The 101683-nt window shown below is 39.7% G+C and overlaps 1 protein-coding gene across 2 annotated transcripts; it reads left to right on the top strand.

Annotated features, from left to right (window-relative positions):
- Positions 1-24921: 24921 nt before the first annotated feature.
- NFATC3 (nuclear factor of activated T cells 3) lies at positions 24922-85703 on the top strand. 2 transcript variants are annotated; one of them, XM_062499777.1, is made up of 11 exons: positions 24922-25021; positions 40370-41489; positions 49251-49413; positions 61482-61681; positions 62327-62499; positions 63275-63415; positions 64571-64626; positions 65257-65383; positions 67175-68221; positions 76795-76896; positions 85569-85703. In XM_062499777.1, the coding sequence occupies exons 1-11, from the start codon at positions 24922-24924 to the stop codon at positions 85691-85693; spliced, it is 3354 nt and encodes a 1117-aa protein (XP_062355761.1). In that variant the 3' UTR covers positions 85694-85703. The 2 variants fall into 2 exon arrangements, with proteins under 2 accessions (XP_062355761.1, XP_062355762.1); XM_062499778.1 differs by lacking the exon at positions 76795-76896.
- Positions 85704-101683: the final 15980 nt, after the last annotated feature.

Here is a 101683-nt window from a genome sequence, read left to right as displayed (position 1 = left end):
TTTATCGTGTGTGTTCCCTTCTCAGCACTGGTAGTAGAGCAATTACTTCAGTGACCAGTGCCTTCCTCCTAGAAATCATTAAATTCGCATTGTTTTTAAAGAGCAACTGGTTACTTACTCTCTCTGAGTTTCTGCCGTGCTTCTCTTCCCTGCTGTACCTTCCAGAAACAGAAGGTGGCAGGTTTTTTTTATTGTTTTCAGAAAAATACACTGACTTCTGCAGTGTTTGCCAATCATTGCACTTCTGCATGTTTGCATACGGTGGCAATTGAGACCACAGCTGGCTTGGAGGATATTTACCTTCACTTTTCAGAATCTATATATTTGTTTAATTTTAATGTCGTGTGAATGTGATACTTGGTCAATACTGATGAAAGCTGTGCTCTATTTTAAGTACTTGCTTAGTGAAAATGTTTCACTATTAATCCTGTGGAACTCTGTGAAACAACTGGAGGGTTTTTTTCCCCAGGGGTACCATCAGCCAACAAAAAAGCAGTTGTATTTTTTCACTTGATAGTGATGCTGCAGAGAGTGTTTGTAATGGTACCTGCTGAAGTGTGGTGCATGGGTATAGGAGGAACTGTAACTTGTCCTCCCTGTATTCTGCTTACTAGAAATGTGAATGGGAATGCAGAGATATTTTTACCAGCCTTTAGTGTGGATGCACTCACTGTGGGTCTACCTCCAGGGCCTTGCTGGCTGGAATGCTTTTTGGAATGTCCTGGGCTCAGAGCCCAACCCCGCCCTGGAATGTGAGGTTAAATGTTGGCGGTACAAATACAGAGTTTGAATATCAAAATCCTAGAGTTCCCCAGCACTGCAGCTTCAGAAACTGGCAAGTGAGCCACATGTCAGCTCAGCTGCTCTCCAGCTCAAAGAATAAGCATGCCTTGGGTTGCTGGGGAAGGAGGGGGAGGTGGGATGGTTTTTGTTTTGGTTTGGTTTTCACTTACCCGTTATAACACGCAGAAGAACGTGCTTTTCAAACACGTCAACTGGCAAGATTGTGAGAGGTCCCAGACAGGTGTTAGCCGGAAAGATTCTTCATTCACAAAAGTATTTTACTGCCATTGCGTTTTACTGCCATTCTTTAATCAAACCTAGGTCAGCCTAATGAGAGCTATTGCCTTTTTAAACAGGAACCTGCTTATATTTGGACTCCAAGTCAAGGAGTGATGAGATGGCCTGTAAGCCTTAGGTTCCATCTGTGCCACAGTGCAGGAGGCTGACACTTGAGGCTTTAAGTCAGAGGTGCTGATGACAAAGCTGATGAAAAACATTAAATCTAAACATGGAAAGCAAGCCTTTGCTGAGGAGGGAGTGCATCATGTATTGTTAAAAAACAGTTGCCTAGGTCAGTTAAGGAGAACTGCTGAGCTCCAGGAGGAGTCTGGTTCAGTCACCCATATTCCAAGAAGCTGTAACCTCAGTGGTCTTGTGAGAGGAAGCTTAAAATCTTCCTCACTTGTGTTCACTTAGCTCCCAAATGAAACTGTGTTCCAGGAGCTAACGTGAATCCAGTGTTAAACATCTATCAGTTAAACAAATGAATACTTTTCCCTTGCCCTTGTGTGGTGGGAGAGTCTCTGTTTTCTGTTTTTAGAAAATTACTGTCTGCAAGATATCCTCTTGTGAGAGATTACAGAGAGAGCACTGTAGTACAAATCTGATACTTTACTCATTTTAACTTAATTTTCCTTGATAAACTCTGTACATTTGTTAATGCTTCAGTATGTCATTTTGTTCTTGTTCAGCTGCCTTTAAAAAATATTGCTTGGTGATTGGAACCAAAGGATATAATCCATGTATAGTTGTGATCATGCATTTTTTGATTAGTATTCTGTTGCATAGAGCTGGAAGAACTGGATTTGAATACAGATCTTCAACCTACTTTTTAGTTGATTTAAAGCTGTATAAACACACTTCTTCTTCTTCTAATACTTTTTTTGTTGATGTGCAAACTTCTGTAAGCAGTGTTAGGCTGCCATGCACGCCTGTGCACTTGCCACTGCCTGTGCACAGGTGTTAGCATGGATTGTCAGCAGCTGGTCATGGGCCCTCTTCTTACACAGAAACTGATAAAGTGGTTTCCCTCATTGTGGTCAAAGAAATGTGAGCGTTATAAAGATACTTAACTAAAGCTAGTACATTTTTACCTTTTCTAATCTCAAGTGTTGGAAAATGCTATATTTTTGAGTAAAAAAAAATAAGGCTGTAACTGAACCTCATTGGGAAACTTCTCAGTGACTTACTTGGTTTGGTTCATTGTATCCTTATTTACTTAAGAAATGGATTACTGCAGTTTTCTTTAAGGTTTTCAGGCAGCAAAAGCGGTTTTTTGGGGTTTTTTTTGGTTTTTTTTTTTTTTTGTGGTAGTTTACTGTTTCATTAGCTCTCTGAATTGCTATAAAATTGAAAGCAAACTTTCTGGCCATCTGTGTGTCCCTTCTAGTTACATACTCATACTAAATTCTAGGCAACAAAAAGTTTAAAAGCTGAAACCATTATTTTCTTTTGTGCTGAAGGACACCCAAATCCTGGGCACCAGACAGAACACAAGTAAATGTGTGGGTAGAAGCACCTATACGAGCCACAAAACCCATGAGATCTGAAGGGTGTTAAAAACAATATGGGGTAGTTTCACTTGAGCAGAGGTGTGCATTTATTTCCCCTGTATGGCACACAAAAGGGATGCTTGTAAGGGTTTTTTGTTTTTTAGGTTAATTTAACATTGTGTATTCAAATCTGTATGTGGAAGGGTGGTGGAAGGTGGAGTGTTCACAAGGGCATCAGAATGATGTGATTTCAGGGTGGTGCAATATTGGGACTGCAGGATTCGGGCAGTAAATCACTGTACAGTTAGACCATGATGCCTACCTGTCACATCAGTGGCATGGTAATTATGTCATGCTGCCCTGTGACATTCTCTTATTACAGCTTTCATATTTTGCTGTGCCTGAACATGGAAAACAACTGTAGTTCTTAGAAAGTTTGTAGCCTGCAGGTTATAGAAATACTGCATTATGAATGCTGAATTAATAAGGATTTAATAAATTACCTTCTCTCCCATTAACTTTTATCAGCATGCCAAGTGTTGCAATGTAGACTGTAAATCAGTGGTAGGCTGTAAAATCAGTGGTAGTTTGCTCACTGGATGCATGACTGTGCAGCATGACCCGAGAGTCCATATTCCATAATGAGAGCAATGCTGGGTGAAGGGATAGAGAGAAAAAAAAAGATCAGTCTCTGCTGTCTTTCTTTGCAGTAGTACTGGTACAGCATTTACCCATAGATTAAACATTTATCCCTTTTTCTTGTGTTCATTTTTAGTACACATCTGTAGCAAGATTCTCCATTCTTTGTTAGAGGCAAAATGTGTAATGCAGCGTTTATTGAAAGTGATGCCTTATGTCAGGAGCAAATACAGCTCATAGCAGGATGGAGGGAAGTTTCCATTTAACTCTGTAGAGGAACGCACTAAAGACAGATTTGATGCACCCACACTTCATTTTCTTCATGCCTCTTCATTTAAAAAAAATCAATTTAGATGAAGAGGCGATTTTACAGAAAAGGTTAATATATTTTCATGAAAGGAAGAGCTAACCTCATCCTGTTAGAAAACGTCTTGACTCTTGCATCTACCACTGCCTGACTGCTATTGTGTACTGTTTTCCTCTCAGCCCAGCCTGTGAATTCACCGGATAACCTGGCTGGAGAGAGCATTTCACCCACAGAGCTCACCCCTCTCACTTCCCCTGGGCTTTAGAACCCCCCAGGTCACTGTACTGACAGTGCAGAATCATAGTGAGGAGCTAATTTTATTCCTTCTCGAATTAGGAATTTTTTTGGCTGTTCTGTGATTGTGACTTAAATTGATTTTCACTAAATACAACTCGGCCCTTAGAGAAGAAGCCGTCTGCATCTTTTTAAGAAATTTTGGGATATTGACATATTTAGTATGATGATGATACTCTTCACTCAGGTCTCTGTGGGTCAGGAAGAGGGTTTTCAAATGGTAATTCAGGATAGCTTCTGCTCAGTTGTTTTCTTAGTCTAAGTTAAGTAAGCTAAAGTTAGCTTTTTGTAAACACCTTTATTTTCTTCCATGTCTGTATTTAGAGTAGGCATGTCAAGCTGACCAGTCTTTTTAGCTGAACATAAATAGTCACCTTGTTAATCCTGGAATTTTCACTGCAAACCTTTGTTGCATCCCTGGGTGAACTGAAATTAATTTGGAATGCAGCTGTCACACCTGAACAGTATTGTGCAGGTGTTGACTTCTATTCAAGAAGGTTTCTAGCTGGGGTGACAAAAACGTATGTCGGTTGTTTTCCAGTTTTTGGTCTGCAAAGATTGTTTCTGTAGTAGAGAGCATTACACAGCTTCTTCCTTGAGGTTTGTAGGGCTCAGTTGGCAGCATCCAACTGCTGCCAGTGTTGGTTTTCCTTACACTGCTTACTCACACTGCAGCTGGGATCCTCAAGAGCATGTGTGTGTGAAACATCCTGTTGACAACCTCAGCACAAACATCAGTGTCAGACAAAGAAAAGGGCAATTAAAATACTTCTTAGTCTTTTCAAGTACAGCATCTCCAGATCAAGACTCAGGTCAGTGATAGGGTTTTCTGTGGAGTTTGTACAGTTACTGTCTGTAATGTAGCTGATCTCCTAAAAGAATGTAATAATATTCACTCTTTGGCACTTCTGTGGAATTTAGCAGAGAAATCAGTGCCATCAGAATATACAGACCAACAGATGCACTTGTCTGCTTCCTTGTGACTGAACTGGGAACTGTCTGGAAAATTTCTGTCCAGTATACTTCACATTTATTGACTGCTCAGTATTGCGCAGACAAGTTCATAAGCTTCACATAGGTATTAAATTTATTCTGTTTGTTTCTGTGAATTAATCAATTAATGAATAATGTACAGTATTGAGCTCTGTCAACAACTTGAATCTATATAACAGGAATACACCCCCAGTGCATGGTGAACTGCTGTAGTTTAACAAAAAACTCAAGAGGATCTTCCTTGATAAGTGAGGAAGTGGCATGATCTGTCATTAGCTTCCTTCTAACGAGAAACAGGTATCTGCAACCACATCTTTAGACTCCCACGCCACTGTGGATATCAAGATGTTAAACTTGGTTTATTTTAAAGGTCATCATGTGAGATCTCATGCACAATTTCTAAGCCATAAACAAAACATAGCTCCATAAAAGGAAAATGCAGATTATCAAAAGTGAGTGAAACTTAACACAGTGTCTAAAAATAGACTCTGACATTACTTTTCTGACTCAAAAACATTAGCAATTATGCACAGGATTTGGGTTCTTCGGGTAGTTATGACAAAAAGTTCAGGTCTGTGTGGAATATAGTTTAATTCTGTATATGATAGCAAAATCCAAAATAGTCCAAGTGTTAAAGAGTATGTGGAGCGTCTGCTGTGAAGAATTTACCATCTAAGAGAACAAAGCTAAACAACAGAGCAGACAGGATATAACTACAAAGGGTGAAACATAGGGAGGAGCACAAAGCTGACTGACCCATTTTTCACAAGAGTAGAGGAGAAGCTGGAGTACATATTTTTGCACTTTTTGTGCTCTGTGATAAGGATGGATGTGGTGAAGGAGGAGGAAGCTGAGGGACTCACGGTGTCATCAAGACAAAGGAGAAAGAAAAACATTATACAAAGCAGCTTAAAGAATGTGCTGTGGATGAGGTGGTGAGCAGGAAGTTAAAATAGTCAGGGATCTGGAACATGAAGAAATACCAATGTCAGGGGGAAATTATTTGCCATCTCCATATATTTATTGGTAATTTAGGTATGACTCCAAGATCCTGGATGATGTCCTGAATTCAGATCTACCCACTATATACATGAGAAGTATTCATGCACTTTCTTATATATGATTGTTTACAGGAGATTGTTTAAACTGGAAATCAGCATTTTTTCAAGTTTTCACTAGTTGAGTATAAAGCTTTAGACTGAATTACTTATAAAGAATGAAATGCTGGTTGAATTAGAAGGATTACAGTAACATACTTTAGAACTAAGTTCTCACAAACTTAAAAGCTGTTTAGCCAAGGAATTTTGCTCCAAGCTCTTTTCTGTTTGAAATTTTTTTAATTGTGTGCTTAAGAAGAAGGAACTGATATGCAATAATTCATGGATACTGCGTGAGATTTTTTAGTAGAATGTATTATATTTAACTGAAATGGGAGGTGAACTGAAGAATGCCAGAAAGGAATATTGAATGACCATCAATTAAGGAAGTTGCTACCTGTCCTTGAGTCTCAAAGTGTATTGGAAGGATGCTGTGTTTGAACTATGTTGCCATTATATTCTTGGACTATTTATTCTTGAAACAACACTAATTTCTCAGAGACACTCAAAGCTAATAAATAAACTGTTGTAGCATTGAATTTAAACCCTCTGAACTTTTTCTTTCTTGAAAGGAAAAGTGGAGATACAACTAAATCAAGGGACGATGAAGGCTGACCTGACATCTATTCTGAACTCTTTCACACTCAGCAGTAATTTAATCCCTTTACAGATCCAGATCCTCTGTTAGAATAGACACACTGTGTTATCAAAACTCACATAATAGGCTGTGGTTCAAGCCAAGGTATTGAGTCCTTGCCTTCTGCTTCTTATTGCAACCTTTTTTGCTTCTTACATCCTCCCTTTTGCCAACACAGATGCTTGCTTGTGGTTGCTTTTATTCTTCAGCTGAATCATTTCCCTGATTTGATGCACTCTGGGACCATGCAAGTCTTAGTGGTGGCACAACAGCAAGGATGGCACCTCAGTGAGAGAGGGCACCTGGGAATGGAGAGTGCCTAAAGAGGGAAAATGGGGACTGATGGCCAGTATTAGTCACCTAGGAAAGGTCAGTACAGCCAAAGCTTCATTAGCTTCAGGCCCAGAGAAATACCTCCTGGCAGTTCATACTAGTCAAATGAAACTTGCAACTTTTTTGCCTTAAATTATCCCTACAGCTGATGAGAGTCATGGCAAAAGAGCCCTCCTGAACAAGGATATGATACACTGGGAGACAGTTTGCTTCATAAGTTCTGTGATCTCTGGGAGCAGTTAAGACAAATGTTATTTCCGTGTAATTGAAGTTGCATTGTTAAAAATACCAGTTAAAATGACTGGCTACTGGCAGAAGAGCCTAGACTGAAACAGATCTCTGAGCTGGCTAAACTTCTCAAGTATTTATTCAGTTTTGTAGAACATCATGCACCCCTGCAATGAAATCTGTGCTGCAAGAGTTCTGCTAACAACAGCTGCTCTGCAGCCAGGCTGGCTGTGCTTTCATGAACTGTAGCTCTAAAAATGCCTACAGTGTCCATACACTCTCAGACATACTGGAGAGTTGTTGGGCCAGTATCTGCATTATTGAATGATTAAAATAGTTGTAGTTCAGGTGGACTAGCCACTGATTTTGATGCATATGGCAGCAATGCAAATTTGTGATGGAAAACTGCATTTCTGAATCTAGATGGTGACTTTAGGGAAGACTGTATCTTTTAAACCCTAGATGTTTTATTACTTCTTGCTAGCTCTCAATAGGGATCATGGCAGCTGCTAAACAATTCACTCAAGTGTAGAATCTAAAATTAAATATCTTGATCTACCTCCTTTATCCTCCCACTATTGTTTCCCGAAAACAAACATTTTGAAATCATTATTGAATCCACAGCCTATTTGTAAATGTTTGCCTGGGAAATTAATGCTATGGGAGAGGTTTGGATTAGTGTCTGTGTAGGCTGAAGTCCCCTGTCTATGATTTGGATGCACTGTGGTCAAGTCCGTTTTACAAGTGTGATTTGTGAAGTCCATTCTAGAAAAATACAGTGGAAATCTTTTCCTGTCCCTGCACTCTCAGTTCTGCAAGTGCAACTGTGTGTACAGCTTCTGGCCAACTTCACTGGGGAACTGATGCAGGGTAAAAACAAGTCTGTAAAAGAAAGTGGGTTTGTTAGGTGGAATTTTTTGATAACAAAGGGCCACTGCTGCCAGCAGAACTACTCAGGAACCTCCTTTATTCCCCTCTGGGATGCCTTTGAACCAGGTTATATAGTTCCTGGGCTACCCAGGGCCCCACAGTTCACATTACCAGATGCTTTGGATAATGTCTCAGTCCTAAATGAAAGATGAAAACAGATACCTTTTCAACACAGAAGTGGCAGCTGGAAGTATTTAAAGGGTAGATACTGGCAACTACAAATGAGCTGAAATGGAAGCTAAGTGGATTCTTGTATGTCTAACAGACAAATAGCATTCCTGTACAAAGTGAGTTGTCTTTCCTGGCAGTAAGGCGCTCAGACTTGTTTCTTGACTGGGTAACAGATGCTGTGGCTCTTCTCTATGTATGTAAGAGAGCAGCATTTAATATTTGGAGGGAAGTTAGTCTGCAGCAAAAAAAAAGTTGTGCCAATTCAAAGTGTGGACAAGAGAACAAATTTATTTCATCTTGCAGCAGTTTTTGAGTTAACTGGTTTTAATTGTAAGAGATTACTTTTAAAATAGAGCTGCCAGAGGCTAAACTTTGCAGATCATTAAATATAAATAGTTTTTTTCCAAATTGCCATCAGTTCCTCTCTTTAAAGAAACTGCTATACAGTTGCCTACTCTTGTGATATTCCTAGGGTTCCCTAGTGAGTTTTCACTCTTTTCTTCTAAATCATGATATTCATTCACTTTCTATCAAGGTATTAATAGCCATGGTAACCAACTATCAGTGAGAACCTTGTCCAGTCCCAGGAGTAACAGGAGCCAACAAAAAGGAACATTTTTCTTCTGTTCCTTTCCTATGGTTCTCTTTGAATTATCTTTTGATAATTTGCCACAAGAAGCAGATTATTTTGACAGAATCAGGTAGGGAGTGGCTCTGTATGTAGTCTGACTGGCAGATCTGAGAGGACTGGCAGCTATAGGTGATGTGGAGGAGCTCATCTCTTAATACAGATCAGCTGCACAACTCTGACCATGTCCTCAAATTCAGTAATGCTTCTGGTCAGATCAAGGTGGGGGAAGATGGAAACTCTATTCTCAAAGTCCCTTGTGATACAGAAGACAAATAAATGTTCAGCTTATGGTTTGTATTATTTCTGAGTGATAAAGTTGAAGTTCTGATTGCTCTAGACAGGCAGATGAGTCTGATCCTTTGCTTTACTAGTGTGAATGAAGCCAAGCTGTGAATGAAGCCAAGGTTTGCAGAGCAATCCTCTGTACTGAACTAGCCCCAAAGAGCATAAGGGATGGAAAAAGGCAAAGGAGAAGGGAAAGGTCCAGGGGAGAGAATTGAAAAAAAGTTGTTCCAGGATCCACACTAACTTTTTGTCACTACTCTTTGATGCTGTTCCTGAGACTTTATTATTTTCTAAATGAACAAGGTGATGACATCTTGAACAATATGTCTTCCTGAGGAGCCCAGGTATTTCTCACAGCTGCTGGGATAGGTGACAGACAAACTACACAGTTTTCTGTGAGCCATGTAATATATATCTTGGAAAGCATATAAACTTTTGGGACTATTATTTACACTTAAAGGCAGATTGGCAAAAATAATACAGTTGGCTCCAGTCTCCACGTTCCTACCACATCTATATAAGCCTAGATAAGATAGAAGCTCTTTTAAAAGGATTTATGCATTTGAGTTTTCTTCTGACTTCTGGCTCCAGATTTTTGTCTGTAGATTAAAAAAACACAAGCCTGAAGGATTACCAAGAGTCATTTCTGAAGGAAAATATTTGAGAGGGGAGGAGCAAAACAAAAAAGTGCCTCTGTTCTCTAAAACAAAAGCATATTCTTTGGAATCTCTTTATAGAGGTTCTAAATAGGGAGCATATACCCTGGTCAGTATGTGAAAGGTGCTTAGTCTAGTCCCACTGCCCTTTGGGATATATACCAGGCCCTGGGAGTATCACTGGGGAGGCAGATCTGACCTGTAAACACACCAAGTGTTAGGGATTACCTCCTACCTCACGGAAAAACAAGTACTCTATTATATAGAGTAAAAACTCAGCCCTCTATTCATAAAAGTGGGGAATGAGCAGCTGCTTAACAGCTCTTTTTGGTGTGTTATAGAGCCTTTAAAATCCTGTCTATGAACTTTTACATACAAACACCTATATTGTGTATATGGTTTGGGGACAGTGAACATACTGAATCTTGGAAGTTTGTACATTCATGTGGGGTTATAAAATAGTCTGCGTATTTTAATTTTTAATTTTGCAATAAACTGCAAGAGTCTGTAACAACAAGTTTGTTCATACAAAAGGGGTGTGAAATTGCAACCTTATCCAGGGCAGGAGAGAGAAGGAGAGACCATGGAGGGCTGTGTGTGACCCTTTTTAAGTAGGTATCTCCTTGGTCCTAATAGTGCAAATCTAATTTATAGCTGGATCAGGGAGCTTTTGCAGGTTGAAACCTGTATTTTCCACACCACTGCCACCCCCCTCCTCCAAATGGTTTTTTGAGGGCAACAAGACAGAAAGAAAAGGAAGGAACAAGGAGCATGGTGACAAGGATAGTTTAAGACAGAACTGCTGACAAAAGCAGCATTTATCAGAATGTGTCCTGTAGATATTAGCTGCCTTTGTTGATGTGGGTATCTGTGATATTAGAAATATTAAAGGCTTCCCAGCAGAGCTAGTCCAAGGAATTATAAACCAAACCCATTTGTTCCAGGATAACCCCCCCCTCCCCGATCTATCAAAAGGGACAATTGCTGTTATGAAAGTGATGTGATTTCTTCAGCTGCCCCTGCTGAGGGACACTTAAAATTTACATGTACACCATGGCCATTCCCTGCACATATGTGTATTTGTCATAAAAAAACTGTTGGTAGAAAAATTTCACCAAGTCAAAGTAATTTAAAATTTCAAGTTGCATTTCCATTAATAATTGTAGAGGCTACATACAACTGACTTAAAATGAAAAGGCATTTCGGAAATGAAATTTAGTTTTTGGAGGTAACTTAATGATGGTAGACTACTTACTCCATTTGTTGCTAAGACCCAGTCCTACTGCTGTGAGTGGTGAAGCTTCATCTCTAGGCACTGTCATAAGAACTTGGTGGGTGTCAGAGTTACAATTCAAGTCAACTGAAAGGCATTTTTGATTTTGTGCCATGTAACTAAAAATCAGAACAGAAGTTGTCTTTCAAGTGGAATATACGAGAACTTTTTAATCTTGTAAAATGAAAACAATTCTCTCTTTTTTAACTGCACACAACTTTTCAGTGTTAAGCAAAATTTTAGATTTCTATTCCATTGTCTCTTTTAGTAAGAAGAGGCAAAGTGAGTTTACATAGAATAAAAGTCTCACCATAATCTTCTATTTTTAGAACTGAACTTTTTCACCACAACTCCTGAAGACAAAACACAATGTGTGAGGTTGACTACTTTCATCATATTCCAGCTGAGAACAGAAATAAAAGTGCCAACATCACAAATAAGCCTTTTTCTCACAAGACTTACAGCACATTTTTTTCTGACAGAAAGCATTCATATGAATTTCCAAACTCTTAGATGTTTATCTAAACTATACCCACATTTTTTAGCCTTTTGTAGCTTTCCTTATATATGGGATTTAAAAATACATTCATCAGGGCCATGGCTTAGAACAACAATCATCCCTAGCGGACAAATTGTTTGTTTTCAGAGTTACTTCTGTGAACTGTGGGGAGAGGAAAAATTGATGAATCGTTGTCTAAGTGTTTTAAATAATTCTCTCTTATTTGAAGGAAGCTTTAGCCTGTTTCTCCCGATTTACTATTTCATATACATCTTTCTGACAATGATCCTTCAAAGTGATTATCCTTCTCTTTACTGAATGCAAAATGTCTTTAAAGCAAAGGTTAACATGAGGAAATTCTATCGTAAACGATTCAGTAGCCCCGTATTTACCACTTGCAATAAGCGTCATTATTTACTGTTCAAGTTCACTTTCTCCAAGTTTCACTGCTGATCAGCCTCATCGCAGCTTTTCTCCTCAAGTCACTGTACAGCAATGTATTCACAGCATTTATCCTGGAGATGCCATCTGTTCATCGTTCATATGCTCGTTCACAGGGGGGTTTATGCTCGTGGGGCACATGGATGTGACTCAGAGCTGGAGCATTTCTCTAGGGCTGCTGCCTGCCGTGGGCATGGCCAGTGACTGGGGCTGCTGCTGTGGTTTTGTCTCATGACACGCAGCCCTTGGCAGCAGTACTAACTTTAGACATCCTTGGGCTGTGTTCTTGCTGCAGCCACTGCACCGTCCCTGCATGGTGGTGCTGACACAGCTCTTTGTGGGGCCACGCTGTGGATCACATCGGGGGGAGCTCACCCAACCTGGGCAATCCTCCCCTCTCCCCCCAAATTAAACTGGGTTTGTTCTAAAACTGAAGCTGGGCCAGTTCCCTTGGTCTGGCTCACAGGGTGGTCTCACAAATGGTTCTGCTGAGGCAGCTGAGCAGATGGGATGCTTGCAGGGCACAGAGGGAAGGAGTAAACCATTACACTGGCATTGCCTAACACCATATTCTTATAAGCTTCAGAGTAAAAACAGATGCAAATATTAAATTTATTTCCTAATACTTGTAACTGCAATTTACCTTAATGGCTAGGTTGCTGATTTTAAGGGAGGAGGTTTTTAGACTTAGGTGTTATAACATATTACGTAGCCTAAATTAATTTATTTATTCAAACCGATTAAAACATTATTAGAGAAAAATCTGTACTTAATACACCCCAGTTAGCATTAATGGCAGTCTAAGTAACTGGTACGGATCAAAGCATTGCTTCTTCTGCTAATTATTCTTTAATTGCTAGGCTAATATCATCTTTGGTTTGTTATCTGGCACAGTAAAGATACATGTTTAAAACAGCTACAAAGGTCCTGCAAATGGGGTCAGGTCTGGCTCTGTTCCCTGGATTAGAGTGTGCTCTGGCATTCAGTCAAATTGAACCAATTCCAGTGATTTCTGTACTGTACCTGACTCGGGCTGGCTTTTCCTGCAAGTCTTGTAGGTCAGAAACCTGTGATTATGCCTTTGCTGCTTTCATTGCATTCATTCTCCATATACTGTTCTTTGATCAAACCTTCAGATAGCCCATGGTTTAAAAGCTCTTTTATTTCTCCCTCCTGTCTCTGCAGATTGGCATAAGGCAAGCAATTGACAATTTCTGTTGAAACAACAGATTCATCCTTATCAGTACATTATTTTTGAAACTGGATGCATTCAGTTGATACAAATTGCTCTTTTAGTTTTAATTTTATGGAGGAGACACAACAATAGAGGAACAGGAAAGGGTTTCATGCAAAGCCCTGTCTTTTGCATGTTTGTTGTTGCCTCATTGCGAAATTGGTGCATAATGAGAGAGCTCTGGTACACAGCCATGAAATACCTCAGAGGATTGGCTCCGAGGCATAGGCAGGTGGGCTGTTGGTGAAGAAAACCAAGGTGATAAAGTTATGACTGAGATACAGGTTCCATCCTGATTTTCCCAGGGAAAGATCTGCAGTTCAAGCTGTGTGCGTAGTGTGGCTTATTGAAATTGTGACTGCAAGGGAGTGTCACAAGTGAGCTGTGGGTGCCTGGGAGAGGTGACCCCTTCCCTGAGCACCCACCAGCGCATGCATCCCCAGCCCGAGATGGAGCAGCCACAGGCTGAGCTGAGCTGAGCTAAAAAAACCTGTTTCTGAAAGAAAGAAAATTACTCCATTCCCACCTTGTTCTGCTCCAGGCAGAAAATTAGCACAGCAAAAATGAGTGAGACATTTCCATCCGGCTTAGTGAGTTTGGGCAGTTCTCCTACAAGGGGGTCATAGGGAACACAGTGTGTGGAACCCCCCTTTCCACACAGGGAAATGTCCAGCTGGAGCAGCGATCCCACTGCACGTTTACTGCGCTGGTTCTAGCAAACCACTTAGAACAAGTCATGCTGGGCCATTTGTGACTTTTCTGCTGAAAGATGTTACTGTTCCCACGTTGGAAATATCAGGTTTGGTGAAGTTTCATCTGTTTAGTTTGCTACCTGCCTAAAGCTAATTATAGTTCGTGTCTCTCTTTAGACTGCGGGCCCTGGGGCTCCCATTAGGGAGTTAACCACGGAACGCTGCGGGTCCCAGGGCTTCTCCAGGAGCTCCTGTCCAACGAGGATGAAGCCAAGCTGGCTGAGCTCCCTCCCTTGTGCCACTCACGCTACCGGATAATGAGGCAGTTCAGGGAACCCAGACAAAAATTTGCTTTCTTTGGAGCACGAGCCTTTAGCTGGCTGAGGTCCCTGAGCTGCCTTAGTGCGCAGCGCTCACTTCAGCACAAACCACCCAGCAGCCAGGGCAGCGTGGAGGGGCAGCTGTCAATTAGGTTGGCTTAAGGTGTTAGAGAAATATGCTCTGAATGGAAGCAGAAAAAAAAAAATATATAAAAACTTTCCTTCCAGAATACTGTTTTTCTTGAGCGATTGAGCAGCTACTTAGAAACGCAAGGATATTAAGCGCAAAGGAATTTAAATCCTGCATAATTCTAATTTAGTTTTTAATTTTGAGTCATATTTAGGCCAGTTAAGTTATAAATATTGAAGTCGATTTCCCAAAAAAGGAATTATTTCCACCCTTTCCCTTTTGTTTAAATACCTGTCATTCTGGTGATATTACGGGTTAATTAGTTTATTTTCTGAAATGTATTTCTGGGATATTTTCCCTTTAACTACTTCAACCCATAACCTCATGTTCTGAGAGCTACTTAACCTTTGGTCTTGTACAATTTACTGGCAACCATTCCTTTCCTTTTAGGATTTCTTATTTGTGATTCCCTTAGCAATATAAACCACATATAGTTACTATTTCCTAACATGAAGCCTCACACTGACAACTGACATTACAGTTAATTAACAGAAGAGTTTTAGATATTTCAGAAAGTTATTGGCACCAGAAATGCTGTACATTAATACCAAATGTTTGACATCATTTACTGTAAGAAGAAATTGTAATTTCAGATTAAAAGCATATTAGAAAGTAGATCAAATTTATTTTCCAAATAAAGGGCTACTGTAGGAAAGAGTTAACGTTGCTTGAATATGTGTAGTTCACCTAACATTTCTTGGCTTACAAATGTTTTCTACACTAATTTTAAAGCTTAATTTTAAACTCTTGCAATCAATTTTATTACAGCCTCAACATTATTTGTTAGGGAATCCCCAATGAGAAGAAGTCCAAGAATTCCAGTAAGACTATTTTTAATAGTCCGAAGACATATAAATAACAATGTTGAAACTATTTTTAGTTTGATCTTTTGTCTGATTCACTGGTCCGTACCAATTGTTTTGAGCCAAGCACAGTCAGAGCCTAGTAGCCAGTTAAACTGGGTTTACAACTCTGGAAGCTGCTTAGATTAATAACTTTCATGTACTGTCTTGACTGGAAAAGACTCATTTTCAGTTTATGGTCTTACTGCAGTAGACACACCCCTCCCTTTGTGATAATAAATGCAAAACTGCATTCTGTGATATGGATCTTTAATACGTTGATTGTTTTTGGAAGGTGCTACTGTAAAAAATTTTAAAGCATAAAACACACTTTTTCTTAATACAGATAAAACTTGGAGCAAGCCATGTCACATTTGGTGCCTCTGGTGCTTTAGAAGGCTTTTCCTTTTAATGTTTCTTGAACAACTGTATAAACCCAGAGGATTAGAGTCTGCTGCAGGAGAGCACCAAGAAGGGCAGCTGTTCTCTTCAGCGTTTTTTTGCTGAGCCATCAGGACAGCTTAATGCTACTACATGCTAAAAAAGTCATGCATTATAGTGATTGTGGGTACATACAGTCCTGCTGAGTCCCTGCCCAGCTGAAACCACTCCATGGCTGGTTGATTGTTTCTTCTTTTTTAGTTTTGCTAAACTGGAGAAGATGTGCATATTTTAATTCAAATGGAAAACTAAGTAGCAGATTCCAGAGACATTTTCTTATCTGAGTATATTTAGTTCAGCAAAAGGGTTTATTAAGGTAAAACAAAAATTGCCATAAAACTACTTACTAGCACCTCCCTGTCTGTATTTTACCCATCATCATGCAGGTGACCAGTTTCCATTATCTTTCATTCTTTGCCTCCCAAATGTTACTCTCTGGATGTAACCACTATTGTGTTTTAGCCTAATAATCACAGAAACCAGAAGTAAATGACAAAATTAGAGAGCAGTCTGAACACTGAGCAATTTTCTAATTGCTACGTTTTGCAATTGTTGTCTGCTTTCTAATTAATCAACAGATTGTGAGCCTCAGTGTCAAAAAATGCTTTATAAAAAAAGTCAGACTGAATAAAAATAAATCTGAATAGTTAATTGTTTTTTTCAGGAGCCAGTGCAGCCTTGAATGCTTTAAATGTTAACTAGTCAACATTTTAAATGATAAAGGCACATGACATTTTGTACAGATAATCATATTTTCAGTCTGTCAAAATCAAGCAATTATAATGCCTCAAAAAACATTATGCAATGAAATACACAAGAAAAAAGATTTTGAGCACTCTAAAGTATGTATCATGTTTTAGAATGCATGTATTCTGTATTTTAACATGAATCACTCTTAATGCCATGGATCATAGTATTCTTTTAGACAAATTCCATTTTTTCATGGGAAGATAATCTATTTAAATTTGGTACAGATCTCAAAGAATTATTTACCAATTGAATAATATCATAATGTTGAATTTAACAAGTTTAGCCTTTTCTCTTACTGGTTTTCTTAATGGGAAAATATTTGTAGGTTACTGGTCTTATTTCTTCTTAACATATGGGAGCACCAGACCCTGGTCTCCAAAGGAGTAAGCAGCAGGTCAAACATCTTGTTGCGTATTTGTAGACAGATGATTTGTGCATACTCAGGCATCTGTGGCCTTTTTGATAATGAAAGCAAAAGGACCGATCATATTATTTGATTTGCTCAATAAATAAGTGACATGAACCCTTTTACTAAGATTTCTAGTTTGAATACATGTTAAGAATCCATTTTATGTGAGCATTCATTTAAACTCTGTTTTTTTTGTTCAATATAAGTTACCAACCAAACCATTCTTTTTATACATATCTGATGAATAAATATCTAGGATCTGCAAATACAGCAAAACTAAATTAATTTTAATGGGTGAACCTTCACTGAGTAATATTCTTCCAGAGCTGACTGGGATCACTTTATTAATTGAATAGCTCATTCTCCAGCTAGGAAAAATACTGAGATAGTATTTAATCTGTTATTCCTTTCTGTGTTTTGTCTTTTCTACTTTCCATAAATTTTTAATATATAACAGCACCTTTATCCCAATCCACTCTGACAATATATAAGGAGCTAGAGGATACAGCTAAGCCTATTCTTGGGAAGGGGTTAGGGTAGAAAGATAAGGATCAGGACCAGGCAGAATATCAGATGACTGACTATAATGAGGTTTGATTTTGTGACCAAATCAAATCATTAAAGCTCCCAGCTCTTGCTCTGTCAAAGAAGAATCAACCCTCTTACATGCTGCAATCTGGACATCAAGCCAGGCAGAAATTCAATCAACTAAAAAACGGAGAGGCAAGAGGAGCTAATGAAAACCACCACCTCTACTCCAATGCAAAGGCAAAAATAAACGTAAACCACCTGGCTGGCCTGTTTGACTTTAGACTGGGGTGGATTACAGCAAAAAAGACATACAAGCACCTGCAACAGCTGGGGTATGGCAGTCGTGTTCACATGTTACCTCTCAGCTGAAACCTGTTGTGTCCAAATTAAGACATTGAGTCAGAAAGCTCATTAGGCACAGACTAAACAAGGGGTGTGAGCATATTTGCTCTAAGGACTGCACAATGGATCCACAGAGGAAAGGTGGAAGTCCCAGATCCAAACTGCCAGGGAGCCTTTAAAGTTTTCCGCACCACTGGAACCTATTGTTTCATGTTGGCTTAGCCTGATCTGAGTCAAGGACACGAGAGTGGTTTGCACAAGGCTGACAGTCCTGCTCAATCAAGAGTGAGCCCACCAGCCTTCCTATGGAAACCTGGGAATAGGTGCATCAAGAAAAGTTTAGTAGTACATTTATTCTAGTTGCTTATTCTGAATTTTGGTGAAAAGCTGTAATGAAGGGAAATATTCTTTTTCTACCCCTGAAGATAATTAAAATGCTGATGAATAAATATTAATTTATGGATAAGCAAAGTCTATATATAATTTATTAAATTAGAGTATATAAGGAGGGGGATGACTTAAGCACATGAGATTGTGATTATACCTAAGCTAATCAAATGATATCAAATGTATATATGAAATATAGAAAAACCATTGCACCTTCAACTGCATGTGAATTACACTTGAACAAAACAGAACCACTCCACAGAAGGACCATGGTTTTTACAGGTCCTTGGATAGAATAGCTTAAGGCTCAGGGACTCGGGTTCCATTTTGCTACAACAGTTGTGTGATGCCTCTCCTTGTCCAGCACAAAGAGAAATACCAGCCCAAATCATGCTTAAATGTTCAAAAGGAGTGTGTAAGAAGCATATCAGACTCGGGAGTCCTTACTCAGATGCATTTGCAATCCAAGTGAAAAGAGGAACAGAAGTCATATTACCCTCACCTTAGAGGGAAACTAAGGCAGTGTTTTGTGTCTATAAAAATAGCAAGTTACTTGTGCCCATCTGAAGTCTGAAAAGTAGATTGCACGAAAGGGGAAGCTTGGAACCCAGCCCATATTTTCTATATCCCAGTACTGTACAAGAGGACAGTCTGCTGGCTGGTGAACAGTCAAAAATGAAAGTTAAAATATGGAAAAGTAAGTAAAATGCCATCTTAGTCTTTTTTCAAGGCTAAGAGCTTTTATGAAACCTCATTTGAGTTTCCACAAATATTTATCTTATGCAAACATCACTGTGCATTAAAGGAGTTTGTTCTTGTTCTGGTAGCAATCTCAGTTGTCATCTGATTTCACTCACAAACCACTTTAGGCTTTGTAATAAGACTCTAAGGTATCTGTAAAAGCAATCATTTCAGAAGCAAGTACTTGTGCCGGGAGTGTCCTTATATATTGGTGTCAGTAATAACGCAGCTGATCATTTTACTTTGCTTTCACTTGATGATCTGAGAGAAAAATACTGTGAACATAAAGTTTGTGAGGAGAGCCGTGCACTTCAGTGCCAGCTTTCTAGACCCTCTAGTCTTTTCACCATGTGTGATGGTAACCTCCAAATGGGAGGATTGCAACCTGCTCTGTAAAACTCCAGAAATATAAAACAGCGGCAAACTTTATGAAGTAATGTCTGCTTTACATGGCATGTTAAACAAACAATAAAGCAAAGCAATGATTGTTTAATGTAAAAGTATATTGAAGAGAAATATATTAAAGTGTATTTCATATGACTGCAGTAGGTTTAGGAGAGCGATGAAATTTCTTGGGGAAAACTATAAAATGGTTACATGAGACTGTGACCTCATTAAGTTTTTATGTGGGTATGTTTTTGTCAACACACCATGGAGGCAATATTTTTTTTTTAACTTTGTAATCTTGCTATTACAAATGCCTCATTGATCAAACACCAAGCTCAAGATCTAGATAGGAGTGTTGTAACTACATCATGACATAGGAAAACTTAAAAGGATGTCTGTAGATTTTTACTTAAAATTTATCAAAGTTCAGTCAAATTACTGTCTTGTACTCTGTATTTTGCTACCGTGTATTCTAAGGCCTGAATTAGCACAACTCCTAATTTTGCTAGGAAACTTTCCAGTCCTATGCAATCTACTTTTGTTTTTGTTTTGTTTTTAATTCCCCAATGGCAGAAGTTTCATATTTCACCCAGGCACTGGTAATTAGCCAAGGAAATTATTTAAAATGCCAGATGTCACATATTAAATATAAATAACCTATGACCTTGTGTGCAGAATGCAAGCCTCTTTCCTATATGATTGCTGAATTTAACCTTTTTCAACATAGGCTCAATACTGAAATATTATCTTTCTCCTGCAGAACACTATTCTGCTTGCTTAAATAATGGATGTGCCTTGTTAGCTGTAAGAGACATGAAGGCTGTGATAATTTTGTTTGTATGCCATTTGCAAATGAGTTTAAGAGTATTAAGCATACCCACTGATCAAAAAATGCCCCTCGTTGTACTCATGCTTTCTTCAATAGCAGCTGTAAAAGGCATAACCATTGCTGCAGCCAAGGAACACTATCTGCTCAATCCAGGAGTCTTTCTCTGTGCTTTCTCATCTGCCCTTTCTATGCCACGCTGGTGTGTGTGGCTTTTAAACAGGTCCAGATTCAACCACAAATGGGAATGAGATCAAGCACATGAAATGCAACCTTCTGTGTTATATTCCTAATTCGAGGCTGTTTGGTTGATTGAATCATGCAGAACGAATGCCTGACCATGCGTCTTCCAAAGCCTATTCTGGCTACAATTGCACAGCTGGCTTTGATTTGCTGCCCATAGGAAAGGGGGAGGAATCCCTAGTACTCCAACACAAATACAGATCTGGGATGTGGCTGCAGATCCAGAATTCCTAGCTATCCAGCATCGGATGATGTGTGGAAAATAAAACACAGCACAATGTAGCCCTCAGGTTTTTGGAGCTGAAAGTCACAACACGCCTAAAAAATAGCCGCAGTTTGGAAAGGATTCAAATACCACAGGAAGCACGTTCCTTCCTTCTCAAGTCATATGCAATAACTCCAGCTCCTGACCAGATCAAGGTGTATCCCCATCTGGATGCAATAACACAGCCTAGAAGCAACAAGGACAGAAACCACCTATGCATATTAAATAAATGAATAAATAAAGGAAACTTCTCCTCACAAAACCACAAGTGAAATAAAGTTGCCCTTGTTACTGCCACCATTTCATTTCTCAGTAGCCAACAAAAGCCAAATCAGCCATCCATGCCCTGGACCTCAAGCACAGAGGTTGACATAATTCCCTGGAAATTGATGTGAGCTCACTCACGTCAGTTGTTTTACCAACTCACTCCCAGTCACACCCCAATTGCTCTTTGGCTGTGTAGAAGTTTGAAGGTGTATTTCTCTTTACAGTTTCAAATGGAGAAAGGATGTGCTTTTTGGTGCAGTTCAACAGAGTGAGCAAAATGAAAGCTATGGTGAAGACAAGATAACAGGAAAGGATGATGTTGGAAATGGAAATACTGAACTCAAAGAGATATATCTGCTTTTGAAGGGAAAAGCTTTATAAAGTTTACTGTAAATAACTTACAATACCACCTTTTACATATTCTCTAAATTCTTGCCTTGTTAGCAAGGTGATCATGTCATAACCAATTACTCTATTTTAGGACATATAGTCCATTTTCTTTTTCAGTTGACAGCAGTAGGTAGGACTAAAAGCAATACTTAATGTTCTGCTTATGTTATAGCTTTCTGAATGAATAGTAGAGACAAGAAAGAGGGGAAACAAGATTTATTTTACAGTTAAGGGAAATGAACAAGTAATTATTATGAAAATCTTTAATCCAGCATATTCACTAGAAATATACTCTGAGCATTTTATCAAAGAACATGCATCAAATACTTGTATTCAAATCCCCCTTATGAAGAGAACAAGTTGGATTGTATTTTTCACCAGGGACATGGACAATGAATAATCTATTGGTATAACAGAACAGGAAGCTGCTGTGGTTGCTCCATTTGCTGTAATCTGACACAACAATTATTTAACAATAAGACAAAGTCTAATTCAGCTGCTTTGAAAAGCAAAAGATTACCCAGAAGTTTTCAGACAAAAATTAGCTTTAAATTAGTTAAAAGTAATTTTATGTATAGTGTATTTGACTGACTCATTCATCATAGGTCTGTTTTCATTCAAGAATGTATGAGGGTTTTTCTTAACCACAGTTAATCCAATTACACATACTTCTCCAGCTTGTCTTGCTATGTGACCTTGGATTTAGAGATAAAATGAGGCTACAGGCCAACTGGGTGTGAGCTCCTTACAAAGGTTGGGTCTTCCTTCAGGAGAGGGAATTGTCTACCCTAACAAGAGCATGAATCTTTGCTTTAAGTGTTGTAAGTACTGTAGCTGTAGCTGCTCATGTATTTTCAGTAAAGAAATAACTAGTGGTGTGTGGGAAGTGATAATGGCAAGGACAGTGCTTTACCAGATAAGTAAAAAACATATGGCAGCTTTTGCACTAGAAGCAACTTCCCATTTTGGGCAAACTTGGGCAAACTCCTGCTGTCCCAAGTTCTGCAAAGTATTTTTTAATATTATGCGTTCTGTTTCCACTAGAATGGCAGTGCCACAAAGTAGCTTTTCATTTAGGCTTGCTTTCTTCAGCACAGGTTGCTGACCTTCCTCAGAAGTGCACACAGAGAGAGAATTCACAGAGAATTCACTGCACTCTGTTAAGATCCTCTGGACTGAGGATTATTCACTGTAGCTAATTCCTCTTCACGTGACCCTTCTTTTCTCACTTTCATTCACAAGCTCTAAAGAGCACATCCAGGTACAAATGCATGCCTGGGATTATGACATGCCTGTTTGGATCTGTCTAAACAGCAACAAACATGGAAAGACACTGTGCATAGACACAATTAGAATTATTTTAGAATCAAACAATATTAATCTCCAGATGGCTGTAGAGTCACAACACACTAACTAGTTCAGCTGATTTTTCAACTGAGTAATGAAACCTTAGAGATAGCAATGATATTTCTGGCTAATATGAGTTTCATATCCCATAGCAAATTAAGCTGTTAAATCCCATCAATGCCGAAGTTTCAGCACAAACTTAAATTCTAAAATAGGTCATATGCATTAATGATAAATATTTTATAATTTCACAGCACACAGCGACTGTTTCGTTCAGTCAGAACCATAGAACAGAATCGCAGAATCATTTAGGTTGGAAAAGACCTCCAGGATGATTGAGTCCAACCTTTGACTGATCACCACCTTGTCATCCAGACCAGAGCACTGAGTGCTCAGTCCAGTCATTCCTTGGACACCTCCAGGAACGACTCCACTATCTCCCTGGGCAGCCCCTTCCAATGCCTGACAACCCTTTCCATGAAGAAATTCTTCCTGTTGTCCAGGCTGAACCTCTCCTGGCATAGCTGAAGACCATGTCCTCTCATCCTGTTGCTGACTGCCTGCGAGAAGAGGCTGATCCCCACCTGGCTACACCCTCCTTTCTGGGAGTTATGGAAAAGGGATAAAGTCTCCCCTGAGCCTCCTCTTCTCCAGCTGCCCCAGCCAGTCCTCACAGGACCTGTGCTCCAGACCCTTCACCCATTCTGTTGCAGTTCTCTGGACATGCTCCAGCACCTCAATGTCTTTCTTGAGCTGAGGGACCCAGAACTGGACACAGGACTCAAGTATTAACCGCCCCTCAAGTTGCTCTGTGATTTCTTAGAGTGCAAATTCCAGACACATCAGGACAATTACAATTTCTATACTGCCATCTCCTGCAGGGAACAGATGCTCATGCTGTAAGAACAGCTTAGATTCTATATTTGATTTTGCTGTTCATTTTGTCTTTTCACCCTGGTGCAAGGCAAAACTATAGATTATGGTATATTATCATGCAGGCAGAGCATCCTGAAGTTTTTGGGATCTTCCTGCCGACTACTGGGCTCCCTTCATGGATGACGTACATTGCAAAGGAATACTTAAATTAGTCTCCTTATAGTTAAAAACTTTTAGATACGGATCTCACAAAATGCAAGACTGGGAAGACACTATACCATGCTTTAAAATTCTCCTTTGAACTGGTTTCGGAGGAGAATTCCCCACGGTTCTAGAGCTTTGGTGCAGCAGCTGCGGTGACCAGAAAGTGAAGTGCCTGAGGAAGTGCCACAGTGCAAGCCAGGGTGGCTGGGCACTGGAACAGGATTCCCGAAGGAAGCGGTCACAGCACCAAACCTGCCAGAGTTCAAGGAGCGTTTGAACAAGGCTCTCAGGCACACGGAGGGATTCTTGGGGTGTCCTGTGCAGCCCCAGGAGCTGGGGCATCCTTGTGGGTCCCTTCCAGCTCAGTACTCTGTGGTTCTGTTAGCTTGATTGCCACTGTTCCCACTGAGCCGGAAGGCAAGTAGGTAACAGCTTTGAGTCTTGGAGTCAGCATTTGTTACCCAAGCGACATTCCTCAGCTTACGCCATCCTACCTAATTATTCGAGTCATTAGTTGGTGCCAAGAGCACCATCTATTTACATGCGGTGTTTTAGAAAGTAACGCTCCGCACGCCGCAAAGGAATTGTGCTCCTTTGCTCTGGCGTGGGGCCGTCTGCGCTTCGCAAGAGGGCTCATGGAGCGGGAACGGGAACAGGAACAGGAGCGGGCTCGGCACGGACCGGACCGGACCGGACCGGACCGGACCGGGGCGGGGGGGGCGGGGCGGGCGCTGCTCGGCGGCGGCGGGGCCGACACGTGGCACCGAGCCCCGCGGGCGGCCCCGCCCCCCACGCGCCGCTGGCGGCGTCCGATTGGGCGCCGACCGCAGACTACAACTCCCGGCAGGCCCCGCGGCGCGGGGGGGCGGGGCGAGGCGGTCTCTCTCAGTTCCTCGGGGGCGCGGGCGGCGGTCACGGGGCGCTGCCGGTGCCGTGACGTCACGGCGGGAGGGCGGGGGACGGTGGGAGGGCCCGGCGGGGCGGGGCGGGGCGGGCCGGGGCGGGGGGCGCTGCCCGGGGCGCGGCACGGGGGCGGGTCCAGCCGCAGCCCGGAGTAGGCGCCCGCCCCCCCCGAGTGACAGAAGCGCCCGGGCACCGGAGCTTGCGCTGGGGCCGTAGCCGCCGCTCGCGCCGCCGCCCCCCCCCCGCCTCCGGCCCCTCCGCCGCCCGGTGTTATGCGGCGGCCCTGAGGGGCGAGCGCAGGCCGGCCGGACCCGGCGCGGCCCTGAGGGGCGACGGGGTCTCGCTGCGTCTCGCCGGCCAAACCCATGACTACGGCAAACTGCGGCGCCACCGACGAGTTCGACTTCAGGCTGATCTTCGGCGAGGACGGGCAGCCCGGCCCCGGGCCGCCGCTGGGGCCCGCAGGTGCGCCCCGGGGCCGGGGGGATCGGTCGGGTTCCTGTTTTTCTCCGAACGAGGCGGGGAGGGCAGCGGGGGCTGCGCCGGCCCCGCCGCTGCGGGAGGCGGCAGCCCGGGGGGGAGCGGCGCCGTCCGTCCGTCCGTCCCTCAGGCCGCGGCCGCTTCCCGGCGCCGCTCCCGTTCCTCCCGCGGGACGCGGGGGCTCGGGGATGATCGGCCGGGCCTCTCCTCGCCGTAACAACTTTCTTTGGGAAAAGAAACCCAAGAGCGGGAGGAGCCGCTCCGGGCGCGGTGGCACCGGCGGGGAAAAGGCCCCGGGTTGGATCTGGTGGCCCCACGCCCCCCGAGCCCGGGGAGCGCGATGGGACCGGTGAGGGACAGGGCAGAGAGCAGCAAAGTGTTAACGGGGCCGGACCAGAGCAGCGTTCGGGCACTTATGATGAAAAGTTTCAACCGAAGAGTTCCCCGTATATAGAACTTCCCAGTTACTCCAGTGTGTTCTGCAGACTCTGTGTACGTGTGGATGAGCGAACACCGCGTGTCGAGATGTGATGGCTCTTTGGGTCCGTGTGTACAGATGCACGCATACATCTCAAAGTGCTTCCATTTCACTTTGTTTTATTCAAATACTGTTTTAAAATGCTCGTATTTCTTGAAACTGCAGAAAACAAAGCGTTCACTGTGAATTGTGGTGTGAAGAATCAATAAGGGCCAGCTGTGCCTTGTTTACCTGTACCAGAGTTTGATGGCTGCGTGCTTTCTTTTCTAACCTACTTGAAATAACTTTTAATTGGTAATGGGCTGTCTTATGTCTGAGTGTTAGATGATAAGATAGCTCTGAAACACGACTGTATCCAGGCTAAATGATGCAGCCATGTTGTTTAGTTCTCTGATTCGGTTGTCTGCCTAAGTTAATTAGAAAAAAATTGTTTGATACAGTCTGTGTGCAAGCACTCAGGATTAACTTCCCAGAAGATCCCTAACTTTTTTGATGCTCAGATTTAATTTTCACATTCATTCAGATAAGGCAAGACTTTCTTTGCCTGTTTTCTATCTCAGTGCAATAGCAGATGGTCTGTTTTGTGAAGGGGGCCTGAATTCTGCAAGCTAGATAAATGCATTACAGTACCGTGTGAAAACAATGGAAAACATTTGAACAAATTACAACAAAAATCATTTTGACGCCCCCATTTCTGCTATTTTGACATAAAACTGGTTGTCTAAACTATGTTACTCTGTCGATGATGGATGAGAATGAGTGAACGAGTCTCTCAGAAAACTGGAAATACTAGTGTGGTATCAACTCACTGTTATGATATTTGTGTTTGGGTAGCATTCCATAAGAAGCAGTTTCAGATGCTGCTCTGAATACAGAAGATTTTCCATGCTTGATAAGTCAAAACTATTCTTTTGTCGAATTTTAAAATGTGATATTTGGACCATGAATTAGTTTGTTTGCTGTAGCTCTCAATAAGAAATTCTGCATCTGAAACTCCAGTAATTTTCCTGTTTTGTAGAATTCTGGAGATGATCTCGCCTGCTGTGCACAGTTGTGGCCTTTGGGGGAAAAGGGTTAGACTAGAACTCTGCCTTCATGTATTCTATTAAAGTATTGCCAGAGCTCATCTGTTAATTATGCCCATGTATTTTGCACATATAAAGAGCTAGAATTCCTATGAGAGGTCCTATATTGGAAATCTATTTTTTCCCTTACCCCTCTTCTAAATACATTAGATGAACAAAAAAAAAAAAAAGTTCTTAGAGCTCCCTAAAGCTTCTATTTCATAATCCCATATCACTTCTTTTGGTGGTGGTGTCCATTCTGCTGCAAAGTAAGCATAAGGGTATTTCTTTTCAATTGTATGCTAATAATAAAACATGTTGGTCACAGGGAAAGTTGCTTAATTTGAAATAAATAATGCTAAAATTATGAAGTTTTCCATGATCCTGGAGAACACCTAAAAACACATTCTGATCCTTCATGCTTTGTCTCTAGAAGTCTGAGACTGGCATTCTGATGAAAGAAGTGTCTGGTACTAAGTTGTTGTGCAAATAGCATGGAAATCTATGTTAATTGTGTCTTTTATACTGAGACTACTCCAGTGTTGTGAGGATTTTATTCTTTTTTATATGTAGACATGTAAGTATATACAGTTACATGTTTATATTTAACTGTATTTGTAATCAAAAACAAGGAAAAGTGAGCTATTCTTTGATTTCCTTTAAACACTTGATATCTGAACTATTGAGAAAGTTCTAGTGCCAGGCAGTAGATTACCTTTTTATGCTATTAAAAGAACAGAAAGAGAAATTAAATCAGCTGGGATCTTTAGTTATTACACAGAACAATTTCAGTGGGTTGCAGGATAGCAGGACTAACATTCATAGTTTTGTGCTAAGTGGCAGGAATTGAGACCTCTGTTGTGCATTAGTGCTTATTTGCTTGATCTGAGAGTTGTAGTTCCTGCTGAAGAGGAGAATGCATGAAAGATGGTGTGAAGATGCTTGAAATCCCTGGTGTAATACTGCAATCTTTGCAGGATTCTTGGATTGAAATTAAAGGGGTAGCCCATTTCTGGTAGTTTTTGAGTGGAGGTAAAAATTTACTCAGGTGATTGCTAAATTAGAGATTCTAAAAGCTCTTCAGCTGCTTTCAAGTAGATGTTAGGTACTGAGCACCTTCGGCAAACTCTTGACTTCTGTTTCTCTGGTTGTTCAGTGTCCTTTTCCCAAAGAACAAAGAAATTGTCACTTTGGTTTTGTAGCGTTAGGCACTAAAAGTGTTCTGTACAGTTGTAGGTACTAATGAGCTTCATCTTTTTATAACCAAGAAATTCAAGCCTCCAATGCCCAAAGGTAATGCTGTAGATGACTCTGAAATGAACCAAATCTCTTTGATGTGCTCTTTGTTGCAAAATTTTGGGTAGCTGCAGTAGCACGGATTGCATCGTGCCACATTGTATCAGTTGCATTTGAAGTGCCTAAGTCAGTATGTGCATTACAGCATGTTCAGGTCCTCCCTCCACAGTCTGCTGAAAGAGACTGGCATGCAACTGTCAGTGACAGTGTTTGATGTGCCACCTGGTTTGGTCTTTTTGATGAAGAGACCTCTGGGATGTAGTATGTGACACTTGAGTGATTGAATTAGCTTGAATGCTTTTATAATGATGCCCCTATTCCCTTAACTACCACCGGTTTTGCAATGCTATTCAATGTGATTTTGGGAAATTTGTCTAGAATTTATTAAGCAATTAATCTGCATTGAGTTCTTCACATTGCTGATGATGTTATAATTTTTAAATGCCAAACTTCTCAAAAAGGAAGCAAATGTGAGTTGCTATGATATTTTCTGAAGTTTTAATTTAGGGTTTCATCTTCTCTTTTAAAGAATGACTTTTTACAAAGTAAAAGCTGTACTTGGAGTATATAGTACTAAACTGGGAATTTGGGATCTTGTAAGGTTCTGTATCATGCAAAACTATTTCTTACTGATATGTGTAGTCAGGACTAACTTAAAATTAGAGGCTGCAAACTGTTCAGTATTCAGAAGATGAATTACAGATGAGTTATTGATGCTGCTGTTCAGCATCCTATCTAAAACGTTCCTGCGATTTCTGATTAAGTATTCTAAGAGCTGAAGAGCGGCTGATGTTTCGTTACCCAGTGAAACAGAGCAATATGTGAGTTTCACCCTAACTTCCACCTTTTGTTCTTGGGTTTTGAAGTAGAGAAGGAGAAATTAATATTTCCATTTAAGTAATCTTCCCTGGTTGATTTTGTTTATTTGGTTTCCCACCATATGAAGGCTTTAAAAGAACTGATCAGACTACCCTCCTTGGACTTCAGGTTCATAGTACTTACTTTCTTTTCTTGGAAACCATGAAACAAGCTGAAAAGGGGCTCTTCATGTTTCCTGTGACTTAACATTTGGTGAAGTAATACTCTTTAGTAATCTTGTTACAAATTAATCTTACAATAGCTCTTATTTCTTCTGAAGAGTGTAAAAAAATCCCAGTTCTGTGACGAATTTAGTGACAGTTCAAAACATCTTTGTGAGCTGCAGCCTAGGACACTGTGTCTGGATTTGTCTCTTTCATTGATTTACAAACTTCTACTCCACCTCTGAGATTTTTTTTCCTTTATCCTAGAGCTGGTAGGTTAGTGGATATCATGACTGAAGTTCACATTTTGCTGTAGTGACTGTCAGAGTAATCCTTTCTTCTGAAGGTTTTCATGTCAGACCTTTCTCTGTGAGCATCCCCGAGCTGCTTGGGCTGCTCAGCAGTTGTCTCCTGCCCACATACCAAGTGCTCTGAAGTGATGATGGGTGCTGGATTTTCCCTCAGCTAGGCAGAGTTCTCTTGTAGCAAAAAACTGGCACTATGTATGTGCTGTTTAATTTAGGTATGTGGTAGAAGTCTTAAAACCACTGATTTGTACTGAAACACCACTACAATACTAGTCTTTATAGTTTTGCCTACATCATTAATGTATAAAGTATCCTTTTTCCCTTCCCCAGTGTGTGTTCATGACTGGTATTGCTGTCAGGGATTGTTGGCAGAGTAGAAGGCAGCCAAAGCTGTAAACAAGAGTTTGCACCGTGGTTGAACTTTTTGTTCTTTTCCCCAAGGTCATGATTAAGGTAAATAATCTTAAGAAAGTCAAGTTGTGGTAGAAAAGAGAGAGTAGTCTTATAGTTAGATTGAGTGGAAAATTAAGGGCTGGATGCTGGCAGTAGCTGTGAACTTGAGGTGCGAGTTGACTGAGGATTGCTCTTGGTGAAATTTGTTTTTGTGTTCAAAAGAGTCGGTCCAGAACTGTTGCAAAGTTTGCTTTCCTTAGCTGAGTAAGAGGAGCTGGCGAGACATCTTTTGAAGTCTTTTTACCAGGCTATGCTGCACAACTGTATGGTTCACATGAAGTTTTATTATTTTATTAAATACTTTGATTCTGTTTGGATTTGGTTGTCTATGTAAATGGGTAGGAGAGAAAGTCTTTGCACAAGATGTTAGCTGTGGTTAATAGGTATAATTTGAGCCATCCATATAAATACAGCTCTCTGCTGGTCTGTTAACATTTGCTATACAAAAGAGTGCTCCCGTGGGTTAAGAATAGGATCAGCTGGTGCAACTTTTAACAAAGAAATTAATGGATAAGTTACTTGAATCTGATAATTTTTTTCTCTCTTAGATATAAATGACACTTTCTAACAGAAAAATTTGTTTATTTATTAGATAACTGAGTGTCAAATGTATTGTGATAAACCACCACTTGCAGGAAATTGAGCTCCTATCACTTTATTTTACAAGCTAGTGGATGCTGGTATCTGCGTGTAGAAGATTGACACGCAGGGACACAATGCAAATCAGTCATATAGGCTGTGGTTATATAATCTGCTGATAGGGGGGAGGAGGGAAAACCAAACAGCTGCATCTGACCAAAAACAGAGGGTCTTGTGACTTCAAGATAGCTTAGAGAAACACTAAGGAAGAACCAAAGGAGAATGAGTACTAAAGTGGTATCAGTGGAGTCAAGAATTGCCTGGCAATTAAGAGTAAGAGATTAAGATGGTAATCCTGGCAAGCTGACATATTTGGGTATACTGTGACTTCTCACAGTATTCTGGACAAAAGAAATCTTGCCTATTTGAATGAAGCTTGACCAGGATGGTGCTGTTCAGAGAAAATACCAAAATCTTTTGTGTGGTGTTGCAAAGCAGTTGTAGTTGCAGCTACTCTAATTTAATAACTTCTCTATTTTGGCTGTATGGTTCTTTAATCACTACACAGTGCATGGAGAGTCACTAGATAGTGAGTCTCTGTGTATTGCAGGAATTTGAAAAAGGTCCCCGGTTTGACAAAATGTCACTTACTTTGTTCATTAATTCATAGTTGCACATCACTCTCTGTCCCCGTTCCTCCCAGTTGAATTGTGGGCAGAGTGTAAATGAAAACAAATCCTGAGATTTGTGATGTGGGAGATGGTCAGGGTACAAAAGCATTTGGGCTAGCTCTTTTGTCTTACATATTTCTGAAAATTAGAAATAAACTCACACTTTCTCAAAGTGAAAAGTAACCCTCTGCTTAAAACATGATGGTCCCATTCCTTTGGTCTGTGTGGTCCAACTGGAAGCAGTCTGTCAGATGCCACCTGAAGTGTAGCCAGGTCAGTAATGTTGCTGTGAATGAGAGAGAATAAATTGAGTAGATGGGGCCTGGGTCAATAGTAAGCAGCAGTTTGGCTGTTCACAGCAATAACGTAAATATGGGAGTTGTTGCCTCAAGCTGCCCTAGTGGGCTGGGGAAGTATGTGGAGCAGACTTGGCAGTGAGCCCAGCCAGTAAAACAACATCCAAGTCCTTGCATTTGTCCAGGCATGCCATGTGGGTTCGAATGACAGTGGAATTTAAGATGAGTGAAATGATCAGTAAGGCTAAGTGAAACTGCAAGGCAGGAGCAAGCTTATTAAGAAGCCAGCATTCTCTTCTACCTTTAGTACACCCATCTGTGAGTGTTCTTGTGAAATACTGGCAAAAGGGAACATGAAAAAACTGTAGAACTGTTCAAAGTCATTCAGGGAAGCGAAATTTGAATCTGAAGCACTACAGGTCTGGTGGAAGGAGAGGAGAATGAACTTTCTGGGGCTCTTACTACAAACCCATGATCCTTCAGCAGTAAAGTCGTGAAAATAGAATTCTGCGTATGGTTCGATTTGGTGTTGGTGACTGGTGATTTTGGTGGGGTGTTTTTAAAGCAGAAACAAAAGCTTCATTTGAGGTTGCATGAAAGATGTTTGTAGGTAAAAACATGAGCAAGTTCTTACAGCTAATTTATTAATACCATCCATGTAGTATCATATTATTTAGATTAATAGGAATTGTATGCTTAAAAATGGCTTCTCAGACTGCACTTTGAAGAGTAGACATCACTTGCAAAAATGAGAAATATTTTTAATTTAGAAAACATTCTTGAATAGCGTTGAAAATTTCTGGTGTTTTTTGAGGTGTTTTTAGTGGGTTGGTGGAAAGGGTTAATGAGATTCTTCATGTTTGAGTGGCTGCTATCATTACTTTTTTAGGAACAAATGCTGTGAGAAATGTTTTTTTTTAATCGTATATTTTAATTTTTTAATGGTTTTGGAAAAAATGGAAGGATGATTTACACATACTTTCAGAGACACAGTATTTGCTCTGTGCTAGAGCAGGAATGAAATTGTGGCTGATGGGGCAGAAACTGTCACCTTTTAACTAAAGTTGTTTTACAGAGTAGCCCTCTGTATCTTCAGAGCCAAAATGAAAGTGTAATGGAATGACAAACTGCAAATTCAGTAATGTTGCGTTTATTAACTGTTAGTGGCAATGATTCATTGCTTTCATGGCTGCAAAATAGCCTGTAATATCTGCAGTCATGTATAGCTACTCATGTGTATCTTTAGATGGTTTCTAGAAGTTGTTCCCTAAGTCAAGGACATGAAGATGAGGAGATTGAGTCATTTGGGATAACTATACTCAAACAACAAGGCCATAAGGAAACACATGGTTTAATCCAAAGAACCACTAAGAAAATCTGTCAACATTTGGTGTTTTGCATAGTTTCTTTAAATTATGTAAGTCTCTGTATTTCATCAGTGTTATTTGCAAAGTTTAGTCTTTTGAGAGCAAATGCTGCTGTCCTTCAAATTGCCAAGCTTTTTACGTTGGGGGCAGGAGGTTAGGCTGCTGTACAATATGTGGTGATACCTCCACTCCTGCAGGAATAAACACCAGCTATTTAGGACTCCGGGAGGAGATACAAAGTTACACTTGGCACAGTCATGAGGCATGCTAATATCACCATCTCTGTATTTTGTGGTGTCATTCTGAACCTTGCTGAAAAAAAAAATGGTATTTGTGCTCAGCTTCAGCCTCCTCTTTTTCATTTGGCTGGTTTGTGTTTCTGCCTTCTATTGTATCAATCTAGCAAAGTGAATTCAAGGTGTTTCTGATTCTACATTCATGTGAGCAGATGGGAAAACAAGGCAGTTTCAGATTGTCATTGTAGCTCATTAGTTTTTTGATGTACACAGCCTTTGAATTTAATGCACCTGAAGTCCACATTTACGCTGCATTATAAAATATTGGTGAAAAGCTGTAGTGATTAGTGGTTTGAAATACTGAATTAACTATATGGTAGGACTGCCTGCTGTGGAATGGTTTGCCCTCTGTCATGCAGGCCAGCTGCAGAAGCACAGTGTAATTTGGCCGAGGTGTGAAGAGTTCCCAAATGAGTTTGTTCAGATATTACCAATACCAGTTCTCAATCTCTGTGTCGTGCTCTGTTTGATAATCAGAAAGGGGGTGTCCCTATTTCAGTCTCCCCTCCATTGTGTAACTGCTCCCCACTCAGTCATCTTGCCTTGGCTTTCTGCTCTCCTTTTCTACTAGTTTTCACAAAGACCCTGGCCTGTGTCGCCATACTCTCCTGTAAACTCAAATACACATTTTCTTGTCTGTTTTCTTTGATATGGCCCTACTTAACACCTTCTGATCTTGGAATTTTGCCTTTGCTCAGTGCTTGCTTTGGGACTGGAGCAGTGAACTGGCAGTATCTCTGCATAAAGCAGCAGGTTGCTGTGAGCAAAATTGTGTTAGAAGTCAGTGGTAAAGGCATCTGTGTAGAAGTTAGGTGAATTAGGTGAGGACTTCATTCTGTTTTAATAACTGGAGAGCCTTTTCATGGAGTCTACCGGTTTTGCCCCCACAAAGGAAGAGTTGTGTGTGGTAGATTGGCCCACAATACCAAGAATCTAGGCAAATTATATGTGGCAGTTATAGCACATGATTAATTCCCTTGTTCCCTTCGCTCAGTATTTGCCTAATCTTACTTACCTTTATGCTCAGTCTACTTTCAGTGAGTCAGGCACAGTATACAAGTTTGGAGTGATCAGGCTTCTCTCAGATCCCATGTCTACACATCTGAAATGCTCTGGGGTAGCAGGGCTGCAGTCCATTTGCAGACTCTAACACCTGGTTGTATAGAATAAGAGAGTTCATCTTCAGAACAGCAGTGTCAAAAGGCTGCTCATACTGTGTCATAGTATCTGCTGTGCCCATGTACTGTGCTGTTTCCAAAAGGCTTTACATTAATATCTCTGAACTACTGGGTCATGTTAAGAGGGCTTTTGAACTGACAGTGAATGACAAATGAGGCTTCATCAAACTGGAGGGAAGCAGCTTCTGTTTTGTCTGCAAGGTTATTATGCAGTGAAATATCATATCTTCTTGGACAATACAGCCACAGATTTAAAAAAGGAACCAAAGAGGAGCCCATAGAACTTGGAGACTTTTAAAGCAAGAAGCAGATTTTTTAAAAACCATTTTTTAAATGAATAATCCTTAAATACTGAACCAAAGGCTTTATAAAGTTATCAGTTATAACCTGCTTCATATCAATGAGAAATATCAGGAGAGCTGCAGAAGGCACAGGTAAACACTACTTAGCACTTCCGGTTGTTATTTTCTGTTTTGTAACTGAACATAAAATGACTAATTCTTGTTGAATCTTACAGTTACAAGTTGAATTCTTTACCTGCCTTGTACATAACTTTTTATCAATTTATCTCAAAGCTCTTCTTTCCCTGTTTGAAATTTAATTGAATTACTTCAGTGTGAAGCTGGATGTACACTAAGACAACAGTTCTGGTTTAAATGCATACCAGACTGTGGCCTAAGACTTTATTTAGTTACTTGTTACGTTTTTATTTGATAGTGGAGCACCAGAGAACACCTGCAGTTCCTGTCCTCGTTGCTTGTTTCCCCCCATGTCCTAAAGCTTGTCATTCTGTCAGTTGTGTATGTACAGGTGTTAGAGCACTGTAAATATGATTGCCAAAATCATCTATGTTAAAAGAACCTCTCTTCTCATTTCCCCTCCCCCTTTGTGTGTGAAGGTGTGTGGGAGGGTGGTTGCTGCTGAAAAAACCTTAGTGTAGTTCCACCCCAAGAGCCAGTATGTTCTTATTTTAGTCAGTGTCAGTTGTAAACATTTGATATGCTGGGTTATTCTCTTGCTTAAACTGCTTAAACTAGTGCAGCTTCTTTATTCTGCTGTATTTCTACCAAGGATTATTAATTCTTATCCGGACTAGAATTTGGAAAAGACTCATTGATGGGCTCCCACTGTTGAGAAGATTATTTTTCTTCTACATTTCCAGTATTCTTGTTTAACGAAAGAAAATGAGTGAAATTGTCACTGGCATGACAGAACAGCCTCTGGCATACATGATTGACAAAAGTAAATCTATTTTTATCCTGTTTTGCATAATTTGATATGACCATGAAACAGCACAAAACCATTGAAGAGAGTGAACTGCTTCTTAAAATGAGAGTTGTACATCATCCTTTTCTGAAAACTTAAACTTGCAGTGCTGCTTCACGCATTGCTAACTTTGGTCTAGAAGGATGTTTCCCCCTACTTCACCCTGCTACCTGAATTTTTTTCACAATTTATTATTTTTCAGTACCATATTTGGCTTGCTGGTCAGTGGTACTCCTTATAAATGAATAAATACATTGCTGTTTCATTTTGGGGTTGTGGGATTTTTTTTAGTTGTTGTTTAAGCTTGTAGGAAATGTTTCTGGAGAACTGATAGCTTGAAATGGAAACTGGAGTTAAATATCCAATTATAGAGCTTTAGTGCAATAGTGTGCCAAGAAGAACTCTGATCAATCACGTTTTTAAGTGCACAAAAGAAAAACTTTTGATTATTAGCTATTTTGTGTTCCCTGTGAAGATTAACACTCTTCTTTTATCCCAAGAAATGTATAAACTTGTGCAAACCTGCAGAATAATGAAATTAAAAAAACAGCCACATATGCTTTTTGTCCTGTTTTACAAATATTTTTGTAACTATTGTATTCAGAAAGAGATAATGGTAACTGTCATGACAGAAATGGAAAACAGAAGAGTTGGTCATTCTTTTTAAAGCTTGTAAGTGAGACAGACTTGCCTGAGAACACACATGATGTCTGTCAATGTTCAGGTCTTTCCTCATGCTATTTAAAGGACTTGATTACTGATCCTGTTTTCACAGTAGTAGTTTTATAAGACAAGACCTAGGTCATGTTGCACTTTCTTCTTACCTTATAGCAACTCCTATTGTCTGAAAATGTTTATTTATGGGCTTGTAAACTTAGAATAATAAAACAGTTTGGGTAATTTTGGCACAAGGCTTGTGTTCAGACATTTGATAGTAATTGACCTTCCTTCTCTGGAGAAATCTGGCTGAGTGCACAGCTGCACATGTGCGTGTGCCAGTACATCACTGGAGAGTGAACAACTGGTGGGCAAGCATTGCTAGTCCTAAGTGTGCACTCTGAAACAGCAAGTAGCAAGCAAAATGTACTTTAGAAGCAGTTGTTCTGGAAATTATTTAATTATATACCCCAGTTAGACAGCTTATGTTGAAGTGTAGTTAGCAGCTTAGTAAGGAATGAGCCAGCATTGTTTTAATACTGAACAGGAGCTTCTGTACACGAGGCTGCTTCCAGACAGTAGCAAATGTACATTGAACATGAGCAACCTTCTGGTTCTCATTGACAGTGGATGACACAGATGCCTGATGTAAGATTGCAATGAAAGTCTGCAGCTTTATTTAGCTGATACACTGTGAATATAGAGCATCTGCTCATTTTTGTGATCCCTCAGTAGTGAACCTCATCTCAGCAGGGTGAGGAAGAAAGCTTGAGCAAATTTCTAAAGACTCATGGTTTCTCTGTGCATGGCAATGTTAAAAGTCTTAGTAAGTAAAAACAAAGCTGAGTTTCTTTCTATGCCATTTGTCCAGAAGTTCTCCTTTGATTGTAAAAGAAAATTTGTTTGACGTGGTTTGTTCTTAGGAAACAGTGACTTGTTTTTGTTTTTTTATTTGTCTCCTTTAAAATGCTTTCTGGAACAAATAAACTATTAATACTACTTCTAAAACTGAAGTTGAACTTATTGGCCCATAATCCTTCAGTAATTTTTAACCTTTTATTTAGTCCAGTTTTCTTTACTCTGTATTGCTGTTACCTTTATTAGCAGTTTATTCTGTTGTCCTTACTAAAGCAAAAGCCTTTAGCTCACTTGCCTTTTCAGTGGCATGAAGGGCTTTCGACGTGAATGGCACTACTTCTCTTGGTTTGTGTATTTTGCTCTGTCCATCTTGTCTAGCTTCTTGCCCCCATGTGCTTGTGGTAGTTTTTGTGCTCTACCTTCATAATCTGTCCTAGTTTCTGTGTCTTGAGTGCTTTCTTACATTTTATGGTCAGTGAAGGCCTCGTGACTTGGCCAACTTCATTATTGTCTTTCCTCCCTCTATAGGATTGTTTGAATGTAATAGCTTTCCTACTAAGTAACCAGACTTCCATAACTCCTTTTTTTTTCCCTTGGGCTTCTCCATAACTCTTTTTTCCTTACACTTGTCTATTGTGAGACTTCCCTTTGTTTGTTTGCCCTCTGCTTCTTGAAGCCCTGCGTTGGATTTGTTTTGTGCTATTCTCACTGCTTTCTCTTTTAAGTGTTATCACCTGTTTTTTTTTTTCATTCTTTTTCCCCCAAGTTGTATTTGTGTTTGTATGTTTACTAGTTCCTTAAGATAGGTTAGAGGGTTCTTTCAGTTTGGATTCTCTGAAGTCTTTATTAGGACAAAAAAAAATTCCTGGTAAATAATCTAGTAGAATTAATGACACTATTTGTAAAGGTATTAGTGTTGTCCTTTTTTGTGAGCAGCTAACAGGTTACTTTAACACATTAACTGTAAGGGGAAGTTGTGTATGCAGACTGAAGTCTACATGTCCATCAATTATGTCTGAAAAATTATGTGGGTGATTGAGACTTCAAACTGTGCTGTGTTCAGTGTTAAGTGTGCTTTTGGGATTAGATATTCATTAGGTTTCTAGCTTCCTGTTTTGTGTGTGTGCAGTTAGGGAGGGGTAGGTAACAGGACAGCACAGTGCCAAACTCAGGTGGGGCAGTTTGTCAGGAGGGGACAAAGGAGCCTGAGTCACAGAAGTTCTGTCTCCTGTCTGCTCCATCTCTTCCCCTGTTCTTCCCAGCTGCTGTTGGTAATTCTATGCTGGTCTGATCTCTCCACCTTAGCCTTGTGAAAATTAGATTCTGAATGTACATCTGCCTTTTGTAATTCCCTGTGACAATGAAAGTAGAGAAATTGTCTTCAATATTTTAAGATTTCTTGATTATTGGTGCAAGAAGAATAAGGCTCTTTGCAATGCTGAGAGATTTAGTGCAAACAATGTGCTGCTACTGTTCCTAAAACCATTAATGACAGTAGATGGTTGCACTCAGGGATTGAAGACTTCCAACTGCTGTTTTTCTAAAACATTCTTATTTTAAAAGTTCTGTAGCTGTAACTGTTTTATTTCTAAATTTTGATAAGCTGGATAATAGCCTTTATTAGGATTGCCTTTTGCTTCCCTTGATCTATGCTTTTATTAATACTGAGTTAGGAAACAGGCATCTATGGTCTTGCACATTAATACACCAATAGATGTGGAAAACCTATAACCAACTACTGTTGGCATTTCATGTTTTCTGATGGAAAGCAGCAAAAAGAAAGACCCTCAATTAATGTTTAAAAAATATTTGTTACCCTAATGAAAGGACCAGGAAATGTGGTTTTTGTAGTGCTCAACATAGTGAGCTTGTGTTGTGTGTGGTACATGCAATAGTCCTTCCTGAGAATCCTGATCCTTTCAGTGTGTGCATACTTGGAAAGCAACCTGTTGATTTTCTGTGCTCTTAACACATACAATAATAGTTAATGATATATAGCTATGATGATGTAACAGATAACTGCCATACATAACCATAATATATATAAAATCACACAGTGTTTGTAATATTACTAGGTACTCCTTAAATGCAATGTATGTCTCCTTTAATATATTTCTTATAGAGCTGTTCCCTGTTCATGAACCTTCAGCTGCTTTTTTTTTTATTATTTTTTTATGAAGTCTGAGGAATGTAGACCATTCCTTGGTAACAATGTGCTTTCTCTTCATTTGAAAATGCTTCCCTGTCTCTGAAGAGCTGATGTTTTGTTTCTGTTTTAGTTAATTGTAAGCTGATTGCTGTTAGTGAAATTGGTAATAGATTGACTTCATTAACAAACTAAGTTTTTCGTCATGGAAAGATCTAAAATACATAGCTTCCTGTCTCAATATTTTAACTGATTGTGAGAGAGACTACATTTATTTTAAAACAAATATTAATAGTCTGCTGGTACTCAGGATAAAAATAATTTTTAAAAAAGAGCTAATACCTAGAGATGCAATTAATGTTATGTAGCCTGGATTTATGGAAAATTAAAGGGTGAAGACCCTATTTACAAGTGGAAAGAAACAAGAGTGGAATCACAGTGGCTACAAAATATGTAAAAAAGTTGTTTTCTACTTTTGTTTCAGACAAATGCCTCATATTGGTAGTTTATTCAATATTGAGAAATGGGGCAAGAAAATATGCTTCAGTTCTGTGAGACAAAGTTGCTGATTTTGTTAACTGGATTAGTACTCCATCTCAGTTGCTTGTTTTTCTTTGGAATATTTCCTGTGTTTTGAATAAGTTAGTGAGATCTGAGAATATTTTGTTTTGCCTTGTTTTGCTGAACAACTTGTGCTCAGACTTAGTGCAACTGCACTGAAAAATGCTATTTAGCATAGCACTTGAGAGTTTTCTAACCTACAAAAATATATCTTAGGAGTATGATTCTTCATAGTATGTCTGATAATGTTCCTTGTTAGGCCTCCTTAGGTTGAATGTTTTTAATAGTTCATAATCTTCATTCAAGTTTGAGTTGCTGTAAGATGCTTTCTATTGCTAAAGTAGATCAGTTTAATGTATGTGATGTTCTCGTGCTTGTAAGTGTTGGACTGGGCTTGCAGAAAGTACCCTAGTCCTATTTATGTCAAAATTATGAACTTCTAATGATTTTGATTAAAAATGTTTAATTAAAAGTGGAATACTGTTACAATGAATATGAAGTTTGAATTGAGTGTTCAAGCTTAGATCCTTCAGGGATTTCAACCCATTTTTCTGTTTTATATTTTCAGTGATTGAAGATATGTGTAAACTGCAATCTGATTGGAAACAGGATTTGTAATGGAAAACCATACTGTAGTCGTATTTAGTTGTAAAATAGACTGAGGAAAATTTAAAATTAAGAATCAGCTTTATTTTGTGTAACTAGTGTAATGGGAAATGTCTAGGATGTTGATAATCGTCCTTATCTGGGAAGTAAAGGATTTTGTTTATGGTGTTTATCCAAGTATTGCATTCTGACTCTTACTACTTTTTTTATCTCTTTAAATTTTGTTTTCAGATCTAGAGTCAGATGACTGTGCGTCCATATACATCTTTAATGTAGACCAGCCATCATCCTCTGTCAATCAGCCAATTTGTATTCCTCGGCATGGACTGCAGTCTCACTCCTCCCCTACAAGGTTTCAGAGTCACAAAAACTACGAAGGCACTTGCGAGGTACCAGAATCCAAGTACAGTCCACTAGGTGGACCCAAACCCTTCGAGTGCCCCAGCATTCAAATCACATCGATTTCACCCAACTGTCACCAGGGGATTGAGGCCAATGAAGATGAATTGCACACAAATGGCACAGAAAATGAGTATATGGAAAGGCCTTCCCGGGACCATCTCTATCTTCCTCTTGAGCCATCGTACAGGGAATCGTCCCTTAGTCCGAGCCCTGCCAGCAGCATTTCGTCCAGGAGTTGGTTTTCAGATGCCTCCTCTTGTGAATCCATTTCCCATGTTTATGATGATGTAGACTCAGAGCTAAATGAAGCAGCTGCTCGATTTACTCTTGGCTCTCCTTTGGCATCACCTGGTGGTTCTCCGAGAGGTCCCAGTGATGAATCATGGCAGCAGCCTTATGGGTTTGGGCATGCCTTGTCACCTAGACAGTCTCCCTGTCATTCTCCTAGAACTAGTATTACAGATGAAAATTGGCTGAGCCCTAGACCAACGTCAAGGCCCTCGTCAAGACCTACATCCCCCTGTGGGAAACGCCGACACTCCAGTGCTGAGGTTTGCTATGCTGGTTCTCTCTCTCCTCACCATTCTCCAACTCCATCACCTGGCCATTCTCCCAGAGGAAGCGTAACAGAAGACACGTGGCTAAACACTTCCATTCACAATGTACAAGGCCTTAACTCTGGCCTTTCACCATTTCAGTGTTGTACAGAGACTGATATTCCTCTAAAAACCAGGAAGACCTCAGAGGATCAGACTGCCACTTTATCTGGAAAAATAGATATCTGTCCTGAAGAGCAAGGTAACTTGTCATCATCCCTTGAAACTGCAGTAGATGATTGCTCTGGGTCTCAGCATACCTTGAAAAAAGACTTGCCTGGAGACCAGTTTCTTTCTGTTCCTTCGCACTTTACTTGGAACAAACCGAAGCCTGGTCACACTCCTATATTCCGGTAGGTGATTAAAAAGTAACTCCTTCCTGTTTTTTCCCCTCCTGTGCATCTTAAATAGACATATAAATGTCCTTGCATTCCAGTGATCCATTAAGACTTCTTAAACAAAACTTTTTGAAGGTAGGTAGATAGATGTTGTAATTAGGAAAAAACAAGTTGAGATACCAAATACCCTTCATATTTTAAAAATACAGTAGATGCATTGTAAGCAGGATTAGTTTTATTTAAGTAAAGTTTTTATATATGCACAGAGCCCAGCTGAATTAAATGTCTGTGGATTTTGTACATGCTTTGCAGTTCCATCTAATCTCAGCACCTGACATTTTAATACAGCTAGGGAAACCTGACTCACATGATTTCATAAAACTGGAAGCTCACAAAAGAGGTAGGGAGTTTTATGTGCTTTTGCATCTATTTGCTTCTTTGGGCTCATATAATTCTAGAAATAGAATAAAGAAAAAAATTGTATGCCATGTTGAAAATCATCCAGAAAGAATGGATGTCTGGGCTGTAGTACCAAGGTATTTCCACCATCCATGATAGAATTAAATAGGTGTTTTCCTTTTGCAGTCCTGTGATGTGCTAGCAGGATGATTTGTGGATACTCAGAAGAGGGAACTGGTTCAGCTGAGGGAAAAAGTCCCCCTCCCTTCCAGTTTGTTACTTTTTAGATGGATCAGTTCTGTGGTCTTTCAAGTTATAGAGCTTGTATAAATTCTTCAGAAGTTGTCACCTAGCTTGACTTGTTAATAGCTAAATATATTAAAAGAATGCTTATTCAGCCATTTGGTTATTTTTTGCCTAATTTTATAACCACAGATTTTAGTTTTTCTCCACAGAATTGTACTGATTTTAGTAAATTGAAGTGATTTGGTTTTTTTCTTCTCCTTAAATGTTCTTCTGTGTAGCTGTTTATGGTTGTAAAATGCAACAGTAAAGATGCAAAGCTGTTGGCTGGAAAAATCTGTTTTACCAGGTCTGAAACTAGTGTGTTAACAGATAATTTAACTGTCCTCGAGTCTGGGTTTAAGTTCCATTGGCTTCTGTTAGTAATAGGTGTTCAGTCTGTTACTCAAATCTTTTCTTTCAGACTAAAACGATGATGACTGTTTTAACTCGTGTATTCTGGAATTGTATTGTATTTATGTAGGATACTAAGCTGTCCCAGCTTGGCATTCTTGTTAACTTGCAGGCTAACATTGTTCATAAAAGGTAAGCACTACTGTGGGGTTAGAGATCATGAACATACAGGCATGGGAGGTGGATCTGTGGTTCTTCTGTGGGATGAACAAAGTGGTTTAGAACACAGGCAGGTCATACCTGTTTCCTCATGTACTGCAGAACACTGAATTCAACTGAATAAAAAGAAATTTTAGTGCTTTGATTAAAAAGTAAAATTATTTATTTAGATGTCAGACTTTATTTAGAAGCTGGAATTGAAGAATTTCTGTAAATATAAGATAGACAAACAGACAGAAGACAATGAAGACACACCTATACACAAGGAAACTACATAAATCTCTCAAGCTGGGTACATTTGCTGCCAAAAATGTCAGCTGATTATTAAATTAGTGGAAACGGCTGCACTGGCAGCTGTATCCTCAGTGAAATGCTGAATTATTTAGCAGTTGTAGTCTGTTCCACAAGGGGCTATGGCAGTGTGTATCTTCAGTAAGTAAAACATTTCATTCTGTCATATAATATTTTGTAATTTTGATTCTTATAAACCGGGGTTACTAAGTTGACCCTTACCTTTCATGAATAAAATTCAAATGCAAGAAGATCCACTGTTTCTAAATAGTTGATGATGGGGACCAAAAGTGAGCATATTAGTTGTCATAAAGAATTGTGTAATTGCTGTTTATGCATTTATTCCATATTGTATGTACAATTGTATTAATTGTAGTCTAAATTACAAGGTACAGTAAAAATAGTACACTTTTTAGTGTCTGGATTGTATTGTCAAGCACGAAGTAGTGCATGAAGTAAGCAGTATTGATTCCAAGCAGATGAGGTGCCCACTCAGCTGCAATAACTGACCTCTGGTAGAAGGGGGAGTAATTTGCCTCATGTGTTTCATGGTGTGGAATGTGTAGGTAGCACCTTCTGCTCTGAATGCTCTCTAAAGTTTTGTAAATCTGTTATCTACTTTATCTGTCAAGTCCTGACCATATTTTCTTTCATTCTTCTGTTTTCAGTAAGTGTGCAATTCTTAACAAAATCTAAAAATGTGTAAGATGCTTTTGAGCATATTAGTCATATTTCACATGCCATCCAAACGGTTTTGTTATGTGACAGCTTATTATTTGGTCACAGAAACCCATAATCTGCCAGTCAGTGGCATATGAAAAATGTCTGTGTATTCTGTGCCCCGAGTCCTGTTTTCTGCTCCCTTGTCAAAGATAAGTGTAGGCAAGGGCCTGGGCAGGACCACTGCAATTCCTTCCTACAAGTGAAAGAACTGGGGAGCAGCTTCTGCACAGGGAATAGTGGAGGTGATGTCACTCACCAGGTAGGATGGCAGATTCAGTTGGTCATTTTATAGAATATTCAGCAATGAACTTGGTAATTTTTTTTATTGATGGTTACTCTTGTTACTGTTTAAGATCCCTGTTTCTTTCACCCCCAGCCTCCCCACAGGGTGATGGATAAGACAGTTTTATCTGTGACTCATGTTTTCCTTCCCATCCATTTAAAAAAAACCCTTTCTTTTTGGGGTCTTAATGCAGTGATAGTATATCCAACCTCCCCATTTGCATTTTACCCCAATATTCCACAAATGCACTAATTTTATTACTTTTTTGGGCATTTGCTGTTTGAGTTGTAAGTTCCAAAAAGTGTTTAAAAAAAAATCAAAAAGTCTGTTCTACAATACTTTTTTACTAGAACAAGGAGAATAAAGAGTCTAGAGATGACCTAGAAATCTCTGCTGAGCAGGTGATATAATACAGTACCTTTGGTGAGGACTAGACTTTGCAAGTACAATTCATAAAAGATCATAGCATTGCTGGTGCTAACCTTGGTTATGGTCTTGTGGAGTTAAGGACCATCAGAGACATGGCCAGCACTGGTACAGGTAACACGGGGCTGTATTTAGGAGAGTGCTCACTGATGATGCAATTGAAAATGATAGCAGTTCTGTTATTTGTGCTTTTAGACTTGGTTATGTTTTGCTTTAAACTTAAAATTTTAACATGATTGACTAGTGGAACAGTAAATTTTAGGTTTGGATCTTGAGAATCTAATTTGTGTCTCAAGCAAATGGGCACTTTGCAGGGTAGTAAACTTAATGAGTCGTTAACTTTTTCTTCCCTTCTTTAGCCCCACAGTATTTGTTGGCAATAAATGGCACTTCCATTTTGCTTTAACCAGGCAATATTTATTTATGGGTCAAAAATTTTGAAATAAAACCTAGTTTCTTTTACTTCCCTTATGTTATTCATAGAGACTTACACGTAGACTTAAAAACTACACATATATTGGTGTTTGTCTCCAGACTGTTGTGTCATTAATTTAATCTATGACACTGAGAGGTGATGGGACATCAAATAGTTTCTTGGTTCCAGTGGTGATGAACAAACAGGCTTTGACAGATGTATTTACAGCTCAGAAATCTTTTTTATGGTGGATATGTAATGGCAACTTGAGAGTATTTTACTGCTGAAAAATAGGAGGGCTGACAATGTAATTATTCCGTTCAGAAAAAAAAAATAGTTTAAATAAAGTGGTAGATACTGGAATACTTGGGAAAGCTGTTTCTCTTGTCTGAATCCTCCTCTTTGAAGTCTAAAGAATAGAGAGTAACAGAATTATGTCCTATTTTTACCATAACTATATTGGGCCTTCAGTCTTGATCTTAAGAACTCCACTCACATCGAAAGATTTCTATAGATAGTTAGTCTGCCAAGTATTTATCACCTTACTCTGATAAATAGAAATAACACCAGCTATTCTACTGGCAAAACTTTTAAAAGAAAATGTTTGCAAATTACTGACTTTGTAGATAAGGACCCACTTAAGTGAGAAAAGCAAAGGAACTTTGAACCTTGTAGGTCTTTAATAAGCGAGGCTATCACTGCCATGTTTATACACCATTAATGAATCCAGGGAAGTTTGGGCAGTGTTTAACACAGGACCTTTGTGTTCTGCCTGTTATTCCTCTCTCCGCTGTGCTCTGGGATGATGGAACAGAGATTTCCAGTGGCAGTTCACTGTACCAGTAACTCTGGCAGCATTGTGAACTGTGGCTCTGCTAGGAGCAGAATGGTGGTATTTTAAATGTAAACAGAATTAATAAAGTCTATTGACAGGCCACTGTGGCAGCTGGAATTTGTGGCCCCAAAACTTCTTAACTTAAGAATTTTTCTGCCAAGGAGAATATGGATTTTTTTTTCTAGGCAGTGAAGAGCAGCCACAGCATTATTTTGGCTCTACAAAAGTTCTTGAAAACCATAGTATTGGATCATATTTATGATTTGAGATTCTCAGGGGGTTGCTGTGTTGCAACATTGGCTTGTCACAGAATACACCATGGGTTCATCTCTGCAAAAACTTGGGATGAGGAAAAAATGTGGAATAACCGTTGTAGTCAGTGAGCTTTTTCCCTTTTGAAATGTTGGGAGGAGCTGTAAGTAGAAAAATATTTTTGCTGCAACTAAAAATTAATAAAAGTATCTCTCTGTGAGATCTGGGAGTCTTGCCCAATGAAGGAAACAAGAACTTTCCCAACTATCTGGAAATACTGTAGGGTATCTTTGAAAGGTTGCTACTAGAATTAGTAGCTACAAAGAGGTAGGAACATTTTAATACTGAAATATAAATGCAGTAAAGCTGGCAGCTTCAGACCTACTTTCCCATGTTTAGCAGTCTGGTATAAAATAGCATTGCTTCATATCAATGTATTCAAAACATAGGCAAATGTGTTACTTCTTGCACACCTAAGGCTGACACTGTTTTTCTCATTTGATATTGGATTCTACATAAAATAAAAATACAATATACCAAGAGTTTGTAGACCTTGTATTCTATTGGGTTATTTATGTGCAGTCTTGTGGGCTCATGTGAATTTAAAAAGGTGACACTGTTGTCTAGGAAGTTCCCACTCTGCTTCCCACCCCTTAGTTTTGCTTGAAGGTGTACAGGCAACTGGGACTCTAGTAAATTAATAGGATTTAAAAATTTACATTTCAAAATGAACCAAAGCTGGATCACTGATTCAGTTCAATGTGTAGCTCTATAGCATTTGTCTCAAAAATATCTAAGGATGATGTGGAAGCAAAAACTGATAAATATCAGATAAAACTGATACCCCTACTGGGCAGAAAGGTACATGACAGAGTACCCTAAAACCTTTAAAGAATCCACTGCCGCTGAGAAGTTCAGGGATAGAGACAGCAATAAAAATATTCAGAGAGAAACAACAGTTTGGAGATCCAACATCAAAAGGGAAGCAGCTGTAACTGTCAGACCAGCTACATCTAGAAAACATCTGTTTGTTACAGTACAGCCCCAAAAGCTGTGTCATTTACTGGGGAATCTGTGTTTTGGAAGCTTTGCAGTTTCTTAGTGTTTTAGGCATCTGCACGTGCACAGTGCACTTCCTTGCTCTTTCATGCTGGTATTTTCTACTTGCATTCAAAGAATGACAAAATCTTGAGTTTTGGTTATTTTATTGTCTCCATGTTTGTTCTAGTGTGCCAAATATTTTTTCAAAAGATAATTTGTGTCTGATACAACTTGTGCCACATTATTGTTAGTTAATTGCAGGAGGAGTAAATGCCTCTGAGACACTGTATGGAGAGTGGTCATGAGCAACAAATACTTTTTTCTTGACTGAATTTGTCATTCAACTTTCAATAATCCCTCCCAATAGCTAGTGTATAGCCTGCGGAGCATTAACAGAGTTCTTTCTTATTTTAACACAGAAATTTGGTTATATGGGGGATAGAAAGATTTTCAGAAACACTATTAAAAAATTCTCACATGCAACATTTCTTTTTATCCTTTTTTAGTATCTTCTAATCCTGATGTTTTTCTTTCCTTTTCAGACAGAAGACTTGAATCCTTCTCCCTCAGTAGCTATAAAAGTGAACAGCAAGATGTAGTTGGTAGGCAGTAGTAGCATTTAGGCAGTTCATCTTGGCCTGTGGTGAGTACCTGGAAGGACTGGGCTTACACTGCATTTCTGACAGTTCCCTCTTTTGTTGTTGGCATCACCATCATCTCCTACCCAGCAAATGCTGTTGCTCTGGGAGGACCAGTCATCAGACCTCCTTATGGGGGAAGAAACCTCTTTGCTGTGCACTGAATGCTTGTGGAGATGATTTATTTCTCATGTTTCTTCCTTTCAGTAAGAAGAAAGGGGAATTTTCATATTCTTCCTCTCACTGCTTCCCAAAGGGTGCTTCAGGAGAGAAGGTTTATGTTACAATGCCAGCTCTCTCCTGAAATGCTCAGCACAGGTGTCCATGAAACAGCAGACCAGCAGCTTGGAGGTGGTTCTCCTCAGAGGAGGCCAGCAAGCAGTGCTGTTTCTTCTTCCTCTTTGCCGTTCTTAATGACAGACATTTCTGTGGTAAAAGGCAGATCTGTGGTGCTGCAGGCTGAGCCCAAGTCCTTCCAGATACTTCCTAAAGACAGAGATTTCTTTCTTTTTTTTTTCCTTCAGTCTAAACATTTATCTTCTTTCTCAACTGTGGATATGTTTTTGTATGTCTTAGATAAACTCCCCGAAAGGAATCATTTATCTGTCACGGACCTGTGACTATTCATGTTTGTGGATATTTGCATTGATTGGTGGTGGGGTTTTACGCAGCTTCCTGTAAAGTGGAAAGAAATGAAATTGAGCTTTCGCAGATGATACAAACCAATATTTGTCCATCACTTTAAAACCTAATTTGCTTTTCCTGTTGGTCAGAGTAAGATAGTACAAAACTATTTTCAAATAAGGTTATTTCTATTACAAATGTTTTTGTTTGATAAAAAATGCTATACCTGTTCACTTCTAAATGTTCATAATTTAATTTACTCTACCAGGTAATTATTGGCTTGAATCTGACTGTTCATCTTATTAGAATCTTAAGTCTATAAATCCATGCAGGTAAAAGGGTGGGTATACAAACATTGGTTTGAAGTTCTTCCATGTTATTTCTATTGCTGTATTTTGTTCTTCTTCCCTGGAGTGACTTTGCTACTGTGTGTAAGGGTGTGTTGTTGGACAAGCTGAACACACCTTCAGGTGTCTTTGTTGCCTGTTGCAGTAAGCCTTTATGCTGAGATAGAACAAATAGCTTTTTAAAACTTTGGGTGATCACCTAGTGTTCATTTTAAAGATTGTTAACAAAATGCAGTGCCTGCCAAAGGAAAAACAGCAAGCTGGAAGATAATGTGGAATTAAAATGTAATGATTGGCAGCTTGAGTTTAGACTGTTCCCTCTAAACCACATTTGAATTTGCTTGCTGATATACTTAAGGTTAAAAAGTGAATATAAAGTCATTATAGAGTAGCACAGGTAGTGTGCAGCTGGGGGTCACCTGGGAGTACCTTTCTTTTGCTCAGGTGTTGGAAATAAGAAGTTCCGTTGTGGTTGAAGATTTTAATGGACTGACAAAACTGTGGAATTTTCACATAACAATTTTAGGCTGATAGTTGGTTATGATTTGTTAGGGAAGTGACATCACAGTCTGTATTTTACAGTGAAGGCTTTGTGCTGTGACCAGATGGCACAGCCCATGTAACCCGTGTGCTTATCTTGATTGCAGCACATCTTCATTGCCTCCTCTTGACTGGCCTTTACCAAGCCATTATGGGCAGTGTGAACTGAAAATAGAAGTCCAGCCTAAAACTCATCACAGAGCTCACTATGAAACAGAAGGAAGCAGAGGAGCAGTAAAGGCATCTACTGGAGGACACCCTGTAGTAAAGGTAGGAAGTCTGGCTTTCTTGAATAGAAGGTAATTTTTTACAGTTATTGGTATTTACAGTGCTGTGAATTGTTACCTTTTGTGAAGCTTACAGCCTTTCCTGGGCAAGATTTTCTCCCTTAAATGTAATCATAACTATTTTGAAAATGCTGACCAATAAAACCAATTACTATTAAGCTCAGAATTAGATGTAAGGTCCTGGTAAATGAGACTTGGCTTTGGCATTATAGTCTCTTTGAAGAGGAAGATATGTAGGTTTGGTCTTGTTGGAATAATTGTGTGCATGAGATGTGATGTGTTCCTCTCTGACTTGGAGTGTTCAGGTGTGTACACAAATATCTTGCTCTGTGCTGGGAAGGCTTCTGGGTTGGATAGGGATAGTCACTGATGTATCCTTTAATATCCATGGTGTCAGCTTGGAAGGGAACCCATCCTCATTCACTGAACATGGGGCAAATGGTGCTGAGAAACTGTGGGGCTTCTTAAGTTGCTTTGGTTTATGTTTGCCACATCCTTAGGTGAAACCAGTGTCTCTTTACTTACTTCAGTATTGTTTAATGGTCTTTGTCTCTAGTTCCAAACCAGGTTAAGACAAAATTTAATGGCTTGTTTGTAAGTCAAATCTGACAACAGTTACAAAATCTTTATGAAACAAAGAGGGGAGAAAAATCTGATTACATGAAGTTTACAGCAGGTTTTGTCTTTTCCTCCAAATCCAGAATATTTCATGTTCTTTTCTAATAAAATTACAGTCAGTGTGTCAGTGCTAAATCTTTTGCTACAGTCTATACATTAAAGATATATTTTATATATTTATCCTCTTCCAGTATTGAAAGTAACTTATTGCTCTTGGAGACCAGATGCAAAGTGCTGATAGGATTGGCATAATCAGTCCCCATTCTTTCTCCTGCTCTTACTGCAGTATAAGCACATTATCAGTTTTCCTCCTCATAGCTTGGAAGTCCTCCTCTTTTGACAAGTGAATTTTGTCCCGCTCTGTATTCACATCATTATATTTCATCTGACTAGATGAAGATATTCTAGCAGAATTTAAGTGTCTTGACAATCTGCTGGTCTTAATTTGTCTAAGCAACCTCTTCTTTCCAAGTTCTTCATCTGATTAATTTCTTCCATCAGCTTGACTCCTAATCATATTCTTTGGGCTGTTTGTCAAACTGTTTCTTCTCTGTTAACTTACCTTGAACTTTTTCATTACACCTTTTTTCCTCTTAAAGACCTTGTGTTGTTCCTTTCTCTCCCTCTAAAAAGGGTTGGTTATCTGCATCCCATCTTCTTTCTTGAATGTCTTTCCTTGTTTTTCCATTTCCATTCTTAGACTGAGCTCTTCATCCAGCTTCCATGTTCCCTGCAGAGTTGCTCAGTGTTTTTCTTCTCACGATACTGTGGCCTAACCAGCTGCAACTCTCTTTTTGTCAGACCTCCAGGGTTTCTTAGCACAGTAGAGGCAAGGGTCAGGTGCTTCTTAGGGAAGTGTATGCTGCAAACTAGAGAAAATTGAGGATGCCTGGACTAGGCTGGAATGGGAAAGCTGGCAAGACACCTTTCTTTATATGGAGTATTGTGTTGTTTTAATCAGTGGAGGACAAGTAGACACAACTTCCATAAGTTAAGGTGTTTGCAGTGGAATTTAACACATCATTAATGAGGACAGAAACCTGAGAGATTTTAGCTGACAAAAAAAACCTTTCCTCAACTCCTGTGAACTGCATTCAATATTGTTTAATTTTTTTTCTCTGGCAGCTTATGCTTTGCCCCAGTTTTTGCATTAAGGGAAATTATGCTGATATTTGTAAGATTTGACAAATATATAGGCTTTCTTTTGCTTACAGAACTAGATGCTTCTAACTGCAGTAGTGCAAGTTAGAAGAAACAGATCTGTAGTGGGTGACTTAGACCAATGATTTTAAAAGCTATTTATTTGCATTGAAATTGTCAAATACCTTGCTATGCGAGAATGCTGTCTTAAAAATGAGAATGGCATTTATGTGTCTGACAGTCTCATGCTTCAACACATGCATTGTACTATGCCTCTCTAAATTAAAATGAATGCATGCAATGAATTAAAATGAATTAATGGAATGCAAATTAATATTCAACTTCGCAATTTGGTTTCTTCCAGCTGGAATGGAAATTAATTGTGTTTGATAGGAGATGGGAAGTTGTTATGAGACAAAGCATTGATTTGTATTTACTTTTACTTACTGCTGGGAAAAGCAGCATGGGAAAGGCCGAGTTTGAAAAAAGGTAATGCTAAATAGCTGTAAGCAGGCAAATATAACTTTACTTTCATACAAACTGAAATGTTTTCCAGTAGTTCTGGAAGCTTATTCCAGAAATCCATGTCACAATATGCATTATTACTTTTTTTCTGACCTTTCTCTTTGCTGCTCTTGGCTTTAGAGCAGTCACTTCATGTGTGTGATCATTGCAGTAAAGTACTCAGCGTTTTCCTGTGTAAAATAACTATGTTTACCAGTGTCAGAGATGAGAAAGGAGGTGGGTAAATAGAATAGACTATTTTAATTGGAACACACCTACAGCGGTTGTCAAGTCCAACTGCCACATCTTTGAGTGCCTGAAGGCCTCTGTGCTTTTGTTTTTTTACACAACTTGTTTTGCTTTTGAACATTATTTTATAGAAAGCTGGAGTATTTCATTTCCAAACCTGTGAAGCCTCTGTAGTTCTGCAGGTGCACTTGATGTATTATTTAAAAACAAAGATTTTTTAAGATAGTACATGGCTTCAAGCCTTTAATGTATTAGTGCATGTCATTATTACTAATACTGTACCACACCTGTTGCTAGGACACTAAGCTTCTGACAAATTTGGCATCATCTGTTGTGAGTACATTTAATCAGCTTATTTCCAAATGGGAGGAAATTAAATAAGTGGAGCATCGTGCTTTGCTTTGTATATCTCTTAACTTTAAGAAAGCTAATTCTATAATGATGTTCCCTTGTTTTTAGCTTTTTTTAATGCAAAACGTTCTAAGTAGCAGATACCTTTCATTTTTAAGCTCAGCTTTCTTGGGAGTATGTTCCAGCTAATCCTTGTCATCTGGTACAGTTTGTTTTACCTTGGTAGAGAATTTGCATGATAGTGCTGATGGTTTTCACAGGGAAGGAATAAATAATACAGCAGAAGGATTTGCAAGGGGAAAGGTGGCACGTTGAGCTTTTGTCATCCAAATGACGTGGAAATTTTGTAGTGCATTGCCAGGAGACAGCCTCTGAGCACTCCCTGCTTTCACCATTCTAATTCATAGGTTAGAGTCTTCAATTCACCCATCTACAGAGCCTTTTAAATAAGTAGCTGTCACATTTTATCCAACTCCAAATGAACCGTCATCATTGCTTGAATTGCCATCCTTCCCATGGGTCCAATTGTACATAAAATAATGTTTGCACTTGCAATTTGCTGGAATGAGCTTTTACTTCTGTCTGAAATGGAAGGGTTCTTCATGAGACCTCACTTGGATAATGCTTATGATCAAAAACAGAAAAGCCTTTTAGAGCAGGTGGGCACTTGATTAGAATCTCTCTGGGATAGTTTTTTTTTTTTTTTTTTACTTTTGTATCTTAGTTTTCTGATCTCAGTAAGCAAATTTGTTTTATATGTTGTGTTCCTGCTGCTCATGTAATTCTCTGCAATTTTCTGAGCTCAAGTATTTTAAATCAAATGACACCTTTTGGTACTAAATTATAAAGGCTGTGTTGTGCACAAGAAGTAGTATTTCCTTTTATGTTCAGTCCTTTCAGTTCAGTTGCTAGGGGAGAAGGTCACATCCATGGTGGTCATCTTGTAAGCATACAGAGTAATGTACTCAGGGACTGTGGGCTCACAGCTACTCCTTAGCACCATTCTGTGTGTGAGGAGTGCCTGTCCTGGGCCATTGGCCACTGTGGGAGGCACTGGAGGTGTGAGCTGTGATGGGGTGATTGGTTCTACAACTGCTGATGTATCTGCACCAGGCACTGTACAGAATCCGCTTACACCCCCTGTATGCAAGGTAGATTTGGAGTGCTGGCAACTGTTAAGAATTTGCCTGGACCAGAAGTGTCTTTTTCTAATACTGCAAAAGGGTTTAAGGATAGAATCATTCTGTTCCTCTGCCATAAGCAAAATTATTCCTGTAGCAGATTCACAGTACAGAGGAGGGGAGGCATCATGTAATCCATATGGACAATTCAGCAGTTCTGCAGCTGAAAAAAAAAAAAACAAGATGTGTGGTCAAAAATAAAAGCAATATTAAATAAAAGCCAGTTTAATTAAATGGCTACACACTGACAAGCAGAGAGTTGTCTTCTGTGTGAGGTTTCATGGAGACCTGTAAAAAGAGGGATTCAGTGTCAGTTCTGTTTAAAGTGATTGCAGAGCTTGAAGTCATGACAAGCACTGCAGTGGAAGAAAAAAGTAAACTAATTGAGCAAAAGTAAACTCACTTTGAACTGCTTTGAAAGTTCTGAGACGGGAATGTGTTCTCAAAAGCCTGTGAAACTCTGAGTCCTGATGGAAGAAACTGCAACCAACAAGAGAGGGTCTATCCAGGCAATGTCAGATGATCTGATAAAAATAAATGAACAAACGGTTGTGTAAATGAGTGTATGTTTCCTGGCCTGTAATTCTGTGGCTGTCAGCTTTTCCCAGCTGTTCTCTGTGGCCAATGCATGCTACTACTTGAATATCAGGTATAGTATTGGACTTCTCCTTCTTCTCTTTGTCAAATAAACAGCACACTTTTTCTGTGTATTGCAACTCCTCCCATTCTTCCTGCTTTTCACTTTCTGATTTTCTTTTTTGTCTTGAATTTTTTCCTGATTTGTCCATCACCAGAAGGCAGGCTGTATGCCAGCTCTAGTTGCCTACGGTTGATTGGTGACAGCAACCTGCCAATAAATTTAAAAGGCAGGAGGTAAATCTCAGCCTGTGTGAACTGTGTAATGGCCTATCCTGGGAAAAAACATCGACCTTTGGATGAGATTCTAAAACTATGTATCTTTCAAGAACAGTTTGATGATTTAGGCATCTTCTGCTTCAGAATCCCAAAAACAGATAGCAACAGTGATGCATCTACTCACTCGAGAAAATGCAGTAATTGGTGTGTGAAAACCAATAAAAACAGTCATCTGCTTTTTGTATCATAGGTTTACTAATTAATTTTTTTTATGCAGGTTATGTGAGAATAAGCTTTGCTATCCCAGCAATGCTTGTCCAAAAACTCTCCATAGCATAATTAGCATCTGGAGTTGGTTGGTAGTTTAGGAATAGCACCCTTTTTTCCAAGAGTGCAGATGGATAGTTTGATGGCTGGTGAAATGGGACTGGCAATTATGTACTGTGTGTTAGTCTAATACTATTTTACCTATTAAATTACATCCTTTTGTGCATAGTGTAAAATGGTACAGGACTAAAACGCCTCAAAAAATGCCTGAAGTCAGTATTTAAAACACTTTCAATCCTGTCTGCAAGCAGTGAGTGTGTAAAAGTCTGAGATTTCAGAAATAGAAATCCAAGTTTTTAAACCTTGAAGAATGTTCTGTACATGTGTAAACACATGGTACCATGACTGATAATGAACTGATATTTGCCATTACTCTTTTGCCTTAGTCCTTCGCAGGATCTATTTGTTTTTGTGACTACCTTTAACGTGTTTTTAATTGGACTTATGCCCCTTCCTAATAGTTTATTAAAGTTTGTTCCTTTTATCTGTCACTATTTTTTTCACAATTGCAGAGGTCTCTACTGTTTTAAAGTGTTCAAGTCAGTCTACTCTACAAGATTATTTAACAAAAGAAGATGCTTTTCTGATGATACTTTTCCTTGATGGAAAGATACACCAAATAATCAAGTGATAGAAAATAGTACTGTACTTCAGGGAGGGATTGAAATAGTTGGTTTGGTTCAAGATCTTGAACTTTACAATCAGACATGTAACTTTTTGTAACATTATAACTTCTGCAGAATCAGAACGAAATTTTTAAAAAAATTCCAATGTGCTGTTAAGACTTTCTGAGCCAGTGGTTTGGATATTGCATGATAGATCTGGATGGAGTTTCCTTCCATCAGTTTCTGCAGTCTCTTTTAAGTTGTCCATTGGAGATTATAGGTCCATGCTCACTGCACCTCTGCAAGGGATGACTGTGATCAGTTTGACTTTGAGTAGTTACCCTGAACTCTGTTTTCTTCATTTCATGCCCATGGTTTACTTCAAGTTTTTTAAAATGCAGCTGTTGATAAATTCACAGTAAATTGTATCACTGGCACTAGTCATGGTGTCTTTTGTTTTAAATTATGTTCATCTTCATGCTCTTGGATCCTGGTCATCCCTTACTTGTCATCCCAAATCATGGTTGATAGATGTTCTGCTTGCTTGGCAGACAGCCCTTCAGCTTTTAAACCCAGCAGTCCTCACAGTTCTTTAGGAAAGTCACTCCACGCCATTTCTTGTGGAGAAATGTCTGTAGAAAAGAGGTTCAGATGATCAAAGCCATGCCCTGTTGCCTCTCTGATACTGCTGTCCAAAAGATTCCAGGCTTGTGGGTCACATCTCCCTTTTCTCAGAGGATAAAACCTCTGAGAGGTTTTTTCTTTAAATCAAGTTTTTAAAAGAAATTGTATTTTACTTTTGAACTGGACTGAAATTTAAGCAGTGAAGGTTCTTTTCCTTTAGGGCTGTTTAGGTTTCATAGTGAGCTGTACCATATTTTGCTCAGTCTTCCAAAGTAAAAGGGATTAGTAAAAGGGATTTTTCACCCTCTGCAATGCGGCGTGCATTCTTCTCTTTTGCCCTCCTTACCTTGTCACTCTGGGGGTTCTAAGGAATAGAGAAGTCATTGAAATCCATCCAGCTGCTGTGAGTCTACCAAGGGGGAAATAACTCTTTACAACCTGCTTTTCATATCATGGTGTTGAAAGGCCTTGGATATACCCATCTGAAGTAAACGCTTAGCAGGTACTTGTGGATGTTTAGACAGATGAAGTTCCTTCCCTGTTCTTCACATTTGAACTGAGGTTTTTTTGTATAGATACTGGTGCATTTGGTAAAGATGAATTGTTAACTTCAGGGACTTGATTATGCCAAACTTACCTTGCATTTCAAGACTATGCCCTATTTTTAGGGAGGCCTATTTGTATGTTAAAACTTTATTTCTAATCAGCCTACTTCACCAATCCAGTAATGCCATAAGCAGTGAAATAATTGCACAAAGGCAAAGGAGCATTGAAATAATCTTCAATTAGCGAGCAAAAAAAAGATGCATAAAAGATAGAACTTGAGTATTAAGCCCCAATGAAAGTTTGATTAAGCTTGGCAATTTCCTAATAAATGCTGGAAAGTTTTGCAGGAAAAATCCTTTAAAAATACAATCAAATAGATTTTGACACCATCTGAATGTTGTTGGTATCATAGTATTACTTGATAGCTGAGCATAAAACCTAACTGATGAAATTATCTTTCCCCTACCACCACCACCCCATACACACACCCCCAGTTCCATGTTTTCTCCTAAATTCGAAGTCTGAAAGTGTAGGCATATGAAATTATGACATTATTCTGGATTCAGTGACATCATTAGGTATTTGGTTCAAAAACCCAGACTATTTGTAAGTATACTAGTGATGTCTGTAAGTACCTGTTTACTCTGAAGTGTGTATTTCCTGTTGAATATTTTTTTGCCAAGCTTTGTTTGTATGTCTTAAGAAATGACACTTTTACACTTGAATGGAGATTGGTAAGACTTGGCCTGCAACAATAAATGGAAAACATGGACTGAACCTTCTTCGTTTAAAAAAAAATTGTGGGATAAGGAGGTAAAAAATTTAAGTATTAGAGACTGAAAAGAGTCTTTTCATAAACTTTTCAAGTTGCAAGATTTTCTTTAGATCAGAGTATGGAACCAATGATTTGTGAGCCAGCTATGCCCCAGATACAATCTGCATAAAATCTGGGAAAATGCTAATTTATTTTTTCCACGTTGATGCTTCTTAATTAATATGACCTCTTTATTTTCCACAGCAAGGAAAGGTTCTCACCACTGCCACAGAATTCCAAGTTTATATAGTGCTGTCTTCAGTGATCAAATTAATCCATATAGTCTTTAACGTACCACGTTTTTAAAGGATTTTCCATGTGTGCATTAAGAATGTAGGAGCGTTTTTGTTGCATAAAAGACAACTTGGTGACCTAAAACTCTCTCATTAATTGCCTGCCGTTGTATTTGCTCGGTAAAAGCTCTGAACTCCCGGTGCCATGCAGGGGTTTCCTGTGTGCAGTGTAGTAATACGGCTGGAGCTGCTTTGGCGTGCAGCCCTTGTGGCTTATCCTGTAGTGACCTTCAGTCTTTAGCCTTCCAGCTTTAGTTTAACTTACGCAGGCACTGACCTTTGCTATGGAAACGATATAGAAACACAAAAACAACTTGGCTGAGTTTCCTCGCAGAGCAGTGGGTGGTGCATCAGGATTCTGTTACAGAGGAGGGTTTCTAGAGGTCACTAGTGACACAGTGCAGTAACTTACTGCTTGTCTGCAGCACACTGTTTGCTGCTCCTGGGAAAGTGCTATATCTTTTTTTTTTTAAAGTAAAATTAGCAATTTTTTGTTTGTAGTGAGCAGCTGTAATACTGCACGTTTATGGAGTAAGTGCTGGAAGGTGTACCTGAAAGCCCTCCTAGGGCTCAACCAGTAGTTCAGGTTACTGTTCCTCTGTAAGTGACCCATGACTGAATCTTGAGCACACTGATACTGTAGTGCCTTAGCGTAATGCATCTTCATGGTGCTGATTCTACAGCACTTGCCAGTAGGTTGTAAAATGCTGTTTATTTAAATACCTGTGATCTGTAAAAAGACACTGTGTTCTTATTGCGTATATCCTTCACTAAGGTGAACTAAAGGTACAGATACCATGGCTTCATTATGTATTTCAAAAAAATATAGTATTTTTTCTCTCAAGTTAATTAAGTACCTATTTTAGTTGAAAAACAACTAGCTGGTTGGGGTTTTTTTTACTGATTTAAATGTTTGGGCTGTTCAACATACAGAATTGTGCATAAAGCAGGTGGTAAGAAAGTGTCACCCTGCTGTCAATGCAATTAAGAACAATCAATATCTTTTTGAATGAGAACAAAACTGTGTTTAAAACAAATGCATTTTAAATGCCTAAATAAGTATTTTTTTCCTGATTTGAAGTTGATTTGGGGTAGTAAGTCTCCTTCATTATTCACAAGGTAGGTATTACATCAATAGTGGCAAGTCAGCCTGGAGTTGCCAGCTCACTTACTACACAAGATTTAAGGGGAAAAAGTTCATTCTAAAGCACAGATTTGTCTAATAAAAGTTGAGTTTTTTCTATCCACAATCTCTACAGCTGCCTGAGTTTCACTAGTACATCAGGCTATCTCATTAGCATGCACAGCCTATTGAGCTTACTGGCTTTTGGCTGTGGCTGTTGGGAGCATGGGGACACTGCAGCCTGTCCACTGCTTGTGTAAGGCTGAGATGTTTCTTTTGATGAGCCCCAATGGTGCAGTCAGGCCCTGAATTGCACCCTGGGCTGGAGGACATGGGGGTTATTCTTTCTTTCCCCACTCCCTGGCTTACTTTATTGCCACAGGTATTGCACATGTTGCTTATATTTATACCTTTACATTGGAGGTGGGGAGTGGTTCTCTTTTTGTTTAACCTTGAATAAAACCAACAAATTGCCTGCAATACCAAATATATATTTTTAAGTCTCTGCTACCTTGACAATGTATATGGCCACAGAGTCTTCTGGGCAGTAACAGTATGACTGCTGGCATGGGGGGGTTTACTTCCCTGAACTGAGCTCCTGCTCTGTGTAGGCTTCTGTAGAAGGTGGTCTTTGTGCTCTGTGGACAGACCAGCTTCATTTTACAAGTATCCCCCACCCTTCCTTATCTCTGGTATCACTAGCATCTCTAGAACTGCTGTGTACATGTCCATTGTTCAGCATGGGGAAGATTAGCCTTAATTGGAAATTAGCTTTGTCACAGTGACCGCATTTGGAAGTCAGTCAAATTTTTCAATAGGTCTGGCTTGTAATTTTTATAATTCCCAGTAATAGAGTGAACACATTTCACTAACGTCACATTTAGGCTGGATTCCATTGTGTTAAGATTTAATTTTAACTCTGAGGAAAATGGATGGTGGAGTTGCAGTGTTGAGAACTTGTGACAAGATGGCTGCTTTAATGCTAAACTAATACATGTCCTAATTTTCTTTAAACTCTTATAATAATTCAGACCAATAAAAAATTCAAATATTCATTTGCTATTTAATGAAAAAAAAGCTTTTGGAAAGACACTGGAGTCCTGCATCAAGCATGAAAAGGAACTTGAGCGTGTGTATATATTTAATTGATGCAACAGTCCCTATGCTCCACTGTGATTGCAACACTAAGAGGAATATGTTCCTTGTGGTCCTGATGTGCCTGTAGTTTATAGATGATTTCTGACAGTGAAGGGAGAGAAACCTGTCAGTACACTGACTGTCACAGGAGGTTCTTTACTGTAACCTTTCTAAATGCTTGTTTATCCCATCTATTTACATGGGAAGCAACACTGACAATCTAGACTATTTCCACTCAGTGGCTGAATGGAAATTTTGGTTTGGTTTGGGTGTCAGTTAGCTGGATTTAGCTCTTTCTGTACAGAGAACTCCAGGGATAACATATTTGACAAAGCAAAGACTTTACAGACTTCTGTTGGAACCCAAATTTGTATTCTTGACTGAGAAAGCGCTAATAAAAATGACAGACCTGGTAGGTGCTGCCACTTGAATATAGAAACCAAGCTGTAACTTGAATATAGAAGCGAGGCGTTCATTTGGTCCATAAAACCTCCCTGCCAGGAGTGATGCACCAGCACTGGGGCTTCTGACTGCTGGGTGTGGGTGTGCTTTGGGCTTTTGTGCTGCTGACTACTGGCTTAAATTACTCTTCTAAGTAGGTTAAATTGACATGTTTTGTTTGGTTTTTAAGTGTTAGTTCTGTAAAGAGCCTGGATAATATTGTTGTGTGACCAAATAACTCTCCCTAGAGACAAAAATATTGACACAACAAAACCACGTTTAAAGAATGACTGTCTGGCCCTCCCTCCCGTTTGAACATAAGTTGATGTCAAAGTCAATGAAACGTAAATCTGCTCCAGTGCAGTTTAGCAATTATATAACTTGCAGCCTGCATCAATCTGCCAATTGCAGGAAGGTGAAAGAAAATGGATTTGTAAGAAATACTCTGTAGTTTTCAGATTTGTAGTAGCAGGGGTTAAAGGAAACTGGTGTTACTGTTGTTTACATTTGTTTCCTTTACAGGTTACCCATGTACTATCATAAAATAGTACATGGGCTTTTTCTTCTAGATTCAGTTTATTTTTTTTTCTGCTGTTTCAGCGTTGAGCCAGAATTGCTGCAGTTAGCTCAAGCAACAGGTGATTTTATGGCAGCTCAATGCATTGGTGGTTAGATGTGTATTTGAGAAACAGAAAGATGTGTAAATTAACATTTGCAAAATTTGGGGGTTTAAAGTATTTACTTTGCCAAAAATAAACCACGCTTAATTTTCTAGATATTACTTGAATTTTCTTGTACTGACTTGATACATTTTCATTCACAAAACTTCCTAAGTTTAATAAAAGTTGCTCTTCTGTTTCATAGTAGAAAAGCTAAAATATTTTAGTATTTCTAGAATCTAGGTGCATCTTAGTAAAATTGGTAATTAAAAACAGTACCAGAAACAGACCTATAGCATAGCATAGCTTCGATGTAGAAATTTCTGTAGAAAGAAAACTTCTCTTTGAGAGATTAAAAAATAATCATGGTGTTTTGATATTCATTTGTTCCAGTAATTGTTGCCAGTCCTTGTGTTTGGAGACAGACACTTGTACTCAGTTTCCTGCTTGCTGAAGAGTTTGTAGTTTGTGATGAAACACTACTGACTCTGGACTGTTTGGACTCCCTGCTCGTTTGTAGTGTGCACACACAGATGCAGTGGCAGTCCCCTAACCTGTTGCTCTTCCTCGTGCCCTTCCCTCAGCTGCTGGGCTACAGCGAGAAGCCGGTGAACCTGCAGATGTTCATTGGCACGGCCGACGATCGCTACCTGCGGCCCCACGCCTTCTACCAGGTGCACCGCATCACCGGCAAGACCGTGGCCACCGCCAGCCAGGAGATCATCATTGCCAGCACCAAAGTGCTGGAAATTCCACTTCTTCCCGAAAACAATATGTCAGCCAGGTACATCACAGCATGAGTTAGCCATTTGGTTGCTATGTGTAGTTTTTGTTTTCTTCGTTTGTGCAAAGGTTAAAGAAGAATCTTGTGGAACGTGGGTTGTGATGGAGAGACACATCTCTTGAAGCGAGCCTGTGTAACAGCAGTCAGAAGTAAAGGAGCAGACAGGCAGGGAAGCTCTCGTACAAATGTGTTATATGATTGAGGTTGTGCATCTCATATGAATAATTGACCTCTGTGCGGAATAGCAGCTGGGATTTGATGGGTACACTTTGTCATTCTCTAGTCCTTCCTCAGCTGCAACTGAATGTTGGTCTCCTGCTCCTTGTAAATGACGTTTACTATGTTAAATAACTCACTTTGGAGGTTAAACAATGTGAAATAACAAGTAATCTTTTAAAGGTTCAAAAAAGCAGCAGGACATTTACAAGACAAAATGCTTCACCAGTACTTGCTGCCGTTTCCACACTAAGCGTTCTTTTAATCACAGACATTTAAAATAACCCTTAAAATACCATAATGCGAGGGAAAATAGAACAGCTTCATTCTTTAACAAACAAAAGGCTTACAGAGTGAACTTTAGCAATAGTTTGATTGATTTTCTTCCATTTCTCTTGGGATCCATCTGTCCATCCTCTGCGTCTCCAGTATTGATTGTGCTGGTATTTTGAAACTGCGCAATTCAGACATAGAGCTCCGGAAAGGAGAGACAGATATTGGAAGAAAGAACACCAGAGTGCGCCTTGTGTTCCGTGTTCACATCCCACAGCCCAGTGGAAAGGTCTTATCTCTGCAGACTGCTTCCATACCTGTTGAATGCTGTAAGATTGCTCTAACTTTTTTTTATACTTTTTTTATACTCGTGGTTTCTGCATGTGTCAGTAGTAGTGTTATTCTGACAAATATTTATTGCCAGAATTATAGATAACAATTGTGTGAAAAGCATTGTGTGTAAAGAGCTCAATTACCAAAAGTTAATCTATCTAAGTAAAGACAGTACTTGCCAAGTGGCAGCTTGGAGGTTTAGAGGAAAAACAAGGGTTTGGGCTTTGACCTCAGTGCAGTCACACAGCAGTTTCAGTAGTGCCTGCATATGAGCAGAGGTAGCTGATACAGCTCAGTGAAAATACTCATTCTAAAGCTGATAGCAATTCACTGACAAATGTCTGTACCATGGCTTTCTCTATACTATCCAATATAGTATTATCTAGTGAACAGCTGAAGTTCTAGAGAGTTGATTTGTTAAATACTGGCACTAAGGACTCAAGGCATGACCAAAATCTGAATTTCCCCTCGAATTCATTTCGTTTAGAAACTAGTAAAGTAACTTTTAATCCAGTACTCGTAAACTAAAGATTGAATTTGCTCTAACAGTAGACACTGTTGGCATTCATTTCTTCTTGATATTTCTTTTATGCAATTACATAATTTTATAATAATTTTAGAAGCAAAGGTAAATCATAGACAAATATGATTTGTGTATGTAAACAGATGGTAATTTTATTTTCATCTCTGATTCTTCAAGTTCTAATCATAAAATAAATGTCATTATGATTAAAATTATGAATAATAATTATTCCTTTAATAATTCTAAAGCTCAACGATCTGCGCAAGAACTTCCTCAGATTGAGAAATACAGCATCAACAGCTGCTCAGTAAATGGAGGCCATGAAATGGTGGTGACAGGATCCAATTTTCTTCCAGAATCCAAAATTATTTTTTTTGAAAAAGGACAAGGTAAATACTGTCTTGTTGGGTTTTTTTTCAAACCAGGCTCAGTATCTGAGCTTGATTTTAAGAAATAAGGGTGTTTTAAAAGGAAAAGCAAGTCCTGAGTAGTAATTGGAAAGTTCCTGTGGGCACTGATTTATGTGCTGGTAGGCCATTATTAATGAAGTACAAGAAGACAGTTAGAGGGTAACTGACTTGGAATGTGTGTATTTGAAAGATGCTGTTGACAGATCATACCGTGTATTTGCTCCTTCTTATTATATAAAAATAAAAAAGTGAAAATGGGATCTAACTGAAGCGTACTATTTGGCATTGATGCATCTAATTTAATCAATGCGTAGGAACTGACTCCTTAGCTAATGAAATAAATGCTAGTTAGAAAACAATAAAACATTAAATCTGAACAGCTTAAATTATCATTTTGATGACTTAAGTGTCTGATTTTGAACTATCAGGAAAACATATGTAAATAAGAGCAGTGTTATTTTTATTAGCAAATACAATAGGTTATGTAATCGTGTGTTTGGCCACACACGCTGAACACCTCTGGAAGAAGCAGAGCTGCTTCTGTGGCTCCCTGGTTCCCTGTAACACCCCGTGGCAGAGAGTGCTCCGTTCAGGGGTTCAGGGAGTGGGTTGTGGCAGGGCAGAGCACAGGGACGCTGCCCAGGTGATTGCCCCTTGCCCATTGCCCCAGGGGTCTGTGGGTTCAGGGCGGGAGGCTGCAGGCACCGTGACCCTGGGGCGGGCAGGGACGGGTGCTCGGGGTTATCTCTGCTGCTGACTCAGCCTGCGAGTCCTGGGCAGCTCGTTTGAATAAGCACAAGCGGCAGCAGCAGTTTAACCAGCCTTCAGAAACGTTTCAGAAACATGAGGAGGATCCTTCTGTGCACTCAGAGCCTCCTCTGCAGCTCAGGCTGCGTGTGCGGGATGAGCACGCGGCAGAGTCCTGCCCAACAGGCAGCCACAATGGCTGGGGTGCTGAAACTCCTAAAGCATCTCTGGGCTTTGTTTACAGTGTGTGTCGGTCAGTTTAACGGCCTCTATGTGACTGAAAATAAATCCACTTTTATATTAAGTATTTACATCTTTTTAAGATTAATTATTAATATGTTAAGAAAATGCTTTTTGCTTGAATTATTTGTAAATTTCTCTCAACAGATGGACGGCCTCAGTGGGAGGTAGAAGGGAAAATAATTAGGGAAAAGTGTCAAGGGGTGAGAAACAATTTTTCTTACTTTAGAAAGCTTTTTTTTTAATGTGAAAATAGGCATTTTCATTGTTGTTCTGAAATTTAGACTTCATTTATTAAAGTAAGTAGATCACTGGCTAATTCAGACAGACAATTGGAGACTTTAAATTGTCTTAACACTATGAAGAAGCCATTAAGACGATGCTTTGAAGGAACTGGAAATAGCATGCTTGTTGTGAAAGCAATGAAAAAACTTGAAAATCAAAAAGCAGAAACTTAAGATCATTTTGCTAATGTGACAAATTACTTACAGTGCATTCAAAAAATTTTTACAAGCTTAGTGATCCAAAATGCAGTTCTTTAACTGCTAGGTTTTTTTTGTGCTCTGGCAGATAAGCAAAGCATCCTTTAGATTATATGTCTATTTAATTAAAGCATTATCTTCAGAGCACTTGTGTTTAAAAGAAGATAAAATTCTCCAAATAAAAGTTTGCTTATAGTACTGTTTTACTGTGTAATGTTCATAAACTTGAAGTTTGCCTATTTCAAAATACTAGGGTGCTTTAATTTTGCCATAAGTGTTTCTGTTTTTCTGTAATTAATAGTTTCATTTGCATTTAATATGTAAAACGTTTTTATTTCAACTTTCCTGTAGGCAAACATCATACTTGAAGTTCCTCCATACCATAACAAAACCATCACAGCTGCAGTTCAGGTGCAGTTTTATCTCTGCAACGGCAAGAGGAAAAAAAGCCAATCTCAACGTTTTACTTACACACCAGGTATTAAATGAAAAATACAAAAGTGGCTTTTTTTGTTTTTTTAAAGTGGACATACAAAAATACTTCAGTCTTGTCCCTTTGACAGGTACATAGGATGAGCTTTGAACTGTTTGTAAAACAGTCACTAACGCTTGTCTAATTAAAAAGCCCAACTAGAGAGTAATAAGCTCTTGTACTGTGACTGCAGCCAGTTATTTCTTCATTACAGTTTCTACTAATTTTTGCATTTTACTTTTCTTTGAGAATGATGATGAATCTCAGAAGCTGATCTTTTAAATAACCCTAGTGATGATATGGCTGATAGTGAGATCATAGAAGAACAGATTTGTGTATTTTTTCCACTCTCAAATGTCAAAAAATTAAAAAAAACCCAACAGGTTTAGACAGAATGAAGGTCAAATTATTTTTTCTCCCGCTCTGGACACATTGCAGCTTACTGAGACAAATCAGCTTGTAACTTAGCCAGAAGTGAAACCAGGACATGTTAACTGCAGATGTAGTAAAACAGCCTGTTCCCTCCCACTTAGTGTGGGGAAGAGCTTACACCAGACATGCAGTGCCTGCTCCTTTCCTGCCCCTTGCATTTCAGAGCTGCATACCCATTTGGAGCAGTCAGAATTCCCAAGGTACCAGTGATGGGGACCCTTTGCGTTCCTTGGAGCACTTGAAGTCAGATATCTGAAGGAGTCTTTAAAGTTGGATAAGGATATTAATATAAACTTCTTAAAACTCCTGTATATGCTGACAAAGCCAACTTCCATTAGTTAACACAATTTAAAATAAGCTATGCTCACTTGTTGTGCTCTAAAATTACCTACTTTTTAAATTTAGGCAGTGTTACTGGGGTGTCTGGTACGCCAAGTACACATTAACTGTGTTATCAGATTTCTGTGGTATTTGTCAACTGTTTTTCAGGAGTATCAGCTCCTAAGATAGTTACACATCTATATTTTTGTTTGAAATATCTCTATTTAAATTATTTAAATGGTGGAACGAAATAATGACAGTTGCTACTTAAATAAGAAGCAAGCTGAATTGTAAGTGCAGCTGTTATGACACAAGCACTTAAAATACTCTATATGTATTAGGGTTCATTTGACTGTAATATTTAGTTTGTTGTATTTTATAAAGTAGCAAATGAGCATTTAAGTGTTGGCATTTTTGTACTAGTGCTTAAGATTAGTATCTTGTTGTGAGCCTACCAGAAGTTTAAAAAAATCAACCTGTAATAAGCCTGTAACTGAAAGTGTGTCAGTTTGTAACTCTTTTAAGAACAGTTGTTGCCATCACTGAAATTGGTGGATGTGCTTTAAGAGCTGCTGTAGTTAAAACGTGGTGCACTACTCAAACTAGCTTGTGTGCTGCTGAAGTTCAGCTGTGCTTGTGATCAGAGGCGAAGGAAAGCCTGAAGCCTGCTAAAAATTTCCTTCACCATTTCCTAGTGCGTGATACGGAACTCACATCTGCCTATTTTCAGTAGAGCCCAGCAGCAGCTCCCCCCCTCTGGTAACAAGAACATACTTTAGATGAGCTGTCCTTTCTCTGGCTGGGTTGCAAATGTCTTTAAAAACCTACATTGCATAGGAAGGTGTGCTGGGGAGAAGCTTGCCATTGGATACCTGCTGGGAGAGTTGTTCTGGCTTTGCAGGTGTAGAAACAAAGAAGGTGAAAGCAGAGCAGAAGGGAAGCAATGACACTAAGAGTGCTATTGTGGTTGTTGAACAGCAGCTGGTGTGTGTCTGTCACAGGGTACAGATGTGCTGGAGTTGTAAAACTGTTTTACTTTTCTAGTTATAATGAAGCAAGAGCACAGAGAGGAGGTGGATTTGTCTGCTGTTCCGTCCTTGGCCCTGCCGCACGCGGGCAGTGTCCAGGGCCTGCACTCGATGCGCCCCCAGCTGCCTTCACCAGAGCAGGGCCACCCCCATGACAGCTTGCTGTCCACGTCACCCAGGAGCCTCGTGTGTCCCGTTCAGCCGCCCTACACGGCCATGGTGACCTCGGCCGTGCCTCACCTGCCGCATATGCAGGGCAGAAACCTCAGCCCAAGTGAAGAGTGTCATGTTTTGCCTCCTGCTGTGGTTCAGTCTTTTCAGGTAACATCAGCACCTCCTGTGAGGCCTTCTTACCAGCCTATGCAGTCTAACGATGTGTACAATGGACAGCCTGGTCTTCCTATGAACTCTGCCTCCAGCCAAGGATTTGATGCGATTTCATTTCCGCAAGACACGGCCGTACCTCATTTGATAAATCTCAGCTGCCAAGCTCTACCACCAGTGCAGTTCCATTCTTCAAATCCAGGTTCCGTGTCAGCGTCGAGTCCAGCAGGACACCCCCTGGCACATGCAGCTCATTCGGGACAGTCGTCTGCTCACCTGCCATCGATGGGATACCACTGCCCGGGCACCGGGCAGGGCTCCATCCCCTCTGCGATGAGCCGCACCCTCGGCCAGGCTTCTCCGCAGCTGCAGCAGGTCCCGTACCATTCCCCAAACCCAGCCTCCGCTTCTTCCCCGTCCCCGACGGCTTCCCACCCGCTGGGCCACTCGCCGCTGTCCGGCCCCTCTTCCCCCCAGCTCCAGCCTCTGCCTTACCAATCTCCGAGCTCAGGACCCGCCCCGTCGCCGCCGCCCGGGAGCCGCTCGGGGCAGCACTCGCCGCAGGCCTCCAGCCCCGCGCTGGCAGCCCTGGGCACGGTGTCACCCCTGGGGGCCCACCCTGTGTGTGACTCATCTCCCTTTGCACCCGAGGGGGCAGCTGTTCACATCAAACCGGAGCCTGAAGACCGCGAACTGAATTTTCAAACCATAGGACTACAAGACATCACACTAGATGATGGTAAGTGGATATAATATTGCAATACTGAGGTTATAATGGGCATTAAACTACAAAGTGGGTGTGGGAGAGTTGTTTTGTTTAGAACACACTGCTCTTCGCAGAAGGAAATTGATATCACCAGAATGGAGTCATATTTTTGTGTCCAAAGCAACAACTTGTTTAAAACTAATTATATTGGCTGTTAATTTGTACTTACAGAATTGATGCGTTTTAGTCTGATTTGCCTGCAGATTTTGGTTTTGTCATAAAACAAGACTTGAGGATCAACTCCTGCGCATTGACATCTTGTATTCAAGAAAGCAATTTGAAGCCTTTTCTGATTGGCTAATTGATAAGTTTCAGTGAAAACCATAATACGATATCTAAGTTGCATAGATGTAGTTTGGAGTCTTGTTTCTTGGAGTTGTCCCAGGTTTGAAGGGCAGGCTGGTGTTTTGATAATCTATCACATGCATTTTGGCACTGTCTTGGTCTCCTCACAGACATTCTGTAGATACTTGTCATCATTCAGCACCTCTGCTCACAGTGGCTGTTTGCTTTCTCCACTCTGGCTACCTTTTTGAGAAGTTCACTTGTTTAACATAGGCAGAACAAGGACATTATAATGTTAAAGGCCAGACTATAAAAGGACTGTATTGTAAATATTTGGACAATTTTTAAATTTATATATTAATTAAATAGTTACAATATTTTCCAACCACGTGAAAAAAAAAATCAGTTCCTAAACATCAGATTGAGGTGTAGATGCAAAGCAATTTAAAGGAAATGTCATGCTAATAAAGACTGGAAGACCAGAAGGCCTGGCCTTTAAAGTTGTGCAAAATGTGTTTGGTTTTGATGAAGGGAATCATGCCAGTGTCTCTTTTCTAAAGTAGCCTTAAATGTTGTGGTTTGGAGGTTTTTTTTAACCATCCTTGGTAATTACTTAATTGCATCAGCAGTAGAATACAGACTTAAGTGTAGGCCATCTGTTAAGTATGTGTCAGTCCAGCTCTCTGCATAAACGGAGCTTTGCTATTGTTACCTCCAGACAGTAGTAATAAAACTTAGTCAGAAATGCCGTTAAAGACGTGGCATAGTAGGAAGAAAACAAGAGAAACCAATCTAGTTGAGCTTTCAGTTCAGTGGCCACCTTAATTAAACAAAGCTCTCTTTTTAGCAACACTGTTTATCAATCAACTTAAGTTTATTTAGAAAGGAAGGAAGAGACTGATTCTGTCAAGGACTTGCTAAGGGGAGAAAAGCAAGGCTTTGTGAAACAGCATGCAGCAAAAAAATAGCGTTTTATGCTTCTATATAGAGGAACAAGAAAGAAATCTAATGTTTCAAGAAGTGTCAGGTTAGAATCTACCTTTCTCTCATCCTTCTCTCCATACCCACAAAAAAAAAAGATGTAGAAACAAATCAGATATAACTAAATACTGTAGTTAGACTGCTCATAAAGTAATCAGAAGGGTTTAGCACTTACTGCATCTTGGCAGTATGCACATTAAAAAGAATTTCTTTTTCTCTGTGTCACAACTATTTGTTGCTTTTTGATCCTATCTCCTTGCTTAACACTGAAAGAAAGTACTGCCTTGTTCCTGTGCTGGCAAAAGCATGGAGTCAGCAGGGAGAAGCTCTTGGAGCCCCACTGAAAGCATGGCCACTTGCTGTGGATTAGAGTACAGTGAGCATGGGATTCAAATGGCCACAGCTTAATTAACTTCTTTCTTTAAATGGTTGTTCTACAAAATTAAAGAAGTTGTGAGAACTGCTGATTAAACATACTTCATATATGTAAAATTGACCATGGATTTAAATGCTGAACTTGCCCTTGGCAGGAGCACTGGGTTTGTGAGCAGATTCCTGCCTTTCCCTTCCACGTCGCTGCCGTGCGATGATTTCCTGTGGAGTGGGTTTGGGGCTTGTTTGCATTTCCAGTCTCCAAATACAAATCAGATGTCGAGCATTAAACCTGCTGTTTCAAAAGTCTGAAAGGGCACAGTGACAAGAAGCAAAGCTGCTCAGTTCTCTCAGTGTGAGTGAATACTTCCTCTGCTTAATCAGCTTTAAGGGAAAAAGAAAAAAAAAAACATGTTTACTCATGAACACTTTTTTCAATAATTCATCTAACATATTACTCTGTTTTAAAAAATAATTCTAAAATTTCTTTTTATGTGTAATTGAATTTTAGTTTCTGTACAAATAGAGCCAGGCAAAAATAGCAAATAGACTATTCTAAAATAATGTTATAACAATTAAAGAAAAAAATCCAAACATAATTACATACATAAAATGAGTATTGATACAATATGTTCTCTGAGTTAATACATCAAACCTGAAAGCTCTGCTTAGTTGGAAAATAGGTTTTTGAGGGTTACCAGTTAAGGCAAATAAACCTCTCAAAATAAAATACTAAGTCAAAGCCAGTTGAAAATTCTTTAAATCATGTCTGGATTACTGGCCTTAAATATTTAAATCAGTAAACAAAAAACTGTGAGAGTGTAAATTATGCTCCTACTTTTAAGTAACGTACACTGTTTCAAAATTAAAATAGTATCTATTTCTTTGCCAAGAAAATAAAATATTTCAATAAATATTTTGCAAAATTTCAGTGCAGTATGGCAGTGCTACCCCATGATAAATTAACCCCAGAGTTAACTGTGTATCTTGACAGAATCTGATTTAAAATTCTTAAAAATAAAATCCCAGCAAAAAAAACCCCAGAAAACTGGGAGATCCCCACCTCCAGATGTGGCAGTGTGGATAATAGTTACATTAATTCATTTAAGCCCCCTAGAAGTGACTTACATCCTCTTCAGCCAACATTCAGGTCTTTTCTTAAAAACACACCACAACCCTTTCCAAATCACTACCTAGTACAGAACTACAAAGCTGCTTCATCCATCAGTGCTCAAGCCAAGAGCATCTGGATTAATCTTGGCCCAGCATCTCCTGGAAAGTGTTCCCTGCAAAGTCCAAGGTGTTTGCCAGTGACTAGATGGAGAATCTTTTTAAATGTTGTTGTATTCCTTTGCCCTTTACCTGGGCTCTGTTCAGACTGTGGTTGAGGGCAGGTTCCACAATAGAAAGGCAGATCCTGCCCATGTGTCTGCACAAAGGACACTGCTTTCCTTTTTCCCCCATACTGAACTCTGTGTGACTCTTCATTGTCTTGTTTTTCAGGAGGACCTCGTTGATATCCTTAGACTTTTCTAATCTTCACCTTTTATTTTTTACTTTTATGTTTTTGTTTCCCATCTTCCCATCCTTGCATCCTACAGGGAACATCTTCTAGTTCACTTGTCACAAGGGATCAAAATGCATGAGGTCACAGAGATACAAAATTCAGATTACATTATAAAATATATTTGAAACACTACACAATTTCAAAGTAGTATTGTATGCTACTACTTCAGAGGTATTCTGAAAAAGTTCCCTTTTCTGCTTAGGTTTTTGCAGTAGTCAGGCTGCAGAGGCTCAGGGACTTTTGGGCTGGAACTAAGTAAAAGCAGCTTCATGCAGTTTTATTCATCCCCTCTATTTTTTCTATCCCCCAGTGTGTTGGACTTTTTTTCTGTTTCAGCTAGTCAGCCCTCTGTCCAACTCCTCAGGTTAACGTTTCCCTGGATAGACAGTGGATTGTTTAGGACTGCAAATAGATGTAAACAAGGCAGCTGAAGTGACTGGAAACAGGCATCTGGTCATTTCTGGCCTTTCCCATATCCATCATCCATACTGGGCCCTGCTGCATGCCCATCTAATAAAGTTTCTTCCACACTTGAAAGAAAAGTTACTCAAAGTTAGACTCAGTCTCGTTATGTAATGAGGCCTAATTAATTTCCACCCCCCCGTTTTTAAAAAGTTCTCCTAATGTAGTGGTTTACCTATTCCTACTGTCAAGTTATAGGTTTAAAACTGTTTCCATGCTGTTGATCTCCAATTTAATCCTTTGTGGTTTGCAGTTTAGGAGGGAGTTTACCTTGGATTTCATGGCTTTCTAAGTGATGAGATTCCTAACATGTACACCTATATTTAACCATTTTTAAGGTGGTGTTTGTATTCACCGAACCAGGATCACCTTCTACTAATCCTCTTACATTTTGTTACTCATTGCATCTCCATTACATAAAGCTGGAGATTAGAAAATCCAGTATGTGCATTTACTGTAAATCATAACTAGAAATCCCCTAAGGACTTTGTGTATATAAAGCAATAAGGCTGCTTTATCAGACATATTCCATGCAGAACTCTAAGCCATTAAAATTCATTCATTTTAATTGTTCTGTGATAACTCTCCATCTGATAAATTCTCTTGCTGAGAAGCTCAGATTATTCTGATCATGGCTAGATGACTTGTACATCTTTGCAGGCAGGTTTTTTTTACTGTAGCTTCAGCTTAATTTCTGGAGAACCAAAGTGGTGAGTAACAGGAAAATACTGGAGTAGGACTATACTTTGTATTTCTGTCTATATTTAAAACTTGCTCATTAACAGATCAGTGTTAATTAATGCAGCATCCTGCCATCAGAGGTCTGCAGAAGCACAGAAAGTTCTGAATGCTGGAGTCTGGTGTAGTGTGGAGGAGAGCAGCTCAAACTTGAGGTGAACATCTCAAATCCAAGGTGTTTTTATTGTCTCCTGAGTACAGAGTGAGGTGTTTCACCTTGCAGTGTGTCCAGCACGGCCAAGGACTGACTCTGACCTTACACTGTGCTTGGAACTCCCAGAACAATCCTGCACTGAAAGGCATTCTGAAAACTATACCAGTATAAACTGGTTAGTAAAGCTGTGTTCAAACTCCTTCTTTCTTAGCATTCTGGTTATTAAATCTGTATTGTCATGCACTATCCATGCAGTGAGGTGCATGGTGCTGCAATGAGATGTTGAGGTGATAAGGCAGAACCTGAAATGTATTGAAAGATAATGGAAATCTACTTTGAGAAATGTGTGTTTATGAACAAAATAAAGATCCAGACTGAGCAGTAGTTTAAAAGCTGAAGGGTGGAGCAGTGAGCAAAGGGGAAATGTTTTGCATCAGGGGTTGTCAGCAGTTAAACGGTGCTTTGACTGTATCTTCTAGGGGATTCACTCACTGTGTCCATAAAATCTGTGTCAGTGAGGCATCCAGTGAGAAGACCAGTTACAGATTTCTAATGTGTAAAAATGTCAGCTAAATCCTCACATGTCTATGGCCAGCTCTCCCTGTGAGAGCCACAGAACATATCAAAACTAATGGAAACTCAACTCAGCTGGCTCACCACTTCAAAAAGATTTCCATTCAGGAATTAGAAGAGGTTAGAAACTTCTTCCATCAGTGCAGGTGGCAATTCTGCACCAAGGTGTGGCTGCTGGCAATTGCCAGCTGAACTGGAAGGAGCTCAGCTCACCTTGCCACCCTGGAAAAAATCCACACCGACCCTTCAGCAACACTGCCTGGCCCATGTGTCCTCTAGAGCCAAGGCTTGTGCTGAATTGTGTGTCAGACTCAGCTCCCTCTTGTGTGAGAGTAAAGGTGTAAACATGGCTGCAGTGAGTTGGTTTCACCAGGATACAGAAATGTGGAGTGTGACAGCATCACCAAGCCATGAGCAGGGTACTTGTTGTGCAGCAGCTAATTTGCAGAGCTGGTGCTGTGATTCTGCAGGCACATTTAATTTTTCTGTACAGCTATAAAGATAATGTGCACACAAAGACTGTACTCCAACATTCCATACAGTTTACTGGAAAGAAAGAAAAGTAGTACTGCTTAGTGAAGTTGGCATGAAACCTGAAATTTCTAAAAGCAAACCTGGTCTATGGCTTGCAAGGCAGCACACCATGTCTGTGGTAGTTTGCCACAGCAGCCATGCTCTGCTGTGTGACTGGCTTGGTCTCAGCTGGCTGCTCCAGCACAGATGACTGAGGGTTAATTAGAGCCTGGCAGCTTCTTTTTTGTTAGGGGGAGTTGACACTTGCTGGCCATGTGGAGTCAAAACCAGGCTAAATATACTGCACTAAGCAATGTGATGTAGTTGCAGAGATTCTTCGCATAAATTCAGCTGGTAGAGTTCTGTCTGGAGTTGACAGAAGAAGGTGTATGTCCCAGGAAATGTGTGCTGCAGTCTGCCCATAATTTTCCTTGAGGTTTGCTGATCCTTGCTACCTCTGTCAGGAGAGCAATTCACTCACCTGTCCTCTAAAACACACGATTTGTATCAAACTTCTTCCTGTGAAGCATATTGAAGAAACTCCACTCAGTGCTACTCACTGAAGCAGCACAGCAGACAGTCATGCATTCTAGAATATTTTGGGAGATTTACTTTTCTAAAACCAGTACATCTAGATTATGTCCCATAGCCCACACATTCTGCTTCAGTTCGGTAGCAGGAAAGGATACAGGCTAAACTTTTAATCAGATAGTACTACAAAAACAGGAAATTAATTGACTCCTATAGGAAGAGATCCTGAAAATCAAATGGGATGACTCCAGGAGCTCTTTGGTCTGCCTGCATCCATAACAGAACTCTAATTTTAAGTTGACTTCCTGCTTTGACCCACACCAGGTGCTGATAATCCAGGGTTTAAAGCTTTTCTTAACCTTTCTTTACTTAAAGACTGAGTCAGGACAATGAGGTCATTCAAAAAAGTACAAATTTTTGATCAGTTAAACAGATCTACCAGGTGTCATTTTTCTTGATTTTTGTTTCAACTTCCTAGTTTTCATTTTGGTTTTATTTTCTTTGGTTACAGAATGCATTTTAGTAGTGTTTAAGGTAGTAAAAAGCTTTCCCAAATGTTCAGGATATTACAAAGTATAAAGGTATTTTTCTTGTATATTTTTCTGGTACCTCAAGTTCTGTCTAACGTGTGTGTGTAGAACAAAATCTTTATGCTGTATCACACAGTTGAAAAGGTTGTTGCTTTATGTCCCACGTTTCCCAAACGAGAAGCAGTGTGTGCCCAAAGGCAGTGCATGCTCTGTTCCAGAAGGTGCTGGCTGGAGATGCTGTGTGTGCTGTGCATGGCACAATTTGTCAGGGATTGATAAAAGCAAACACTCAACACTGTCAGCAGCTTTGGTAGTGCACACAAAAACCTCAGGATCTTGCTTATGAAACTAATTAGAAAAATTGCTCAGAAACTTATTTCCCTGCCAGAGCGACATATAATCCTTACTGTATAAGTTGTGCTGTCTTTATGGTGCAGAGGCTGTTGCTTTATGAGCTAATGAACTCCACTGTTCTCTCTGGAGGCTTTTTGTCAGTGTTTGTTGTCTGCTCTTTTGAAAGCTTCACCTTTCTAAAGAGGGTTGTTGATACAGTTAATTTGTTTCATCGTGATGCAGTTTCCTGCCCATCTCCCTGGATTCATTAGATCTTTATTTAAATATCACTTTCTTGCTGTTTCTACCATAATTGATGGGGGAAATGATCTTATCTCCTATTATTTGACAAGAATTTGTCCTTAATGTACTCCTTTCCTTCACAATGGTAGCGGACCTTTTCATTGAAACCCAGATAATGCTTTCCACTTCCCATTTAAACACATGTAACTTTACACTTTGAACAATTAAGCTTAAAAAGTCACCCAAAGAGGTAATTTGAGCTGCTTGAATTTCAGAAGGAAGTAAGAGTAGATTCCTTTGTTCTCCCAGGAGTCATCCCTAAGCAGGGCTTAGAAACCATGCTGGCAAAACAAGTGTGTGCCTCTATCCAGAAGGCACAAATTAGCTAGGGTCCAGAGTAATTTTGTTAATTGTGTTAAAACCTAGTTGACTGAACTTGCAACCCTGTCTTGGGCAGGGAAAAAAACCCAAATCCAACCCTGTTGTAAGTTCTGCATAGCCACTGATCACAGTTGAATAAACACAGACTTGTTGGTTAAAATAATGAATATGCTATTTGACATTGATCTTTCCTCTAGGAAAAGCAGTTCCATGAAATGCAGCTCTGCACCACCTGCAGGTTTCTCAGGTGGGCCAGGTCTGAGGGAGCCCCCTGTGCCAAGATAACACTTGGTGTTCTGCCACTCACTGTGGTGGCCCTGCTGCAGAGCCATGCCTTGGGTAGGGTGTGCAGTGGGACAGCAAAGGGGAGCCAGCAGCTGAAAGCAGCCACAGCTCCCTGTGCTTGGTGGAGAGGGAAAATGGCACCAAAGGTTTTGTTTACTAAGACTCTTTTGCCTACCCTGGAGTTGCTGTCAAGGGCCACAAGTGCTTGTAATTTGACCACAGTAAGTAAAGCAAATTGAGAAAACTGAAGGAGGAATGTTCTAAACACAAATACTGAAATCAAATTTAAGTAGTATAAATTCGTGATATACAACTAGGCAGACATCAAAAACATTAACCATTACCTATATGGCTCTGGCTGCTAAATGAAAAGTAGCTATACAAGTAAATATACAAGATAAGTGATCCTGTTTTTAATAGGCCCTCTGATTACTTATAAGTAGTTACTTATGTCACATATGCAGTGTTTATGAATGAAGCGGGATATTTAAATTTAGTGCTGTTAAAAGAAAAATGAAAATCACTTCCTGGTTGAGTGAACTGTAACTTCTTGGTTTAGTCCAGTCAGTAGTTATGTCTGTCTTCTTCTCTGACACAGACAGTTTTATCTCTGACCTGGAATACCAGCCATCAGGTTCAACAGAGAAATGGACTCAACATTCAGCACTCATGTCCAACTCCTATGTGGAAAATCTAGAGGGTGAGTCTGCTTACTGAAATGCTTCAATGTTTGAAATTGGAGCACAAAGGAAAGGGGAAAATGTTATAAGAATTTTAAGAGCTGCAAATGAAAAGCACTGTGTAATACTGAAGTATTGCTGTGACTGGACACCTGTGTATTCTGAAATAGTTGGAAATTTAGCGTTTGTGAACCAGGTGTACACTCATTCAGTAAAAACCTCCACTCAAAGTATACAGAGCTGCCACAGAACTTCCTGAGTGCTGTAGGATCTAGTGAAACAGCAGAAGAGGATATGAAAATCTTAAGACAAATATGAGCAAGGTAGAAGAATGGCCAGATCAGTTAACTTAGAAATTTGGAATGTTTCTCTTTTTCAAAAAGATGAAGCAATGGCAGTTTAAATAGATGGAATACAGTGCCATTCACCACCAGTCAGAGTATTAGGAATACAGGTTCGTAACTAGATTTAGAATTGAATGTGTACTATAATTGACTAAGAATGTCTGGATTTATTATTTCAGCTTCTTTATTTCACATATAAGCAAGATAATTAAGCACTATGATTCTTCTGAATACTAATGATATTGGAAATTGTTTCATGGTATATTGGTCTTGTTTGTGTTCAGACTTTTAGTGGTTTTCACTTTATTACAAACATGCCTAAAATGCTGAAGAACTATACTATCCTTTTTTTTCAATATATATACATATACAAATACATAATAAACACTTATAACACATTCTACTTTCTCCATAGATTTTAAAGGCTAATAACTGTAAATGTACAATAGACTTGGTAACAGTCAAATAACCAAGCTCTTCATAAAACTTTTACACAATTACTATTGTAGACTGATCCTAAGTTTGCTTATGAAACTGAAATAAACCACACTGGTCATTTGCCAGCTTTCAAGAAACTTAATTCTGCTTTCCTTACCTATCAAAATGTTATTAGTAAGGTAAGTAGCTCCTATTTGGAATGGCAAAGCCAGAGAAAGGACTGTACACCAAGATGGCATTCCTATGTCTTGAAACAGCAAATCAGTTAGTAAAATACAAGTTATAACTTAGATTATTTCAGTGTTCTACACTATATTCTGTGCAATTCAGAATCTGGTGGGTTCAGAATAATTTTTGAAGAGCATGAGTTCTTGAAAAATGAAAATTCAGGCTAATAATAAAATAACCCTCAAATACCAGTATCCCCAACCAAAAAATAACACATAGGGTGGCAACCCCCAAATTTAGGCCTGTCAGATATATGCTGACAGGTCCCTTTTAAAAAAGGGCACATAAATAGAAACCCAGACCCATAGAGAAGTACATTTATACACAGGTGTTAGCATTTGACAAATGCAATTGAGAAACATGGCATTTTTAAAACTTAAAATAATGGATATTTTATGTATTTGGCATAAGTTAGTGTGGTGTTAATACAAGAGATGGGATTACAGAGGAATGTAGGATGGTTTTGTTCCTTGAAGAATGTTCAGTGTCAAGTCAGACAAGTTAACTGTATCCACTGCCAGTACAGAATTCTTACAGAGCCAGCTTTTAGGCTTAAATTAGGAAGAGCACAGCTTCTAAATTATACTGCTGCAGAGGAGAGCAACTGTGACTGTAGTGTGCTGCAGGCGATCAGAGCATCTGATCAAAGGCAGGAAGTAACTAATGGAATACTTGAGTCATCCTTCATAGAAGGGGTAAGTGAGATGTCTGCTTCAGGGAGTACCAAAGCATGAGGAGAACCCACATGAGGAAACATCTCTGCTTGATTGAAGGGAGTGCACAAAAACTTAATGAAAAAATTAAATCTTGTTTTGTAGCAGTTTCAGCATCACAGGCTGTGACAAACTCAAAAAGACAAACTGTAGAAAACAATCAAGCTTATGAAGATATAATAGGTAGTCGAAAGGGTCGAGTAGTTGCAAGCAGTCTGCAGATTATTTATGAAGGTTCATATTAAGGTGTGCAATTACTCTGCTGTCAGAGAGACTACAAGCTGCTTCCACATGCAGAAATCAGAAAAGAGCATAAAAGTTATGAAGTTAAATGGGAAATGTGACCAACAGATGACAAATCAGTTATGCAGTTAAAATTAGATAAGTGATCTTAGAAAGTTTTGTGTAGTGATGTTGACAGTTGAGGAACTAAAGATTCTCATGCCCAGAGTCTTTTGAAAAAGAGACATGTTGCAGGACCTGTCCCAAGGTAAGGTGTCAGTAAAAAGGTTTCAGCACAGGGACAGTGACAATTGTCCTCAAGCAGATGACGTGCCAGACAGCAGCTCTGGAAAAGGAAGCAACAGTTAATTATCAACTGTAATGTAGAGCCTGGGTAAATGAGACACTGCTGCTGCACTTGAGCTATTTGGAAGGGTGAAAACCAAAAACTGCCTAGAAACTTCTACAGGCAGATCTTGTGATTAAAGAAAACCAGGCAGTAAGAGAAAAAGTGCAAATTAGAGTAAAGGAAAGAATAAAACCTGCACTCATCAATACAGTGTTAACTATTCTCATTCAAAGCTGTCTTGAATTTTAAATGGATGGTTCTATGAAAACTTGCTCAGTAATGTTAAAAGTAGTCTTGAAAGGGTGAATAAATGCTAGGAATGTGTAGGGAACAGCAGAGAATAAGAAAATGCTACTCTTTAGATCTGTTTTGTGGCCACATTTTGTCACTGATGCCACAAAGGAATGAGATGAATGCCTGTTGTTGGATCTGCTAGAACTCTGCAGCCAGAAAAAGGAATGAGGAGAAAATGCCAAATATAATAAAATGAGTGGGGGGCACAGAAAAGGTAATGGAAGATAATTCCTGGGAAAGAAATCAGTAAGTGGCCACCAAGTCATCCCGGGGCAAGTTCAGCACGTGTAAAAAGCATTGCTACTGCTGTAGGGAGTTAAGCTTCGGAATTTGCTGTCACAGAATGTTGCAGTTGACAGAATTTTACACAGACCTTAGAAGACCCCAGGGAGAAAAATCTGAACGGGACCATTTGGTGCAAAAGATACTGTCTGTAACTCAGGAGTTCCCTGGGAAAAACACATTTTTGGAGGGTGGTGGAACACCCTGGGGTGTTGTATTTTGCATTGTTGTATTTTGCACATGTCTCTGCTCTTGCCCATTGCAGCTCGAGTGGTGTGTAATCTGAACTCGTTTGCCTGAAGTTCTTCACTGAGGTTTTCAGGCAGTATTTTTGACTTAGAAAAACCTGAAGTGCTTGTTAACTGCCAATAAAGAGATTTGCTTGTCCTGTAGGAAGTAGATTAGTGGCTTCCTGCAAGGCAAAAGAGGTTACTTGTATTATTACCTGAAAGGCCTGTAGACTCAGGAATTTCCTTTTCTTATATTGTTATATAAAATATATATACTTAGATATACTTCTGTTTTCCTTTGTGCTCCAGTACAAAAGATTTGTCTTTTAGCACACAGAGAGGGGATATTAGATACAGAGCAATTCAGAATCATGTTAGTTTTTGCTTGGCATTTGATTAAAAAAGATAATGCCTTTGCTTTTGATATGAGAACTTCAAACACCTTAAAAACACCTTAAGAGAACTCGATATTATAAATTCATGGTTGGGGGTGGGTTTTAATTTATCTGTAACATTCAGGATTTTATTATTAGAAGCACCAGCTTTCATGCTGATGTCATGCTTCATAACACAAGGGCTTTGTTCTATTCAAATCAGTGAACTTGGATCACTTTCTGTAGGTGGGAATTGCTCCAGAGGGGCTGGTCAGTGCTGGAACAGCTGCTAAGATCAGCACCCATAGCTCTGCGTGTCACTCACTGCACAAATGGCTGAGCTGTTCAACCTAACTTTACGTCTTTAAACTCTGGATTGCAAATTGCAAAGTGTGGAGAGCTCATCCTGAGCAGTTTGGCTGTAAGGCTGTGGCTTTGTCAACTGTCCACTGCAAGCCTTCAGTGGCCAGAGGCAAAGCCCTGGGCCTCAGGGGCAGGGGAAGCCTGGGTGCTCCAGCTGCTTCCTCTTGTGCAGTGAGCAGGAGCTGGAAACAGCCAGAGCACAATGGGAAATGAAAACCATGGGAAGAACCCAGTAAAACACAGTAAATGGTTGCTCTTATTTTACAGCAGATCCAAAAGTCTGAGCTGCTTCTACTCGGTTCTACCCATACTGATGTTAGCGTGCTGCTTCATATTTTGAAATTTTTAATTTTGTAGGCTGGAGCCTCTATCTGACATTTTGTGCTTTCTCAATGCAGTGTGTTGCTCCTTCAGTGCAGCACAGAGAGGGAAAAGCTTTGCAATGCAATATTGCAGTATCACCAGTATTGACCAGGCCAATCTAATCTGTCTGGAGCAGATTTTATCCCTACCAACTTAACTTCTGTTCTGTACAATCTATTTTTAGCTGTTAGTGTAAATTTGCCAGCCAGCTTACATTCTAGATAAATACTAAGGGAGGAAAAGGTGAAACTATTGCATATAAAGTAACAGCTGAAATTCTGAAGTCTGGGAAAACTGCCAAAGAGGTCAATTACTTAGAGAAAAGTTGTTAAAATAATTTCCATTTCACAGCCTGATATTTAAAAAAAAAAAAAGGAGAAAGAAATGTTTTAAAAACCTGCTGTATCACATTTTGATCTGTGCCATATCTGACAAGTTTTCAAAGTGCAGTTATCACTGTGGTATGGAGGAATATGCCACACATGTACACAGTGCAGTGTGTGCACCCCTCTCTCTTTTTGTCTGCTCCAGTCATTATTTCAGGATTAGTCACCTGGACTGTTAGCACAGAAAACACTTTGTAACATATTTATGTCATCCACTCAGCTGACACTGATCATCCACAATGATTTTAGGTATCAGGAGGTACCAAATGATTACTAAATGTTGGCAAGGTCTCTATAATGCTTTAGTGTGTAAGACATTTGTGGTTCCTCCTGACTTGAGGACTGAGTAGCGGTTCAGGCTATGGGATCAGCAGTCAACAGCTGGCACCACAGGTACCAAACAGGCATGGATTTAACTGGAAGGGGCAGTGGACTGAAAAGTCAAGGTCCTATTTGCACAGCTGTTTTTCTAAAGTCTAATGAAATTAGTTCTCTCTGAAGAGGCAGCAAAAGTATGAACCACAGAACATACCTAGACCTGCAGACAGAGCACATGAAAACCATCCTGGGGATCTGTACTGCTGAATCCCAAACAAGCTCTGCAGCCTTCCCCTGCAAACTTGTGCTGAAGAAAGAAAATGGTATCGAGACAAGGAAACTTAACAAAGCCATGCATGCTGCTTTCCAGTGTCTAGTTGCTAATGGGATGGGGCTCTTAAGGTTAAGCAAATGGAAGCATGAAAGCTTTCTAGCTATATTTTTAGGACAGAGTAGCCCCTGCAGCCCATAGTCAAAACTAGGAGAGGTGGGATAAAGCAGTTTTTTAAAAGTAAAGAAATTCTATTTTGTTTGTAAAGCGTCAGCAATAGAGCCTGAGCATGTCCTTTCTCAGAATTATTGAAATTTGTTCCTCTCCCAATTTGTCACCTGAAGAAGTTGAGTTTTGCTAGACAGTATTGTAGAAAACCTGTATTTATGTGCATGAATTAAGTTTTCAGTTTTAATCACAGACTATTACACGTTGTGTGCTTGCCCCTCATTGGAGGAAGATGACATGTCATGCATTCAAATACTGGCCTTTGGATTTCTCTTTTAGCCTTTAATAGAAAAAGGAAAATGCTGTTTGATTTTGCCTTCAGCCTTGTACATTTTATGCAGGATTTTATCTCTTCTTACTGACTACGTGATTTACATTTTAAACTCCTTTAATTTATACCATTCCCCATCAGAAAGACAAGTTCTGATAATGTCGATATTATATGATTATTATATGTGCCATGAAAGATTAGAGACTGATCTGAGCTGCTGCCTTCTGCAAGTTCTGCTTTCCTTGAAGCCTTTATTTTTAGCCTCATCTAATCAATGGAGAGTCTTTTGGAGTCTGCAGGCTGACCCCAGTGCATTTGTTGGGTACAGAGTTCCAGACAGCTGAAATGGACATTATAAAATAGGAAGATGTGTGAGTTGGGAGCCAAAGTCCGTGAAAGAACACCTTGGCCAGACACAGCAGGAAAAGCATTCTGGCTTTTTTTTGAGGCCTGCGAGGTGCTCTGGCAGAACACTGATTTGCATACTTATTTTGAAAAAAGCACACTTGAATACTGGTTGATTTTATAAATTAGTAATTCTTATAAAGTCACTGGGACAAGTAAGATTTCTCCACTATAATTCTCTGTTGGAATGAAGACATGGTCCTGCATTTGCCGAAGAAATGGTAGATGTTTCTAATGGAAATCCATGTAAACAAGATAAATTTGTATTCACCACATGCTAAAAAGTATTGCAAAAAAAACCCACTGAGCTACAAAACAGCTTCACATAAACAAATCAGTGGTTATTTAGAACAAAGGAACTCAAACTAACCTGTGGCTTTAATAGTCTACATAATGGCTTCTGCAGAAGTCTGGCAAATAAAACCTCATGTGGCCAGCTATTTCTTCAGTGTAATGTGTTTTAAGGAGAGTGCAGTGTCAGTGGCTGTGTGCTGTTCAGTTGAGCACCTCTGCCTGTGGGAAACACAGTACATTGCAGGACAGACCAGTTTGTGCTGATGGTACTAGTACAGATACAGATCAGCCATCAAAATTTAAGTAAATAATAATTTCAGAATACTGAACTTCAAATCATTATTTTAAATGTTTTTACTGTAGCACTCATGAAGGTTTTAGCAGTACTGAACTCAGCTGGGGCACTTGATATGCACAAAGCTACTGCTCAGTAGGTAAGAGCTTTTGGAGGTCCTTAGAGCAAGCTAATGAATGTCCTGACAGAAACTGGTGGAGCACAGTTCTTATGAATGATCATCTATAATTTGTGGGAAAAAAAAAAAAAAAAAGTTGTGGGTTTTTTTAGCAGGCATTTACTTATGCATCATCTTGGCCTAATAAAAATACCTGCAGTCACACAATTTCCAGTGTCATAGTGCAGTTAAATTCATTGAATGACAGTTTGTTTTGAAGCCAGATAAATTGCAAACCTTGTAATGCTTGAGGGAGTTGGCTTTTCCATAGTGTGTGAGACCTGTTAGATCCATTGGGTTCAATACTGTGTGTGTAAGAAGCTGTCCTTGCTCTCCTGAGGAGGAAACCATTGCAGTGATTGACTTGTGGATAGCAAACACCTCCTGCATTGCACACAGGGCTGTGCCAGGAGGTGGTTTTAGCACTTTCCCGAGCGACTTTAAAGAATATAGACACAAGCTCTTTTCAGAGTTGGATTTTCTGTTACGTGGACTTCAGTCTATTCACAATATTAATACATTTTCTTTCAGAACCACTTATGATCCTGCTGCCATGAAGGACAGTGCTCAGGCTGTTCAGTGCTATAAACACAAAGGGCCATTTACACCATCTGTAGATTGATTTTATGCTTCTACCAGACAGGAATGGTTGGTAGGAAACTAAATCCTGCTATGAAAAATTAAGGTAGCATTAAGAAAGGTGGTGAAGTGCATCAACACTGTTCTGTAAAGTTACCTGATGGAGAACAAAGTAGCAAAACCTTAACCAAATCTGTTAAGATGTTCAATAGAACCAGCTTATTAGCAGAGCAAAATGTTCTAAACATAAAAATGGTCCTTAGTCAACAAAAGGATCCATTAAATACCTGTTTATAGAAGGTCCAAGCAAACTCATGCCAATGATTAAGGAAAAGCCTCTATAATTCAGCCATTCAAAGTGTTGCTGAGAAAGAGATATTATAACCTACTGCCTACTCAGTAATGGGAATCGACAGAACTCATTGCCTCTAACAGTGAAATAATACAGATCATGCTTATAGTCCAGCATTTTTCTAAAATGTTTCATTTTTATTTAATGTGATATTTTTCATGTCCATGTAGAATGTTATTCCATTTTCTTTGATAACATTACCAAAGTCAATTTTTGTGAAATAGACATTTCTATAACTGATTTTACACCTAGCCTTTAAAATGATAATTTTTATCATCTTCCACCCTCAGTTGTCCTGCAGTGAATTACATGGGATTTAGAGTAAGACTCCAAGATTGTGATTTCTTAATAACCTAGGTTAACTTTGTCACATTCATGGACGTGTCCCATACATGGATACACAAACTGGCCTGCATATTAGTCCATCCTAAATCTTCACTGTAGGGAGATTGACTGGTAAAAATTAGTTACTGTGGTTTCAGAGATGCAAATATTCAGAAAACAGGCCCAATTAGGTATGTAGTGTTTAAAAAGAATATTCTATTAACCTGAATCCAAGTTCTAAGGAAGTTCTGTAAGTAGCCTGAAAGAGCCAGGTTGCTGGAGTTGTTTGTTGTGCTTGTCACACCCTTGAACAGGAGTTCTGTGGGGAAATCTCAATAAACCTGACCTGTGCTGTGCCTTTCAGTTACCTGCATGTCATGAGTACTCATGTGCTTATTTTCTTCAAGGGGCTTAGGGAGTCTCCAGCATGGATTATGGCAGGACATTTTTCCCCACTTGCTTAACTGTTGCTGAACCAGGCTCCTCAGTCCTCTCCTGTTACTTAACAGCATCAAGGTTTAGCACTGAAAGTATTTCTTTTAAAAAGGGTTATACTGATGAGTTCTGCCTTTTGGAAAGCATAAAAACCTTTTAATATTTCTTCTTTTATAGTGAATGAGATCATAGGAAGAGATATGTCACAGATCTCAGTGTCACATGGAACAACAGTGGCCAGCCAGCCTGCACCTACGTGTCCTGGATCTCTGGAGACGAGGATTTCCGATGGGATCCAGTAACGGATAAGCTAACGACTCAACATCCATGGAAACTTCCCAGTTTCTCTGAATATTTCTTCATCCTCTTCCTCTTTAGACTTACTGTGCTTCCAACTCTGTGGCCTTTATGAACTGGAACAGTGGATCCTTGCAAAGCCCTTTTAGTGGGTTACATTTTTGATGTAGAGACAGAGCATTTTAATTATAGTTCCTCAGATGCTGTAAAGAGACTTCTTAAAATGGACACACAGAATCTACACCAGATATTTTAACTGTTTTAAAGTTACAAACAAGCTTTGCTTTTTGCATTTAAATAGAATACTTTTATATTTTAAGTGCTTCAGATGTGTGGAGATGTTAGTTTGCTCTTATAATATTCACAGTCCTGAACGTGGAAGATTTAATGCACATCTTCAGTGTGCTGCTTGCCCTTAGAGGTAGTATAGTTTGTAACTGATGATTTGTAACACCTTTTGGTCATTTTGGAAAGCCTTTAAAGCTTCTGTTGTTTAATTTTTTTCCTTAATAAGACCTTCCAGTGGCAAATCATACCTGTCATCTGAAGCCAATGCCACGGAAGCCATTGTGTATATGAATATTGTAGTGTTTTCTTTCTTAGATTCATAGGAAGCAAAGCCAAATGTAGATCTGCACTTGTTTATAAACTGAAGATGTTACTTGATAGGCTGCAAAAAGACCATTCCATCATGAAAATGTTGGGATAGAAATTACATTCCAAAATTTAACTTTTATAACTTTGTGGATAATCTTCCTGATCTTTATTAGCACAGGCTCCTTCTTGAAATAGCTTTTTTCTTATAAAGTTACATTTGTAATCAGATTTGAGCAGTAGGATTTTAGATTAAAGAACAGCAACTTCAAAGCCACGTTAGATACAGGAGAAAATAAAATGTTTGCTGAGGATCTAAATGTTCCCATTAACCCTGCAGAATATGGTTTTGAAATCACCAATTCAGTGGCATTCAAGTTTCCAATGCAATAAATAATTTGATCACATCTGTATCTTTTATATGCTGTATGCCTGACCATGCCACTTGGAAGTCCTAAGGAGATGACAGTTAGAGTTCCTTGAATTCAGGCTGTTTGTAAATGTCAGTTTGCTAAAAAGTAATTTACTGTGAATTAGTGGTTAGGCAGTATGATGTGTCCATGTTTAGTTTCAAAGGTGTGAAGCAGGAGCTACCAAAGAAATACTCAAGATTCATCACAGCAGCAGTAAACTCCATGCTATACTCTGAGGATGCATCTCCCTTTATCCCCATAAAGCTGATGAATTTGAAACAATCTGTTTACATCATTATTTAAAAATCTCTGGCCTTTCCACGTAGACACTGTGGTGATGATCCCACACTGACTGTGGGGGCCACACACGTTTCCCTTCCCCAGGAATCACTCATTTACAGAGCTTCCCTCCATGGAACGCACAGGGTACACCAGTCATGGAAAGGAAGGTCAGCAGTACATGGAACTCAGAACATCCACAGTGTTCCTACCAGTTGCTCATTTGGGTGAGCCATGACAATCTAAGAAAATTAAGAGTGAATTAGAAAATTGGAAAGTATGTTTTCATTGGCTCCAGTTCAGACAGGTGTGGCCATTTTAGCAGTTTAGCACAGGGGGAGCACATGCCCTTTGTAGACTTCACATGAATGAGAGGGTCTGACAGTGGAGAGCAGTGCTGGGTTATAACACCTGGGGGAGTAAACACAGCTTCTACTGATGTGCATTTTGGCAAACAGTGGTGGGGAAAACTTTCCATTGAGCCCCTGCAGGCAGAACCTTACACCTGGAGGGAAGGCAGTGCCCAAGCAATACCATTACAGGAGCTGTAATCACTCTATAATAGCTGAATCGTGAACTTTTAAAGACCACATATTACGTGGGTAAAACTGTAGTTTTATCATGTACTTCCTTTTAAGAGTGCAGCCTGAGGCTACTAACTTGATGTTTCATAACTATTTCAAACACCTTAATGCAAGGCCACTATGTACCTGCTGGGAATCTTAAGCGTCCTTTTTGTGAATGTACTGTTCAGTGGTGCAAATCTTAACACTTGCAGGAAATAATTGGCAGGGCTGGAATCTGAAAAGTGTGATATTGTAATTGTCCCTCAGCAATGGTGCTTTACTCTGTCCTCTACTCGTAGGTGTTGAAGATCCTACAAAAGAACTCACATGCTCAGAAATACGTCTAATTACATTTTTAACACCTTCAAAACAAACCAAACCACACAATGCTGTAAACTATGTAATTGTCTCAGAGTGTGTGCTGGTGGCAAGGCATGTTTCAGTTTTCATTCATGTATTGGGTCTTTTGCATTAACCATTGTTAGTAGGAGAATTGTGACTGAAAAGCTTTTCATACTGTATGGGATTTATGCTCCTTTATCCTGCTGGTACAGACTCTCCTTGCAAGTTCTCCGAGTAGCTGGAATTCGCACTGTACCTAAAATATAGGAGCCCAAACAATCCGGAGTTGCTATGCACTAAATTTTCTGATGCCTTTAAATACCTTGATGCCTGTAGACATAGATATGCTTTCCTATTTAAAAATGAAATTAAAAAAAAATATAGCTTTGGATACTAAAGCAGTTTTGTATTTGCCTTGTAAAAGCTTCAATACAAGGGTCTTAATTTTATTTTAGCTTGTGTGATAACGTAGATAAAGACTGTTAATCTTGTATAATTTTAGTGGTATAAAAAGCACACGATCTCTATTGGACTATGCAAATTTAATTAAACAACAGAACCCGGCAACTGTTAATATTTTGTTGGCATCCACTTCCTTGTCCTTAAGTCCTGTCTTCCCCCTGAGTACTTTTCCAAAAATTTTTAATAACTTAGATTATCTTGAAGGAAAGCCTTAATGATGAGGTCAAAGATCAATGTTTAGGAAAAGAAAATAAAGGGGTAGCATATTAATCCAGGGGGACAGGGGTGAGTTCTGAAATTACCATAAACTAGCAATCTGAATTTCTGTAGTAAAACTTACCTGTTATCAGGGGAACTGCCACCCTTTTTAAACCAAAGAATGAAAAAGCAGTTTTGTTCTGATACAAAGCTTTGAAACTCTATTTTTGATACTCATAATGGATGTCATTCCTTGAGGTTCGGAAATCGTTCAAATTCAAGTTTTATATTTAAAAATGTGGGACAATAAAGATTACGTTCTAGATGTTTACAGAGCCTTGTATTGTAATTTCATGTACATTTTGTATTTTAAACATTTTTGTAAGTTATGATTGCAGTGCTACTTGCAGAAATAAAGGGAAAAAGTTGCATTTAGGCTCTTAAATCATAGTGTTCAAATAAATAAAAATAATGAAAATGCATTGTCATTTATTTAAAATGCAGAACCAGACACAGTGAGAGGAAATTCCATTTGTGATGCAGTGGTAACCAGCTGTTCCAGTTTGGGGCTCAGATTAGAGCCAGCACCGTTTACCCTCCACTTGATACAGAGTATCAGTCTGCACAATACTGCTGCTTCTCCATTTGCAAGTGTCATTGTTTCAATTAGACAATCACAAGATTATTTTGAAAGATTTTTCCAGAAATAATTATTCAAGGAAGTTCATCATAAGCAATAATTTCCAGTCCTGAAAGGATATTGTCATAGGCAAGATATAGTTTCTGAAACTGTTTCTGAAATAAATGTGAAATCCCGACAAAGTTTAATTTATTTGTCAAATCCTGGCTGATTAAGCAGCACCGAGGGAAATCCTTGTGGGCAAAGTCAGGCGGTACAATGTGTGTCTCATCTCGGTGATCTTGGTGCTGCTGAAAAGCTTTTTATCTCCCTTGCAGTTTCTTACCGGGCCCTTTGCTTCCCCCTGGAATCCCAGTGAAGTGTGGGACTGCTCCAAACCGAACACAGAAGCAAAAGCTCCGGCCTTTGGCTGCCCACGCTCACCTGGCCGGGAGAGCAGGAGCAGGAGCGCCGGGATCACGGCCAGGCTGGGATTAGGCTCCCTGCGAGCGCGTGTCCCGGCCCATTACCTTCAGCGCTGCTTTCAGCTATAAATACACCAGAAAGGGGATGCTCAAGTGCCACCAGCCGAACGCACGGTAAATATAGCCGAGGTTTAGTAAAAATAGCCCCGGCAGTTTGAAAGCTGTTCACATGTTGTGTAGGGTGGTTACCCGGGGTATAATTAGCACACACCGACACCAGCAATAAGCCATTGACTGCGCCTCCTTTGCCGTCAGTTCAAGCCGCCTTTCCGATGCCAATGGGCTGGAGGCTGCTTCGCTCGGGATGGTGGGGTGGGACAGGACAGGATCTGCAGTCACGCCAGGGCGGCTAAAGCTCAGCACTGACGCACGCACTGCTCGTGTTGCTTTATTCCAGGCAGGGTGAAAACGTCACTTCAACCCTGCTACACGCTGGTTTGGTATTTCAGGTAATCAGACAGGAATGTCCTGTTAAATTCAGTTCCTTTAGAAGAGTAACCACAAGTTTGTTCATTTAGGACCCAAACCCAAAGGAAATGCTGGCAGAAATCAAGGCCTCTTAATTCTCATATTGTAGCCACTATTTCCTTACAATATTCCACAGCATTACTACTGCTGTCTTCTGCTGCTTGTTTTTGGACCTCTGTCTCTCACTGCCTAACTCAAAATACCACTGTATGCTCTGAGTCCACCAAGTGCTCCACTGGATTGAATAAAGTGAGGACTGAGCTGTTGTCTCCCCACCTTTTTTCTTTGCCCCTTGGCTTCAGTTAATTTACAGTAATAGTATTCAGGAACTAGCTACTGCTGTAGCGAGTGAAGTATTAAAGCATGTAAAAGGCCATGGAAAAGAAAAAAGGATTTTATATATGTCTAAATTCATGCATAGTTTTACATACAGACTTCTCTGGTAAAGGAAGTTAACACTGAACTTTATTCTGCCTGCTAAAAGGATATTTTTTATTGATCAGTCATTCTTAACACACAAAGCATTGTCATTTGCAGAGAACCTCTAAGAAATTATTTTACAATAACCTACTGTTACCCTTGTTAACATCTGCCACATGCAAAAGAAAACAGAAGGGAAAAAAACAAAGATACAGAACCAATACAAAAATAATAATTACTTTCCAAAGACATGGATGCTCCATTGATCTTGTTTTTGAAGAGATTGATCCACTGGAAAAGTCAGGCTATACAAGTTCTCAAGCTGTTTCTGCAAATGTAAAGTTTTCATTTCATTGGTGTTTTTTATTACAAGGAACTGAAAAAAACCCCAAAACTTATCCCTTCCTGTCATTGCTGTGACACCTGCTGGTAAGAGCTGGAAGAATGTCTGTAGTGTGTGCTTGTTCTTTTCTGTAATTCTAGATCAAAGAAAAGTGATGCACCTAAAGAGGGCTTGGTATGAAAATATTGCTTGGGAATGCAGTGCTGGATAATCAGTGATACCATATGAAGTAAGCTGGAGGAGAAAGGGAACAATTACTCATCCAAGTTCTTGTGACAGTGGAATGATAAATGACTGATGACTTCGAAAGGTCCATCTTGTAACACAAAGCAGGAAAGACAAGGAATCAGCGTGCTGAAAATCCTGAGGGTTGGGAAGGAAATATTTTCTAGAAAACAGGCAATTATATAAAACAATAACCACCCTACATATTAACAACTGCAGCATTTCTCAGTAAACACCTCCACACATTAACAACTGCAGATTCAGGAATTAAAGACAAAAGTTCCTAAACCCAACTTCTCCACGTACCTGAGGTTCTGGCTGTAACATCAACATCAAGGATTTAGGCTGGCACAGAGCATTTTTTAGGACAAGGCATGAAAGGTCAGGGCTGCCATCCTAAATTTACTTCAGCTTGGTACAGAAGGTGTGATGGATTCTTCTCTGCCAAGGTGGCGACACCACTGCAACACAGAGCACAGAATAGCTGAGTGTTGTCCTACACGCATCATAATCTTTTTCTCACAGCAATAAAAGGATTTGTTTGTAAATATCCCAAGAACTCCCTGGTGTATCCACCAGCCAAGTCATTCTAGCAATGTGTTGGAAATGGACAAGACAAACTTTCAGCAGTCAGTATGTCACTGTTTTCAAGTAGGAAATTTTTAAAGTATGATGCAAGAACAGATTTTCCCAGTCTTCCACCATTTGAACAAGTGCCTCCAGAGTTGCTGCACAGCCTGTCCAAAGTACTGGCTTTCTATGATTTAATGAATTAAGGTTTACTTTCAAGGTTTGCCATTTCAAGAACTGCGTCATAATAAAGGTGTGACAAGCATTTAAAAGTCAGACAGCTGCAGCTGGCAGCAGATCTGCAGATTTCCAGTTTAGCTGCCATTGGTTCAACTTTACCCTGTGTGCTTTCTAGGCAGGGTCTCCATGTGGAAAGGTTGCTCATAGGACATTAATCCTCACACCTGCCTGTCACAGCAGCTCCTGCTCAGGTCCATGCTGTGGGATCAGTTCCTGTTGCGATTGTTTCTGTCTCCAGCTGCACTGATCAGCACACACTGTTTTGCCAGTACATGCATTTCTGCATTTACATATTCCCACCGTTTCTTCCCTTACCAGGAATAAAAATTTGCTCATAAACTCTTCAACAGAAAGCAAATATGAGAGGTCAAGGATAACTTTATTCAAGTAACAGCAAATATCACCCTGTGACATTTGCCTGGCAGTAGTCACAGTAGCTGGAGGAGGAAGGAATATAAGCCATCAAGCCAATAGGACAAATAAGGCAATACTGAAACTGAATTAAGTGCTACTATGGGATTATTTTTTCTAAGGATATGAAAAAAGAATCTACGCCAAGAATGTCATCATTGCCATCTGACCTCACCACTGACAGAAGTTATAATGGAAAAGTTGCACAAACAATGGAGGACAACAAGCAATCCAACACTGGCCAAATCCCAGGCTGAATGACATCGTGGTTTGGAGAGGCACAGCCATACATTTTGTGGCTGTCAGCAGAGTTAGCTGAGAGACTCAAATGCTGCTTGCCCAAGCCTAAACCCTTTGGAACTAATCCAGCTGCTAAAATGACACCGGAGACTAAGGTTTCCTTAGCTAGAAAGAGGAATACAAAACATACAAAAGACAGAGAAAAAGGGAAAAAGAGAAAAAAGAAAAATTATTTTGGTTACTGAGCAGGTCTGTCTCCAATTACAGGCTTCCAATCCCCACAAAAGGCTGACCTCAACTACTTCATAGCAGAAAGCAGGGAAATCTCTCACTAAGTTCTTCTTAGATATACTTTTTAGATAGCAGTAAAGCTGCAAAAATAACCTTTTAGATAAGCAACAGCTAAACATATCACTGGCTAAGCAGGCCATGCTCTAATGTAAATTGTCCAATTTTTCTGTTTTCTGTGTCATTTGTGCTCTCCTGCCCAGATCCCGCCCCCCCGAGACTTTGCCTTTGTGACTTTTGTATCATTTTCATATACTTGTATCATTCTCATATATTACACTAAGCTCAATATTTTTTTCCAACAGCACATGAACTCTTTGTAGGTCAAACAAAATCTGGACCAGATGAGTAAAATGGAATTCTATCGCTTATGACAAAAAAAATGTCCTGTTTGGTTGAAGGACATGATCTAAAACCAGAACAATTCTGAGTGACATTAAATATTATATCTAAACAGCAACTCAGTCAGCCAAAGTAGAAAAAAAATAGAAAGCAATTAAATGTTGTCTTTACACTCAGCTTGTAAGATAGCTTTCAAGCTAGCTGGTGTTTCTTCCATTCAGAATACTCAGGTGGCTTCACTGAAGGCCATTTTGCAGACAGTAGAGATGTGCTGCAGTTGGGCCCAGCAAGCAGAACCAGCACTGGCTCTATGCAACATAAAATATCCTCAGGGGTGGAGTTAATAAAAAAGAAATGACATTGTTGAGATTCAAGGGGCTCAGTTGTTCAGCTGTTCTGGAAATGTCCCCCAAGCTCTCAAATATGTTTAAACAAACCTTCATTCAATGTTACTGGCACTCTCTGTCACATAGACACCTGTGTGACTGAGGATCCTGCACTCAACAGAAAAAGCATTTTTTTAGGATCACTTTTTTTAGAAGGCAAATTGCAGCTTGGGGTGGGGCCAGGAGTGTTACAAAATTTAATTCATGTAGAGGTCCTATGCAGTTCTAATTCCACCCAAGAAAAGTCAGGGTAAGAAGAAAGCTGACAAAGGACAGTTCTCTGGGGTCTCTTTTTCTAGCAAACGATGTGTGAGTGCTCACAAAACACACACCTGAATCCAGGTTAGACTTTGTGAGCCACCCAAAGGCATACACATTAGGCTTAAAGCAAGAAGTTAATGGCAAACCACGTTTAGCCTTCTATTTGCAACTCAAAATGAGGTTTAAGATCACATGCTGTTTGAATTATTTCTCTCCATTTGTATATTATGAGTCACTTTACTCTCAGTAGGACTCCTGCAAAACAAACATAAGCAAGCAGGAATAGGAGATGAAATCTCACATGCAGAAAGGTCACTGAGGGGAACAGCTTTGGTCTGCCTGCACTGAGCCAGCCAGGGCTCATCAGGAGGGTCACAGCCTCTACAGTGTCCCCTGTACCAAACTCCAGAGAAGTTCCTGCTGCTTCTGCCTCCAGTTAATGACGGGACTGTCTCACAGCCAGAAGAGGCAAATGGTGACAGCTAGCCCAGACACAATGAATCCCACTGAAAAGCAAAGCCTGAATTTCTGGTAGCACTGCTAATTCTTCATCCCAGGGCCGAACACAGACGAGTTCAGGGGAGATTTACTTCTAGAACAAGGAAACGCTGGGAAGCCCATGAAGGAGGAAAGGTTGGAAATCTGCTCTCCCTGAGTGCTCGGCAGTGTCTGTTCTCTCTCACGAGCCAGCAGAAAGGGGACAGAACCACAGCTGCTTTCAGCACAGCCTGACACAGGGCCTAGGTGGAACAGCAAGGGGCAGCATCTAGGGAAGGGAGAGAATTCCACACCTCACTGGGGCAAACACCTAAGAAATTTAGTAAAAGAGCTGATGCTTAATGACTGCAAATGTTTATATACATATGGAAGGGAAATAACCTTTACTGTAATTAAAAAGATGGCCCTTCTAATCAAAAAAAGAGTAGGATCTGGAAGAAAGGAGGTATCAGGTGAGATTAAACCTGGATAAATCTAGAAGACCTGAAAAGGAATACTGGTTGTAAAAGCTAAAGACACCCCACCAAAAATGTGGAAGACACAGAGGCTGAACCCTTTAGTAAGGTTATCAGAAGGGGAAAGAGCAAAACTGATTACTACACAAAGAGAGAGCTTTCTCACACAGTATAAATGCAACTAGACTAACATGGCACTGGTGGTTTATTTCTACTCCTGTGTCTTTCTTTAAATACAAAACAATTAACCTGATTGTTCTGAGCATTATGATTAAACACGGATTCACAATTTAAATCACTCAACTCATGCTAGTTAAAGTAATCTGGGTAACTGCAAGGCATTCCTTATCCTCACAGATGGTGGATGTAAAATCTGAGACCTCAGGACATTTTAGCAAGTGACCCAGACACGCAGGACTTCTTCCACTCGATTGAAATACCCACAGAGCAGGTTCCCCATTTGAAAGGCACAGCTCCACACATGTGCCAGAGAAGCACAAATAATTTCTAGTAGCTATTGGCCACACTGGAGGCTCCCTGGTGGGCATTCAGGTTTTGAAAATACACTAAAACTGCAAGGCTCACACGGGGCAGAACATCACAGCACTGAACAGCCTTTGGAAAAATACACGGATATCTTAGCATGTACTAATAATTCAGTATCACTGTATCATAGACAATTTGTGCTAAAATTTTGTTTTAAACCCCTGTCTATCATGAGGTTCATCAAATAAATGCAAAAAAATCACGTTAGTCACCAAGAAGACAGCCTCCATTCAGCTGGAATGCAGCAAGTGTTTAATATTTATAATAAAAAGACAGGATTTAAGAAATATCATGGCCAGCTGAAATAAAGGTGAGTTTCAAGTAGGTATTATGAAATTACCTGGGTTTGTGCAGGCTACTAAGGTAAATGATTTCTTAAGCAATTATCATTCGAATTCCGAGTTATTTTCCACTATGTCCCACAGAGGTAATATAAAATCTCTGTTAAGTGATCATTGTGATCTCCAGTTCCCAGAACTCAACATATGTTTTGGTTGACATTTCAGGTCACATATAGAAAACATTTTAGTGTCTTATTGGTTACAAAGTGCACCTTTTAGTCCCAGTCTTTGCAAACATATTGATCATGAGCTGTTCCATCACCGATCTTTCCCGTAACTCGAACTTTCAAAAGTTCACAGCTTTATCAGCAATTTCCCTCCCTACTCCCAGAAAAATTCACCATCTAAGGTCAGCCCCAAACCAAAGGAACTTTAAGCTGCTTTGGTTCTTTGCCCCTCTGTGCTCTTAATGGACTAAATGAGTCCATATCAGATTCCACTGAGGAGAAAAGAAGAACCAGTTCCCAGTACAGACCAGATGGGTTTGGGAGGTGAGCTCACACCCAGCCCCCGGCCCTCCCTGTACTCCCAGAGGAAGAAAATGCAGGAAGGGGGCAGGACCGAGCTGTTCAGGGGCTTTCCTTATCTGCAACTCACATCTGCAGTGGCAGCCAGTTCTCGGTTAGAGAGTGTCATCTCACTCCATTCTGTTCCTACTATTTCATATTTAAAGTCCTCCTACCCAGCTCCAAAATTCTGCTCTTATGAAAAGATACTTGGGTTCACCTAATGCCTTATTTATGCCCCAACATCACATTCACTTAACTAACAGATGGTGGCTGATGAACTCTAGAAATGTTTAACACAGGCTTCTAGTTTTATTAATTTAAAAGTAATGAATAATTTATATATAAACAATTAATCTGATGTCCCTTTCTTGTTCTGACAGCAGTAGAGAAGCATCCAAACCACATGAAACAATTGCTTCCAACACCAGCCATGCACAAACTGCCCAGGAAGTCTTCCATCTGCCCCTGCCACTAAAGGTAGTACCTGAAAGCCAGTATTGGACAACTGGTGGTTTCCACAAAACAGATGCAAAATGAAAGAAAAGGACACATGAAGGTGTATTTACGGAAGGCAGCATTAATTCTTACAGAACAGATTCCTGGTATCCTACACTGGATGTCTCAAAAAAATTAAGTGAAGAATCAAAGCAAATCGACCCTCTATAGACTTATTTTCTTTAAAAGTAGTGCAGAGTTTTGCACAGAAAAATCTCCTTTGTAAGAAAGAGGAAACCTGGCAAAAGAGGCTGGATTCAGAGGCATGGCCAAGTAGGACTGATGATTCAGTAAAGGCTTTCAGGCAGAGGAGATATTTTGGAAATAAAAAACATGTCCTTCAGAGAAAAGGTGTTCCCTGCTATAGTAGGGTTAAGAGGAAATCTTTGTTGTTTGCTCTATGTTGGGAACACTTAAACTATTTTCTCTTTTTTGTCTGCATAATTAAGGCTGGCCTTGGTTGGCCTTCCAGCAACTACTGCAGTCACTGCAGTGGCTTCACACAGCTGGAGCAATGTTTACAAGGGCTGCAGAGCCGAGCTGTTCTCAGAACAGGCTGGGTGGGCTGGAACAGGAGGCACAGAGTGTGCTCACCCTGCACAGCAGAGCTGCCTGTTCGCCAGCACCAACACCGAGCTCCGCTCCCAGCTCCCATTAAAAGCCAAACCATCCACCTCACTTGGTCAGGCACCCCTTGATACTTCCTATAAATACCTTCCCATTGGCCTGTCCTCCCAGAAATGTCCATTAAATTACTTTTAGAGCCATGCAGAAAAGATTATTTATAAAGCTCCACATTAGCAATCTTTCAGGGAATGCTGCAGTAAGATAAATGCAAAGGCGTTTTCGAGAGGAATGCTTTCCCATCATGAAGCATTATCAAGAGAACATTATCTTTAATAGAGTTGAGACAAAAGGCTGTATGTGTGGTTTGATTATTGGTCTGAAGTGAACTGCATTTATTGTGTTCACAAAAAATTACTTTAAAAAGCCAACTTTCTTTGTGCCTCAGAGTGAAAGTCTGAACAATTTATGTGGGGGGAGGGGGTGAATTTAAAAAAAAAATCACAAGTTGCTGATCTTATTCACTGTTGAGATATTATGTAGAAAACAAAGATAATTTTAGACTAAATATTAACATCATGCTTCAAATGTACTCAAATGTGGCCAAAACCAGATGAGCTCATTCCACAAACAAAATCTGTACTTGGGGCATATCACAGCAAACCTGTTGCTCTGGGCAGATCGTGACCCAGCCAGTGTGTGCAGGCTGTGCAAGGAGAGGTTCAAGAGAACTCCACAGCAGATACCTCCCTGTGCAGAGCTCACACAGTGCCCACCCTACTGAACAGGGCATGAATACACAAAAACCAGACCAGTGCAAGGCCCATGAATGCAGAACACAGCCCAGGCCATGCCACCAAGGTGTTCTGGAAGCACAGTCTGGGCAGCTCCCATGTGTATCACAAGGCAGAACAAAAGCTTTCCTTTCACACTAATATTGTGATGTCATCCTTACTATAAATTGCCACTTTCATTTTCATATCTAAAAACCCCAAAACAAGCCTGCCTCGCTTTACAGCTTTTGACACTACAGAGCCAGCATTGTGACAGGCACTAGTTTGGGTTGTTTTCCATATTACTGATGGTTCCCTATCTACAAACCTCACCATTGGTGGAGAAGCAAGGTTGAGATCTTGGGTTTTGTTTGCCATTCCTGAGGAACATCTATCAGGTTTGGAGTGATTGAAGGGCAGCAAGCACAATGTGTCTTTATGTAATTCCTAAAGCACAACAGCAGAACCCATGTAGGAGAGAGGAGAGGGTCACTGGGATCCTCTCAACACCTCCCAGTGAGGGGGATTGTCACAGCAGTTACCATTCTGCACAGCTGCTCTCACACCGCCATCGAAACACGGATCTGCAAAGCACTGCACGTTCCAAAGGCACTCAGAAAGAAAGCTACTGAAAAAGGTACTCATCTCTCGGGTTTCAGTGTTCCACTGTTGATTTGGGGAACACATGATGGAGTGTTTTTAATATGAAAATTCAAAAAACACCCTATGGTTTATGTGCGTAAAAAATAAAAATGAGTTATAAACCACAGAATCTTATTTTTCCTGGGTACAGTGAACAATAGAGAAAACCATTCAAGTGGGGGTGGGGATGGCAGTGGTTTTGAGCATTCAGGAAAAAATGCAAGTCCTCTTACACAAAGAGTTTACAGAGTTCAATTTTTAGTGGCATAGTCTGCTCAAGAGCAACCATTTTTCCCCTGTATACTTCACAGATTTTATATCTGCAGCAAATACGAAACTGAATATTTCTGAAATCAACAACAATACATAGGAATGAGAAGAATTTCTGAAGGGAGATGATGTGCTTGCTGAATAAAATTCAAAAGCCACTCTAATTCTATAATAGCTCTTCTGAAGGATTTCTGACTCAAATGCCAAAGTTAAAAATTCAAGGGCTCCAAGAGCCAGGCTTGTCTGCTTCATTACTAGCTCCATAATTATCCCTCAAAGTTTTGTGGTTTTTACTGTGACATCCACACAAATATTGCACGTTCCCCCTTACTAAGTCTTGTTTAAAGAGACTTAAACATCCCTTGTTTAAAGGGATGGAAACCGAGGTGCTAGCATAACAAAAAACTGTTCTTGGCTTTTCCTTCTGATTTCAAATCCCATTTCCTATTCTGTATCTAGAGGCTAAACCTTCATTTTTGCTCAATGACAGGCAATGAACAAACTGCAATTGCATCCAGCTCCTTTCCCCCACTTTGGTTTATCCTAATAGTCTCAAAAAACTCTAGAGCCTATAACTTATAATCAGCTGTGACTTCAGTTCATGAGACCAGCAACATGAGCAGAGCTGTGCTGGGAACTTAATTCCTGCTTGTCTAATGGAGCTGCACTCACTGAGCCTGTGCTGCTGGGCTCTGGACCTGCTGCTAAAGCAGCTCAGAGCTGCTGTAGTCCGATCTACAAAGCACTGTGACTGATTTTTATGTCTGTGTCTTCCCAGAGTTACCCCAAGAGCAGTCTGCCAGCAGCCTGTCCTTCGCCGTGGCTCGTCCCAGCCCGCTGGCAGTGTGGGCTGACGCTGCCTCCTCAGCACATTTGCAACCTGCTTCTCCTGTTCAAACAGCTCAGAAAATCATCCCATCTCCTAAACCATCGCAGGAGTCATTGCAAACCCTCTGGAAGCTGCAATAAACAGCGCTGAACTTGCTCTGTAGCTGGAAGATCTCCAGGCCCGCTCCAGCAGCACGGTGCTGTTTTGCCAGAGTAGCTGAACTTGGAGGAACCTGGTGCCAGGGAACAGAATAGGAAAAAAAACAAAAAACCAACCTCAAACAACCCACAAACCCAAAATATTGCCTTCACAATCTCCCATGTTGTTAGCACACTTTCTGGGATGTATCATCAGTGTCTAGGCCCATGGCCTTACAATTTTCCTTTTTCCCCAAATCATCTCCCAAACAGTTCCCACTGAAAAACCTGAACATTTGGAATCCTTTCTCCTCAGGGGGCTAACTTTTTACAAGGTAAGATCAGGTCACTTTAAATAAAACCACTGACACGTTGTTATCAGTCACCAATGTCTTCTAGCTGAACAAAAAGATTGATTTCAGAGACAAGCAGAAGCCACTTTTCATTGAAAATATGGAACCTGCCATCCTTATAAGCCTTCCCTTCCTCACAAGGAATTAAAATTGTCTATTACTGTTGTGAGCATTACCAGGTATAACTTCAGCTCTGACTCTAGGATATCTCTCCTTATGGCCTGCAAATGATCATCCAAGCTGTGCTCCAAGTCCCATCAGGAATATGATGTACCTGACTTTTGATAAAACATTTTAGAACAATTTAAAACGTAAATACCACACACACACAAAATACACAGCATTGTAAGCAATCTGACAATCAATATTCCAAGGCATAGATTTATTGTCAGCAAAAACTAAGCAAAATTGATTGGCTTTCAAAGATTTTGCATTGCTTTTCAAAAAAAGAAACAAAACCAAATAACCAGTCAACCTACCCCACCCCAAAACAAACAATCAAACAAAGAAACAACAACAAAGAAACAACAAAAAAACCAAAACCCAAAAAAAGGCCCGATCTTTTCAAGGACATTTTAATTTAATGCTCTCACTACAATGAATATTCCACAAGTGTAGCTTGTAGGGACTTTCACAGTAAAGTTCCTTATTGCTCAAGGACTGCACTGCATCAAACAAAAGAAAGGCAGGCCTAATCCAATGGGAATGAGTCCCATATTTTCAGGGCATGTTTAACTAAGAATTCCTTGGACTAAGATGTAGTGACAAATGTTACACTGCAGATATGGCTCAGACTGTCCTTCCTTCACTTTAACCTCTTAGGGCCCGAGCTGAGAGGAGGAAGGACCTGTTCCCTGCCAGCCATTGCACCAGGCAGTTCCACCACACCTTTGCATCTCTCCCACAGCAGAACTTTGTGTGCCTTCCATCCCTACTGAAAGCAGTCCCAGAGAGATCCCCAACACTGAATTCACTCAGAAAACAGCAGGAGAAGATCTTACTCTTCAAACCAAAAAGCTTTTATTCAATGCAGCAAAGACAGCTAAATTCTATTGCTATTCTACTGCACACACCAGAGATTTTTCCAACAAACCACTATCAGTTTTTTGGAGCTTCTCACAGAAAATTCCAGTAAGACTCTCCCTCCCCAAAATACATAATTTGTCCTCTTCTCAGTAATTCTGTGGTTTCCTTCCACCTCTCACCTATTCTTGTGGATAGTAGTAAGAAGAAATATAACAATGTGTCCTTCATTTTGCTCCTGTATACTTTTAAGAATTATTATTTTAAATGTACCCAGAGTAAAGATTTTTTAATATTTTTGCACATGAACACAAATTCTAAAAGTCACGTTCGCATGAAATTCAAACATCTCAAGTTATTTTAGAAGGGAATATACACACATAAGTGATCCATGGCAGTAGCACATTA

This window comes from Cinclus cinclus, chromosome 11 (genome assembly GCF_963662255.1).
Source record: "Cinclus cinclus chromosome 11, bCinCin1.1, whole genome shotgun sequence".
Lineage (NCBI taxonomy): Eukaryota > Metazoa > Chordata > Aves > Passeriformes > Cinclidae > Cinclus > Cinclus cinclus.
Note: the sequence above shows the minus strand (reverse complement) of the source record. Positions and strands in the feature narration are given on the sequence as shown.

Coding starts and splice junctions, on each gene's coding strand:
- NFATC3 (XM_062499777.1), top strand. CDS start 24,922: ATGACTACGGCAAACTGCGGCGCCACCGACGAGTTCGACTTCAGGCTG. Junction 25,022..40,369: donor GCCGCCGCTGGGGCCCGCAG/GTGCGCCCCGGG, acceptor TTTTGTTTTCAG/ATCTAGAGTCAGATGACTGT. Junction 62,500..63,274: donor TTCCATACCTGTTGAATGCT/GTAAGATTGCTC, acceptor ATAATTCTAAAG/CTCAACGATCTGCGCAAGAA.